At 43.8% G+C, this 144,179-nt stretch overlaps 2 protein-coding genes and 1 pseudogene across 3 annotated transcripts in view; 2 read left to right on the forward strand and 1 right to left on the reverse strand.

The window, feature by feature from the left end:
- Nucleotides 1-15,492: 15,492 nt before the first annotated feature.
- On the forward strand, nt 15,493-15,557 carry LOC141113067 (U4 spliceosomal RNA; annotated as a pseudogene).
- Nucleotides 15,558-18,875: 3,318 nt separating this feature from the next.
- On the reverse strand, nt 18,876-76,373 carry GPATCH1 (G-patch domain containing 1). 2 transcript variants are annotated; one of them, XM_073605783.1, is made up of 20 exons: nt 76,229-76,373; nt 75,777-75,911; nt 74,104-74,189; nt 73,463-73,623; nt 70,477-70,574; nt 66,494-66,552; nt 60,642-60,884; nt 60,248-60,392; nt 56,915-56,994; nt 55,409-55,622; nt 53,116-53,406; nt 46,620-46,798; nt 43,864-43,991; nt 31,433-31,566; nt 26,580-26,737; nt 25,318-25,510; nt 23,263-23,373; nt 22,103-22,227; nt 21,414-21,556; nt 18,876-19,047 (listed from the first exon to the last, which is right to left on the reverse strand). In XM_073605783.1, exons 1-20 carry the CDS (start codon nt 76,299-76,301, stop codon nt 19,020-19,022), a joined length of 2,784 nt encoding a protein of 927 aa, XP_073461884.1. In that variant the 5' UTR covers nt 76,302-76,373; the 3' UTR covers nt 18,876-19,019. The 2 variants fall into 2 exon arrangements, with proteins under 2 accessions (XP_073461884.1, XP_073461883.1); XM_073605782.1 differs by having other exon boundaries at nt 21,414-21,559.
- Nucleotides 76,374-121,300: 44,927 nt separating this feature from the next.
- Nucleotides 121,301-144,179, forward strand: part of RHPN2 (rhophilin Rho GTPase binding protein 2) — a 97,590-nt gene continuing 74,711 nt past the window's right edge. The window contains exon 1 of the mRNA XM_073605784.1: nt 121,301-121,895. Within this exon, the coding sequence (XP_073461885.1) occupies nt 121,827-121,895 (69 nt within the window). The 5' untranslated portion in view covers nt 121,301-121,826. The remainder of the gene's footprint in view (nt 121,896-144,179) is intronic.

The raw sequence follows: 144,179 nt of genomic DNA on the forward strand, positions 1-144,179 counted from the left end.
GGTTGTGAACACGCCTGAGATCATCCTTACTGACCATCTCTTGTATCGACTCGGGGATTGGGACTGATACTTACACACGCTACTGTGCATGCGCGATCACTATCTGGCTGCATTTTACTAATCTGATGTAAGTGCATTACCTTTTTTTAAATTTGAAGCTGATACAGTATCACACTATGTGGAGTCTTTTGTTCCATATATACTTCAGCTAGATGACCCATTGATAGTTTTTGGCACTACTTCCTGGTTTGTTGAGAGTCTTCTGGTTTACCAATTAACTTCTTCAGATCCACGAGTACATCTTTAGATGCCGGGAGTACATCAATAGACATCCTCCCGTGCCCGAGAGTCCTGCGCACCCCCTGCAGGGCGCGTGCGGCACGCTCTGTGATCAGCAAGTCTATGAGACTCGGCTGATCACAGATCGGAGTAAGGGGGTCGATCCCGACCCCTTACCATGTGATCAGCTGTCAGCCAATGACAGCTGATCATGTGATGTAAACAGAGCCGGTAATCGGCTATTTTTTTCTCCTCGCGCTGATAGCGTGAGAAAAAAAAAAGCCGATCACCGGCGACTCTCAGAGGGACATCGGTCCCGATCAAGAAGAGCTGCTGCCAGCTCACCTGTGCCACCTGCCAGTGCCACCTTCCAGTGCACAACAGCACCACCCACCAGTGCCCAAAGTGCCACCCATCAGTGCCCACAGTGCCACCTATCAGTGTCACCAATTAGTGCCTCATCAACAGTGCTGCCCATCAGTGTCACCTACCAGTGCCCATCAGTGCCACCCATCAGGGCCCATCAGTGGCATCTTATCAGTGCCCATCAGTACCGCCTTATCTGTCCCCATCAGTGCCGCCCTATCTGTGCCCATCAGTGCCGCCTTATCTGTCCCCATCAGTGCCTCCTTATCTGTCCCCATCAGTGCCACCTTATCTGTCCCCATCAGTGCAGCCTATCAGTGCCACCTCATCAGCACATATCAATGAAGGAGAAAAATTACCTGTTTGCAAAATTGTGGACAAACAAGTTGGACAATACTCCAACCTCCCTGATCTGAGTACTTCATCTGGGAAGTACTGAAGAGGACCAACATGAAAACCAGTGAATTGTCATTTTCAGAAGGTCAGGCATGGCGTCCCTGTATTTCTTGCATGATAAAAAGACTTTAACCCTTTCCCTGGCAGAGCCTTCTTTGTTTTTATTTTGTTTTTGTTTTTTTGTGCAAAAAAATTACTTTTCAAACCATACAAGTCTATGGGCACGCAACAACCACGAGGTCAATAGAAGGTCAAATGCACCTGTCAATTATTTCTGAGGCTAGGTGCACACCTAAAACGGGCGCGGATCAGACCGGAACGCTGTGCGTCCCAGTTCTCCATTTCAGGGCCGAATCTTTGCCTGAATTCGGCCCTGGAACGGAGCTAAATATGCACCCCAGCCGATCTGGAGATATGTGAACCGGCTCCATAGAGAACCTGATCTGTGTACTTCATCTGGGAAGTACTGAAGAGGACCAACATGAAAACCAGTGAATTGGCATTTTCAGAAGGTCAGGCATGGCGTCCCTGTATTTCTTGCATATTAAAAAGACCCTTTCCCTGGCAGAGCCTTGTTTGTTTTCTTTGTTTTTTTTTTTTTGTGCACTCACGTTTAAAAAGTTACTTTTCAGACCATACAAGTCTATGGGCATGCAGAAACCACTTGATGGAGGTCAATAGAAAGTCAAATGCACCTGTCAATGATTTCTGAGGCTAGGTACACACCTAACACGGCCGCGGATCAGACCGGACCGCTGTGCGTCCCAGTTCTCCGTTTCAGGGCCGAATCTTTGCCTGAATTCAGCCCTGGAACGGAGCTAAAGACGCACCGCAACTGATCCGGAGATATGTGAACCGTCTCCATAGAGAGCCGGTCACATTCTCCTGCTATGTGAATTGGATGCAAAGAAATTTGCATTCACAGCCTGAATTAAATTCGAATTTGGCAGTAGGGAGGGAGGGCCTTAAAACCGTGTCCATGGTGACCAAGGTTTCTGTGCTGAGAGAGTCACATTACAGTGTGTCTTCACATGCTGAGATCCTCCAATGGGTGATAGGACCACCCAGGAGGAGACGGTGAAAGGACCGCCCAGGAGGAGACGCACTGTAGTCAGAGTTTTTTTTTTTTTTCTTGAAATAATTGCAAAATGAACAGTGATAATCAGTAATCTGATAATCAGTGCCCTGATTACAAGCCTCTGTCTCCCCTGCGAGGAGATGCCGATGATCGGCTCTCCTCGCCACACACTCTGTCAGTGTGAGGCGATGAGAGGCAATTACCGGCATCTCCGTGTTTACATGTGACCGGCTGTGATTGGACACAGCCCATTACATGGTTAAAGAGCTGCGGCTCTTTACAGAGATTGGGGTGTCTTAGCAACACGCTGCGATTGCCTCGCTGTGCATGAAAGTGTTAGTTCTGGGACGATGTCATATGACGTCATCCCAGAACGAGAGCCGCACCGCCCCTCCGTCAAAAATATGTAGCAGAATACTTATTGGCCTAAATTGATGAAGAAATTAGATTTTAAAATAATTTTATTGGATATGATTTATAAACGAAAATAAAAAATATTGTTTTTTTTCAAATATTTATTATTTTTTCATAATTTTTTTTTTTTTTAACCAAAAATATATAACAGAATACATATTGGCCTAAATTAATGAAGCAATTTGTTGTTTTCAATTTTTGTTTTTGGATATGTTTTATAGCAGAGAGTAAAACAATATTGTTTTGTATATTGTGTATTGTTTTAGTCCAAAAAATAAAAACCGCAGAGGTGATCAAATACCACCAAAAGAAAGCTCTATTTGTGGGAAAAAAAGACATCAATTTTATTTGGGTACAGCATTGCATGACTGCGCAATTAGCAGTTAAAGTAACGCAGTGCCGTATCACAAAAATGGCCTGGTCATGAAGGGGGTTAAATCTTCCAGAGGTCAAGTGGTTAAGGGCCTCAAAAAATAAAATGGGCTGTCAGCACTGATCAATTTTCAAATATATAGTATATAACATAGATTGCAGACGCTATAACTAAGAAACCAATTAATATAAGTTTTTTAATTTACCAAAAACATGTAGCAGAATACATTTTGGCCTAAATTTATGAAGAAATTAAAATGTTTTAATTATCAATTAAATATACGCTTATTGGGATTATTTTTACCAAAAATATGTAGCAGGATACATATTGACCTAAATTGATGAAGACATTTGATTTTTTAAATTATTTTATTGGATATGTTTTATAACTGAAAATAAAACATTGCTTTTTTAAAATTCTGTGTTTTTTTTTTCTTACAAAAAGATTGTAGATGATATAACAAAGAAACCAATTAATATAAACTTTTTTTTTTTTTTTTTTTTACCAAAAACATGTACCAGAATACATTTTGGCCTAAATTTATGTAGAAATTCGATTTTTTTTTATAACTGAAAATAAAAAATATTGTTTTTTTTTTTCATTTTTGGTCTTTTTTCATTTTTTTGGGTTTTTTTTAACAAAAAGATTGTAAATAAGAAATCAATTAATATAGACTTTTTTTATCGAAGACATATAGAAGAATATAGAAGAATACATTTTGGTCTAAAAAAAATATATGAAGAAATTTTTTTTTAAACTTTTTTTAGATGTTTTATAACTGAAAATATTTTTATTTAATTTTTTTTATTTTTGGTCTTTTTTTCGTTTATTTGAATCTTCAGTTTTTTTCATTTATATAATAAAAAATAAAAAATACCAGTGGAGATCAAATACCACCAAAAGAAAACTCTATTTGTGGGGGGAAAATGTAAATTTAATTTGTATACAATGTTGCATAATGATGCAATTGTCAACTGAAGTAGCACAGTGCTAAATAGCAAAAATTCTCTGGTCAAGAAAGGGTTAAAACCTTCTGGCGGTTAAAAAAAAAAAAAAAAAAAAAGGATCCTTATCCTGGTGTGTTATCTTTGTGAATTTTGCCATTATGAGGACGGCACATTTCATGGATGGGGTCGTGTTTCTTGTCATTTGCCACACATCTGAATTTGACATTTATCAATGGGAAGTAAAACAGAAATAAACTTGTCTATTACAGAAATTTAAATCTGAACAGTCATCTCATCCTCCCCTCCCCCACAGAATAGAAAAAATTTGAAATATGACAGTTGAAATCCACAAGTGTACTGGCTGAGGTCATGTGACCCAGCAGCCTCACATCTCTGACATGAGAATATACAGCCTGGCTTGGTTCCAACTTAGGGGAGTTGTCATGGTGATCAGCCCTGTGATGTGATTGGACAGTGTGACCAGCACTCTGATGTGATTGGACAGTTTGACCAGCACTATGATGTCATCAGCAGAGCAGTTATAAATAGTTGAGTCACACCTGTGGAGCTCAGAAGAGTCTGACTTCTCTTGGAGTGAAGATCTGTTTTTCTGAGCTCCCTGGGATTTCTTCTTCTGTGAGCGTTTCTGTGATTTTCTCTGCGTTTTTAACCAGTGAAATGAACAAAATGATGATGGAATATATGATTCCAAAAATAAGACCTGAGCCATATAATGGCTTTATGAAAAAAAATAGGGATGCAGTCCATACAATATCATCTTTTGTGACTCCCCCGAGCTGTGACACTAAAAACACCATGAGAAATGTTGCAGCCATTAGAAAGATCATGAAGAATGCACCACCAGCTAGAAAACCCATGAAAAATGTGGCAGCGGAAGTCCCACCTCTTGTGACTCCCCCGAGCTGTGACACTAGAAAGACCATGAAAAATGTATCAGCAGTTAGAAAGATCATGAAAAATGCTGCACCAGCTAGAAAGCCCATGAAAAATGCGGCAGCGGAAGTCCCACCTCTTGTCACTTCCCCGAGCTGTGACACTAGAAAGACCATGAAAAATGTATCAGCAGTTAGAAAGATCATGAAAAATGCAGCACCAGCTAGAAAGCCCATGAAAAATGTGGCAGCGGAAGTCCCACCTCTTGTGACTCCCCCGAGCTGTGACACTAGAAAGACCATGAAAAATGTATCAGCAGTTAGAAAGATCATGAAAAATGCAGCACCAGCTAGAAAGCCCATGAAAAATGTGGCAGCGGAAGTCCCACCTCTTGTGACTCCCCCGAGCTGTGACATAAAACGTGTCAGACCTCCACGCTGTGACACCCAGTCAACCTTCATGTTGCACCGTCTGCTTGGAGAAGGAGGATTTGGACAGGTAAGTTCTCATTTTCCCACCTAGAACTAGATTAGTAGCTCCAACCACAATGCAAATCCCTCCCCAGTAACTAGCCAATGTGTACCAGCCACCCAAAACCGATTCAGCTACTGGTAGACTTAATTATGTCGCTCTGCCTTATGGAGGGGAGGAGCCGGGAACACAAAATTAAGAAAGCTCTCCCTGTCATAGATATCAGAAGACAGTCCGTCATTGAGCCTCGCAGCCTTCATCAATAACTACTTCTGATTCCTCCTCAGTGCTAGTTACATCCTTTCCCATCCAAGAAGAACCCTTCTTTCCTATAATACAAATGATTTTTGTCTTTTCTCTCATTCAGGTCTTTCTAGCAACTCATTGTGCAACCAAGAAGATCGTGGCCATCAAGTCGGTTGTGAAGACTTCAGATCAACGTGACGACATTGAAACAGAGCAGAAGGTCATGCAGATGGCGGCAGGGTGTCCATTCCTCACCCAGCTTTACACCACTTTTCAGACCCGCGATTCTGCCTGTTTCGTTATGGAATACATCTCTGGAGGGGATCTGTTTGATTTCACCTTAAAACATTTCCCTTTTGACATTTCCGTCATAAGGTAAGTCTGATCACCACAATGAGAGTAGAATAGAAAGCAATCTTTATAATATATGTCGTTTTACAATCCAGGCTTTAGGAGTTTAGAATTACATTGGACTTCATTAGAATGCTTAGCTACATCAGTCCATCCAGATCTGACGTAGATAATTCAGAGTAATTTCACTCCGTCCCCCATAAATATATGAGGGAAACAATACACAGCAGGGGACACCATGCCTCTCCGAAGCTTAGATACTCTATATTGTCATAGTAGGGTTGGGGTTCAAAGTAGACTGTTCATACACATGGCATTCTGCAATCCCAGTGTTCCCACAGCGGGCAGTGATTGCACCATGTGGGGAAGGAGATGGAGGCAGTCCAGAGTCACCTGGTAACACGTCACAGTTTAACCCCTTTACACCGGGGCCTCTCTGTTCTTTAAGAGGTTTCTGATGCCGGGAGGCGGAGCGGGGCTTTCTGATCATGTGACCGCCATGATTGGCTGTCACAGTGGTCACATGATCAGAAAGCTCCCCTTCGCATGTAGAGATTGGAAGTTTTCCTTTAACCACCGGTAACTGTTGCGGGAGTGCGCTCTCAGGACAGCTCTGTTTACATTCTGGTACCCATATATGCGGCCTCTCAGTGTTAAGACCCACCTAGAGGTCATATTTATCCTTACCGCCAGCATGACGGAGTCACCACTTCTGGACCAGTGATGTACCGGTACCTCATCATCACCCTGGTACTGTTTTTTTTAGCGGTGGCGGTCTAACTAGATGCTGGATTGGTTTTACAAGCCCCCACTCCTGTCAGCTTCTATAGCTTTCTCAGGCTCTTCAGTCCCACCGGGAGACCCAGACAACCAGCCGGCGCATCTGTTGTCTGGTCAGACAGCTGAACAAAGCCGTGATCAGCTTTGATCCTCTCTCCGCTATGGTAACCTGGAAGCGAGGACCTGACATCACTTCTGGTTTACTCAGATGTTAACGGCACCATTTTTAAGAAATCGAAGCATTCAAAAACACAGATCTTGGTGTTGTGAATGCTTTTAAGGGCAGATGAGGGACTTGGGGTCTTATGGTACCTGTTAGACATGTGCACAGCCAAAAAATTCGTTCATTTTCGTTTTCGTTTCATTCGTTTATTTATTTTTTTTCTTCGTTTTTCGGGTCATTCGTTATGATCGCGATTCGTAAATGCGTTCATTCATACATTCGTAAATTGGAACATTCGTACATTCGTTCATTCGTACATTTTTACATTTGTACATTTGTAAATTCGTACATTCGTAAATTTGTAAAATCGTACATTTGTAAATTAGAAAATTCGGAAATTTGTAAATTCGAAGTTTGAAAATCCAAAAACCCAAAAATTCAAAAATCTGAAATAGTAACTATTAAATTATAGGTATTGTAATTTCCTTTCAAATTTGACTGTCAGTGAACGTAACAAGTACGAATTTATCTGAAGTTACGAATTATCCAAAATGAATGCTGCATCTAAACAAATGGAACAGAACAAATTAATAATAAATAATAATAATAAAACGTTGTTATTATTATTATTGTTATTTATTATTATTAATTCATTACGTTCCATTCCGTTTTTTCGGATCATTCATAACTTCGGATAAATTTGTATGTGTTACGTTCACTAACAGCCAAATTTGAAAGGAAATTACAATACCTATAATTTAAAAGTTACTAGTAATTACTAATAGTTAAGTTATTATTAGTTAACTATTATTTCAGATTTCCGAATTTTCGAATTTACAAATTCACTAATTTACTAATGTACGAATGTACGAATGCCCGAATTTACGAATGTCCAATTTTATCGAATATACGAATATTCGGTAAAAATTCGTTAAACGGGTTTTCGCTAATTCGGATATTCCCGAATTAACGAATTTGTTGAAAATTCGTTAAAAAACGAATTCGGAACGAAACCAATTGCACATGCCTAGTACCTGTCACATGCCTATTGCTGTGACAAGGATGCTTACAGCCTGGATCCTACCAATGGGTTCTCCCAGGAGACTCCGGAACTCTGGCAAAACCAGAAATGGTGAGCAGGTGACATATCCAGAACTCTAATATAACCTAAATAACCTTAGAGGTGGGACCGGTAATAGGATAGGGCCAGGTACTGCCCTCCTGCCCATGGATAATGTTTCTACTTAAATCTAATGACTGTAAAATGTAATTCCTTCAGAATCTAATTTTTTTCTCTTTTATAGATTTATTGCAGCGGAAATATCCTGCGGATTGGAGTTCCTCCACAAGCGTGGCATCGTTCATAGGGACATCAAGGGAGGCAACATCCTTCTGGACAACAAAGGGCATGTCCGTATTGCAGACTATGGACTGGCAGTAACGGATCTGTTCGGTGATACGACGGTGACAGGAGTAGCCGGAACAATCGGATTCATGGCGCCAGAAGTAAGTCACGCTCTGTTTACCCATCACTAGACCTCATCTATTCAGTATATCACAATCCATTCACTATCCCTCTGATACTTAATTTGTTAATATATGTCCATTGGGAGGCAGCCATTGCGTATGCCTGCTCTGTCTCCTGGTTTAGCTGTTGGGCACAGTGGTTGTTCTTTGCTATTCCTCTTGCTTAAAGTGAGTCTAGCTACAATATCTATAATGGACATATGAAATAGTGAACATATAAAAATGTAAAAAACTACATCAAGATTAATGTTACAATGATTTCTACTGGAGAGCAGATATCACTACCTGCTCTGTCTTACACGGAATTACGGCCCATTCATAAAATGCATGCCACTGTGTAGAGCCTGTGTTATCCTACAAAATTCTGTATACTTAACATAACAAAGAGAACTCTGATTTGATTAGGGTGAGTCACATGACTAGGCTCTCCTTCAAGTTTTTTTTTTTTTTTTTTGTATGTTTACACCCATTCCCTGTAATAGCACTTAAATTCCCAATTCCACCGCTGTGCTTTATAAATGTCATTTTTATTAAAGTAGCGCTATTGCCACAGTAAGGACATACTGCTGCTTTGTTAATGCCTCCCTTAGAATACATGTTCAATGAATATATATTATTGTTTCCCCTATAAAATGAATGTAAGTTTGTAGGAACTAAGTAACTGATTTCTCTTCTCTGATTGGCAGGTTATCAACGGCGACTTCTACCAGTTTGAACCTGACTGGTTTTCAATGGGGGTTGTCATATACATGATGGCTACGGGCACTGTGCCATTCTGTGCCCAGACCACGCAGAAATACAGGAAGGCTGTGAGTTTTGAAAATCCTGTTTACCCCCCGGACATGGACCCACACCTGAAGGACTTCATAAAAGGAGTAAGTACAAGACATTTTCTAATTCTGAAGAGGCACGGGGAAGGTTTCTAGGCCTACTGCTGCTGCTTTAGGGTTATAATGTAGGGGGGTTGCCAAGTCTGGTTGTCAGCTGGACTGTTGAGTAGTTTGGCCTCTTCATCCTACGGTGAAGATCCAATGGGAATACTTCATCCTGGGGCTGAGGGCTCAGAAGATGCCATATGGGCATCACAGATCACTGATGTGCACATTGTTTAAGGTTATTAAAGCAGACCCCCCCCCTCCCCCCATTTACTAATGTATTGAACATAGTGGGGAGGATTAGATCACCTGCCGTCATTTTAATGTTGTTTGTGTCCCTGTTGGGGACATTTTGTTTCATATCCTGTCCTGGGGACACAGAAATCTCACCAAGGAGGGACACAAAAAGCAACCACAACCTAACAGAGAGGTTCTAACCCTTTCCAACTCCATTCATCGAACTGCTTTTATCGCCCTGTGCTGATAAATTATGTTAATGAGAAGAAAAAAAAGATCTTTAAAAAAAAAAACGAATCTCCTCCCTTTTTTTGTGGCTGTAATTCTACTTTAAGTGTCACCGCCAATCTAAAGAGCTCAGGCAGTTAGAAGTGATCTAATGGCGGCACAGCATAAAGCGTACTCATTTGTTGTGCTGGAATATAATATGAATTCCATCCATGTGCAATCACTCAACTGATCTACACTACAGTAGACAGACATCCAGCACCTGTACTTGGCTATATGTTTGTCTTCACATTCTATGATCCTCCAATGGGTGAAAGGACCGCCCAGGAGGAGACGCACTGTAGTCAGAGTTTTTTTTTTTTTCTTTCTAAAAAGTGCAAAATGAACTGAAAATAACTCTTAATTCCTCTTTTATAGCTGCTATGCAAATGTCCGGACAAGAGGCTTGGAGTCGGCAGAGACATAAGACGCCATCCATTCATGAGGCCCATCAATTGGAAGTTACTGGAAAAAGGGAAAGGACGGCCCCCTTTCTCAGTAGGCCCGGTAAGTACACAAATCTTTATAGGATGAGGATTCAAACAGAAAACTGTTACACACTGTAAGGAGCATTGCTGTGTCCTTTCAGCTAATGTAGGGGCACAGACATATCCCAGCCTATGGGAAAACCTCACAGATAATTAGTCGATATTTCATTTTCTACGGGAAGAGGAAATAAGAATTAAATTAAATTAGAATTTCTATGCATTAGACACAATGGGGTTGATTTACTAAAACTGGAGAGTGCAAAATCTGGTGCAGCTGTGTATGGTAACCAATCAGTTTCTAACTTTCAGCTTGTTCGATAAAGCTTTGACAAAAAAAAAAAAAAAAAATGGCAGCTGATTGGTTTCCATGCAGAGCTGCACCAGGTTTTGCACTCTCAAGTTTTAGTAAATAAACCCCATTGGTGCACAGCTGGGAGTGACAGTTGAAGTGAGAAGGTGCAATGGTACATAATACAATGTCTGGGATGTCTAGGACATGTGACTTCAGCCATCATGATGTGGTGGAAGGCATGGGACCAGACATGTAGTTTGCTTCTAGATTTGTATCCTATCTGCTCTCCCACTGCATGGAAAGAGGAAGAAGGTTCTAGTTTTATTCAGGATGTTGGTCAATGTTAAAGCCCAATAAAAAAACAACTTGCAGTAGCCAAACACCACCCCCACCCTGCATTCTAAGGATTTATTGCTTGTAAACTCTAGGGGCAGAGAAAGAGGGACCTAGCCATAACCTCTCTGCATCATCATGTACAATACAAGCCTATCAGTCCTATATTTTATGTGAGGAGGTAAGCATGTGACCGGGAGGGACCAGTTGCACAGATAAAGGCTATCCAAAGCAAGGAATAAATTATTACACCTTATTCCTCTACCCCTAGGCAAGAAATGACCCCCTCCCACAAATACCGCAAGGGGAGGTTTTAATTGTTTCTGGAATTGGGCTTTAAGCAATATCCTGATATTTACTCAGACATCTATGAATACAGAATCTCACATTTCTTTTTTCTTTTTGCAGCCCTTGGACATGGACTTGGAAATGCACTCTCGACTTCCTCCATCAGCGATAGATGGAAAGGCATTGGACATTCCAGGAAGGAAAATATACATGCCTGGATTCATAAACATCGACAGGCTGTGAGCGCGCCTGTCAACCTTCCAAAGACATTGCTGTCATCTTCAGAGGACCCAGATGATGAAGAAAACCATCTAAAGATGTTGTGATGTCCACCCAGCCTTGCAGCTGTGTGCAGTCAGCCTATGTTACGCTATGGGACGGAGTAGCCGGACAGTCGGGGAACACAGCCACAGGTCCTATATTGTGTGCATTCAGGGCCACTCATCCACGCCTGCACACCTGTCAAATTAGGACCCGGACTGGGTTTGTCCAGCTGCTGCGTCCCCTTACAGGGGTGGACGGACATGATGATTCCTCATATTTGGACAATACTTCTTGTTGTGACATAGTACCCGGATTGGACCTATATACTGATATATTCATGAGAAATTTGGAGAGGACAGTTCATCTATAAAGACATCATTGTCATCTTCTGAAGACCCAGATGATGAAGAAAACAAGCAGTTTTAAATGGAAAACCATCAAAAGATGTTGTGATGTCCACCCAGCCTGCAGCTGTGTGCAGTCAGCCTATGTTACGCTATGGGACGGAGCAGTCGGGCAGTCGGGGAACACAGCCACAAGTCCTAATTTGTGTGCATTCAGGGCCACTCATCCACGCCTGCACACCTGTCAAATTAGGACCCGGACTGGGTTTGTCCAACTGCTGCGTCCCCTTACAGGGGTGGACGGACATGATGATGAAGATTCCTCATATTTGGACAATACTTCTTGATGTGACCTATATACCGATATATTCATGAGAAATTTGGAGAGGACAGTTCATCTGTAAAGACATTGATATCATCTTCAGAAAATCCAGATGAACAAAGATTCCTCGTATTTGGACATTACTTCTTGATATTCATCAAACAAGAAGTTTCAAACTGAAAACCATCAAAAGATATTGTGATGTCCACCCACAGATGTATCATCTAGGGAGTAATCCGATCGCCTTCGGGGGTCAGGAAGGAATTTTTTCCCTGTTGGAGAAAAGTACACCACGCTTCATCAGGGTTTTTTTCGCCTTCCTCTACATCAATTGTGGGGTCTGGATAATCATAAAAAAAAAAAAAAAAAAACTGCACTGTACAGAGGAGCCTTGACGAGGCAGTGCAGCTTCCACATACATTTGCAAGTGTGTGCAATGTGACTGCCTGCATGGGGATGCACGGAGCGCCTGTACCCACGGCCCTCACACGGGGTATGGATTCATACATCTTGTATGAACGAGGCCTTAGGACCTCACTTTACAGAGGAGCCATGGCGAAGAAGTGCGGCTACCCCATTTGCAAATGTGTGCAACTAAGACCTCTGTTTTTAATGTAAATTATTAGATTGTGCCATTTTGTTTTATTTGCAGGCTAGCTGGTAAGTGTGTTGGGAAACCTGCTGTAGCTGTCCTGTTTTGTACACTGTTTTTAGACAAAACTTTAATACTACAATTATAAAAAAAAAACTGGGGTAGTTGTCATGCTTTGTATACTGTTTTTAGATAATATGGTAATAAAAAACGGCAATTATAAAAAAAAAACTGGGGTAGTTGTTCTATTTTGTATACTGTTGTATTGTTGACACTAATGATGGGGCACTATTCCTCCCACCAACACTAATGATGGGGCACTATACCTCCCACTGACACTAATGGTGGGGCACGTTTCCTTCCACTGACACTAATGATGGGGCACTTTTCCTCCCACTGACACTAATGATGGGGCACTATTCCTCCCACTGACACCAATGATGGGGCACAATTCCACCCACTGACACCAATGATGGGGCACTATTTTGCCTACTGACACCAATGATGGGGCACTTTTCCTCCCACTGACACCAATGATGGGGCACTATTTCTCCCACTGACACTAATGATGGGGCACTTTTCCTCCTACTAACACTAACGATGGGGCACTATGCCTCCCACTGACACCAATGATGGAGCACAATTCCACCCACTGCCACCAATGATGGGACACTAATCCGCACACTGACACCAGTGATGGGGCACAATTCCTCCCCCTAACACCAAAAGGTGCATTGCTTACTCCTACTGATGTCAGGACATTTCTACTTCCAATTGCTACAGTCTGTCTAATAAAGGTCTGAAGGACAGTGAACTGGCTATTTGTATAGAAAGTTAGGAGACCCCTGTTACAGAGGAATCCTGACTGTGGCCTTGTGAGAACATCACACCCTCCAGTAACATGGCTGGCTGTGTCTGCAGGCTGATCACTTGCCTTGTCATGTGATTTCTGTATCCCGGCAGTGGAGGTGAACAAAGCTCATCGCACCGGTGTCCCCTCAAGATTTGTGACGTGACCCCCTTCAGAAATATGGCCACCGGACCGGTGATCTGAGAGAAGAGGTCACTCCCCCACATGGTCTCTGCTGTCTTCCAGGACAGGCTGAGCGTCCTGTACACATAGAAGAGCCATTCTTCTGTATCTCTGGGGTTAGCATCTCCCTGGAGACCAGCTATGGCAGGCTGCAGATCCAATCCAGGCAGAGTGGGCAGGGTTTCCATGGAGACCAGCTATGGCGGCCTGTAAGGATAATCCAGGGAGAGTGGGCAAGGTTTCCATGGAGACCAGCAATGGCGGCCTATGAGGCCAAACCAGGGAGAATGGGAAGGGTCTCCATGGAGACCAGGTATGGCAGCCTGAGTCCAATCCAGGCAGCATTTCCATATATGCTAGCTATAGCGGCCTGTGAGTCCAATCCAGGCAGAGTGAGCAGGGTTTCCATGGATACCAGTTATGGTGGCCTATGAGTCCAATCCAGGCAGAGTTTTCATGGATACTAGCTATGGCGGCCTGTGACTCCAATCCAGGCAGAGAGAGCAGGGTTTCCATGGAGACCAGCTATGGCAGCATACGAGTCCAATCCAGGCAGAGTTTTCATGGATACTAGCTATGACGGCCTGCGAGTCCAATCCAGGCAGAGTGAACAGGGTTCCTATGGAGACCAGCTATGGTGGCATAAGAGTCCAATCCAGGCAGAGTTTTCATGGATACTAGCTATGGCGGCCTGCGAGTCCAATCCAGGCAGAGTGAACAGGGTTCCCATGGAGACCAGCTATGGCGGTATACGAGTCCAATCCAGACAGAGTTTTCATGGATACTAGCTATGGCGGCCTGCGAGTCCAATCCAAGCAGAGCAAGCAGGTTTTCCATGGAGACCAGCTAAGGCAGCCTGCGAGTCCAATCCAGGCAGAGTGAACAGGGTTCCCATGGAGACCAGCTATGGCAGCCTGTGACTCCAATCCAGGCAAAGTGAGCAGGGTTTCCATGGATACCAGCTATGGCAGCCTGAGTCCAATCCAGGCAGAGTGGGCAAAGTTTCCATGGGGACCAGCTACAATGGCCTGTGAAGCCAATACAGGAAGTGAGCAACAGACATCTCAAGTCTCCCGGAAGTTGCAGGAGCCTCCCGCATTTCTGCGGCGGCACCCGCAAGTGCCTTCCGGGAATGATCAGTGCAGCGGGGGATCAGCTGTGATCACAATCTCCTTTGTATAGATTTTTAGCCGACAGCCGCTTCTCCTTCTCTCCCTCCCATGGCTGACGGCTAAAAAGCTATACAGGGAGATCGGTGATAACAGCTGTCCCTCCAGCCGCACCGATCATCCCCAACTTCTCTGTGTACTCCTCCCCTGTCTGCCTCCGTGTCCTTCTCCGCCCCCCCTCATCTCCCGCAGCCAGCTCCCCTCCTCTCCTCTCCCGCTAGCTGCGGGGGGAAACTAGTAATAGGACACAGTGAGCGAGATCGCTCCTGTGTCCTGTGATTACTGAGCAGAGTAAACTGTGTGTTACTCTGCTCAGTTTATGAATAGACAGGAGCCTCTGTCTCCTGTTCATTCATCTTTAGTGCTGAGAAAGGAACTGGGGAATGTGTCCTCAGTCCCTTTGTCTCAAAGGGGAGATGTCAGGGGTCTGTTTAGACCCCTGATATCTCACCAAAGCCCCCCCCCCCCCAAAAAAAAAAAAAAAATAAAAAATAAAATATTGTAAAAAAAAATTCTAAAAAAATGAAAAAGTGTAAAAAATAAAATAAAAAAAAAAAAGCACTGTGAAAAAAATTTAAAACAAATTAACTGTTAAAAAATCAATTATTAAAAGTAAAAAGACGACCAACACCATCCACTGCCAAAAACCCCCACCCCCTTCCCCAGAAGCACTGCAAAAAAATATTTAGAAAGGGATTTAAATAGCTTTGCGCAGTGGCAGTATCATAGCCAATGAGGTTCAACTGAGGCGTGATTATTGCTAATTGCTTCTCGGCCTTTTGGTGAAGATCAAGTGTAGTATCTATTCTTATCAGTTTCCAGGAGGTGGCGCTTGCTTCCGTCCCTGATCTATGGCGAAATAGAGATGGGATTGCGGTTGCTATGCAAAACCTGCTGGAGTGAAGGTGACCTGGAGCGGTTTGTAGCCGAAAAGGAAGCCTTCTGATGGGGATGGAGAACCACGGGGTCTGAACCAGAGGGTCAGGACCCTGGTCTTCTGGCCTGGATTGGGGCGGATCTAGCTCCAGACAGTTATTTGGGAGAGAACGCTTACTCCTGCCTTGCAAGGGGGGGAGGGAGTGGCAAGTACTTCCCGAATGTAATTAGGAGGAGTGATGGGAGCGACGGCAGAGCCTGATGGTAAAGGGCTCTTTCCGGCTTCCTGATCTCCATATCCTTCCTGTCTGTGGTGGGGTCTGCTGTGGTCTGGGCTGGGTGGTCAGGGCTTTTTCGAAAAGCCAGTGGTGAATGTGCCCCTGAAGTGGCAGTTCAGGGGTGCCGTATAGTCACGGTGTGAAAGCACTTGATTTTATGGCACCATGGTCACTTCACCACAACACACGTTTTTCGCACCTGCCTCTTGGGCCGGGCCTTTTGGCCAGGACCAGGGGAAATTTTTATGCCTGGCCGGAGGGCCGGCCATTGTATAGCACAATGGCCACTTTCACTCTCCCATCTCACTATCTTCCCCACTCTTTCTTTTACCCCTGTTTGTCACCTTTTTGTCTTTTTTTTGGTTGTCTTTGTATACACGTTTTGTCACTGTGTGGCGAGTAGGGTGTGGGTCCTCGGGCCTACTCTGAAAGTCTTGGGAGGGGGTGGACATAGGCCTTTTGGCTTGGTTCGCCCTCTCCTTTGAGGGGTCTCTCTTCGGGAGAGCCCCACTGTACTTGGGTTGGTCTGCTTCGGCAGTCCTTCCAGTTGTGGGGGTCCGCCTGGTTTCGGCCGGATGGACCCTTTGTCTGAGTACCTCAGTCCCTGTCTGGAGCCTAACGCCCCGGGGGATCAGGGTAAGGTCCTTCCCTAGTGGAGGACTCTGTACACCCGTTGCACGTTTTTGTGTTTCACTCTCTATGTGTGGGCACTTTTTTTTGGCACCGGGTGGAAGTTTTTGAGGTGTGTTTTGCACGCCACTGGCTTTAAAAAAAAAAAAAAAAAAAAAAGAAAGGGATTTAAATAATATTTTGCCGCGGAGGGTGGGGGGTGGGGCTGGTGCGTTTGCGGGCGCGAAGCACCACCTTCCTGAAATGAGGTTGCCACCTCCCTGAAATGAGTTTGTGCAGGTTGGGATGTCTGGAGCAGGGTTTCCATGGAGAACCACAGATTTCCTCACAGAAACTCAGACAGATGATAGGAGGATAGCCGAGGGGTGGAGCCAAGACCAGTGTCACATTAGAACTAAATAATAAAAATTGTGTTTTATCAACACAATGGGGGACACAACTAGGCCAAGCTTTACAGGAGTACTGTAGTAAACAATCAAACTGCTGATTTACTACAGCCTGAGTCATTATTCCGCCCTCTGCTGCTCCAGGTGACAGAATGAATCCTGGCCTTGACCACTTCTTCATCATGCGTTGATTTATGGCCCATTCACACTTGTGCAATTTGAGGCACTTCAACCACCACGCTACAATGCAAGAGAAGTCAGTCACCGTACCACACATTGTAACACAATCATAATAAATAGTGCTTGCCTATGTGATATACATATTCCATTGTCCCTTGCTGCAAAAGGTCTGTAAACTACCCCAATGTCCCCCTCCCTCCTCTGAACCACACTTATCCTCCTGCACCCTTCCAAAATCTGGTGATGCCGTGAATGGGGTGCCAGCATTAACAACCTTTCATTTCCATGCTTCACCAACTGCCCCACACAATGTGGATGGTTCCAGTGGATCTTCTAAAGGTCCTGGAGTGTGAGAAAGGAAGGCTGTGAAATGTGCATGCCTCCGCTGATATATGGCATTTGGAAGCGTTGGAGATCCGTGGAGTAGGTGAGGTTGGTTCTGCAGCTTCACCTGAGGTGGGGTGAGGCCATCAGAGATATTCAGACCTTTTAAGGCTCGAAGGAAGCTCCTGAGTCATTAGAAAGTGAGGCTGTGAAATTGGTCCTCCCTTCCATATTATATTGGTGTTTCTGCAGCTTCCGCTGAAGACCAGCAGAATCATTTAGACCCCAGGAGACTTGTGGGGAGGTCCTTGCATGTAGATATAGAAAACTGTGAAGTCCAGATATATGGACATTCTAGGCATTGTAGATCCCCAGGGTGGGTTAGGGCCTTTTATTAAATTGGAGGGAGGAGGAGAAGACATCAAAGAAAAATGTAGACCTTTGGAGGCCAGATATGATATTTGTTTGGTGTTGCAGGTCCATAGGGTGGAAAGGGGCTGTTTTACCCAGTTCCCTAATGTGTAAGGGGATAGTCCGAGTAATTTTCTCCCTTGAAAGTCTGAGAGAATGATCCTGGAGCATGGGAAGGGTAACCCATAAAATATGGAATCTCTGGTATGGGTGGTCCCAAGAGTGGGCGAGGTTGGTTCTGAGCCTCCCTGGTGGTATTGTGCGTTCCTGGGTTGGACAAGGAAAGTTCTTCACAATCCCCCAAAGTAGAGGATGACCATCTTAGACCCCCTATAGAAGGGAGGTTTGTAACACCCAGACATGTCATATTAGAGAGGATGCTACATCCATCCTACCAAGTCCTATACACCATCCAGGGGGGCAAGCTACTCAATAGACCCCCACCTCGGGGGAAGCTCTTTAGGGAGACATTGGCCGGTTCAATAAAAACTGGCTGACATTCGGCCCGTGTGTAAGGCACCTGGTCCGACAGAAGCCGACTGTTTTGCTCAGTGGGGGAGATCGCTGTACTAATGTCAGATCGTTAGTACAGCGGCTACGACCGGAGCTGTCAGTATTTTTTCGTTCAACCCAGCAGGTGTGAACCAGGCAAAAAATTTGGCCTGAACATTAAGGCATCAATGAGCTCTGGTCATTAAAGGCTTTTAACAGACATGGTAGACAGCAGTGGCGCTTATTAAATCTAATTATTGAACTGTATGTTACCTGCACTCTCCATTAATGCCTGTATAAGCTCTTGAATTGTCTCCGAACACCTCCTAACATTCCGAAATGGGAAAAGAGCGAGATCCTTTCACAACGTCTTACTACAGCTCTGGTTACATGATCATCAGTTCAGAAAAACAAAACAAAAAAACACAGAAATAAAATATTGTTCAGAAGAGTGTCACAGCAAATAGTGTAAGAGACAGATCTCCTGAGGTCTACACAAAATACTTCAGTTTTGAAAAACACACTTTATTTCCTTCCAATATACACCTGTACATGGCACATTTGTATCTACATAAATATAAATATATACAGTAAAATTTATGGGCTGGGAATTCATTGACACCAGACATCAGCTGTAGAATCCACCGCGGTCACTAATGAGGGATCGGAAGATTTTTTAGCCTGTAAAGAAATGAAAACGAGACTGTGTGTAAGTTCTGGAATTTATTATTCCAAGTCTCAGAGAGTAAAACCGTCATAGATGATCCTCCCATTAAAAAGGAATGTATGGTGGGTTTTGTAGGTTTACAATATTATATATACTGTAAATAAATGCAGCACTACAGTCATTGAAATACCACTAAACTCCTCCTCCTCCTCATAATCCTTCTCCTCAGGAGGAGGATATGTTTAGTGGTATTTCAATACCTCACAATCCTCTTCCTCCTCCTCGGCTTTGATTTAAAGCAGCAGAAGCCAATGGCTACCACTGCCTCAGCAAAGCCCATGAGAGCAGGAAGTGAGGGGAGAGAGCTGCTGCAGATGGGCACAGCTCTAGATCAAGTGAGGGCTTAGTTAAGTGTAAGGGGGATGAGTGAGGACACTACTACTTGAATATTTTTTACATACAGGCCATCTTTTTAAGAAAACGTAACAGTAGCAGCTTTGCTCATGTAAAATGAGAACTTAACAGGTTGCGATTCTTTAAATTGGTTTTGGTTTTAACCACTTTCAGTACTTAGGAGAGATAGGAGAATATATATATATATATATATATATATATATATATATATATATATATATATATATATATATATATATATATATATATATATATACACACACACACATATACATACACACACACACACACACACACACACACAAAATAATATATAAATGGCCTTGGGAACAAGTAGTTATTATACCAGGATCTTGGATCTGCAGCCAATTTCTATTACAAGGAATGGTGGTGAATCAACACATGTATCTGGAAGATTGTCCTGCAGTGAATATTTGCCAAATGTCATATTTAGGACGTTATAAATAGTGTTCTGTGTAATAGGTCCATTTTTGGAAAAACTAGTAAAACCCCCGCAAAAAAAAAAAAAAGGGAGAAGGGTGAAGATTAAAAATACATATACAAAATTTTATATTATATAATATATATATATATATATATATATATATATATATATATATATATATATATATACACACACACACACACACACACATACATACATACATTATATACACACACACACACACACACACACACACACACGTTAAAAAAAAAAAAGCATTGCACACGCAATCTTCTGATCGCGGGTGCAATGCAAGACTCCTGCAGTCCTCTGCCCGCATCTTGTACAGCCAGGCAGTTACCAAATGACAGGAAGCATCAATGAACCACCTAGAGCTCATCAGCAATAGCTGATGGTGGTTGTAGTTCTCCCATTCACAGAACTCTGTGAATGAATGACGCGGCCGGGTGGGAGGAGAAGATCCAACTCGCTGTCGCAATGGGGGCTGCTCATTCAGTAACAGGTTACACCCTGGATACGAGTATAGTATGTTAGGAAAGCCGAACGTACCCTTTAAAGAATTGAAAGCAAAAAAAAAAAAAATCAACCTTTATATAAAAAAGGATATTGCACAATATTAAAAAAAAAAAAAGTATTAAATCAAAGCAGAACTAAACCCTACTATCCTTTTCAGCCAAGGAAGTTGCCATTTTATCCTCATTTTGATCTGCAGTTGCTATGGTGCTGCTCAGTGATCAGTTAAAGCGGGGTTCCACCCAAATTTTGAACAATATCTGTATGTATTCTCTTCCTTGCCTAGATGCTGACATGCCGTTTAAAAAAATTTAAATCGCCATAATTACCTTTTATTTTTCTATTCTTCTTTGCACTTCCTGGTTCTCCTCCCGTGGGAGTAGGCGTGTTTCTAGCCTCTCCCAGACTCCTGGGAGCTAGTCTCAGGCTTCCCAGGATGCCACTGAGCATGTGCGGGTATGAGCGGTGAATGCTGGGAGCACAGCATTCACCACATCCAGGAAATAAATGCTTGTGGGCTTCAAATGCCCACAATGAAGATGGAAACCGCCTGCAGTGAATAATATAAGTTATTCTTTCCGACGAAATCTGACACAGGCGGACATATTACACACAATATGTGAGTATGTAATGCTGAGAAAAAAAGTTTGTGAATGAACTCAAAAAAAAAAAAAAAAAACGATAGGTGGACCCCGCTTTAAGACACCAACCATTTGATGACATGACAGTTTGGCTGAGAGTAAAAGTAAATGTGACCGTTATCAGTCACAGCATGCCTTGAATGGAACGGTTTTGGGAAACAATTACACTGAAGGGTTTAGTTCCACTTTAACTTTTGTCATCCCGTGGCTGTATTCTCCAGCTCCATCTGTTCAACCCAAAACATAGAGATCCACCTGAGGAACGGGATCCCAACATTTGGCTTTGAAACATCAATTTTAGCTATCTAAGAACATGTCCTCTAAGAGTCTATGGCTTTCCACCTACCTCTTCAGAAGCTCCCTGGGTGTAATCTTGGCTGCTTCTTCTGTGTCACTAAGATCCACGCTGCTTTCTTCAGAGTCTGTGCTGTCATTATTTTCTTTTTTATTTTTATGTTTGCTTTTGTGCTTTTGCTTCTTGTGCTTTTTCTTCTGAATTAGACACAGAAAACAAAAAAGAAGACGTTTTAAGACAAGTGTGCTAAAACCTGGAGGTTAAAGCTGCACTCTAGCTAAACAAAAAACACAACAACATCTCCCTGGACTGAGTGAGAAGCCAGCTTGGCAATAATACCCTGATGTAAATCCTGAAGCCTGAGCAGTTATTGGCGGTGTTCACAAATGTCTGACAAAGATCAGCCTCTTGTCACCGGTTAAATAATTATTGCAATGTTGCAGTTTGATCTGTGGAAGGAGGAGACTGTGGAAATGCCTTTGTCTACCTGCAGCAGACTGATGGCATTATTTCAGTCTAGACAAAGTCACAGGACTGAAACTCAAGGACTTTTTTGAATAAGGATACTGTTGTATATGGTGACCGGTTAGGAATGTATTCATGCACAATTGTAACATTACAGACAGGTCCACTTGAACAAATAAAAGAAGTCTGCACTTCAATTGTGACTCATTAGGACCACCAATGACAATGTCTACATGAAACTTATGGATGTATTTCCTCACCATGACCTGTCTCACCTTCTCCTTCTTGTGTTTGTGCTCTTTTTTCAGTCTGTGCTTTTCTTTATGTCTCTTCTGCTTCGACTTCTTTAAGGAGTCATCCCGACTGAGTGAGGGAGAGTCACAGGTAATCCGAGGGGTCGCTGTGGTGAAAGAAAAACAGGAAAAAAGTGGTCTTCTATGATCAGATTTATGGTTTAGTTCACATATAGTAAAACCTTCCTCCTTTTTAGACCTTCAAAGTGATATTAAAAACTATTTTTTAATATATAAAAAACAAACATGGTATTACTTACCTGCTCTGTGCAATACCAGTGCACAGAGCAGGTAAGTATACCAGGTTTGTGTATAATATAATTTATATATTTATGTGTGTATATATGCTTTTAATATCACTTTGAAGGTCAAAAAAGGAGGAGAGAGTCTTTTTTGCTGTTCTCAGGTTCCCTGCCAGCGCTCCTGGCCCTTCCCTCCTCTGGAGTGCATCACAGCAAGTAGCTTGCTATAGGGGTACCTAAGCAGGCTGGCTCCTAAGCCGCTGCTCTGTGCTCACACACAGAGCCCTGGCTCGATCCCGCCCCTCTCTCTCATTGGCTGTGATTGACAGCAGCGGGAGCCAATGGCTACCACTGCTGTCTCAGCCAATAAGGAGGGAGAGTCCCCGGAGAGCCAAGGCTCTCGTGCACATCGCTGGATCTTAATGGGGCTCAAGTAGGTATTAGGGGGCTACTGTGCACAGGTTTTTTACCTTAATGCAAAGAATGCATGAAGGAAAAAAAAAAAACCTTCTGCCTTTGAAAACAACTTTAAAGCTGAACTGCAGTATAAGCTTCCTTCTGCCATTTTCAGCAAACACACACCAAAATGTTCTCAATAAGTGAACGCAGAACCAAGAAATCTGTACCTTTACTTGCCGTGATGCTACCATCCTTTTTATCTAAGACCGAAGGAACAGCAAGGGGCCCAATATCACATTCCTTGGGCACCTCACCATCACTCTGGTGACATCACCAGAGCCTCCAGGTAGTAACATCAAAGCAGTGTATTTTTTTCTCCTCCCCAAATAATGCCTTTTTTGGCACCAGTGCCTGGTCTCCTAGACACTGAGACTTTATTTCCTCTTGATCACTGTATCCCTGTATGAGGTTCTAGCCAACAGTATCATTATGAAATCTCACCAGAAGGAAGTGCAGGAGGAAGCCTGGGACCAAATTCTTCCTCAGCATTCATCTTATCCGGACCGTCTGTCACTGTGGGAGGAATAGGCTGATGAACCTCCAGTTTCGGCTCTGCAAATTAAAATACACATTACTATACAGAGGGATCATAGGAGGCCAATGAGGCAAATCTACACTTCACCAATCCAATAAAGGATCATAGTAGTTTATTAGAACTTCTGAGAATAATGCTATGTTCCTTGGGGAGAGGCCAGTTTACTGTCCTTCAGATTTTAGGTGGGCCGGGCTGTAGAAAATGCCCCATCATTGGTTTTAGTGAAAAGGAATAGTACCCAATTGTTGGCCTTAGTAGAAGGAATAGTGCCCAATTGTTGGCCTTAGTGGAAGGAACAGTGCCCAATTGTTGGCCTTAGTGGGAGGAACAGTACCCAATTGTTGGCCTTAGTGGGAGGAACAGTACCCAATTGTTGGCCTTAGTGGGAGGAACAGTACCCAATTGTTGGCCTTAGTGGGAGGAACAGTACCCAATTGTTGGCCTTAGTGGGAGGAACAGTACCCAATTGTTGGCCTTAGTGGGAGGAACAGTACCCAATTGTTGGCCTTAGTGGGAGGAACAGTACCCAATTGTTGGCCTTAGTGGGAGGAACAGTACCCAATTGTTGGCCTTAGTGGGAGGAACAGTACCCAATTGTTGGCCTTAGTGGGAGGAACAGTACCCAATTGTTGGCCTTAGTGGGAGGAACAGTACCCAATTGTTGGCCTTAGTGGGAGGAACAGTACCCAATTGTTGGCCTTAGTGGGAGGAACAGTACCCAATTGTTGGCCTTAGTGGGAGGAACAGTACCCAATTGTTGGCCTTAGTGGGAGGAACAGTACCCAATTGTTGGCCTTAGTGGGAGGAACAGTACCCAATTGTTGGCCTTAGTGGGAGGAACAGTACCCAATTGTTGGCCTTAGTGGGAGGAACAGTACCCAATTGTTGGCCTTAGTGGGAGGAACAGTACCCAATTGTTGGCCTTAGTGGGAGGAACAGTACCCAATTGTTGGCCTTAGTGGGAGGAACAGTACCCAATTGTTGGCCTTAGCGGGAGGAATGGTACCCAATTGTTGGCCTTAGTGGGAGGAATGGTACCCAATTGTTGGCCTTAGTTGGAGGAATAGTGCCCAATTGTTGGCCTTAGTTGGAGGAATAGTGCCCAATTGTTGGCCTTAGTTGGAGGAATAGTGCCCAATTGTTGGCCTTAGTTGGAGGAATAGTGCCCAATTGTTGGCATTAGTGGAAGGAATAGTGCCTCATCATTGGTATTAGTGGGTAAAGTGCCCAATTGTTGATGTCAATGGGAAGAATAATACCACTTTGTTGGCGTCAATAGGAGGAATAATGCTCCAAGGGCTGGATAAAGGAAAACAAAGGACCACATCCGGCCCACGGGTCATAGTTTGGAGAAAACTGGTCTGGAGAATGTGACCATGCATCAAAAAGAAGAAAAAAAAAAAAAAAAAAAAGGCTTTCGCACTGCTAATAAATTCTGACAAAGATTAAATAATTTAACATACAATTTTAGGGCTCGTTCACACTAGTGGTTGAGGAGCAGTAGAACCTCACGGATGAGCAGTGCTTTTGCAGCTCCCCAACCACTACTCCCATTAAGCTGCAGAGGCAGCAGCCAGGGGATGTACACATGCCTAGCAGGAATTATACCCAACAACACATTCAAGCGAATGGGGAAGTTTTGCAAGCACCCTTACAATTGCGTGCAATGCATGCTGCTGCAGCGCGTTAGTGGGGCGTTCAAGAGGTTAAAGCAGGCAGAGAGGAGGCCTCCTCACCATCTGTCAAATGCTCTTCAGAGAGCAAACCTAGTGTGAACAAGCCCTTAAGCTACTTCACACCTAAGTAATTTGCATTTACACTATACCATATGATTTATCATCTGCACAGTAATAAGCTTTTTGATTAAAAAAAAAAAATGTAATTAAATTATCAAAATGTTTCTCAATTCTTTGAAGTAGAGACTCTAAAAACCAGAAAGCAATAACAGAACAGAGCCTGACCTCTTACTATAGAGGGTGGTGCTGTCTCTGGCCTGATGTCTTCAATCTCTTCCCTGGGCAATGAAGAATCCTCCTCATCACTCTCCTCTTCCGATGATGACTTCTCAGAGGAATCAGCAAATATGGCTTTAAATAAATCTATTGGAGGTCTGGTCTCCTCTTCTTCTTCTTCTGCATCCTGATCTACCTGGCTCTGGAGGACCCAAAGGATATAATCAATGTCAGTGACAACAAACCTGTATAAGAATCTGAGCTTTATTTATGTATAAATTCGACAGCGACAGATCAGCCGCAGTGTATAGCAGTGGGGAAAATTATTATTTGATCTTCTGCAGATTTTTTTAAGTTTGCCCACTTACAAAAAAATGAAGGGTCTATAATTGTTATCATAGGTGTATTTTAAACGAGATAAACGAGATTCGAGGGTTAAGCCCTCTTCCTCAGAGCCCTCCTCTAATAAAAAACTGGAGTTATGGTAATACACTAGGTCGCTGCGCCCAGACTTTTGTTATTTTCTAGTTTGTCTAAGGATAGCCATAGTCCTGAGAGGGAATCAAGATGATTTGAAGGTTTACCGCACAGAATAGCAAAGAGGAGAGTCTACCTGAATGTAGGAGGTTATATTTTTGATAACCCACCACATGCAGGGTCCCCATGTCACTATCTTGTTTATGATATCATCAGGGTACTGTACATAGTTTCCTGAAAAGATCACAGCACCCTGACCTCTGTACTCCTCTAAAGAGCCCTCAGCCCTGATGCAAGCAGTGGGCTGGCTCTTGGGAATAGTTCACCCACATGTGAGGTTGAGCCTCCACGATAGAAAGAAGTGAAATTTGATGAATGCAAGGGGCGGGCCAAGGAGAGTCTGGCTGGGGAAGAAAAGGCCTAGATAATGCTGGAAATTCTCCAGCCAGGAAAAGAGGTGGGCTCCATTTGGCTTGCAGGAGCTTCTAATGCACTTTATGAGAAGCTCACAGTCTGCAGTGAAATCAGAAAGCCATATCTTTACAGGAGAAGAGCCAGTACAACGGTACAAGACTGAAGGGCAGGCCGGAGGTTAGATTTAAATCCTAACCATCAACCAATACTGAAATATCAGTTCTAAGTGGACATAGCCTTTAGAACTTTCTACTGCCTGTTTTTGTATCACCATCTTATAAAAAAATAAGCAGATTATCCCATAAATGGCTATAAAAAGCTGCCTGATCATATGATTTTTTTTTTCTTTATAAATAGAAAAAAGACACCAGGATTCACACCTGGCTGGAGGTAGCCGCTGAGACAGGAGGCGGCGCTCTCTTCTCCTTCCCTTCTTCCTTTTCCTCGCTCTGGCTGCGAGCCTGGCTGAGGAACGTTGTCAGAGGGTCTTTCTTCTTCTCTGTGGAGGACACGTCCCACCTGGAGGACTTCTTCGGCTCTGAAATATATGTTTAAGTAGTATTAAAACCCACAAGTTTTCTGATGTTTTTTCTATAGATTCACTCTATTAGTTGAACTTTAACATTTTTACCCTTACAGATACATATTGACCACTGCTGTATCCATCTCCAAGCCGCTTCTCTGAAGTGCAGATCGGGGGGCACACATTGTGAACATCAGGCAGTCAACACCTGGATACATGTGCTGGGATTATGTCACATAATCCTTTACACAGTTCTCATACCGTGCATACGTGTCCACATCGACTATCTATAAAGGAGGAACTTTAACCCTTTGGGGTTCATTTTGACCCTTTCCTACCTTGTCCACTGTGCTGAGCTATAAGGTCACTCACGCCATAATTCCAGTGTTGTCCAGCTATAACCCACCAAATGACAACAAAAGAATGTGCACCAACATAACGCATTACCATACCTCAATTTTATTAGAGAAATAAACAAATATTCACAAACGCATGTCATGCACAAGCATATCTAGAAAAACTGATGAGACTGCCTCCAAATCCACTATAGTCCGCTGACAACATGGGAAGACTTCATAGCATCCAGGAACCACTACCATGATTCGAGGGTTAAGCCCTCTTCCTCAGAGCCCTCCTCTAATAAAAAACTGGAGTTATGGTAATACACTAGGTCGGTGCGCCCAAACTTTTGTTATTTTCTAGTTTGTCTAAGGATACCCATAGTCCTGAGAGGGAATCAAGATGATTTGAAGGTTTACTGCACAGATTAGCCAAGAGGAGAGTCCTTTCCATTTTTAAAGGCACAACACCTGCGTGTAGGAGGTTATATTTTTGATAACCCACCACATGCAGGGTCCCCATGTCACTATCTTGTTTGTGATATCATCAGGAGCCTCTTCCTGGTCCTAGTAGCTGGCCTCCTGATGACGCAGCTATGTTACATAGTAGTCCATCTAGTTCAACCAATAAAAAAGGGAAAAAAAAAAAAAAAAAAAAAGCAGTGTAGCATATAGATACACACACACACACACACACAGTGGGGACACTGTGGGGAAAGTATTCAGACCATTAATGAGGGAAAAAAATGAACTCAAAAGGATTATATACACACACGATAATATATTTTATATATATATATATATATATATATATATATATATATATATATATATTATATATACATACATACATACATACATATACATACATACATACACACACACAATCCTATACCCACAGTTGATGGCAAAAAAAAAAAAAAAACCCCAGCAAAGCATGACAAAAATTTGCTCCAGCAGAGCAAAAAAATTCCTCCCTGATCCCCGAGAGGCAATCGGATATACCCTGGATCAACTTTAGCTATAAATGTCAATACCCAGTTATATATTATGTACATTTAGGAAAGTATCCAGGCCTTTCTTAAAGCAATCTACTGAGCTGGCCAGAACCACCTCTGGAGGGAGTCTATTCCACATTTTCACAGCTCTTACTGTGAAGAAACCTTTCCGTATTTGGAGATGAGATCACTTTTCCTCCAGACGTAGAGAATACATTTAGTTCCTCTAATCTTTCCTCATAGCTGATCTCCTCCATGCCTCTCATCAGTTTGGTTGCTCTTCTCTGCACTTTCTCCAGTTCCCCGATATCCTTTTTGAGAACTGGTGACCAAAACTGAACTGCATAATCCAGATGAGGTCTTACTAATGATTTGTACAGGGGCACCTGCAATGTGTTCTACATAGACCAAAAGCCTTCCAGATGCATGACATCGCTATCCCAGGATACTTCTGGTGATTGGGGGGGAAATTTTGCTACCTGTGCTTGTCCGTGAGAGTAGTGCAAACCTAGGGGAGGCTATGTTGGGGCCCTAGGGAGACCCTGTAATGCAGCAAAGACATCAAATAGGCTAAAGCTTTATTGAAAAGATCTTCTACTTCTCTTTATATAGAAACAAGGTCACTGAAGATGAAAGTAAAACAGCAATTCAGCAAACATGTGAGCAATTGAACTACTTTTGATTTGACAGACTGAATCATAAGGGGTTCATGAAAAGATATCAGATATTGGGCCACTGTTCTGCAATGTTGTAGAATTCCCACAACATTTCACTGTCAATGGATGTAATCTTGTGTTTGAACACCAGAGGGCTGCACAACCCCGTGTCTAGTCAACAAACAGGTAATACAATTCAAAGGAGTTGTAAAGTCTTGAGGTTTTTCACCTTAATGCATTCTATGCATAAAGCGAAAAACCTTTTGTGGTGCAGCACCCCCCCCCCCCCCCCAGAGCCCCCCCTTTTACTTACCTGAATCTGATCTTTCCAGCGACAAGAACGAGACCAGCAGCTCCAGACACTGTCTCGGGGTCTCATTGGATAGATTGATAGCAATCAGGACATGAGAGGCTGACAAACGTGGAATGAGGAAAGAAAAGTCTATGCGATACGGACGGAGGTTGCACTGGCGGCCGAAACTGCAGAACCAGCAGCCAGGTGAAAGACTCGTCTCCACACAAACTATTTTACACACATGCCTGGTTAAAGGGTTTTAAATGTGAGTGCATATATGTTGTATGGTCAAAATAAAGCACTCTCGCATAGCTTTGATTGCTTTACATGTCACCACTCTGACAGGAGCTTGCAAGCAGCATCCATAAGGAAGGCGAGATCCAGAGGAATATTTATAAACAAGGCACGATTTTATAGGATATAAGGTGAGGGCACATCTGATGGAGGAAGCACAGGAACCATAGGAGTGACATGGAGTTGGATGTGCACTAAGAGTTTGCTTCATTGTGTTGTCACCAACATACAAGTGGATTTGTTTTTTTCCCCACAAAAAGAGAGACAGATAAGGATATTTTAGGGACCTATGTGATGGATATATAAGGTTATTTTTTGCACTATAATATTTTTATAATGTTTGTCATATCACAAGGTTAAAAGCAGCTCACAAGGTTTTTCTTTCAAATTTTTTCAGGAAGTAAAGTGAAATCTCTGGAAACAGGGCACAGAAGGCAAAAAATTTAAAAAAAGACCCAATTGGCTATAGAAAGGCACACTGACCCCTCCCTACTCCTATTTTTTTCTGGTTTTGGATAAATATTAACCCATGCAACAATCTCCCCTAGCTTTCGGGTATTCTGTTGGTAAAATCTCGGGGTCGGTACACTAGTTTGCCATTATGATGGGCTCCCACCATCTCTGGACCTGGATCTGCACACCTGCTGGGTTCCCAACATCCCTGCCGAATTTGTATTTAATTTATATACAAGAGAGCTAAAAGAGAAGGCGTGAGACATTCAAGCTCATCCACAATGAAGCAAGGCAAATCCTGTATTTAAAATAACACTTCTGGAGTTTTCGCTCAACACCCTACTGCCGGCCCCACCACTGTAATTTTTGTTGTGGATCCTCTCATAGCTTAAAGCTGCCATGACCCGCTGTACCATGGCAGATAGAAAAACGTAGTAGCATCACCAACGGAATTAAAGGTCACCATCCACTGTTGTAGTCAGGGCCGTCTTTAACGCGGGGCAAAAGGGGCAGCTGCGCAGGGTCCTGTCATTGTTGTGGGGCCCAAAGCAGCTACCCCTTAAGCCTATTCTGCTGCCTGTCTGAGCTCCCCCACCTCCAGCGCTGGTCACATGCTGGCTGCTCGCTACTGTCACTTGTAAAATACAGAAGCGCTGTTTCTGTATTTACAAGTGACAGCGCTCCTCTCCCGGCGGTTGTTTACATTCCTTCCGGTACACACTGATCGCTATGAAAACAGGGGAGGGAGGGGGTTGGGAATCTGCACAGGCTGCAGCTGCTTGTGAAACAGCAGGCTGCACAGACATGCTATAAGTAGAATTTTGGATGCAGGGAAGCTCTGAACTGTAATTTGAGGGGGGAGGAGAGCCTTGTACTTGGGGTGGTGAGTTCTAAACTGAAATCTGGGGGGGCACCCCTCAACCCTGCACTCTGTATGTAGCGCACCCCCCTCAACCCTGCACCCCGTACAAAGATCACCCCTGAACTCTGGACACAGCGCACCTTTTAACTATGCACTCCTTATGTAGCGCACCCCTCAATCCCGCACATAGCGCACCCCATAGGAGCATGTTAGTGCAGTTTGGCCACACCCACAATTTAATGCACATGGAATGATGTGCAGTAACCTCTAGCAACCAATAAGTGAACAGTAATGATGTCCTGTAACCTCGAGCAACCAATCAGTGAGCAGTAATGATATGCAGTAACCTCTAGCAACCAATCAGTGAATGGTAAAGAGGTGCCGAACCCTCTAGCTACCAATCACTGGAGCAGAAAATAATGTGCTGTAACCTCTAGCAACTAATCAATAAGCGGTATTGATGTGCTGTAACCTCTGGCAACCAATCTGTGAGCAATAATGATTTGCAGTAACCTCTAGAAACCAATAAGTGAGTGGTAAGGATGTGCAATAACCTCTCGCAACTAACCAGTGAGCGGTATTGATGTGCTGTAACCTCTAGCAACCAATCACAATTGCTGCCCGATCTGCTGCAGTAAACTCATTTTGAATCTAGCTGCTAATTACTGTATGTCTCAGAGCGGGGGAGCCAAGAAAAATGTTTGGCCAGGGTCCAATCAATATTAAAGATGGCCCTGGTTGTGATAACTACAGGATACTGAAAATTGTAAGCACACATATTGGATTTTTAAACTGTGCCATGTTATGATCTTACTGTTGTCCGAGATCTCTGGGGCTTTCTCTGGTATCGCTGCACAGGTCGTCGATGGCTGTGGTTCAGGAATAGTCAAGAAGTTGAACACAGAATATTTGTCTCTCTTCACTTTGGGTAGCCCAATCAAAGTGGATCTAAAGTGCAAAAAAAAACAAAAAACAAAGCCAGTGAGGAGATGGATCACACAGCATCAGTGCAGTGTTTTGTTAAAAAAAAAAAATAAATAAATAATATGCATGCTACTCCGAGTAGGGTACTTTGGAGCTCTTTGTGTATATCACCTTCCCCATTAGGTCGAGGAATCTCCATGTGTTTCTTTAGCCTTAATGAGTTCTAGGCAATCACCTAGTCTGTTTCATCACCAAATCTACATGTAATACAACTACTAAAATACATTTTCTTAAGACAACAGAGTGTATTGAATTGTAATTGCTCACACGCTTTGTTAATGGCTGTACACCGCTGTGTTACCTTTAATAAAATCTTTGAAAAAGAAAAAAATACATGCATGCTGCAGTTTGTCTTTCGGGATAAAGAGCATGTAAGTTCAGCCAAACAGTGAAGCCATCGAGCTGACTTGTTGTTGCACTTCATTATTGTTGTGTCATGGTTGCATGTTTTTTTTTTTTTTGTTTTTTTTTCCCATGTTCAACCATTTTCAACTCTAAATCAATCTTACATTGTTATGGCTTCCTTGCTAGCATCAGACGAGCAATCCTGCTGCGTGCAACTCGCCAGTGACAGAATCGTTAACAGCCCACTTCACTGTCGCGTTGCAGTAATGCACAAATCACAGTGTGGTGTCATTGATTTAGAACGGCACCCCAATGCACTATCGCACTAGCACCTGCACTGTACTGCCTCACAATGCCCATGCTGTGCGTTGTGTTCAAAAAGTGTCATGTCTGTTTTTTTTTTAATTTGTGCTAGGGTGCACTGCTGACCTATTCAAAATGGGTCAAATGGGTCACCGTAACATAGGTGCATTAATGCAATACATAGTCTGAAGATGGCCACTAACCTTTTCCTATGGAGTCATTCCTTCACTAGGCAAGCCAGTGACATGTCAGTCCTTGCTAGCAAGATTCCATAGTGTTCTGGTCTAGGGAGGGAGCAACTTTAGGGGATGTTGTTCTCCAAGTACAATCACATCAACAGTGACAGAATCCCCCTCTGACATGGCCCTTATAGACCCCCTTCACACTGAAGACCGTCCTGCGCTTGTGGTAAAACAAGCGGCGCTTTACCGGCACTGTGCAAGCAGGAGTGGGGCGCTTTTAACCCCAAAGAAGGGGTTAAAAGCGCTGCCCCATGATTTCAATGGCAGGGGTGGTGCAGGAGCGGTGTATACACCGCTCCTGCACCGCCCCAAACACACTGCTTAAAAGGACTTTTTTTTTCCATCCTGCAAGCGCACTGCCCCAGTGTGAAAGCACTCGGGCTTTCACACTGGGGAGGCAGTTCACAGGCATTTTACGGACGCTATTTGTTAGCGCTAAACCGCTTGTAAAGCACCTTCAGTGTGAAAGGGGTCTTAGGAATAGTAACAAGCCTGCTGTAAAGTGTCACCAGTGACAAAATCATTTGTGACACAGGCCTATAACACAACCAACACATCTTTTTTTGCAACGTTTAAAAAGAAGTTAACCTTTGGGAACGTTACACCCATTTTTAGGGTAGGACAAGTAACATGTTCCCACTGCTGCAGCCGCTCCCTGCTGTCCTCTCTCCCCTGTGACAGCAGTACGAGGAAAAGTTCCCTGTACTAGCTGTCACTTTTTGAAAAGGGCACGGTTGTGCAGGGCTCCACTCACATGGCCGTGTCATTCATTCACAGAGTTCTGTGTATGGAATGAACTACAAGTACCATTGAGTAATTCTCAATGAACTACCAAGGCGTTGTAGTAGTTCATACAGTCTTCCTGTCATTGTGAAACTGCCTGGCTATACGATATATGGGGCAGACAGCTCACACAGACAGTCTGCAGGAGATATGCTGATCACTGGTGCAATGCTTTCCAGGGTCCTAAAAAAATAAAATAAATAATAGTGTATATATATATATATATATATATATATATATATATATATATAAATATAAAGAGATCTCTCTCTCTCTCTCTCTCTCTCTCTCTCTCTCTCTCTCTCTCTCTCTCTCTCTCTCTCTCTCTCTCTCTCTCTCTCTCTCTCTCTCTCTCTCTCTCTCTCTCTCTCTCTCTCTCTCTCTCTCTCTCTCTATATATATATATATATATATATATATATATATATATATATATATATATATAATATAATCTATAACACGTCTTGATACTTGCAAACCATGCATCATTTTATTTATTTTTTAAAAAGTGAACTTATCCTTTAAAAGCTAAAGTTCAATCTCTGAACAGGAGGGCTGGCGACTCGGCGTGCTCTTGAATAAAAGTACTTTATTACTGCAAGGTACAGCATATATGCTGACGTGTTTCAGCTACAGATCCTTCATCAAAGCAAAAAGGCTTTAAAAACTGATAAATATAGTATAAAAAAAATCCTAGGGGTTTTCTAGTATTGAGGATAGGTTTCCACCACACCTCGTAATTAAGCAGGATACGATCTGTGCCTCCTCCTCTTAGGGAAATCCCATGGCTTGAATAATGGGATGGACATAAATTTTTGTCTAATGTCAATTTTTGAGTTATTATTATTCAATAAATAATATACTGCTATATTGCCCTGTATGACATATAATATGTTGTTCAGTGTATGTCCTTTTCTATTTGTATTTTTCTGTGCAGTTGTCTTTTCTCCATGTGTTTTTAATGGACTTAATTGTTCTTAATTAGTGAGGCTACTGCCCCTGTGTATAGAGGATTTGTTACTATACATTATATAAAGTTTTTTAATCATTTTGTAGGCTTTGTTGAAGGCTCTATAGCCAAAACACGTCAGAATATACTCTAGACCAGGGGTCTCAAACTGGTGGCCCTCCATCTGTTGCGGAACTACAAGTCCCATAATGCCTCTGCCTGTGGGAGTCATGCTTTTAACGGTCAGCCTTGCAATGCCTCATGGGACTTGTAGTTTTGCAACAGCTGGAGGGCCGCCAGTTTGAGACCCCTGCTCTAGACTTTGCAGCAATAGGCCCCTTTCACACGGACGGACCGTCTATCCGTTTTTCTTCCATCCGTCAACAGACAACAATGCATTCCTATGGGCAAACGGATGACCATCCATTAACCTCTGCTTCCGATTTTATCCGTTTTTTTTTTTTGTAACGTACAAGGCTACGTCGAGATTTGTAAAAAAGGAGATTAACTGACAATGTCCGCCAACGTCCGATGCGTTAAGATCCGTTTTGAAGAAATTCTTTTTTTTTTTGTTTATCTGAACTCAACCTATGACCTGGGCAGTAGTTAGACAATAGGAAGTACATTGGAAGTACATCCCCAAGGAGAACCATGGCCAGAGAAGTCTCCCAGGAGCAGCTCCTAGTCACAATCTGCTTTTTCTTGCTCTCCTTTCTCCACACATAGGCAAATATGACAAACAAACAATGTCATGCTGTCCCAAAAATTGTTGGAATCCATCGCACAATGCAGATATCACACAACAAAGGGCAAAGGAAGGACACAACAAGGACAAGTCCCTCACTGAAAACTGCAATGCAGCATGGGAGGAACAATGCTTTCTGGGTAATGTCATCAAAGCCACAGAAACTGCTGTAAACAGATCAAAACGGATGCAAAAATGGATGTAAAAACGGGTAAATTAACGGATGTAAACAGACGACGGAGGCCCATAAAGTACTTTTATTCAAGAGCTGAACGTCCTGGCTTGAGCACCGGACTCCAGTCTATGAACTTCTAGATTAGCAGTGGAGCTGGGGTAACTTCCTTTTGCCTTTCTCTATAAAGTTCAATCTACTTATTTTTCCTTCTCTGGTTCCTCCTTCCCCTCAACAACACGCCAATGACATTTTCTTTCTCGAACATCACGGGACACAGAGCCACAGTAATTACTGATGGGTTATATAGGTATCGCTGGTGATTGGACACTGGCACACCCTATCAGGAAGTTCAACCCCCTATATAATCCCTCCCCCTTGCAGGGATACCTCAGTCTTAGGTGATGGACGTGTAAAGATGTCCTGTGCTGAGCTCCAAAGGGAATATCCTAAGATCCTATACTGGGGCAAGCCAGGTGAACCGGATCCATTCAAAGATTTTACCCGTAATGCTTCTCTTTTTAGTGAGCTGGACCCCGCAGATCAGAAAATGGCTTTAAACTTCCTAATTTCTGGCGAGGTATTTTACGGTCCCAGAACTGTTGGATCCCCCTATTCGTAGGGGGCCCCAGTCTCTGACGGTTTTTTCAAACGGAGCCCACCGTGAGAGGTGAAGATTGGGTCTGTGTAAACAGCACCCTGCGGCTGGATAAGGTAAGAGGAGATTCCACAGAATTTTTGAGTTCTAGTGGCTTTTCTCCTTTAAGGTAAATGCATGCTATGCCTATTGTGACCACCGGGGGCTGCCAAGAGCACAAACCTGCACATGCTGACTGTCTGTCTCAGGTGTTGTAATCGCTGATTATGTCCCAGCGTCTCAAGCAGGCTGCAAACAGGTAAGGTGGAAGGGGGGATTTCTCATGTTTGAATGTTCCCCCCAGGCTAGAGAGGGGCCACAGGGGTCTAGAAAGTGGTTATACCACCCGGGCTCTGCGGCCTAATGGCCACCATCTCTGAAGATAGCCATTCAGGCAGATCTTGTTACCAGCCTCCCTCCTTCCCCCACCCCCATCCCCAGCCTTTCTCCAGAAGCATGACAGGAGAGTCGGCAGTGCGGGAAGCGCTCGTTTTTTTCAAAACTCGAGGGGGGGGGGCGGTAGAGGAGGGGGCGGGACGTCAGCACAGAGTGCTTAGACTCCCACTCAGGCCAGCTGCAGGCCATTAAAGGCACTCTGTGCAGGTGCACTCATCCTTCTGAGAGACACAGAGCTGACGGTCGCATGTAAGGTGGGACACAGGCATTCTCCTAGGCAGCATTTACTGAAGTAACACCAGACTGAGCATTGGGTAGCAAGGCTTTTAGCCAGACTACATCGCTCAGCGGGCAGTGTTCATTTGTATACCTCACACCTTGTTGCTTTGCACTATGGGTAGAAGAGGTTCAAGCACCCCAGGAACCAGAGACACTAGGGGATCTCGTTCAGGTTCTGAGGGCCCCCTGTCGGCAGCATCCTCCCCCCCTAAAGATGGGCCAGGGGCTACACCTGCCTCTGGCACTTCAGCCCCTGTATATATTACACAAGAGGTTTTTTCCTCAACCATTAATGGTCTAGAGGAAAGATTAATGGCCGTGATTACGTCTTCACTCAGTGGAAGAAAACGCACTAGGCTTTCCTCTGTTCCCCAAGACCCTCAGACAGAGGAGCTCTGGGATAAAGAAGATGAATCCCTTTCAGAGGATCGGGATGGGACGGATGATTCCTCTTTGGGGGAATCAGGTGGAGAGGGACCCTCTGCGACTTCCCAAGAGGAGAAAGTCTTAGTGCAGATCCTCACTGGATTGGTCCGCTCCACATTTAAGTTGCCCATACCTGAAACTGCTAAGGAATCCTCTTCTGCTTTGGGGTCACTGAAACCTTTCCAAGCAGCACATGCTTTTCCTGTTCATACTTTACTTGAAAAGCTCATTTATTCTGAGTGGGATCACCCAGACAAACGTTTTTTTCCGCCGAGAAAGTTTTCAACACTTTATCCGATGGAAGAAAAGTTTATTAAAATGTGGGGAATACCGGCTATTGATGCCGCCATTTCCTCCGTAAATAATAGCCTGACTTGTCCTGTAGACAATGCTCAGATGCTCAGGGATCCTGTAGTTAAGAGGATGGAATCCCTATTGAAGGATGTTTTCTCCTTAGCAGGATCAGTGGCCCAACCTGCAGTAGCAGCGATTGGAGTCTGTCAATACTTAAGAGACCATGTTAAGCAGGTCATCAAAGTATTACCTGAACAGCAGGCCCAGGGGTTTGCTAACCTTCCAGCGGCCTTATGCTTTGTGGTTGACGCCATTAGAGATTTTATCGTGCAAACCTCCCATCTTTCACTGGGGTTGGTGCATATACGTAGAATCCTATGGTTGAAAAATTGGTCAGCCGAAGCACCATGTAAGAAGTTACTGGCTGGGTTTCCATTTCGTGGTGCAAGGTTGTTTGGAGAGGACTTGGATAACTATATCAAGAGAATCTCTTGTGGGAAAAGCACTCTCTTACCTGTCAAGAAGAAGAGTAAGCGTCCCTCTTTCAAACGGACTCTTTCCCCAGCGCCGGGGGCTTCAGCCTCCAGGCAGTCTCGACGGCCGCCTCCATCGGGGTCCAGAGACAAGAGTCAACCCCAGGGACAAAAGAAGTCCTGGGGAAAGAAGCCTACTAGGCAAAACACTAAGACCTCTGCATGAGGGGGCGCCCCCGCTCACTCGAGTGGGGGGAAGACTGCGACAGTTCTCAGAGCTCTGGCACGAGGACTTCCAGGACAGATGGGTAATCTCCACGGTAACCTTAGGGTACAAGCTGGAGTTTCAGGAATTCCCTTCTCCTCGGTTCCTCAGATCAAATGTTCCCAGAGACCCAGAGAAGAAGCAGTCGCTCCTTCTAGCGTTAGAGCGACTTTTGTCGCAGGAGGTCATTATGATAGTTCCCGCAAAGGACCAGGGATTGGGCTTCTATTCCAACCTTTTTACGGTCCAAAAGCCAAATGGGGATGTCAGGCCCATTTTGGACTTAAGGGATCTGAACAGATTCCTAAGGATTCAATCCTTCCGCATGGAATCAATTCGAACAGTAGTTCCCACCCTGCAGGGAGGAGAATTTCTGGCATCAATAGACATCAGAGATGCATATCTGCATGTGCCCATTTTTTCTGCTCATCAGAAGTTTCTGCGCTTCGAGGTAGGAGGGCGCCATTTCCAGTTTGTGGCTCTGCCTTTCGGGATAGCCACTGCACCTCGAGTGTTCACAAAGATCTTGGCTCCTCCTCTGGCCAGATTAAGGGCTCAGGGTATAGCTGTCATAGCATACCTAGACGACCTGCTCTTGATAGACCGGTCGGTAGCCTCTTTGAATGGAAACTTGAGGACCACGGTCAGGTATCTAGAACACCTGGGTTGGAGCCTCAACTTAGAAAAGTCTTTCCTAAAACCAGTAAGAAGTCTGGAGTATTTAGGTCTGATTATAGATACAAGCCAGGAGAAAATATTTCTACCCCAGGCAAAGATCACTGCTTTGAGAGAGCTGATTCTGACAGTAAAGACCAAGAAGGGTCCCTCAGTCCGCCTTTGTATGAGGCTACTAGGGAAGATGGTGTCTTCATTCGAAGCAGTTCCCTATGCTCAGTTTCACTCAAGAATGCTGCAACACAGTATTCTGTCGACCTGGAACAAGAAGGTTCAGGCATTAGACTTTCCGATGCACCTGTCGCATGCGGTGCGTCAGAGCCTCAATTGGTGGCTCATACCCGAAAACCTGCAGAAGGGGAAATCCTTTCTACCGGTTACCTGGACGGTGGTAACAACAGATGCCAGTCTGTCAGGTTGGGGAGCAGTTCTGGAACAGGCTGCGGTCCAAGGGGTATGGTCCAAGACAGAGAGGACCTTACCCATCAACATTCTGGAGATCCGGGCGATACATCTAGCTCTAAAGGCCTGGACTATCAGGCTACAGGGTTGTCCGGTCAGGATCCAGTCCGACAATGCCACAGCAGTGGCTTATGTCAATCATCAGGGAGGCACCCGGAGCCGAGCTGCTCAAAAAGAGGTGAACCAGATCTTAGTCTTGGCAGAGATGCATGTGCCATGCATATCGGCAGTTTTCATCCCGGGAATAGAGAATTGGCAGGCGGACTATCTAAGTCGCCAGCAGTTACTTCCAGGGGAATGGTCTCTGCATCCCGACGTCTTTTGGGCCATATGCCAAAGATGGGGGGTTCCAGATGTAGATCTCTTTGCATCCCGATTCAACAAAAAGATAGACAGATTTGTGGCAAGGACAAAAGATCCTCTTGCATGCGGGACGGATGCGTTGGTGATTCCGTGGCATCGGTTCTCACTGATTTACGCATTCCCGCCTATTCTGCTATTACCACGACTCCTTCGCAGGATCAGGCAGGAAAGGAAGTCGGTACTTCTGGTGGCCCCCGCTTGGCCCAGAAGGACTTGGTATGCAGAAATAGTAAGGATGACGGTGGGTTCCCCGTGGACCCTACCGGTACGCCCAGACCTGTTATCTCAAGGTCCAGTGTTCCATCCTGCCTTACAAACGCTAAATTTGACGGTTTGGCTATTGAGACCCACGTTCTGAAGAGTCGTGGGCTCTCAGGTCCTGTCATATCTACCTTGATTAATGCAAGGAAGCCAGCTTCCAGGATGATTTATCATAGAGTCTGGAAGGCTTATATAACCTGGTGTGAATCCAGAGGTTGGCATCCCAGGAAATATGTCATAGGTAGAGAATCCTTGATTTTCTACAGATGGGATTAGAGATGAAGCTGGCCTTGAGTACCATCAAGGGCCAGGTCTCTGCTTTATCAGTATTATTTCAGCGGCCACTTGCTTCGCATTCTTTGGTCCGAAACTTTATGCAGGGGGTGATGCGTCTTAATCCTCCGGTTAAAGCGCCCCTAAACCCCTGGGACTTGAATTTGGTCCTGGCTGTGTTACAGAAACGGCCTTTTGAACCAATAAGTCAGATTCCTTTGGTCTTGTTGACAAGGAAATTAATTTTTCTGGTGGCCATCTCTTCTGCTAGAAGAGTATCAGAATTAGCAGCTCTTTCCTGTAAGAAGCCTTATTTGATTATACACAAGGATAGAGTGGTACTACGTGCTCATCCTAGTTTTTTACCGAAGGTGGTTTCTGATTTTCATTTAAACCAAGACATTGTTCTACCTTCCTTTTTTCCAGATCCCTGTTCCCCGGAAGAGAGATCTCTACATTCGTTGGATGTAGTAAGAGCAGTTAAGGCCTATCTAGGGGCAACTGCTCAGATCCGCAAGACGGATGTTTTGTTTGTGCTGCCAGAGGGTCCCAATAGAGGACAGGCAGCGTCAAAAGCTACCATTTCTAAATGGATTCGACAGTTGATCATTCAAGCTTACGGTTTGAAACAGAAGATTCCTCCGTTTCAGATCAGGGCACATTCCACAAGGGCTATTGGTGCTTCTTGGGCAGTGCATCACCAGGCCTCTATGGCTCAAATCTGCAAGGCTGCAACCTGGTCTTCAGTTCATACATTCACCAGATTCTATCAGGTGGATGTGAGAAGGCATGAGGATATCGCCTTTGGGTGTAGTGCAGGCAGCGGTACAGGGGTCTCAGGTCTGATTGCACCCTACTTGGTCGTGGTTCCCCCCCCTCAGGTAGCATTGCTCTGGGACATCCCATCAGTAATTACTGTGGCTCTGTGTCCCGTGATGTTCGAGAAAGAAAATAGGATTTTTTAAAACAGCTTACCTGTAAAATCCTTTTCTTTCGAAGGACATCACGGGACACAGAGGTCCCGCCCCTCTTCTAATACACTATATTGCTTGGCTACAAAAAACTGAGGTATCCCTGCAAGGGGGAGGGATTATATAGGGGGTTGAACTTCCTGATAGGGTGTGCCAGTGTCCAATCACCAGTGATACCTATATAACCCATCAGTAATTACTGTGGCTCTGTGTCCCGTGATGTCCTTCGAAAGAAAAGGATTTTACAGGTAAGCCGTTTTAAAAAATCCTATTTTTAACCTTTTGCCGACCAGCCGCCGCAGTTATACTCCGACAAAATGGCACGGGCAGGCGGATAGCCGTCATGTTACGTCGGCTCCTAAGGCGGCCACTTGGGGCGCGTGCGCACCGCCGCCGATGCAAGTGCCCGGCAGTTTCGATGACCGCCGGGCTCCCGCGATCGCTCGTAACATGGCGAGAACCGGGATCTCTGTGTGTAAACACAGAGATCCCGGTTCTCTGAGGGGAGAAATGTGACAGAGCGTCTGTTCATACAAAGTATGAACAGACGTTCTGTCATCTCCCCTAGTCAGTCCCCTCCCCCTTCAGTTAGAACACACATTAGGGAACACAATTAACCCCTTGATTGCCCCCTAGTGTTAACCCCTTCACTGCCAGTGACATTTTTACAGTAATCAATGCATTTTTATAGCACTGATCGCTGTATTAATGCCAATGGTCCCAAAAATGTGTCAAAATTGTCCGATGTGTCCGCTATAATGTTGCAGTCAGGACAAAAATTGCAGATCGCCGCTGCCATTACTAGTAAAAAAAAATAAAATAAATAAAAATGCTATAAATCTATCTCCTATTTTGTAGACACTAACTTTTGTGCAAACCAATCAATATACGCTTATTGCGTTTTTTTTACCAAAAATATGTAGATTACATATCGGCATAAACTGAGAAAAAAATAGCTTTAAAAAAAAAAAATAATAATATGGGGATATTTATTATAGCAAAAAGTACAAAATATTGTGTTTTTTTTCAAAATTGACGCTCTTTTTTTGTTTATAGCACAAAAAATAAAAAACCGCAGAGGTGATTAAATACCACCAAAAGAAAGCTCTATTTGTGGGAATTTTGTTTGGGTGCAACGTCGCACGACCGCGCAATTGTCGCAGTGCCGAATCACAAAAAGTGCTCTGGTCAGGAAGGGGGTAAAATCTTCAAGGGCTCAAGTGGTTAAACAAAGCCTTTCCATTTTCATTACATACTTTATTTTAAGGTATGTAATCACTGGGTCTCTGAGCTTCTCTCTATACTATACTATACAGATCATGGCTGGTGGGAAGGGCCAGCAGGGTGCTGTACATAGCTTCCTGAAAACATCACTACACCCGGCCTCAGTACTCCTCTCAAGAGCCCTCAGTCCTGATGCAAGCAAGGGGCGGGCTCTTGGGATGGGTTTTACAAACATCAAGATGCCTTGTTGGTGGGTATTAGTCTGGGAGGAGTGGATATTTCTAGGCAGGCTGCAATTGCATGCAAAATGCCCACGTGCAATGCTGAGCCTCCACAATTGATAAAAATAAAATCAAATGAATTCATTAAATTTACTTTATTTGATTTCCTTTTCATCAGTTGTGGTTGGGCCAGAGACAGTCAGGCTGGGAAAGGCCTAGATCAGGGGTGTCCAACCCACGGCCCGCATGCGGCTGGGAGAGTTTAGTATGCAGCACGGGGCATATCTGGAAGAACCCTGTGCAAGAAGAAAAGCCACGGTGGCTAGCACATATAGAGGGACGCAGGGGATGCTGCGTACACCTACTTGCATGGCAGCACAGAATGCAGAAAGGAGCACAGCTAAAGGGATGCCGGGGGTGTCATTTTTGTAAAAGTACCAGCAACAGCTAAAGCAGGGCTGCCCCCCCCCCAGATCTTAGTTGCTCCCAACCACCCCACCACCTTCCAACCACCATTAAATTCAAGGACAGTTTGTAAAATCCATGATTTTTCCATGAATGTTTGTTACAGACACGCAGTCTGAATGTCCATAACAGATATTCACAGACAGATGTAAAAAAGCACAGATTTTACAAAACGGTACATGAATTCATGGCTGGTTCACACTACTGCGGGTATCGCAGCTGTTCCCACAAATGCAACCACCCGCAGCTCTTTACAGATGAGTGGGGGCTGCCAGTCAGTCATTCCTAATTGCACCCTCACAAAACTAAAAAACAAAAAACGCAGCACATTTTCAGGTGTGGGAAACAACGAGAAATTGCATGGTGGAAAAGCACCATGCGATTTCCTGACTATTGCAGCTCAAAAATGATGCAGGAACCTTTTTTTTCTGCATGAAATGCAGGTACAGCAGCACAATTAAAATAAATGGGCTACCCTACTCAAGCAAATGCGGCCCAAGACAATTCCTCTTCTAATGTGGCCCAGGAAAGTCACCCCCCTGGCCTAGATGATGCTGGATGCTCTCCAGTCCGTAAACGAGGCTGGCTCTGACTTGCTGCACTTTCTAATGCAGTGTGAGAAGCTCACAGTGTGCAGTGAAACCAGAGTAAAAATTTCTGCACAGAAGGAGCCTGTGCAACTTTGCAACACTGAAGGCAAGGCTGGAGGTCAGATTTATCATTTTTAGGAAGGAAAGGAAGAACCCAGACTAAACACACAGACAACAAAACGGTGAATCAGCCTGTTTTGAACTCAATGTGTACACTTCCATAAACCTGAAAAGCAGGCTACTGTCAAAGATAAGGTGATGTTTCCTTTCACAGCTGACATTTTTATAAACAAATCTCAAAGCCCGTACGTGAGTGAAAGGACGATGTCACGGTGGAATTTGAGGCCTCCAACAGGAGGAGTGAGGACTCGGCTCCTGGATCTAGAATGGTCAGGCATGTCTGGGCCTGCACAGCTCCGCCATGAATGGCATTCCCCTGCAGCTTACCCTGGATAAGGATCAGGGATGTTGAAGCGTTTACACAGCAGTTTGTCCGGGTGCCATTCAAATTGATCTCTGGTCAGCTTCCCAAACATTTTCATTTTCACCGCCGCAGACTTGTCATCCATATCGCCCTGTGGGAGAAACAGAAACATGTGAGAGGTGATTAAACTACTGTCTGTAATTTACCACACTGAATACAAAAAAAAAAAAAAAAAAAAAAAAAATTGAAAATAAAAATAATACATACAATAGATAGATATACATACACACACACACACACAGCTGTGCTCATAAGTTTACATACCTCAGCAGAATTTATGATTTCTTGGCCATTCTTCAGAGAATATGAATGATAACACAAAAACTTTTCTTTCACTCATGGTTAGTTTGGCTGAAGCCATTTATTATCAATCAACTGTGTTTACTCTTTTTAAATCATAATGGCAACAGAAACTTCCCAAATGAACCTGATCAAAAAAGTTTACATACCCCAGTTCTTAATACCGTGTATTGCCCCCTTTAACATCAATGACAGCTTGAAGTCTTTTGTGGTATTTGTGGATGAGGCTCTTTATCTTCTCAGATGGTAAAGCTGCCCATTCCTCTTGGTAAAAGGCCTCCAGTTTCTGTAAATTCTTGGGCTGTCTTGCATGAACTGCATGTTTTGAGATCCCCCCAGAGTGACTCAATGATATTGAGGTCAGGAGACTGAGATGGCCACTCCAGAACCTTCACTTTATTTTGCTGTAGCCAATGACAGGTCGACTTGGCCTTGTGTTTTGGATCATTGTCATGTTGGAATTTCCAAGTATGTCCCATGCGCAGCTTCCTGGCTGATGCAACAATTTTCCTGGCAGTTGTGGCTGAAATTTTAGTTGGTCTACCTGACCGTGGTTTGATTTCCACAGAACCCCCTCATGACTCAGAACTCAAAAACATCAGTGCAGCACTGGATGAAAGATGCAAGGGTCTGTCAGGAGTCCAGAAACTCATTGACCTTTTATACACACACACTAATTATAAGCAATCAGATCACAGGTGAGGATGGTTACCTTTAATAGCCATTCAAACTCCTTTGTGTCAACTGGTGTGCATGTTATCAGGCCAAAATCACCAGGGTATGTAAACTTTTGATCAGAGTCATTTGGGTAGTTTCTGTTGCCATTATGATTTAAAAAGAGTAAACACAGCTGATTGATAATAAATGGCTTCAGTCAAACATTAACCATGAGTGAAAGAAATGTTTTTGTGTTATCATTCATATTCTCTGAAAAACGGCCAAGAAATCATAAATTCTGCCAGGGTATGAGCACAATTGTCAATATATTATATAACATAAAAAATATAATGTATTGTAATTTATTATTATTATCCTCAAAGGCACTCCGCACCTCATAATTAGTAAGCACAGACTAACAGACACGTCTCTTAGCCAAAGCCCTTTACACACCTTATCCCTAGCCAGTATTGTGCAGCAATGCACATGTGCTAGAGAGCTGCCATTGCACACATGGATCTATGGTAAGCTCGATACACCCAATGAAACCAAATAGTGCACACACAGTACCCAGGGTCCCTGCCATCGCGGACCTGCTTTCACAATGTTGTTTGCCTGGCTGTCTGTTTTCAGTGCCTTTTCTTTAGCTACTCATCCGGAACCAGCACGTGGTTAGGTAAATTTAAAAAAACCCTCACGATTTGCTTACTTGTCCCTGGATGAGAGCCAGGCAGCATTTTAGGAGAGGTCAGCAGTAAAAAAAAAAAAAAAAGTACTGCGGAGGAATCTCTGCATTGAAGATGAATATTGCAGCAAAAGCTGGTTTTGCTGATTAATCTTTTAATTTGACATTCATTTTTATCCTGGTATTTTAATTCAGCTTTAAAAAGTGTATAAAAAATAAATAAAAATTGGATCCTGTTCCTTTAAAAGCATGTTATGCAGCACAGTGTTTGTGCTGTGTCATTTGGCCCCTTCTATCACCTGAAATACCTGGCTGATTCTGCCTTTCCCCCTGTAAAATGACCACGGATTATCATGGCTGCTGAGCCCTGACACTGTGGTCAGTTTACGTGCCTCCGTCATCTGCTCTCCCCTGTCCTCCTCTCCCCCTCCCTGTCAGCTCTGCCTGCTCCTTTATCCCCCCTCCTGCTGTAAAAATAACTGTTTTAGTTCTATAGCTCCCCCTGTTAGGTGGCATGATACTCCCCAGTGTATGATTTACAAAAATATGCTGCCGAATACCTTATTTCCGTGTGGGTCTCGGCGCTCATGTGACTGCCCGCTGGTCTCTGCCTCTCCTCCTCCTGGCTGTCAGTGGGGGGCCCCTCCCCCTGCAGCTTTTTAGATCGGAGAGGAGACCAGCGGGCAGTCACGTGAGTGCCGATTGGCATTCGATAATAAGGTATTAGGCAGCATATTTTTATAAATCACATACACTGGGGAGATCAGGTTATCTAACAGAGGGAACTATAAAAACGAAAAAAAAAAGTGGCTTTACAAACACTTTAAAAAACAATTCATATATTTAAAGATTAGGCTATTAAAATCCAGAACATCCCATCTCTACAAAGGAATTTACAAAAAAAAAAAAAAAAAACCACACAGTATGACCGTGACATTGTGGGGTAATTTTGAAAGGGAAGCGAACGATGTTGTGCAGTCAGATGAGCAATGATTAGTAGTAAAGGGTCATTGCACTTTGTCTCATAAGATAGACACAATAATGTATAAATATTATAGAAATCTCTGGGGAAGGAACCTCTTGATCCCTGGGAACTTCCACATTGTCCGAATCATCTTCGTGCTTTCCTCGGGTGAATCGAGAGGACAGAGAGGAATTGGTCGGCTTGTACAACATGGCAGACCGCATGAACTCATCCTGCTCGCGAGATTGCTCCCATTCGGTCATGCTGGAGTCCAGGGAAGTTTCCAGAGCGTCTGGAAAATAAGCAGAATTTACTGATAGCGGTCTATAATTTACAGCATATTCAGGCTTATGTACTAATGTGTTCCCGCTGGTGTTCTTTTCTGACAGCCACCAAACTCAATACATTTATGACGGGTCTGGTGCTGATCAGTATCTAGCACTAGGAATGCGCTAAAGGTCTGTATGGAATTTTTTTTTGGGGGGGGGGGGGTTTATACGCTTTTTTTGTGGGGTCCTCCTTTAACATCCATACCAGATTCAATGGGTCTGGTATAGTATATGGGGGGCATGCCTTCTTAACAGTCATATCAGATGCTCCTCAAAAGATAATCCAGTATGTATACTTTTAGCGGGAACTCCATGCCCTTTTTTTTCCTCCCCTAAGGGGGGGGGGGGGATCACCCATTAAAGCGGAGTTCCACCTAATTTTTAAAGTTTGCCCACCCTGCATTGCCACTAATCATTATTATTTATTTTTTTTTTTTTAAAGCTTATTACCTTTTTTGGCTAGCAGGCAGGTGCACTTCTGTCATATCTGGATGCCCATAGGGGTACTTGTGTGTTCATACTCCGAGTCCTGCTTTGTATGTCCATAAGACACACAGAGCACTGCTCAGCCCGGCTCCCTCCTCACTGGCTGTGATTGGCTCCTGCTGCTGTATATGAGTCAATGAGGAGCAAGAGAGCCCACAGCGTCTCGGCTCTCGTGCACATCACTGGATGGAAAATCGGGCTCAGGTATGTATTTAGGTGGGCTGGGGGTGCATGCAGAAACATTATCTTCCTCCATAGATAGAATGCAGTCAAGTATAAAAAACTTTCTGCCTTTCTGAACCACTTTAACCACCTGCCTACTGGGGCAATTTCATTTTTTGCACATGTTAAAAATCTGCATTGCTTGCTATAAATTACTGTAACCCCCCCCCCCCCCAAAAAGTATATATTTTCTGAAAGCAAAGATCCTGGAGATTAATTAGTGGTAGTTGCTATTTTTAATATTGCAACTGTTTAGCAAACATTTTAAATTAGGGAAACTATACACTATAATTAAGTGCAAAACACACATACTATACTATTTTACCCAATATGTTTGTAAAATAAAGAAAAAAAAAAAGTCTGTCGGGTAAATAGATCAGGGTGGATTTGATTTAAATCAAGTCAATTTAATTCACAATTTAAATCGCTAGTAAAAAAGGCTTGAATCAACTCGATTTAAATCATTATTTTCAAAGAGTAACTGTCATCTGTCCCGCAGCGGCTCCACCTCTGACCCGCTGTTGGCTCACTGACAGTCCCATTCACTTTAATGGGACGGCTGGTGATGCGGCAGTGACACAACAAGGTGAGGGACGTGGTGGCAGCAGGTGAGTGGATGCCGCTAACAGGCGCTGCCATGATGGATCTGAAATGACAGGTGCTCTTTAAATGTAAGGACTCATTCTTGCTGGTAGTTAGAATCTTTAATATTTGCAAACAAAATGAAGGTTTTCTCATTTAGAATAATAAGCGGTCAAGTTAGTAAAACAACGATATCAGAACCGTACAGTTTGTAGTGTACATAGGATTTGCAAATCAATGGGATAAAGGAATATTCTTGAACTTTGGTTTATCTCATGGTTACTGTGAAAATTGTGTGAATGCATCAATGCAGTGCATGTTATCTCAGCTTGCATTCAATGAATGAGTTTACCAAAAAATGTAAATATTGCAGAATTTACAGCCTCATGCTCCATTTCATGCTAAATAAACTAAATTATGAATGTATCTTTAAATAGATTTTTACTTGACTTTACTTGATTAAAAAATAAATATATATATATATATATATATATATATATATATATATATATATATATATATATATATATATATATATATATATATATATATATATTATATATATATATATTAAATAAAAAAAAAAATCATTGATTTTTATCCACCCTGAAATAGATACCAAACATGTCTAGCCCTGAAAATGGACAGGCACATGAATTCCAAAAAAAACACGATGGTACCCAAAATTCTCCATAGGCTACACTTGAAAAGCCTTTACAGGTGAGGAGTTTAGAAGTTAACTGTCAATTACGGTCTTAGAAAAATTGCTCTCACTCCAAAATTCATGATGATACCTCCCATATGCGGCGCAACATATACATGACTGCCCTATGCTGCTCAATACGTAGGGGGTGTGCATAGGGGTGCTATATTTTATTACATTTATTTTATTTTTTTTAATTCGTTAACCTATAAAAAGACAAAACTCCGTTTTTAGTTTTATATAGAGTGCAGAAGGACTGGAATATGTCAGGTTTTAATTTCTGTCTGTGCCCCCTGTTTTGTCTTATAATCATCCATTATCATCAAAAGAAAATCTCCAAATTTTGGCTTGACACTCAAACAGGAATAGAAGGGAAATCTTCCAATGGGGACACTACTTCTGGTGACCCTGGGGAAAGCCCCGGATTCCCTAACTTATGAAGGATTGCCTTTCCCTTCCTGTCTTGGCTATGGGACAGGAAGTGAAGGAAAATTTCCCGAAATGGCAAAAAAAAAAAAAAAAAAAAAAAACCACACACCCCACATCTGACAGGGGTTACAAAACTCGGTTCACACTGTTTTGAATACAGACATTGCATGGGATTCACACCGCAATGCTGTGCAGATCACATGCGATGTCTGTGCCACGTGAATTCAGCCATACAAACTGTATGGCTGAAATCGCATCGCATTTGCATCAAAATGGTGTGGGACCCTTTTTTTGGTCCGCACTGAAATCGGATCACATGGGTGTTCACACCCATGCGATCCGCTTCCAGTACCATTTGACAGTTTGCACTGTGATCCGATCTGGAGGTGTCATGAACTTTCTTTTGAAAGAGGGCAGTGCGAACTGCCTGCGAGTGACATGCGATGCTGGAACCTGCACAGGAATTGCGCTGGTTCCCACGACGCCAGTGTGTATCTGGACCTAGTTCTACTAATCCTAAGCGATTCTAAAAAGGTTTTTTCTTTTTTTTTTTTTTTTTTTTTTAACAAACATGTTATACTTGCCTGCTCTGTGTAATGGTTTTGCACAGAGCAGCCCCGATCCTCTTCTTTTTGGGTCCCCCGCTGGCAGTCCTGGCTCCTCCCCCCTGCCTCCATAGCAAGGCTCTTGCTATGGGGGCATTCTAGCAAGCTCGTTCCTGAGCCACGATCCTATGAATGAACATGGTCAATTCACAGACACAGTGCGGCTTGGCACCGCCCCCTGATCTCCCCTTATTGGCTCTCTGGCTGTGATTGACAGCCATTTGCTGTGTGAGCCAATAATAAAAAAAAAAAAAAAAAAGACTCGGGAGAGCCGCTGCTCTTATGCACATCGCTGGATCAAGATGAGGCTCAGGTAAGTATAAGTGGGGGCTGTACCCAGAAGGTTTTTTACCCCAATGCATTAAGGTAAAAAAAAAAAAATATCTTCTGCCTTTACACCCAATTTAACTTTATTGCTATCACAAGGGGGCTGACAAGCCCCTTATGCGGTAGTATGGGCAGATGACAGGTACTCTTTATTGTCTTATTAGGGGTCTTCTGAGAGCCCCAAAAAAGTGAACACTTTTAATCAGAAAGTCAGTACCAAGCTGATAGCTGCTGCTGCTTGATTTAACCACTTCTCTACCATGCGATTTAGAAACATACCTTGGTAGACAAGTGGTTAAGTGAATCCCCTGCTGCTTTGTTTGTAAGTAGGCAGCCGAAGCCATCATTTACAGAGCACTACGCTGGCAGCACAGGGCATCATGACAACTACATGTAACAGGGTACAGAAGTGTATCCAGGAGAAGATTAGGAGTTTGTTACATTTTTCTTGAAAAGGTGAACTCACCCTTTAAAAAAGGTCATAATAAACGATGTTCTGGCTGATTCAATCAGATGCGGGGAAATTACAAAGTACATTTTGACCTTGTATCCAATTGCGGTCTGACCGTCTGGTGAGTCACAGCCGAGCAAAAAGGAGCTCCACTTCTACAAAGCCTTAGTATGCCCTCAGCTTCCAAATCATTTCCTTGATTATCATGTGGTTTAAAGCAAGGAAAGGAGGAGAGCTTTATAGAAAATGCAGACAAAAATGAAAGGCTGCAACAAGGAGCTGTTGCATTTGTCTGTACATTAAAAAAAAAATACACCTTTAATAAGGAACTGCAATCTGCTCACGTCATTTGTAATAAAAAAAAGTTTCCATTCTGAAGCTTCATTCCAACCACTCTGCGTATTATTTTATATATACTGAGATTCTGTACTTGCAAAATATGCTGCAGAAATCTCCCTTCATTGAGTCTGGCTGCCATTGAGTCTGGCTGCATCCATTTTAGCTGTGGGCAGCTGAAGCTGCCGCCTGTTCACTTCCTGGATTTACACCGACACACCTCCAGCTCTGCTGCTCTCATTGGCCCTCTTATGACTCATCCCCCTTCCCTTCCTGGCAAACTCTCACAAGAGTAAGCTATGCATGATGTCATACGCCTAGGCTTTTTTCCCAGACAAGATTCAAGGATTTACTGGCAGAAAAAAACGGTTTTACTAACCAAAGTTAAAACAAGTTTTAATAGATGGAAAGATGAAAAATGACTGAAGTACCACTTTAAGGGCCCATTCACACCAGAAACTGCACGTAACTGCGCATTTCTGACTGCATGTTTACATGTGTTTGTGCTGCGTTTGCCGTGCATTTTTCCAATACGTTTTTTGGGCTTGGTTTTCTTGGCTTAAATAGGCATGGCGCAGTGCATTGGAAGTGCGGAAAAATTCTGCATGCTCTACTTTTTTTTTATTTTTTTAAACTGCGCTGAACTGCACTGCAATGGTGTGAACTATGCCCATAGGACTACCTTGATTTTGGGCTGTCTATGCAGTTGGAGTAGAGTTCAAAATGCATCCAATTGCATTCAACTGTGTTCAGTGTAAAAGGGCCCTAACGCACTGATGAAGGGGGTAAGGGCAAAGGCTTGGCCCCCAAAGCATGCTAGCCATGTATACAGACTTCATTTGATTTTACATTGCAATAACCTTGTGTCCATACTGCAGTATTACGGTGTGGTGCTTCACTCCCAAGTAGATATTGTCAAAACCTTGTCACCAAAGACTGTGCTTTTTGTGAATGGCAAACCAAACAGAGGGGGTAGAGACAAGTAACCAGCCAGCACTGGTGTCGGTCATACAAGTCTCTCTGATGCGGCAGGGAGATCCCACAGCCCTTTAAAAGGAAGGTAAACTGCTACAAAAATATTAAAAAGGATAAGTTCACCTTCTCAGAAAAAATTTAAAAAAATAAATAAATGCATGTTTTTTTTGCCGGTAAAAAAAAATATGCATTTATTATTTTTTGTTGTAAGAACCTGCACTAGTGATCAGCAGATCAAGGTCTCAGCTGATACATGCTGACCGGAAGAATGAATGAACTAACACAGCGCACACAGCTCCATGATAGTTCATTGAAAACTAGAACCTGACAGCCGCAAAGGCTGCTGGACCTTGTAGTTTTCCAGTCACAGAGCGTTGAGAATGAGTGATGCGGCCCCCCGCTGGCACAGCTGGGGATCAGGGAGGTGCATTCATAACGCATTACACCCCGAATATGGGTGTAACATGTTATGAAAAGGTAAAAAAACTTTTTAGCTGGAGTTTAACCTGCTGACATTTTTAATTATATATGTTTTTAATTTTTATACCAAAAAAGAAATATCATTTACAATTTAAAACCTTGAAGATAAAAAAAAAAAAAAAAAAAAAGTACATTCCCATTTGGAACAGCATGCACAAAAATCCCACAAAAACTCCTGTAAAAGCGACCTATATGTAAAAATACCGTAATTGTACTTTATAGTGTGAACTGAAAATACAAAAAAGTTTTGAGATTGCAAATACCTCAAGCCTCAACTCCAAAAAAGAAAAAGCCTAGACTGTGCCTACTACAGTAAATGAGACAGGAAGAAGACAGGACATTGGGGTTGATTTACTAAAGAAAAATATACTGTGCACTGCAACTCCACTTGCTCCAGAGCTTAGTAAAAGAGGTAAAGTTTCACTTTGAAAAGAATACTTAAATCACAAACATGCAAGGAAAAAAAAAAAAAAAAAAAAAAAAAAAAAAAGAAAAAAAACCTGCATTTTTGTTTGTACATGATTGGATGAAAGAAACCAGCAGAGCTTCCCCTCACTTCAGAGCTTTCTCTCAGGTCTAGAGCAAGTGCGCAGTATATTTAGTAAATCAACCTCTCGGTGTCAATGTATAGTGTGCAACGATTAGAGATTTTACAAAAAAAACAAATAAATTATGATCTGCTACCTTTCTGTCCTTCGTGGAGTTTCCGGGTGTATATTTCATATCTTTTCTGTTTTTCTGGATTCCCCTCAAAGGGTCGGAATTCTGACGCATTTGGCGGTATGAGCCGGCGGTCAAGTAACTCATCCTGCCGCTTGTTCTGTGCCTCATCTGCAGACGCGGCCTGAAAGCGGTTCTTTATAGCTTCCTGTGCGAGTTTCTGTGCTTTCAGCCTCTGCTCCTCTAAGGTCTGTGTCATGTCTTTGATCCTTTCCCGGTCCTTATTGGAGAGGAGGTCTAGGACAGAAGCTGGACCTAGGAATTTAAAAATCACAAAATGCGGCATGATTCCAATTTGTCGGGTTTTTATTCGTGCCTTCAGGAAGGTTATGCCAGCATGTATGCTCATGTATTGGCATGGGCAGGTGTGCATGGGTGTTATGCAGATAATTTAGAGTTAGTCTCTCCATTGCTGTCCCCGGCCTGTTCTATGTACTTCAAAGCTCTCTGCTGTTCTTGTGCTGCACTGCCCAACCACTGCAGCAGTGGCTGCAACCCCCCCCCCCCCAGGTCCGCACTCAGCCCTCCACAGCCGCCCCCCCCGCACTGACCCCTCCACGGTCCCCCAAACCCAGTTACTCTATGGCTTCTCCTCCCGGCCAACCCGATCCGCCTTCTTTCCTGATTGGCCAGGAGAAGAAGCAGGAAGACAATAGCTAATATCGATTCGCTAGTGTCACAAGTGGGTGGGTTCTGCGCCCTGAGCCCAACCTTTTTTAGAGCCTCTGCCTCTAATCACGTGGCTTGGAAAGAGACAAAAAAAACCTCATAGAAACCTATGAGTCCAGCACCCTGCATGCAAACTAGGAGGGCACTGCAGACCGCTGTTCCTAAACCTTGCTGCCCAATGAGGACCACAGCCTCTGGTGACCTGACCCTTTTGTTTCCATGCCTGACGGTTACGGACCCTAGCCTACATCCGGACTACGAGTTCAGCTTATGCCCTGGAGTTTTTCCAGGTATCCTGGTTTCCATGCTGCAACCTTCTCAGCATCAACACTTCCAAGTTCCAGTGAACCCAGTATGGACATCCCAAGCTCTCTTGCCAATTAATGCCCTGGCGCCACACTAGCCAAAGAAAACTGGACTCAGGGGGGTATACTAGCTGCCCTCACCACCTCAAACTCCCTTAAAGCGCCAGCAATTTATTTATTTTTTAACCTACAAGGTAAAGTTATAATGTGCTACTTACCTTAGAGCAAAGCCCTCCAGCGGCGTGCCGTCACAGCTTCCATCTTCACCCGGCCTTCCTTCCGGGTTCGACTCTAGCTGTGTGAGTGGCCGGAGTCACGATGACATAACTCCCAAGCATGCGCGCCGGAGCCGCAGTTTATAGCGCATGACTCTGAAGAAATGGCCCAGGTGAAGTCTCCGGCTGCATTTACAGTAAATATCTCCTAAACGGCGCACGTTTAGGAGATATTTACAGTACCTATAGGTAAGCCTCATTATAGGCACAATTCATGCATGGGAGTTTACTCCCACTTTAAATTACTGCCCTCAAGATCTCCTTGAAAATGCAAGAATGACCCAACCCGCTTGATCTAGAAGGCATGTCCTCATCAGAAGTTTGACGTAATAGGGGGAGATTGACTAAAACTGGTGCACACAGAATCTGGTGCAGCTGTAAATAGCAACCAATCAGCTTCTAGGCTTTATTATTAACGCTTACTTAAAAAAGGAGAAGTCCAGCCTGAGCTCGTTTGGCTGGGCTTCTCCTCTGGGTCACAGGAGTGCAATTGATTTTGCACTCCTGTGATCCGTTTTTAGCGGAGAGGGGTCTGAAGTCCGCTCTCCACTGCCATCAGTGGAGGCAGTGCTCCATCCCGACTTCCGAAGTCTGGATCGGTCAACTGCCTTGACCCATGGCAGTCTTAGCATTTCAGCGGGCCCCTTCACAGCTCACCGCTCTAATGAGAGTGGAGGATCAGAGCAGGAGAGATTCAAGTCATCGCGGTGTTCGGTGGCTCTGTTCTCAGTGCAGCATCGGTCTGAAGCTGCATCCGCCTAGGTAAGTATGAATATATAAAAAAAAAAAACTCGTACAGTATCTCTTTTAAAACAAGCTCATTGATACGATGCACAGCTGCACCAGATTCCGTGCGCCAGTTTTAGTAAATCTCCCCCAATATGTTAAAAAAAAAAAAGCACCTGCTACATGTTGCTGATGACCATCAAGAGTTCCCAGATATCGTGATCCTGCACTTGAAACCCTAATGCTCGTATGTACTGTGTTGAAACCATGAATACCACTCACCCTGAAGTGCCTCCTCCCCCAGCATCTCCCTTCTCTGGGAAGAGCTGAGTTGGTGTCTACTAGGTAGTTGATCCTTCTTTGGCTCAGCAGGAGGACTCTGGGAAGACGCCAGCAGGGCCTGCAAAGTAGCAGAATTCTGACTGGCTGCACTTAGCACAGGTCGGAAGTAGTGCACCGGCTTGTAATCCCTCGGGAGCTCAGGTGCCGGATAAACCTGCGAACATTCAAACATTTATCCGTTAAAGGCACACCATAACAAAAATGTTTTAATTTTTTTATGCACTTAATGTAATCTAACTCAGTATACAAATGGGATAGCAGGAAATTGGAGCACAGCTTCCCAGTTTTTTTTTATTGCAAGCTTGGAAAAGGTCCTCACTACCTGACTATTTCATGGGTTTAAAAACAGAACAGAAAGTAAGAAGTAATCTCTTAGCAGTAAATACATTGGGATTTATTTACTAAAGCTGGAAAGTGCAAAATCAGGCTCACTTCTCACAGAAACCAATCAGCTTTCAGGTTTTATTGACCAAGCTTAATTGAACAAGCTGAGGTTAGCAGCTGATTGGCTACCATGCACAGCTGCCCCAGATTCTGAGTGTTCCAGTTTTAGTAAATCTACCCTAATGTTTTTAGTAAAGTGGGGAAAGGTTAGAACCCCAGTAAGGTTTAAGTTGACTTGTGTCCCCATTGGAGAGATTCTCCATATCTTCCTGTCCAAGTTAAACACCAGAAAAAAACAGGAAGGGAGGTGAAATCTCTGCAGAGACCACAAGTAGTATCTAAAACCTTTCCAGTCTATCCCCACTGCAATTGTTATGCTGCATGCGCATATACGCATTTGCCTCTACAGCGTAAAGACACTGGGGTTGATTTACTAAACTGGGAGTGTGCAAAATCTTGCGCAGCTCTGCATAGAAAACAATCAGCTGCAAGGTTTTGAATTTGAGATTCAAACCATGTATGGGCAGGCTGAATGTACCCAAGTTGATCGATCAATCAACTTGGGTACAACCAGCCTGCTGGATTTTACATATGATTATTGCTGGTGGCTGTTATAGCCGCTAGCAATAATTACTGCATTCTCCCAGTGGGGACAGCTTCCCCTGTCTGGAGGTGGGAGGGATTCCCCTGTCAGTACGGCCTGTGTTGATGGGGGAGGGGGAAATAAATAAATAAATTTCGAGCAAATTTCTTTCCTGCAACTGCTGCTCCATCTATGGCCGGCCTTATTCAAACCTTTTTACTCCTCCACGGTTATTCCCTCTCTCTCGCGTTGCATTGTTTGACATTGAGATTACTGTTATCTCACACGCCAGAGGAACATTTATTGCATTCTTGGTTTCTGCCAACATTTTATGATGGTTTCAGAAAGCCTTCATGCAAACATAATTACGAAACTAAAAGAAAAATTAGGATAGCTGCCAGCTTAGTCTGATTGATTTCACAACAAGTTTATCAAATTTAATCCATACACTAAGGAGGACGTTGGAAGGGCTATTTTACCTTTTTGAGTGCAGACGATTGTGTCGTTATAGAGAAGCCCTCTAGGACTTTGCCAATGTATTGGAGTTCTTTCGTAGACCCTGGAAAAAAAAAAAAAAAAATGGCACAGCAGTTCACATAGTCTGATCAAAGATAATTGTAATTTCGCACTAAAAATACACTTTAACCACTTGAGCTCCAGTAGCGCAGTGCTGAATAGCAAAAAATGGCCTGATTCATGAAGGGCGTAAGGCCTTCATGATCAGGCCATTCTTTGCTCAAGCACTTTTCAAAATAAAAAAGGAAAACAGTAAAGTTAGCCCAATTTTTTTTTTATATTGTGAAAGGTAACATTATGCCGTGTAAATTGATACCCAACATGTCACGCTTCAAAATTGCGCCCATTCGTGGAATGGCGACAAACTTCGACTCTTAAAAAACTTCATAGGCGACGTTTAGAAATTTCTACAGGTTACCAGTTTAGAATTAGGAGGTCTTTTGCTAGAATTATTGCTCTAGCTCTAAAAGCAAGCATTTTAAAAAACAAAAAAACAAAAACAAACAAAAACAAACATAAAATGTAAGTGTGGGAAATACAACGGATTGCCCAGGATTTTATTGTACTAAGTGCTGAGCACCACAGAATGGGTTAACAGCTAACACAACACAAGTGCTTTATAGACAGAGCGAAGAGGTAAACATGGCCGCTGCCCATGGCTACGCAAACAAACACAACAATGGGCACACCTCTGTTGATACAAGCACTTGGCACACAGCGAAGGCAGATCTGTGAGTACAGGTAGCACAGGGACAGAAAGGGCCACTGAGGGACAATAGTGCTACTCCTCCACAGCAAAATCAGAGTTAAAAGCTAAACTCTGGGCACAAAAACTCATGTGAATAAATATATTCCTCAAAAGCCACAAAGGATTTACTTTGTGTGCACCAAATGCCTTTCCAAACCCAGATATTACCTTGTTAATGATGAAGTAAACCCTGATGGGTTTTACTTCCCTTCTTTTACCCTGCAAAGTAAAAGCATAATGTGCTGGTATGCATCGCATACTAGCACATTATGTGACACTTGCCTGCAAACGAAGCCTGTGCCGTCCCCACGCCGCATCCATCTTCACCCCTCTTCCTTCCGGGGCTGCGGACTCCGACTGGCTGGAGCCTCATGACGTCACTCCCGTGGGAGCCGCCGGTCACGGCACACGCTCATGAAGAAACGGCTCGAGGGGCTGTTTCTTCACAGAGTATGCGCCGATGACAATCGCCGCAGTATACATTTCTAGATTGTAAGCTCTAAACGAGCAGGGCCCTCTGATCCCTCCTGTGTTGATTTGTATTATAAGTGTACTGTCTGCCCTCATGTTGTAAAGCTCTGCGCAAAATGTTGGCACTATATAGATCCTGAATAATATTAATAATTATTAATATCTCCTAAACTGAACATGTTTAGGAGATATTTACAGTACCTATAAGTAAGCCTTATTCTAGGCTTACCTAAAAAGGTACAACTTGCAAAGGGAGGTTTAAAACCTCTTTAACGTAGCAGGGACATCATGTCAGCCAGTGGTGTATGGAGGGAAGAGGAGGGAGCGCCGACAATGGATGGGACATTAGAGCCTATGGGTGCCGTCACCACTACCGAAATTCCCAAGAGTTGTGGAGCATCTCTCTCCTCGCCTCTAGAGAAGCCACTGACTGAAGCAGGGGAATCACATGACCAGACCGAAAGAGCTGAAAATAGATATTTATATACAAATACTTTCCTACAAAGGTTAGGTCATCGTAGGTAGCGGGGGGGGGGGGGGGGGGGGGGGATATTTTTAAGACTAGTTCAGTTTGGGCTGGAATTCTACTTTAACACCTTCCTGCCTGGTCTATAGCAGAATGACGGCCGGGCGGTGGCTTTACAGTTCAGAGTGGATGTCATATGATGTCCACTCAGAAAGTGGGGCCGCACAGCAGTGCGATATGTTAATGGCTGTGTCCACCAGGCACAGCCGATGACTAATCAGTTTACCGGCTCGCTGCCGGTACCACGTCACCGCAGGTCACATGACAGTTATACACAATGGATGGCTTCCTTTCATGCCATCCATTGTGTACAATTGTGTTGCTAGGTGTGATTGGTCAATGTGATCACATGGTACAGACAGGGCCAAAATCACAGCCCTGTCTGTACCATTGTACTGTCACCGGTCAGTGTCCCTGATCGCCGCAACACCAGTTATATGATGAAGCTGTACTGCACTGAAGACAGTATGTGTCCTCTTAATACATGTATCGGACTGTCTACTTTCCAAAAGGAGGTCAATTGGGGGTTACTTGTACTGTCCTGGCATTTTAAGTCCTCATAAAATGAGACAGACTGTCAGTACGTCAGGATTGATCAATTTTCAGATATATACCATAAATTTGTGGACTCTATACCTTTCCTACAGACTAAATTATATACACTGACTTGGGTTATTTTCATCAAAGAAATGTAGCAGAATACATTTTGGCTTAGATGTATGAAGAAATACAATTTTGCAATTAAACAGAAACAAAGAAAAATGTGTTTTTTTCTACACTTTCAGTGGTGATTAAATACCACCAAAAGAAAAGCTTGTGTGAACAAAATGATAAAAATTTAGTTTGGGTAGAGTGTCGCATGACCGCGCAATTGTCATTCAAGGTGCAACAGCGCTGAAAACTGAAAATTGTCCTGGGGTGGAAGGGGGTAAAAGTGCCCAGTATTCAAGTGGTTAAAGCGGAGTTCCTCCCATATAAAAGTCAGCAGCTACAAAAAGTGTAGCTGCTGACTTTTATTAATTGGACACTCACCTGTCCCACGGTCCAGCGATGCAGGCGAACGAAGCCCCACTCCTCTCCTCCTAATCTCTGCGGAGCCGGCAGAGTCACTGTGGGCGCCCGGCTGTGGCTTCACAGCTGGGTACGCACTGCGCATGCGCGAGCCGTGCTGCGCACTGTGACTGGCCGGGCAATCACCTGGGACCTGTGACGTGTCCCAGATGATTGCCGAGAGGGAGGGGGGAGAGGTCAACTTGCTTCCGGCGCCACGGTGCCCCGGGAGGAAGTGGGAGCTGGATCCTTCTAAAAAGAGGGTATCCGCTCCCCCCCCCCCCCAAAAAAATACATGCCAAATGTGGCATATCAGGGGATCAACTGCACTTAAAGCTGAAGTTCCATTTTTGGGTGGAACTCCGCTTTAAGCAGGACTTTTAAATACTGAAGTGGCCGATTGGACCATTTTAACCAATCAACTGCAAGTGAAAATGCACATGTACTAAAAATATGCCATTTTTGTTTTGTGAATGTTAGCTGCACTTTACTAATCATTACCTTTCTTGCTTCTATATTCTTTTGGTGCCGTCCACCCAAACAGGTTGTCTCCGCTCTCCTCTTTGAGCACAGTGTCATACTTGGACATGGAGTCTGTGCCATATATGTCGTCATCCTCATCCTCCAGAGCCCCAACACCGAAAGCCTGCACAGGAAACAAAACACAGTGAGGCTTACACGCTAGTACTGCGACCACAGGGGTGCAGCGAGGAGGAGGTCCCTGACAAATACAGAACAGCTGGCCTTGGCACGATTCTGCCCAACCATGCACACCACCAACCATGCACAGCTGCTGGTGTGAATGAGCTGCAGGACAGATATTCTGGATGCAAGGCCTAGTATAACCAGAACCATAGTAGCTACTAATGCAGTACATAGGATTATAAGGTGGCACCTGTCCAGAAATCCCGACTTTCCTTCCTTTGCTGTGCCGCACATCTCCCAGTGAACTGAACGTCCGATCAGAGCCGTCACCAAAAAGATTAACATGAGAGTCCAGAGATCCGAACAAGGCCTGGCGAGGATCCAGGCCCCGGTAACCAAGGCCATGAACATTGTCCTTCACAGTGAAATCTACGGGGGTCACATCTTTGGGTGCAAAAGTCACATTCTCGGGTAGGTATTCGTCTTCTTCATCCTAGGGTAAAAACCACAGATAGATCAGTGAAGTCAAAATCAACATGCCTTGATAAGTGGATGTCAGTTTAGAGGAAGGGGCATTTGCAAGCACATTGCCCCAGGTAACGTGCACACGTTGACACAGAGCCGCCGTGATTGAAAAGAACTGAAATCCAATGACTGAAAGGGGCAGCCTAGTGACAGGCTGAGGAGGAAAGTACTAGATGGTGCTGGACATCCCCCAGCCAATGAAATTAGGTGGGCTCAATCTGCCTTGCTGCAGCTTCTAATGCACATTGTAAGGAGATCCAAGTGTGCAGTGAAAGCAGTAAGCAACTTCAGTACACAAGAGGAGCCGGTACAACTGTGCAAGACCGAAGGGAAGGCTGAAATTCAGCTCTAAATATAAGGAGGAGGGGCCGTAAAGGCATGTAGATCGCCAATCTGCGATCTTACCCAGAAGTGGGAGCAGGTACCTGTCAAAACCAAGTACCCGCTCCCACCGCCCCCCAAAAAAAAGTCTGCTTCAAGTCTGGGTTTACACTGATGCGATGCATTCCTGTGCAAACCACATGAGATTCTGCGTGGTGCGATTTATTTTGTATGGCTCAAATCGCACCGCATGAAAAAGGTACAGGCTCCCACGACCCCCCCCCCCCCCCCCATTCTTCTCCCTCTCACTCTTTTTTTCCTCGCCTTCCCTCTTTCTGGCATCTATCACTTTTTTTTTTGCTTTTTCTTGTTCGGATCTGGTAAGGTTATTTATGTTATACGAAAATGTGAGAAATGGTGTTGCTCACTGATGAATGTAGCACAAGTCCAATAAAATGTTTTATAGATTGACTGACACGAAGTAAAGAATGCGATCTATGGAATTTATGAATATCTAGCACTGTACTGCATGTATTGTAATGGACATGAACGGTTTTTCTTTTTTATGTTTTATGGAATGGTAATAACTTTTCTGTTAAAATAAAGAACATACACACACACACACACAGAAAAATATATATATAAAAAAAATAAAAATTAATTGACACCTGCAGCAGATCACATGAACAGTGCGATCGCTATGCGTTGCATGAAACAGCCATTTCTGTACGTTTCTCGCCTAATGGACACAAAAGTAATAAAGATCCTTTTCTTTTGCAGGCTGGAGTTTGTTCAGAAGTGACCCCGGTGTGATAAAACTCACTAAAACCTTTATTATGACCACTGATTTACAGGTCTGCCTCATATAAATAGCATAAACACCATAGATCTAAAAGAGTTTTATAGCGTGCAATATTTTCTGTTTAATGAAACCAAACCCTATCACAGAACATATAAAAGGATGACAAGTTAAATTTATACAGCCAATAATATATTATTAAGATGCCATAGTAAAAAATAATAAGGTATAACAAAACAGGCATAAACTTAATAATGCATAATGAAATACTGTATATGTCCAACCTGTGGCCACATGCAGCCCTTTGGTACTTGATATGTTGACCTCTGCAGTCTGTAGTTGATCATTCATGTATTACCAGTGATCCCAGCCTACCTTATGTAACATGTTCAGTCTCTCATTGTCCTCTGCAGCATGTCCCCATTTTCTGACCGCTTTTTTTCTTTAAGCTTCATTTACACTTGCAATTGAGGGGCAGTAAAAACACATGCACGAGATGCGTTTTTATTGCCTATCAAAAAACGCAAACACTGACAGGGAGGATTTTTATGACAGAGCAGACCATCTTAGTTTCGTCCATCATTATTGCACACTGAGCAGCATACATTTTCGGCACTGCTTTGTGCCATGATGATATGACTCCTGTGCACATGCATGGGAGTGACATAGTCGTGGCCTGACCGATCAAGTGGCTGAACCCAGAAGAAAGACTGGGAGAAGATGGAAGTGCCCCTGACACATTGCTAGGAGGGGATTGTTTGACAGGTAAGTCTGTCATAATGTGCTGCACATACTGGTACATAATGGCCAACAGTGCCTGGAAAACATCCGGGGGAAAAAAATAAAATAAAAAAATAAAAAACAGTTTCCCAGTTTTATTTTGTTTTAAAGTGATATTAAAGGATAAAGTCCACCCTAACAATAAAATCTCTACATCTACAGACATCCATGATCTAACACTAACCTATCTAACCCTGTAAAGCATAAGTCAGTATACATACCTTTTTTGAAGCCAATCCGATCCAGTCTCCAGCGGCGGAAGCTCTGCAGAGGACACAGCCAACAACGGCTGTGAAATGAATGGGGAATGAAGTCACCCATAGAGTTTCTATGGGGCTTCCACTGTCGGCTGCATCTTCTGCACCCGCCTACACAGCGAAGCCGCAGCTGACAGCTCAGAGAGGGATCGGCTTAAAAAAGGTATGTATACGGATTTCTTCTTTACAGGGCTAGATAGGTTAGTGTTAGATCATGGATGTTTGTAGCTGTAGAGATTTTAGTGTTAAGGTGGACTTATCCTTTAAAGGATTTGATTTTTTTTAAAAACTAAAATAACAAACACGTCATACTTTCCTGCTCTGTGGAATGGTTTTGCACAGAACAGCCCCAATCTTCCTCTTCTCAGGTCCCCCACCACAGCTTCTGGCTTCTTCTCCGAGTGCCCCCACAGAAAGCCGCTTTTGATGGGGGCACTCCCAAGCTCTGTCCCCCACCCACTGGCTGTGATTGACAGCAGCCAAAGCCAATACCGCCCACTGCTGTGTCTGAGCCAATGAGGAGGGATAAAGTCGAGAGAGCCTCTGATCTCAGGCACATCGCTGGATCGAGATCAGGCTCTGATAAATATAAGGGGGGCTGGCGAGGGAGTATCATGCAGAAGGTTTTTGTTTTTTTTTTTTTAAACTTTAATAGAGAGAATAAATTAAGGAAAAAAAAAAAAAAAAACACCACACTTTCTGCCTTTAATTCATCCTCATTGTCGTGTTTAACACGCAGTGTTGCCTGAGTGCAATTTATTCAACACGACCTGCGCAGCAATGGTGTGCAATGCATGCAGGTTTTTAGGGGTTAAAACAGGTGGTGAGGAGGGGACAGAATGCCTCCTCACTGCATGTGAAATTCCCCAGCGTGGATCGTTTTTCAGAGGGCAATACAAGCATAAACAAGCTCTTGTTATGTGCCTACAGTCCCCAAGCATTACTTAGGTGTTTTGTGCGCTACGTGGTTACATAAAAACAAATCCCCACTTGTGTACTCGTGATAAATACATTTGCAGTAAGCAATTAAACCAATTTTGCAATAAATAAATTTAATAAAATGTAAATTTTAAAAACAATAACAGATTATGTAAAATTATGTGAAATAAAGAACGAATAAATACATAAATAAACATGTGTCATTCATAAATTAGTCCATATCTTTGTATCTTTATAAATGCAGAACGTGATGATCAATTGTGCAATTTTTGAAGTGTCAAGTGCTGTCTCTAAGTGCAAATTCGTGCTCCCCTTTAGTGTCCCCACTCACCAACTGGTGTGGACTCCTATATTATAAAAAAAGTCACAAGCGCTTTATATTGTCCTAGATATGCTGGAACTTGCAGTCCTCCTTGCTGGTTATGTTCCCCATTGGTGTGCCACAACGCAGTATTTTTACTCGAAGGTGATATAAAAAGGATGGCAAAAAAGTTTAAAATAGCGTGATTCCGTCTATTAAAATTGGCAAAGTTGAAAGCAGTTACACTCACTTGTGCATGAAGAAATGCAAGCAAAATGCCAAACTGGAAGTCTGCATCAACGTGAGTCTCAGCGGCCAGAAATAACATCACCACACATGGAACATGTCAGGTGACCGCAGGTGGTGACATAATTTCCAGCCAGTGAGACGCACGCTGCTGCAAACTTTCGATTCAGCATTTTGCTTGCATTTCTTCATGCCCAAGTGAGTGCAACTGCTTTTAACTTTGCCAATTATTTTAATAAAACGGAATTACGCTATTTGGATCTTTTTTGCCATCCTATGAATAAAAATACTGCCCTATGGCACACCAATGGGGAACATAGCCAGCAAGGAGGACTGCAAGTTCCAGCATATCAAGGACAATATAAAGCGCTTGTGACTCTTACAATATATGAGACCACACCAGTCGGTGGGTGAGTGAGTGGAAATAAATTTGAGAAAAGTCCTGGACAGTCGCACTCAAGAAAATTTATTGCCTTTATTGAGTAAAAAAAAAATAATTCAAAAATAAGCTAGGATTAAGCACAGTTTGTAGTGTGAAACGCATCAGCTCTTCTGTCCGTTCTGCTGTGGCATGTATTTTTGATTTTTCTACTCAAATTTTCTTGACTGCGGCTGTCCAGGAATTTTTTCAGATTTATTGCTATATGCATTGCCAGCACCTGTGTCTTCCAGTCTAGAGGAGAGGTTCATTCCTAACTGACCTGCCTGAAGCGGTGATGTTTCTTTCCCTGAGTGAGTGGAAACACTGAAGGGAAGCAACGATTATATATAATAATGATATGGACTCATTTATGAAGGACATGTTTATTTATTTCACATAATCTGTTTTTCAATTGTTTATTGCAAATGTATTTATCACAATTACACAAGTGGGGATTGGTTTTTATGTAACCAGGGAGTGCTCAAAACACCTATGTATCTAATTGAAAGGTACAGTACCTTAAAGAGGGAGTCCACCCCAAAAAAAAAAAAAAAAAAAAAATTTTAAAAGCCAGCAGCTACAAATACTGCAGCTGCTGACTTTTAATACATGCCCACTTACCTGTCCCAGGGTCCAGCGATGTCGGCAGCCGACGCCGATGAATCGCTCGACTCTCGGCAGCTGCCGCCGCCATCCTAGGTGAGGGAATCAGGAAGTGAAGCGTTGCGGCTTCACTTCCCGGTTAACTACTGCGCATGCGCGAGTCGCGCTGCACGTCGTAACTGGTCCCCGCTATCTCCTGGGACCTGTGTGTTTCCCAGGAGACAGCGCGGAGGGACAGGAAGAGGCATAGACTCCCATGGGAGTCTATGCTGGAAGTGGGTGCAAATACCTGTCTTAGACAGGTATCTGCACCCCCCTCCCCCCTGAAAGGTGCCAAATGTGACACCGGAGGGGGGGAGGGTTCCGAAAAGCGGAAGTTCCATTTTTGTGTGCTCCGCTTTAACAGAGCAGCAGCCGGTGGTTTGGATAATTCACATTGGTTAACATCCTAATCGAAGGAATATATAAATTAGTTATATGTTAAATTAGGTCAGGGGCCACAGTTGAGGCCTCTATACCCTGAACCACTGCTGTATAGTGTGTGTGTATATATTATATATATATATATATATATATATATATATATATATATATATATATATATATATATATATATATATATATATATATATATATACACACACACACACACATACACACACACACACACACACACACACACATATATACACATACACACACACACACACACATTCATATATGTACACACACATATATCTACTAGATTGTAAGCTCCTTGAGGGTAGGGACTGATGTGAATGTACAATGTATATGTAAAAGCGCTGCGTAAATTGATGGCGTTATATAAGTACCTGAAATAAAACAAATAAATAATAAAATATATCACACACATATGAATAATATTGCGTTTATAAATCGGTAATGTTACCTCCGATCCTTCAGAACCTATAGGGGGCAGCGCACAGCCATAAACCTTCTTGCCAGATTCTGCAATAAAAAAAAAGGAAATACAAAATGTACTCTATGCAGCACAGAAACGGAAGCTACTGCCCGTGTCAGATTGACTCCTTTATGGTCTAGGAAGTGGAGAAGAGCCTGAAGCTTCCACAGAATTCTCTAATCTGCATTTACCCACCCACGACACACAGGCGTCTGGGAAGGGCTATAGAAGAACACAGACCATTTTTAAAAAAAAACAAAAGCTAAAAGACAAAAAGGACCCCGCCATTTGTCCAGAGCTTTTTAAAATGAATATAATGAATTACATACGGCAGTCAGATACTAACACTTTCTGATGAAAGGGAATTTTGCCTTTTAAAGCACAGTGCACTTTAAAAACAAAAAGGTAATTTATCCTTTTTGCCCCCCAATTTTCCTGACCCAACCCAACACACTTTCCCCCCCTCTACATATACAACATACACACCTCTGACAGCAACAGTTTCACAGTTGTTCTTGCAGGACTGCAAGAACAATCCCAACCGTGCATGCATATTATTTTCCAATAGACTTCTACGAGACCGTCTCCAGCCTCAGGACACGGCCTCATAGAAGTTTATGGGACTGTAATGCACAGACACAGCCAGGACAGTGAAGACTTGCAGTGTTGGAAGTAATCAAACAGTGGAAATGTAGCCATCCTATCTAGCTAAATGTGCATTTTTGGCAGGGGGGAGGGTGGCTAAGGTTGAGTCAGGGACAAAAAAAAAAAATAATATGAATAAATGCATTCCGTTTCAATCTGTGTCCGTTAGTATCGGACATATCTGGAGAGAATATTCAAATAAAAATAGGAACGTTCCCTGTGAAGGGCTGTTTGCTTTGGAGGTGTCGTGTTTGACCAGTCTCAGTGCTGCAGTTACAGATGACAGCAGAGTATTTAAAGAATGAATCAGTGTTGGGATTCCTGTATAACTACAAACAGGGACGGATCAACCCCCACAAAATGCAGAAACAGAACACATCACAGGTACACCAAAAAAAAAAAAAAAAATGTAAACTACTGTTAAACTTTATGAGCCTGTAACGGGGTAGTAAAACTGTCAAAAGGAGCTTCATTCTATATATTGCAATCCGAAATGTGGAATAGCGCTAACATAGAGCCTGGCTAAGGAACACAGAGCCCCGCAATGGCGCCTGGCAGAGAACCACAGAGCCCCGCGATGGCGCCCGGCAGAGAACCACAGAGCCCCACGATGGTGCCGGCAGAGAACCACAGAGCCCCGCGACCAGATCTACCAGATTCAAAAGAATATTCAAAAAGGCGAGGTTTGTGTTATGCTGGAGAGAGCACCATGCACGTTGAACAAGCATCAAGTGTTCTTCTGCATCCACTGCTCCAATGAAAGTAGGATAGAGAGGTGTGCTTATGTGACACTGCCTTGTTAGGTGATCACTGCCAAATGACCACGATCATAATGCATAGTACACACGGGCCAAATGTAGGGCGACATCGGCCAGTTCTATAGAAACTGGCCGACGTTCGGCCCGTGTGTACAGCACCCTTTTGGCTAGCTCTGTGGAAGGGTCATGACTGGAAAAAGGTCTAAAGACCAGCTCCCGATCAGCGCTCTCAGCCAATGGCTAAGAGCACTGACCAAAGTGTTGTGGCTGGGGGTGGGGGTGGGGGTCGGGGGCGTCCCCTCGTCAGCGGCTCCAACCAGAGCTGTCTTTTTCTTTCGCTTTTGCGTTTAAACCACTGGGTTGAATGCAAAACAGAAACCACACACCTGGCTTATGCCGAAAGGTCAGTAGTTCAGCACCCAGCATCTTCATTGTGGCTGTCACAACACATACAAAGCCAACATTCCTTTGCAGACTTCAGAGTATGGTCTTTGATGTGCAGGCATGGCTTTATGTGCACTTGTTACAGGTTTCCTTTTATCAAATGTTTATTAGCGCCACCTCTCCTCCCCCCCCCCCCCCCCCCCCCGGAGCTGGAGCTCTGTCAGATGGACCTTTAGGTTCTTGGTCACCTCTGTGACGAAGGCCCTTCTCCCCCAATCTCTCTGTTTGGCCGTACGGCCCGCTCTAGGAAGAATCCTGGTGGTTCCAAACTTGTTCCATTTAAGGATGATGGAGGCCACTGTACTCTTTGGAACCTTCAATTCTGCAGAAATTTTTCTGTACCCTTCCCCAGATTTGTGCCTCCATACAATCCTGTCTCGGAGGTCTACAGACAATTCCTTGAACTTCATGGCTTGGTTTGTGCTCTGACATGCACTGATAACTGTGGGACCTTATATAGACAGGTGTGTGCCTTTCCAAATCATGTCCAACCAACTGAATTTACCACAGGTGGACTCCAATCAGGTTGTAGAAACATCCCAAGGATGATCAGTGGAAACAGGATGTACCTGGAGCTCAACTTTGGCAAAGGCTGTGAATACTTATGTACATGTGATTTTTTCCTTTTTTATTTTTAATAAATTTGCAAAAGATTTCAGACTTCTTTCACGTTTGTCATTATGGGGCATTGTGCATACATACTCTATCTCACAAAAGTGAGTACACACCTCACATTTTTTGTAAATATTTTATTCTATCTTTTCATGTGACAACACTGAAGAAATGACACTTTTCTACAATGTAAAGTAGTGAGTGTACAGCTTGTATAACAGTGTAAATTTGTTGTCCCCTCAAAATAACTCAACACACAGCCATTAATGTCTAAACCAATGGCAACAAAAGTGGAGTACACCCTTAAGTGAAAATGTCCAAATTGGGCCCAATTAGCCATTTTCCCTCCCTGGTGTCACGTGACTCATTAGTGTTACAAGGTCTCTGATGTGAATGGGGAGCAGATGTGTTAAAATTTGATGTTATCGCTCTCACTCTCTTATACTGGTCACCGGAAGTTCAACATGGCACCTCATGGCAAAGAACTCTCTGAGGATCTGAAAAAAGAATTGTTGCTTTACATGAAGATGGCCTAGGCTATTATAAGATTGCAAAGACCCTGAAACTGAGCTGCAGCACGGTGGCCAAGACCATACAGCGGTTAAACAGGACAGGTTCCACTCAGAACAGGCCTCGCCATGGTCGACTACAGAAGTTGAGTACACGTGCTCAGCATCATATCCAGAGGTTGTCTTTGGGAAATAGACGTATCAGTGCTGCCGGCATTGCTGCAGAAGTTGAAGGGGTGGGGGGTCAGCCTGTCAGTGCTCAGACCATACGCTGCACACTTCATCAAATTGGTCTGCATGGCTGTCATCCCAGAAGGAAGCCTCTTCTAAAGATGATGCACAAGAAAGCCTGCAAACCGTTTGCTGAAGACAAGCAGACTAAGGACATGGATTACTGGAACCATGTCCTGTGATCTGATGAGACCAAGATAAACTTATTTGGTTCAGATGGTGTCAAGCGTATGTGGCGGCAACCAGGGGAGGAGTACAAAGACAAGTGTGTCTTGCCTACAGTCAAGCATGGTGGTGGGAGTGTCATGGTCTGGGGCTGCATGAGTGCTGCCGGCACTGGGGAGCTACAGTTCATTAAGGGAACCATGAATGCCAACATGTACTGTGACATACTGAAGCAGAGCATGATCCCCTCCCTTCGGAGACTGGGCCGCAGGGCAGTATTCCAACATAACGACCCCAAACACACCTCCAAGATGACCACTGCCAGATAGTGTGTTTATATAAAAATATAATATAACACACATATACACTTCTGGCAGGGACGACTTTCCCCACCCTGAGAACACAAGCGCTCAAGAGGGATTCCCCAATTAACACTGACTGTGCTGAAGGGGGAATCAGGTGGCTTTCTTTCCCGCAACCCGTGGTTGCACAAAACAAATTCGCTCGATCTAATGCATACTTCTTCAGAAAGTCCTTTAGAAGTCATGGAGTCATTTAGGTTTACAGATCTTTATCAGGCTTACAAAGGCTTCATAATGGCACCCACCAGTTTCCTGCTTCCGCGTTTTCCTCTTGGTCCTCGGACCCACGCCTTGCCCTTCTTTCCATCCCATTTGACGCAGCAGCTGTACACCAACAGTGATCCTGAAGAAAGAAGACAAAATTATATTCCATTTCTCCTGCCGTAAGATACAGATTAAAGAGGACCCTGGAGTAAAGCTGGCCAAACACAGATTTTTTTTTCTGTTAAAGGCTAAGTTAACCTTTTCCAGAAAGTAGCCTATGCAGTCAAGGAGTCCCAGTAGAGTTAAAAAATCTGTGCTGCTTTGCAAAGTGATAATTTTATTGTTTTACCTGTAGGCCATTTGGGTCCCCTCAGAAACCTGGCTAATAACCCCCACGTCCTGACTTGTTGCTAGGCTGTGAAAACTGTTGGGATGCTCACTTATAGCATTGCAGAACTAAAAAAAAAAAAAGACAAAAAAACTTTTCACATCCTAGCTATGAGCTGGGATGTGGGGATTGCTAACCAGGAGTTTTTTTTAGCCGAGAGAGCACAAAGTGGACTATGTCTTTGCAAGTACACTGCATTTCTCAGCACATTGATCCCGATACACATGTTACAGAGAACACCATAGAAATACTAAAGTACAATAGCTATTTCTCATATCTTTTAGTGATATAGTTACGTGTTGGTTACAGTGAGGGCAGAAGAACACCAAGCATCTCACACTTTATTATACTTAGTTGGGCAACCCCTGTGTTCAAATATGAGTTTTTCATAGGGTAATACCAGATTCACTAACCAAAGCCATATATGTATGGATGGAGGTGTGGGCTGGATCCACGTAAGTGCTACAGTAGCTTCACAGGCCATAAATAATGTCTCCAGTAGCATGGTCCTAATATGTCTTGGCCATTGCTCCCTGTCGAGGACCCCCAGCAGACACACCAGTTGGGTACATGGAACAAGAATTGATAAGACCGCAGACAATATCTCCGTCACCTGTTGCCAGTATCTCACTATAACTGGACAGAGCCACATAACCTGCGCGAAATCTGCGCGAAATCTACGCGAAAAGGTAGGTATACGGTGCATTGCATGCAGTCTGACCGGGGTCAGGTATGTTTGATGTAGCATATAAAAAGGTGGATTAATTTATTGTTGACTGCGTGAGATACAGATAGATGGCCGGAGCATGCCTCGTCAAGTTGTTCCCACTTGATGCGCACCTCCAGTGGAACCCCACTAGTCGTGGCAGAGGGATGGCGGATATTTAGTTATAAAATTTTGCAAATAATCTTTCTTCATAAATTTAGCCCAAAATGTATACTGTTACATTTCTTTGGTGAAAACAACCCAAATCAGTGTATATTATTTAGTCTGCAGGAAAGTTAGTGTCTACAAACTATGGTATATATATATATCTAAAAATTGATCAATCCTGATGTACTGACGACCCATCTCATTTCTTGAGGCACAAAAACCCCAGGACAGTACAAATACCCCCAAATGACCCCTTTTTGGAAATCAGATAGTCCAACGTATTTAGTAAGAGGCTTGGCAAGCTTTTTGAAGTTGTAATTTTTTGTCACAATTTTTTTGGAAAATGAAGAAATAAAAAAAAAGGTTTTTACTTTGTTTTTACTTACGGTCATATTTTTCATGTTTTTACTTACTGTCTATATATAAAACACTCTGACTAGGACAACACAGGGTTACCATCAAAACACTGTACTACCTCGAAGAGGTGATCAGAATTTTTTGCACACTAGGATTGCGTACAACAGTGACCTGTTAGAAACGACCATTTTTCCTGAATAAAATCGATTCATTCAGTGTTTACTATTGTGATTAGCCCTGTTTGTACCATGTGACCACTGTAACCAATCACAGGGATCAACACAATAGTACACAATGAATGGCATTAATGAAAGCCATCCATTGTGTACAATCGTCCACAGCGATCACATGGTACCGGCAGCGGGCGGGTACACTAATCTGTCATCTGCTGGATATGGTGGCCACAGCAGGTGACAGATCGCGCCCGTGGGGTGCACACAAGGCGTGTTCTGGGGAGGACGTCATATGACGTTCATCCAGAACGAGAGAGCTCCCACCTGGCTGCCATTTGACTATAGGCCGGGTGGGAAGTTGTTAAACGTTTTCTTGGTCTCCGATTACGAAAGCTTCACTTACTTATCTATCCTGATGACCACTGTCTCCTGGACAGAAGTTTGGGGATTTTCCACACTAGTCAAGCAGATGGCTTTAAAAATCTGACAGAGCCTTCCTCTGCACTGCACATATCCAAGAGAAAAATGGGCCCTGGTGCATAGCAAAACATGAAGTACATATACTGCAAAACATAAGCCGGCACTTACACGGCTTGAAAGGGGAACTTTCAGTGGTCAGCTTTAATTCAACATTTCGAAATAAGTTCCCGAGGAAGATGAGATTGTGCCATCTTGAAATAAAAATTATCACTGAGTATTCACCTTTTAAGTGATTATAAAGTCTTGTTTTTTAAAACAAAAAAAACAAACAAAAACATGTCCTACTTACCTCCTCTGTGTAGTGGCTTTGCACAGAGCAGCCCAGATCCTCCTCTTCTCGGATCCCTCTTCACTGTTCCTGGCCCCTCCCTCCTGTCGAGTGCCCCCCACAGCAAGCAACTTGCTATGGGGGCACCCGACCTGAGTCACAAATCTGTGTGTCCATTCAGACACGAAGTCCCGACCCAGCGCCGCCCCTTCTCTACCCTGATTGGCTAGCTGACTTTGATTGACAGCCGTGGGAGCCAACGGCACCGCTGCTGTGTCTCAGCCAATCAGGAAAAGGTAGGTGTCCCAATACTTTTGACAATATAGTGTATATCCAGCCCTTTATCAACCAATGTTACCAAGTAAGGAAAGCAGACAGAGGGTAACCCTTCTCCGCTGGTCAAAAACCAGTTTTGGGTGTAGTTCCAATCAACCCAATGGAGAATGAATATCTTGTTTTAAAAAAAATAAATAAATAAATGTATTACTTGGCAGGCGCAATTAAGTCCTCCAGGATGGTGGCGCCTGGTATAGGTGCAGTGACCGCTGCTAGCTCTCTGGCCTTCTCCCGGATTTTGTTTTTGGTTTTCGAAGCAAAATCATCTGTTGTCATAATTTCGTTTGGTGCTATGCCAAACTCACCGAGATCCTGCAAAACAAAAAAAGAGCAAATTTCCAGCACTTTTTTCTCTCTTTATTCTACACTGTCACGTAGTAGTGCTGGGAGAGTCCTCAGCCCTGTGTCTGGGTCCCCTTGATAGCTTTGCCCTCTGTATTTGTCTTGGTGGCCATTGTCTCCATGACAAAAGGGGTTAGGACAGCCGAAGTTTTACAGTTCTCACCAAAACAAAAAGAGGAAAGGGCAAATCTTCTACCATGGACTCCGATGACAGAGTATAGGGGAAATTTCCCTTGCTTTGTTCTTTATTTACATTTCCTCTCACTTCCTGTTGCATCTGCAGGACAGAGAGTGAAGGGAAATCTCCCCATTGGGACTCAAAGCAAAAACAAACCAAATGATTTTTAGCCTTTCCATGACCCCTTATGTAAAAAAAAAAAAAAAAACTGGCAATTGTGATCTGTACACACTAAAAGGTGGACCTTGCATATTTTCAACAGGTTGTTTTACCTCCTCATCCATGAAATCCTCCGGCCGACTGGCTTTGCTTTCAGATTTTCCCTGACGAGACGACACAAATGTGGAAGGGGCCCATCCTAACACAAGAATGACAATGAATTAATAACAATTTGTTAGCCGAACCACCCCCCCCAGTTATTAGCAGTTATTCTGCCAGGACTGAGCGGCACTCATGAAAAGATGTGGGAGAGCCAAGTCCCAGAGCACTGAAAATGGGCAAAATGACAGTTCTCTGGCCTTATCATTCTTCAAACAATTCATTTTGGTGATGCAACATTTCAGAGTCCTCCTAACTACATAAGATATTTGAGCCCTGGATGATGGGGGAGACCTTTGAGCCCCAAAAACGCATTGTCCGTTTCGCTGCATTCCTGATGGTGGCGCCATGTCACTTGGGTGGGGGGGGTGCTTTCCGATGGTAACACATCACTTGAGGGGGGTCACTTTCCAACTGCGTCACCACATCATCGCTTAGGGGGCAGCTTCCCAACAACGCTGGCACATCATTAGAAGGGGTAGTCACTCCTTGACAATGGCGCCATGTCACTTGGGGGGGGGGGGGGGTTGCGTATCAACTGCAGAGGCCACATTACTTGGAAGGGAGCAGTCTCTTCTCAACAGCATGACCCACGCCACACCTCGAGGGGTTGGGGTAGCTTCCTGGTAGTGGCGACACATTGCTTGGGGGGGGAGGGTCTTGGGAAGGTGTCACTTCTTGATGGCGGTACCACTTCTTTCCTGTCAGCATCACCATATCACTTGGGGGGAGGTGTCGCTGCCCGACTGCCGCACCACCTCACTTCGGGGGGGGGGGGGGGGGTTGTTGTGCACCTCACTTCGGAGATCGCTTCCTGACTGCAGCACCGTGCTACTTCGGGGGGCCGTTCACCGATTTCGGCACCACATCATCGCTTAGGGGGTAACTTTCCGACAACGCCGGCATATCACTAGAAGGGGTAGTCACTCCTTGACAATGGCGCCACGTCACTTAGGGGGGGGGGTTTCGTCTCAACGGCAGAAGCCACATTACTTGGAAGGGAGGAGGAGTCTCTTCTCAACAGCATGAGCCAAGCTACGCCTTGAGAGGTTGGGGCAGCTTCCTGGTAGTGGCGACATATCGCAAATCGCTTGAGGGGGGCTGTCAATTCTTGACTGCGCCACCTCATTTGGAAAAGGGGGGGGGGGGTCTTGGGAAGTGTGTCGAATCACTAGTCACTTTCTGATGGCGGTATAACTTCCTTCCTGTCAACATCGCCATGTCACTTGGGGGGGTCACTTCCCGACTGCGGGCACCGCGTCACTTCAGGGGGTCGCTTCTCGACTGCGGGCACCGCAATACTTCAGGGGGAGATCATCTTGATGACAGAGATCACTTGGGCGAGAGGGCAGAAATCAATTCCCAACGATGACGCCACGTCACGGGGGAAATCACTATGCAGTATCCCACAAATTCCACTGCCCGCCCGCCCAGACCCCCCCCCTCCTCCTCCCCCCACTCCCTTCAAAATGCTTGAGATTGCTTCCCGACAGCAGCGCCACATTATTGGGGGCCCAAATGCTGCATCACATGACCTTTTCTCAAGCTCCCCTATGGCAGCGCCTATCAGGACCAGCAGATATACATGTCGGGTAATGAAGGCGTATCGCCCACCGCTCTGATTTACCTTCCTTAGTACCGACAGTATTAAAGTAGCCGGCAGAAAACCCGCCAGTGAAGGCACCATGGAAACGCTTGAACCGCCCCTTCTCATCCTTGACCGTCTGCTCCTGCAGCGGTGTCGGCTTCTTAGGCTTCTCTCCTGCAAAAGCAAAATGTTTATATGTGAGAAATGTGCAGTACAGGGACAATGACAGGCGACAATAATAAGTTGTATAGAAGTTCCCTGCACAGCTCAGAACTACAAGCCCCAGCATGCCCTGCGAGCAGCAGCTTATAGTATATCAGCCGGGAGCTCGCAATGCATGCTGGGATCTGTAGTCCCGACAAGGCCATAAGCTTTCAAGTTACCTGACAAGAGCCGCATTAGCCAACGACTGTCTTTCCCCCCAGTAAAGCCCCTTGCAGCACCCTGGTGGCGCTAACATATACCATATACATCTCTAAATTTCTCATTACCTTCCTCATACTGCTCCAGAGGCTTCCCATAGGTGACAAAATCCTCCTCGCTATCGCTGTCCTGCGCCGCCATCTTTGTACACCCAGTGCGGGAGCCGAGCGGGGACAAAAGTTCACCACATGACTAGTGTCACCGCCACCTTCTTCCTGCTGGGGCGTGTCTAGGTTGGCTGGGTGTTTCCATGGCGACGCCAGCCAGGCTCTTCTAATGTGCATAGGCCTGTTTGTTGTGTACATGAGAAGGCCTGCTGGGATGTGTAGTACCTGCAATATGAAACAGATCCCAGCTGTGATCTTCATTTCTCTCTTTTATTTTGTGAACATAAAAGTGTTTTTGGTGAATCATTGTTATGCATTTTAAAGACTCATGCACATTTGTTGTCTATATTGATATGTTTATTTAAATTATTTATAATAAATTAAATTATTACATTATAATAAAGTAGAACTAAAGGAAAAACTTTTAATTTTCATTTTGGAGTGGGGAAGGGTTATAACCCCTGTCATTTTTTTTTTTGCCCTATAGGCTAGAGTTGCCACCTCATCCCTTTAAAACCGAACACATATTGATTACACAGGTTCTGTGGCTGATTAAGGTGATAATTAAACTCACTTGGTGCCTTATCTGCGCTAAAATAGTTTCAGAACCTGTGTAATTCATATGTGTTTGGGTTTAAAGGGATGAGGTGGCAACCTTACTATAGGCAAAGGTGGAGGAAGTGAGGATTTCCTTTCACTTCCTGTCCCAGAGTCACACTGGGAAGGTTATCACCAGAACCATGCCTTTTTTTCCAGCAAGAACGCAGTTCCGGCACCTCCAGCACTGAATGTATGTAATAGCAAAGCGGCACTGGAGTGTGCTGGAGGGTTTACTGATGCTGGGGTATCTATTGTTGCTGGAGGGGGTCTATTTTTGCGCTGCAGTCTATTGTTGCTGAGGAGGATCTTTTGTTACTGGGGGGGGGTTAATTGTTGCTGGAAGGGATCTATTGTTTAGGGCGGGGTCTACCGTTGCTGGCTGCTGGAGAGTCTATTGATGCTGGCTGCTGGGAGATCTATTGTTGCTGCTGGGGGGGTCTTATGCTGCTGGCTGCAGGGGATCTTTTTTTTTGTTTTCTTCTTATAGTTACCAAATTTCATACAAATGACTTAGCACTACAAAATGATACTTGGCTCTGTGTTCTATAAAAGGGGCCGTACTGGAAGCTGGGTAAGGGTTGGAACCAAGGGTTGGTGCTCAGAGGTGGGTAGGGGCGGAACTAAGGGTCGGTGCTCAGAGGTGGCTAGGGGCGGAACCAAGGGTCGGTGCTCAGAGGTGGGTAGGGGCGGAACCAAGGGCCAGTGGCGGAGGTGGGTAGGGGGCAGAGACACGAAGTGGCTTAGAAAGGGGGAGTTCCTGCACCTATTCTTTGGGAAAAAAATGACCAGAACTAATGTCTCCATTGGAAGATTTCCCCTCTTTTTCTGTTCTGGTAACAACTTATAAATTGTGATTCATTTTCACTCTCAGTGATAATTCTCACCAGGACAAATAAAGATTGGGAATCTCCCTAAGAGCCCATCATATCTCCCAACTGTCAGGGCTGTCTTAATATCATCATGGTCCCCTGGGCAAAGTAATGCACTGGGGCCCCTACCAGCCTGCCCCAATTTGCACGCCTACTCTCAAGAATTAAAGTATAAATAGCTGATAAAATTAAACATATATTATTATTAGTACTTTCAAAAAAAGGGGGGGGGGGGGGGTGATGAGGACACAATACTGGGATCAGAACAGCACAGTACAGGTTCAGGGATGCTGCCTGGGACATGGTCATTCTGGGACAACTTTGTAAAAAAACGTGACTGTCCCGGCAAATCCGGAACAGTTGGCAAATCTGGTGTAATGCAATTATCGTGGGGCCCCCATATACTTGGGGCCCCTGGGCAGTGCCCAGGGGTGCCCATGCATTAAGATGGCCCTGCCAACTGTCCCTGATTTTGACGGACTCTCCCTGATTTGAAACAAAGTACCTCTGTCCCTCCTCATTTGTCCCTCATTTTGGTCTGATCTATATAGTTGTATATAAAATGCACTCAAAAAGTGTCAATTTGTAAATTTCTGCATTTGTAAATTTCATAAGCCTAAATAAAGGATTAGTAGTGGCAAAAAAAAAAAAAAAAAAAACACTTGTGGGTATAACTAATCATTTTTTTTTACAATTCCCCTTTAAGGGGGCGTGACAGGGGGGTGTCCTATGCTTACATACTTTTGCTGATAGGTGTCCCTCATTCCCATCTCAGAAAGTTGGGAGGTATGGGCCCCATGCCCCCTGGGTGTTTAGCCCCTGAGGCCATGTGACATCCTGGCGGTTCAAACTTGTGCAACCTGCATTTTGTCTCTCGCCAGCCCATTCATTTCAGTGGGCTGCCCCAACCACAGAAATGCAGCGAAAAAAGTCCCTGAAATTTTTTTTCATTGCTCCACACTGAAGCGCATGGTGTGATTTAGCACGCTTGAAAATGCACCGTGTTTGCTGATGTGTGGGGTGCCAATAAGAATGAATGGCACCTCCATGCGACTGCCAAAGATCAGGGCGTTTTGCTTGCGAGTCGGGAACAAGCAAGATTTTGCAAGCATTCCCGACCTACAATAATTTGAGTGAAGCCTTATGTGTAGGTGCAAGGTACAGGTGCACTGTCCTGCCCCACTGCAGGCAGCCTGTCAAACTCTATGAGGAGCAGTATGCACCCAGGGATGATGGTCTGGAATGCAGACTGCTTGCATTCCAGGCATTAGTCCCTGAGCACACGCTGCCCTAAATGTAAGTACCACAAGGTGCACCGTCCAGCTACAGCAGATGTCAGCTTCTCATAGAGTTTGACAGGCTGCCGGCAGTGGGGCAGGAGAATGCATCTGTACCTTCCCATACCTCCCAACTTTTTGAGATGGGAATGAGGGACACCTATCAGCAAAAGTATGCAGGCATAGAACACACCCCTTGCCACACCCCCTTAAAGGAGAATTGTATAAAAAACAAGATTGGTTAAACCCACAAGTGCTTTTTTTTACCACTATTATTCCTTTATATTGGCTTTTGGAATTTACAAATGCAGCAATTTAGAAATCAGATGGGAACTGGGAAACACTTTTTGATAGATAAAAACAGGGTTTTTTTCTCAGAGAATAGGTGCAGGAACTCAACCATGCCCGCCATACACACATAGCTGACAAATGGCATCAAATAGTAGCTCTTCCCTCTGCATACAACCCCTCCCTCCACTGCCCCCTCCTTAAAAGCTCCACCATCTGTCATATTTCTTACCTTTGTTACAATATTAAGCTGAAGCACCTATCCGGCTCTAGTACCTCCCAGCATACTATACTATACTACAGTCACTTGCAAGGGAGATCATGCAGTAGGAGCACCAACAACTGGTCACCAGGAAAAAAATGGAGACCACAGAGGGTGCAGCCTACCATGCACCCTCTCCTGCCCATGACTGCACCGAACCCTGGTTATTTGTTCTGTATCTCCCTTGTCCCTGTCCGGCACTCAGTGGGATCTGCGCAGAGGATCTGACCTGTGAGAGCTACTGACAGATAAGCTATCACTTGTAAACGCAGAAGCTGGACTTCAGTGTTACCAAGTGATAGTGGTAAGCAGGGAGCAGAAGACCTGGGCCAGAGGTGGTGGAACTGAGTTCCCCCTAGTTCCTGCTGAAAAAAAGCCCTGGATAAAAAGCGCATTTTATATACATCTATATGGATCAGACAAAAATGAGGGACAAATGAGGAGGAATGAGGGACAAAGGGACATTGCTCAAAATCGGGGACAGTCCCTCCAAATCAGGGACAGTTGGGAGCTATGCCTTCCTCCCACCCCTAAACGCCGGAGCCTCATGCACCATGGCTATAAACCCAGTGTCCATGAGGCCTTATGGAGATTCACCCTCACGATTTGCCCTGTTGGCCGTTATCACCATGAGGCCCTACAGGGACACAGGCAGCAAAAAAACCCGACAGGGGTTCTAATCCCTCTTCACTCTGTCTAACACTGTAACATTTTTTCGTTGCAGTTGGCTTTTAACCGCTTGCCAACCATATACTGTATTTATACGGCGGCAAGGCGGCTCTCCTTCGCTGGATCACATACCTAGTACGTGATCCAGCACTTCTGGGTTGGGGGTACGCAAGTGTGCGACTGAATAAACACAGCGGGAGCTGATCAGCGGGTACCTCAGACTCGATGTCTGCCGGCACCCACCGATTATTTGTTACACAGGCAGAACGGCAGTCTTCCTATGTAAACAAGGCAGATTGCCATTCTGTCAGCAGGGAACACATTGATCCTGTGTTCCTGATAAGCAGGAACATGGATCCATGCCTTCCCCTAGCACATGCACCTCCCAAATTTAGTAAAGCACAGGGTAGGGACACAGTTAAAGAGGTTGTAAACCTCCATTTTCAAGTTGTACCTGTAGCACCCTCTACCTTAGGTAGGTTGCTAGAGGTAGTTTTTGTTGTTTCAGCCAGTGCAGGTAAATTTAGGCAGGCATAGCTAAAAGCTAGGCCTGTTTGTTTTTTGATCTGGGGGCTGGGAGTGGTCTGAGAGCAGCAGCAGGTGACTGACATGTGGCTTCATCTCTCTGGTGCCTCCCTCTGGTTTCTCGAAGGTTCTAGAAAAGAGGTGGGGAGAGATGATTGGAGTGGCCTGAGGTGCATCTGGTAGCCCTGACCAATCCCCAACTAGGATTGGCAGGGGGCAGGCCTCCTATATATATGCAGGGTCAGCCTGCTGGGGGAGGCGTTGTCGGTTGGAAGAGTGTTAGGCTGTCAGGGCCTTTGAGGGAGCCCCCTATCTGAGGTGGGACCTTGGGCCGGGGCTCGGAGAGCTGGGAATTTCAGACTTTGGAATGGAGGCGTATGACTATAGTATGCCATGAGCCTCCTTTAAAGGGATTGTAAAGCTTTGTTTTTTAAATAACAAACATGTCATACTTACCTCCGCTGTGCAGTTAGTTTTGCACAGAGTGGCCCCGAACATCCTCTTCTGGGGTCCCTCAGCGGCGCTCCTGGCTCCTCCCCGCATCGAGTGTCCACGTTGGAGAATCGCTCTCCTACGGTGGACACCCGTGAGGGCGTGTTCCCGAGTCCTGCATCTGTGTCCATTCACAGAATGCAGGGCTCGGCCCCGCCCCCCCCCGGCGCCGCGTCATTGGGTTTGATTGACAGCAGCGGGAGCCAATGGCTGCGCTGCTATCAATCTATTCAATCAGGACACGAGACACCAGCTAGAGCTGGTGTGCTCGTTCCCGGCCGGCGAAGGATCGGGGTCAGGTAAGTAAAATGGGGGCTCGGGGGGGGGGGGGCTGCATCACCACAGGAGGTTTTTCACCTTAATGCGTAGAATGCATTAAGGTGAAAAACCATGAGGGTTTACAACCCCTTTAACCACTTCACATCCCGGCTATTGTCAAATGACGTCCGCAGGAGGGATCTCACATCCTGGGCGAGCGTTATATGACATCCTGGGCTTCCCGGCCGTCTAGGGGGCGCGCGCCCCCGCCACGTCACTCGGGAGCTGATGCACGTGCGCGGCGGCCGCGATGCCCGCCGGGCACCTGTGATTGCCGGTAACAGAGCCGGGACATGGATCTGTGTGTGTAAACACACAGATCTACGTCCTGTCAGACGAGAGGAGACCGATCATGTGTTTCCAGTACAGAGGAACACTGATCGGTCTCCTCCCCTTGTGAGTCCCCTCCCCCTACAGTTAGAATCACTCCCTATGACACATTTAACCCCTAATCGCTCCTAGTGTTAACCCCTTCCCTACCAGTGACATTTATGCAGTAATCAGTGCATTTTTATAGCACTGATCGCTGTATAAATGTGAATGGTCCCAAAATAGTGTCAAAAGTGTCTGATGTGCCTGCCGCAATGTCACAGTTATGATAAAAATCGCAGATCGCCGACATTACTAGTAAAAAAAAAATATATATAATAAAAATGCCATAAATGTATCCCCTATTTTGTAGACGCTATAACTTTTGCGCAAACCAATATACGCTTATTGCGATTTTTCTTACCAAAGATATGTAGAAGAATACATATCGGCCTAAACTTATAAAATTTTTTTTTTTTTTTTTTTTAAATTGGGATATTTATTATAGCAAAAAGTAAAAAATATTGTGTTTTTTTTTTCAAACTTGTCACTCTTCTTTTGTTTATAGCGCAAGAATTAAAAACTGCAGAGGTGATCAAATACCATCAAAAGAAAGCTCTATTTGTGGGAAAAAAAATTATAAAAATTTCATTTGGGTACAGTGTTGCATGACCGTGCAATTGCAATTGAAAATTGGCCTGGGCAGGAAGGGGGTGAAAATGCCCAGTGTTGAAGTGGTTAAAGTCCCAAAACCCCCTCATATACCGTACTTTATTAAACGCATTTTTCATATACTGTACTCAAATATGATTCTCTGCAGTGTGATGATTTAGCAGGTCTCCTGCACTAGGGCAGCCAGTCTGGCTTGGATGCACCAGCATGGGTCGGAGAAATACCAGTTGAGCCCAGTACAGATATTTTGTCAATAGTGAAAATACAAATCATAACCAGTGCTAATTGTTCCCATGTAACTGGGGGAATCAGGTTACACACCATCTGCCATGACCTGAAAGATTAAAAATATTCCTTCAAGAAAAGTTTAAAAAAATTCAGTTTTATTAAAATAACGAGAGAAAGAATGACGTGGGCCTGTAACCAGAGAGAACCAGAAATCACAGCATCAAATCCTGTTTTATTTTGTATTTTTGCTACCCCAAACCTCCCCAATCCGAAATAAATTAGAAGACAAATGAAAGAGACATTCTCCAACTCCACACACAAGGCTTTGCTATTTATTATTTATTCGTCCAATCTTAAACGTGGACAGCACCATCTAAACATATAAAGGAATGTAATAATTGTTCCTATATTTATGTACAAAGTAGTTACACAGCTCCGTGCCTTAGGCCCCATTCACACTTGAGCTGAGAATCTTTGGTCATTTTTCAGGGTTTTTCTTTTTTAAGCGTTTGAGGCATTTTTGCATGCTTTTCAGGTTTGAGATGATTTTTGTAATTATTTTCAGCCAATAGAAAACTAGTTACTAAGCAAGAGCATGCACAAAAAATGCACAGTGGCTAAGTGGTTAGTGATTCCACCCGTAAGCCCTAAGGTTGTTGGTTCAAATCCCAACCATGACACTATTTGCCTGGAGTTTGCATGTTCTCCCTGTGCCTGTTTCCTCCGGGTATTCCGATATCCTCCCACACTCCAAAGACATGCTGGTAAGTTAATTGGCTCCTTTCTACTCATAGCTCCCAACTGTCCCTGATTTGGAGAGACTGTCCCTGATTTGGAGCAATGTCCCTCATTTGTCCCTCATTTTGGTCTGATCTATATAGTTGTATATAAAATTCACTTTTTATCTATCAAAAAGTGTTTCCCAGTGCTAAACCTTTCACCTGATTCCAAATTGCTGCATTTGTACATTTTAAAAGTCAATATAAAGGAATAGTAGTGGTAAAAAAAAGATTTATTTAACCTTTTTTTAAATTCTCCTTTAAGGGGGTGTGACAGGGGGCGTGTCCTATGCCTACATACATTTGTTAGTAGGTGTCCCTCATTCCCATCTCAAAATGTTGGGAGGTATGCCTACTATGTGTATGTATGAATGTGAGTTAGGGACCTTAGATTGTAAGCTTCCATAGGGCAAGGACCGATGTGATTGTATGATGTAAAGTGCTGCTAGCGCAAATCGCCGTCATTGTACGTCGGTACTTTGACGCTAAATACCATTGTTATGGCAGCAGCTAGCTTCCATAACCCTGGTATTATCAACAACTGTGAGCTGCTGGCTTTCAGATAAAAGTGGTCTCTGCGGCGTATTCGCCGCAAGACCACTTTTATCAGGGGCAGGAATTCCAGTCATCTCCGCGCTTACCGGAGCAGCCGGTAACGGAGGAGATGATCGCATCCTTCCCCCTGACAGGCCTGGAGCTGAGTGAGGGAATGACGGCCCCCACTCGGCTCCAAACTATTGAATGGCGGAAGCGACATCAAACGTCACTTCCACCCAATGGTCTTAAAAGGGAAATTACATTTTTGGCAAAAAAAGAAGGAGAGCACACTGAGTTCCCAGCATAGGTAGAGAACTGACCACAGTGTATTCTCCTGCTTAGTGTAGTCAGTTTTTAATGGGAAAGCAGAGGGACTGGTAGGAACACAAGGGATTTCACATAAAGAAAACAATACAAAGAGAACAGGAGACTTTCTCCTACAAGTACATGGTACAGCAGGCCCATATCAGGAATATGAAGTATTGGGGTAACAAACATTTTAAATACCCCTCTGAGTCAGAGGACATGCCCAGCACCATTTTAAAGAGCTCGGGAAATTCTGGAAGCACCATTGGAAGTACTGGCAGACATTCTGCAAATTCCATTGGAAGCACTGGTAGAGATAGTGAAAGTTCTGACAGGGGTTTTGTGAGCATCATTGGAAGTACTGGCAGATATTCTGAAAGTCCTGGCAGGCATCTTGGTGGACCTGGAGGTCACATGAATGCTGGGAATCAAGAGATGGGAGGTGTAGGAGGAGCATGTTCTGGAAATGCAACGTGGTGAGACATGCTCCTAACAATACCTAAAAAAAAAAAAAAAAAATAGGAGATGATGGTGGAAGATAGTTGTTGGGTAATGAACGGCTATAATAAACAAGACACTAAATAGGCAATCTTGAAGCTGTGTGTTTTGATGGACTGTTTAAAAGTTTTTAAGGTGGGAGTTAGTCTAATAGGATGAGGAGGAGAATTCCAGAGAATGGAGGATGACTATAAGAAATCCTATAACAAAGATTGGGATGAGGTTATGAGTAGGGAGGACTTTGGCAGGTCAGTAGAAGAGCAGATAGAGCAGCCTGGGAGGTATTTGTGAATGAGGTTAGAAGTACAAGTGTGGATGAAGCTTGGAAGTAAAAGTATGGGATGAGTTGTGAAGAGATCTGAAGGCATAGAATAGTAAGTTGAATTGTATCCTTAGGTTGACTGGATGGCAGTTAAGAAAATTAAGAAAAATGGCCACCAATGAAAGACCATGAGGTGAAGAAGTCAACGTTCAGGGTAGAATGTAGAAGAGAGAGTGAGAGTCTGGTAAAGCCTTCCTCAACCTTTTTACCTTGGAGGAACCCTTGAATTGTTTCAGGTTGCAAGGAATCCCATGTTAATAATGATTAACCTGCAACTTACACAAAAAAAATAGCGTGTTCAGCAATGTAGAACCTACAATTGCATTACATTCAAATTTTTTATTTATTAGATTTAATGTACCTACAACATTTAACACCCAGGGCAGATCATTTTTAATACCCACCTGCTGTATATTACTAAATAATTTTTAGTAATTTTCTTGAGCAGAATAAAATTAAAAACAGAAAAGAAACATACAGTGTATATGTAAAATTCCACATCTTTTGGACATGCCCTATCATAGCACAATTTTGGTCAGAGGTCAAAAATATTGCCCAGAAATTCTCAGATCGGCAAATACCAGATGACCCTGCCTTCCTCCTTCTCCATGTCTTGGCTGCCCCGGTGAAGTCCTACAAAAAATTGATTATTCGTCACCTCCTTGATGCTGCCAAATCATGCATCCCGCTGAAGTGGAAATCCCCACAATCTCCAACTATTGGGATGTGGCTCAGAAAAGTAGAACAAATCAATAAATTTGAAGACTTAATCCTAACACCAACAAGAACGTTATTCCAAGACGTGGTCACTTTGGAACATTTTTGTCTATTCTGATGAAGGTCGCTCTCTATTTGGAAGCATGATCGCAGACTAAAATAGCAGTAGTACGACACTAAGGTTCTGGAGATCTGTGCCCCCGTCCCCCCCAGTATTTGCTTCCCCATCCCCTTCACACTCCACTCCCCCTTCCCCTTGCATCCCAACTGCCGCCTCTCCCTCTATCCATCTGTTATTTTCTCCGCCCCCCTGTGGTGATGCTTAGCACTGCGCCCTTAGTCTTGGTCTCCTATGGACGAGGCTGGCCATCACTCCTGGTGGTTTCCACTGCACAGCGCCGCACATCCGGTTTGATCATCTGACCGGATGTGCGGCGATTGACGGGAGCTTGGGGACCTCCGGGTTCCTTTTGTTCCCGTCTCTGCAGCTTCAGCATTGTCCGGGCCTCGTCTATCTAGGCCTTGGTTCGGCGCATGCGCGGAGTTCCCCTTGCCGCGCCTGCGTCGTTTGGCTTGGCCGATGACGTTGCCCGGCGCATGCGCAGTTGCCCGCAATGGGGCCGGATGACGCCGGGTTGATTAGACCGGCGGTTTCCGGTCAGGATGTCCCTATTTATGGGGCCGGTTTTCTGCTCCATCGTGAGACATACAACCTGGCAGCAATCTAAGAGGACGGAGCACTCCCAGATCCTCGTGTTGTTCCTGTGGGGTAAGTTTAGCTGTTGTGCCTTTCTCTGGCATGACTTCCTTTTTATGCAAACCATTATTGATCTTGCATTCTATGCTGATCGTTATTCTTCTCTCTGTTTTCTTTGTTTACTAGAACTGCAGCCCACACAAGCTACTCTGCTTACCTATAATCACTTGATGTGATATACATTTGGGAGGCCCCTGCTCCTGTTTGCTGTCCATCCGACCTCCTTTCAGATATATATTTTTACCTTTGATCGCTGTTCAGCGATGCATTGATTAAATTCACTATTATGAGCATTTTCCTTTTCCTCATATCTATTTGGTAAGCGGTTTTTGGTACAAACTTGTTTATACAGACCCCATCCCCCCCTTCCCCTCTTTTCCCCTCTTTTCCCCTCCCTCCCCCCCCCCCCTCCTTTCCCACTTCCCCTTCTTTTTTTCCCCCTTTTTCCTTCCCCCTTTTCCCCTTTTCTGTCCCTGTTCCTTATTGTTTGTCTGTGTGTTCCCTTCCCTTTTTTTCCCTCCGGTTCTGGGTGTAAATTTGAACATCTTTGATCACCTACGGTCGTTATTTTCTGGTTCTACTTAGAATTTACTCATTCATTTGTTTACCTTAAATTATATTATTATACGTCCTTACTGGCCTCATTCATAGGGGCCCCCCCTAGACTACCAGTCTGTGCTGTCCTTCCATTCGAGACCTTAATCTTTTATAGGGCCCCTGCCGTGCCTCACCTTGGGTAGGGCGGAATTTCTAACCAAGCTGTCACCCATACTTTGTTATAGTTTATATATTGCGAATAGCTTTCTATTACTGTGATTATGATGTTTGTTCTCTTTGTTTGTATGTATTTTTAATAGAACCTCTAGCTCCTGAAGAAGCGTTCCTTGTTAACGTGAAACATGTAGAGCAATTAGAGACTACACCACCTTGGAACACCAGACCTGCAGTACTCTCTTAAATTCAACTTTACAGGGGAAGTGTACCCTTTCTCTTACCCTTAATTACTGGTTAAATTGTCTGTACATAGTTATAGAGAATTATCTAGGAGACTGCAGGATAGGATTCATTATGGTGTATTTAACTGAGTTGTATGCCTATATCAGATGTGTTTTTAAACTCTCATGTCTATTCTCTATGTTTTTTGTATGCTATTAATAAAAATTAAGTTTTTTATACTTTTTGTAGTCTATTATGGTTGTGCCCTCAAAGTCCCACTATTTAGCCCCTTGATGCCTCTCCCTCTATCTACTCTATCTGCTTTCTCAGCTTTTTTATCCAGCTATCTCTCTTCTTTCTTTCATGCTCTGTGATTTCACAGTTGCAAATGTTTATAGTTATAAAGTTAAAATGATAAGGGAAGGTCACATGGGTTTACCATACTGAACAATGTAATTCCTTCTAGAGCTGGACAAATTGTTGTCTTACCATTTTCCTTTATCTTATTGTACTGATTCTCATATGATCTGTACACATTGATATGTTGTTTATTCTGTGTCAAGGGTCCATGGACCTTTCCCTTTGAATAAATAAAAGATTTGTAAAATTGTGGGGTCCTAACATTTATGGTCAGTGCTGAAGTGACCCCTTAGGTTGGTGGTCAATGTGGTAAGAAATCAATCTACCACTGCTCAGTGCTCAAGGAACCTGTAGCAACCACGGGAGGAACCCTGGTTGAGAGGCTGGACTAGCACAGTGAGTGCAAGACTGGACAGTGAGCAGGAAACGATGAGGGCATAGACTGGAACTTTGAGGTCTCTGGATTTGGGATAGAGAAGTTTCACAACTAAAAATTGCAGGATTTAGAACTGTTCAATGTTGGATCAAAGGTGACACAAGGAAGAAAACTTCATAACTGTATGTCAAATATACCCCCAAGAACACAAACTCTAAATAAATAAATAAATAACAGAGTAGATCTTTTTCCTTTCAGGAAAAGCTTACCTATGCAGCTCAGTGGTCGAAATCAAGAGTTTCCTCTACAGTGAAATTTCACCAATGGCAAACTTGGCGATTTCCAATTATCCCTACAAGGTTGATGTTAGGTATATGGATTGAAGGTATCTGACAATCTTTTATTTGAGGATTGAAATCAAAAGTCCAACCATAGAAAAAAATCATAAAAATTACTAGCGCTCTCTCTGAAGAGCAATCAGCATTCGTGTCACTTTTCAGATAGCATTTCACAGCTGTGAGGAGGTGTTTTATCGCCTCCTCAGCGCCTGCTTTAACCCCTTGAACCCCGCACAAGTGTGTGCATTGCACGCGGTTGTGGGGCGCTTGTTGTGCAACCCCATTCAGTTGACTGGGTCAGGGTCACTGGGTGCTATGCGCGCTGAAAGAGACAAGGATAATAATTGCTGCTGTGGCCGTGAGGCTTTAAAGTGTCACTAAAGGCAAAACTTTTGTTTTCTCCTTGGCTAGAGTAAGGGAGAGTTATAACTTTTTTTCCATCTGTGTCCAATTTGGGAGATTTATCTTCACTTCTTGTCCCATAGCCAAAAAAGGAAGTGACGGGAAGTCCCACCAAAGAAAGGGAATCCTGGTCTGTCACCTGGGTCACCAGAACTAGTGTCTCCATTGGAAGATATTATTATTATTATACAGGATTTATATAGCGCCAACAGTTTACGTAGCGCTTTACAATAGACATGTGCACTGCCAAAAAATTGTTCATTTTCGTTTCATTTGTTCCTTTGTTTTTTCGTTTTTCGGGTCATTTGTTATGATTGAAATTCGTAAATTTGTAAATTCGAAAATTCATAAATTAGAAAATTCGAGAATTCGTAAATTCGTAAATTTGAAAATCCGAAATCATTCAATTCATAAATTGGAAAATTCAGAAATCCAAAATCCGTAAATTTGAAAATCCGAAATACAGAAATTTGAAATTTCGGAAATTGGAAAAGTCGAAATTCGATAATTCGGAAATTTGAAAATTCAGAAATCAGAAATCCAGAATTTCGAAAATTCGTAAATTTGGAAATTCGAAAATCCGAAATCTGGAAATTCGAAAATTCAGATCCAAAATCCGGAAATTCTAAATAATAGCTAACTATTTATCTAATAATAACTAACTAATAAATTATAGGTATTGGAATTTCCTTTCAAATATGACTTTTAGTGAACGTAACAAATTATCCAAAATAACGAATGTCGCATCTAAACAAATGGAAACAGAGCGAAATTAACAATTAATATTAATAATAAAAAGTTTTTATTATTATTGTTATTTATTATTATTAATTCATTACGTTCCATTCGTTAAGATACGGCATTCGCTATTTGCGGAAATTCGTAACTTCGGATAAATTATAGTTATTATTAGTTAGTTATTATTTCAGACTTTTGAATTTTTGGATTTTCGTTCTTCTTTAGAATTTTTGTTTATTTTCGGATTTTCGATTTTACCATTTTTCAGATTTTTCAGATTTTAGATTTTTTAAATAAAATATTAGATCTTTTTCCTTTCAGGCAAAGCTTACCTATGCAGCTCAATGGTCGAAATCAAGAGTTTCCTCTACAGTGAAATTTCACCAATGGCAAAATCGGTGACTTCCAATCATCCCTAATAGCAGGAAATGCTTTCTTAGCCTCTATCCACCACCCATGGAACCCTGAAACACAATATCCCTACAAGGTTGATGTTAGGCATATGGATTGAAGGTATCTGGCAATCTTTTATTTGAGGATTTAATGGCATACTTTATTTGAGAAAATTTGTAACTATAATTTAATAGTTAGTTATTATTAGTTAGTTATTGAAAGGGTTAATCCTGTGTCTAGGGTGGTCCCTTTTAACCTCTCAGACCTTGGATCGATGTATTATGCAATTTCAGATATATCTGGAATCAATTCCCCAGAACAAAGAAATGACACGCACACGATGTTACGTTCTAGGAACTGATTGTATTGATTTGCCAGAAGGCGTTTCCTTTAGCAAATTACAAATCACACAGAACATTCATAGTTAAAAACATGCGCAGTAGATATTAATGCAGTTACAACTGGTCAAGACAAGTAGCCTTTGTTCTCTGTTTCTCAGGCTGTTGAATACAAAGGAATGTGAGAGAATGTGTGAAGATTTAGATAAGGAAGTGTGTGAGACAGATGAGTTCCAAGAATCTCATGCTGATACAGACTTTTGCAAAGCTAAAGAGGTATTCTAACTGTACATACTATCAAATGGAAGTTTGTGAATATTAAGATGACTGAAACAAAACAAGATGGATGCTTAACCACTAAGCCACCGCCCACCGTCATATGACGGCTGGACGAGGCTTCTGTTGTTCTGGGAGGACGTCATATGACGTCCTCGCCCTCCTGAGCCACTAGGGGGCGCGTGCGCGCCGCCGGCGGCGCGCGCGCGTGCCCGCTGCGTCACTCGGGACCCGGTGCGCGTGCCCGCGATGTCCGCCGGGCACCCGCGATTGCCGGGTAACAGAGCAGGAGCATGGATCTGTGCATGTAAACACAGATCCAAGTCCTGTCAGAGAGGAGAGGAGACCGATGGCGTGTCCCTTGTACATAGGGACAGCGATCGGTCACCTCCCCCAGTCAGTCCCCTCCCCCCACAGTTAGAATCACCTCCTTAGGTCATACATTAACCCCTCGAGCGCCCCCTAGTGTTAACCCCTTCCCTGCCAGTCACATTTACACAGTAATCAATGCAATTTTATAGCATTGATCGCTGTATAAATGTGAATGGTCCCAAAAATGTGTCAAAAGTGTCCGATGTGTCCGCCGCAATATCGTAGTCACAATAAAAATTGCAGATCGCCGCCATTACTAGTAAAAAATAAATAAATAATAAAAATGCTATAAATCTATCCCCTATTTTGTAGACGCTATAACTTTTGCGCAAACCAATTAATATACGCTTATCGCAATTTTTTTTTACCAAAAATATGTAGAAGAATACGTATCGGCCTAAACTGAGGAAAAAATTTGTTAAAAAAAAAAAAAAAAAATTGGATATTTATTATAGCAAAAAGTAAAAAATATTGTGTTTTTTCAAAATTGTCCCTCTTCTTTTGTTTATAGCGCAATAAATAAAAACCGCAGAGGTGATCAAATACCACCAAAAGAAAGCTCTATTTGTGGGGAAAAAAATGATAAAAATTTAATTAAGGTGCAGTGTAACATGACCGCGCAATTGTCATTCAAAGTGCGACAGCGCTGAAAACTGAAAAATGGCTTGGGCAGGAAGGGGGTGTAAGTGCCCTGTATTGAGGTGGTTAACATAACCTTTCAGTTATTATTTCAGATTTTCGAATTTTCGGATTTTCGAAAATTCAGAAATTCGAAATCTGGAAATTCGTAAATTCAGGGTTTTCAAATATTCGAATTTACAAATATTCGGAAAAATTTGGGTTATAGTTAATTCGGATATTTCCGAATTTACAAATTTGTCGAAATTCATTAAAAAATAATTCGGAACAAAACTAATTGCACATTGTCTACTTTACAATAAAAAGGAGAACAGTGCAATTACAATGCAGTTCAATAAAGAAGGAATAGGAGGGCCCTGCTCATGGAGCTTCCAATCTAAAGGATATCCTCTCTATTAGTGCTTTGATGATGATTTTCATTTTATTTTCACTTTTGATGATAACGGTAAGCAGGACAAATAAAGAGGGCAAATCTCCCTAGTGGGGTCACAGACAGCAATAAAAAACAAAAAAATGTTGCCTATAGTTACACTTTAATGTGTGCACCCTTGGCTGCTACCCCTCCAGCTATCGGGGGTAGCAGTTGGGGGGGGGGGGGGTAAAAGCATGGTGCATCTGTTGGGTTTTACTTTCCCACAACCGCTAGTATGAATGAACCCTAAAAGGTAAAAATATCAAAACCAGTTTTTACTGCAAAATTCAGCTTCAATTCAGAGGTTTCCCTTGCAGTACTTTTTTTCTGCCACTAGGTGTCCTCATTCTGATGGCCAGCATCATTCAACCCACTTCCTCGGAGGCCAGGGCATCCTGGACCCGCCCCCAGCCTCCAGTGAAAGGAGAAGCAGTACAGCGATGTTCTCATCTCTCTGTTTCCCTGCTTTCTCCTCCTATCAGCGCGCCTTCTTGCCATCACATGAACTGATTGACTCCATGTGCTGCTTCTTCCTCTTTCAGTATGGGTTCTGCTGTTCAGGGACATTACGAGGCTGATACCAAGTCTGACTCAGATACACTGCTTGTATTCAACAATACATTTAATCCTGTTTATCTGCCTGGAATAAGCTTTAGGAATTCTGTTGTGGTCTGGCTCCATGAACATTAATCTGTCCTCTAGTCTAGTGCAATCTAATAGATGGGTGTGTCGGGTTATTGAAAGATCGTCTTACTCCTGGAAAATTAGTCTCTCATAATAAGGAAACTTTAGGCGGATTTTCTGTCCCACTGCCTAAATCACATACCGATTCATTTGTTTTCAGTCAATCTATAAATACATTTCCACTGTGGCCCTAAAGGCAAACTGCAGTCTTTTTATTCATATATGTCAGCGGTCTTCAAACTGCGGCCTGACAGCCAAAAGTGGCCCTTTGCTTGCCTTCATCCGGCCCTTGGGGTATTATTCCATCGACTGACACCAACAATGGGGCATAATTCCTTTCATTGACACCAACCATGATACACTAATCCTTCAAATGACACCAATGATAGGGCACTATTCCTCCTACTGACACCAACAAAAGGGCACAATTCCTTCCATTAATACCAACGATGGGGCACAATTCCTTCCATTGAAACCAATAATGAGGCATAATTCCTTTAATTGATACCAACGATGGACCATTACTCTGCCCACTGACATCAACAATGGGGCACAATTCCTCCCACTGACACCAACGGATGGGCACAAATCCTCCCACTGATGTCAATGATTGGGCACTATTCCTCCCACTGACACCAATGATGAGGCACTTTTCCACCCACTCATGCCAGTGATGGGGCACTATTCCTCCCACTGTCAGGGCTGGGCTCAGCCTTTCCTTCTCTGAGCTGGCCGCTCAGCTGTCAGCTAATTGCCAGCTCCTATCTCTCTCCACAGGTACCCAGCTGTTGATGATATCCTGCTCGTCAGTCCTACCTACTTAAGCCGTCCAGTCCAAAGGAGCTCTGCCTTTGCCTTGGTCAACATCACAGAGACTATCTCCTGCGATCCTGTTCAAGACTTGGTTTACTGACATCCCTTCTGGCTCCAGATCCTGCTTGCTGTTCCACTACATTGATCCCAGACTTCTGGCTTGGCTGACTATCCATTCCAGTTGCTGAACTTTGGCTATGTTTTGACTTTGTTCTTTTTACTTTTATTATTAAATAAGTGTGATTTAATTGTACTTCTGTCTCGACCTGATTTCATGGTTTCTGTCACCCACTGACACCAATGATGGAGAACTATTCCTTCCATTGACACCAACAATGGAGCACTAATCCTTCCATTGACACCAACAATGGAGCACTATTCCTCCCGCTGATGCCAATGATGGGGCACTATTCCTTCCATTGACACCAAGAATGGGGCACAATTCCTCCCACTGACACCAACGAAAGGGCACAATTCCTCCTACTGACACCAACGATGGGGCACAATTCCTTTCATTGATACTAACGATGGAGCACTATTCCCCTAATGACACTAACAATGGGGCACTATTCTTCCCACTGACACCAGTGATGGGGCTCTAGTCCTCCCACTGACACCAAAGATAGGGCATTGTTTAATCCCACTGGATGCCAGGACATCTACTACCATTGGGCACAGTCCGGTCCCTCTAAAGTCAGAAGGACAGTATATAGGCTCTTTGTTTAGAAAGTTTGGACACCTCTGATATATGTGAATGTGATCATTTTAAACAGCCCCTGGAAGGTCTTTAACCAAAAAACACCAGTTCCCTGCAAGAGAAGAATTGGCTTTTGTCGAGGAAGGCAGAGAGAAATTGACACTATTTTTGTGTCCTGACAGCGGTGGGTGTTGGGTGTCAGAATACAATAGCTAGTGAAGAGATTTGTCAATTCAGGCTGAACGAAAGAAATCTATGAGTGTATGGACAGCTTTACCTCTCCAGCAGCCTGTGTCCCGGGGTCTCCAATCTTGTCAGTATGATGGCCGCACTTTATAATTTACAAATATTTGCAGGCTGAAAAAAGTCCCCATATCTTAATATCAGAATCCTGGCAGAGTCCACAATAACATCTGAGACCCAATTAGAGTCCTCCCTTACATCAGGGTCTCCATTGGAGTCTCTCCTTACATCAGGTTCCCCATTACAGTACCCCCTTATGTCAGTGTCCCCATCAGAGCCCCCTCTTTCATCCATGTCCCCCCTTACATCAGGATCTCTATTAGAGTTTCCCCTTATGCCAAGGTCCTCATCAGAGGCCCCCCTCACATCAGGGTCTCCATTAGAGTCTTCTCCTACAACAGGGTCTCTCCTAACATCAGGGTCCCTGTAAGAGTCCCCCCTTACATCATAGTCCCCATCAGAGTCCTCCTTACATCAGGGTCTCCATTAGAGTCTTTCTTTACATCAGGGTCCCCAGCAGAGTCCCCCTAATGTCAGCATCCCCACCAGAGTTCCCTCTTTCTTCTATATCCCCCCTTACATCAGGGTCTCTATTAGAGTATTCCCCTACATCAGGTTCCCCATTAGAGTCCCCCCTTATGTCAGGGTCCCCATCAAACATCAGGGTCCCTGTCTCAGCCCCCCCTTACATCAAAGTCTCTATCAGATTCCCCCTATACATCAGGGTCTCCATTAGAAACTCTCTTTACATCAGGGTCCCCATTAGAGTCCCTGCTTATGCCAGGGTCCCTATCAGAATCTCCCCTCATGACAGAGTCCCCATCAGAGTTCCCCCTTTCTTATGAGTCCCCCCTTACATCAGGGTCTCTATTAGTCTTCCCCTACAGCAGGTTCCCCATTAGAGTCCCCCCTTATGTCAGGGTCCCCATTAGAGTCCCCCTTTTATGTCAGGGTCTGCACCCTTTTATTAAAGCCTCCCCTTACATCAGGGTTCCTGTCATAGTTCCCTCCCCCCTTACATCAAGGTCTCTATAAGAGTCTCTCATTACGTCAGGGTCCCCATCAGAGTCCCTCCTTAAATCGGGGTCCCCATCAATATCCCTATCAGTGTCTCCCCTTTATAGAGTCTGGGTGCGGGTTGGAAGATTGAAGTAGACAACGTAATCTGTTGTCTTTAATCCTCAACCCATGCTCATCAAGGATACGCCACTGACCCCAGCCAATGGCTGCAGCACTGATCTGTGTCTTCTGATAGGGGAGAGTCCCTGCTGTCAGAATACAATGGTGTAGAGGAGGGAGATCCCGGCATCCACAATGCTTATGTAGATGCAATTATCTGTGACTTTTTTCTCGTACAACCCAGATGCTTATTACCCCCCTTCACTATGCTTCCATTGTTCAACCCCTATATTACTACAGGACTTAATAGTGATGTTGTGTTCAGAGGATGAAACCAGGACTCACAATATGGGATCAGTCATCTGTTTCATTTTGAATGGCATCCAGATGCAGTAAGCTAATACACCTGTATCACATCACAACGCAGGGTTACACATTGCCATACATTGTGATGTGCTGCATTATATAATTCAGTGCAGGGCAAAATGTGGTGCATTGGAGGCCAAATTCAAATGAATGGGCTGCCTTAAGCCCTTAACACAACAAACATTAGCGCATGACATAATGTGTGTTAACATGTTCATTAGAGGGCAGATACATTACACTAGCAGCCTAAAAGCCTGTAAGCATCATAATGCTCGCCATGGCAAGAGGTCACATGGCCATGCTGACCAATGAAAATCTTCTCCTGGAACGGCATCCCAGAGGATAGGAAAGGTTTCTTGTCGGTCGGTTTGGTTACACGGTCACACTGACAAATGACGACTCTCCAGTGTGAGTATTATGTTGCTTACAGGCCCCCGGGGCTGCTAGTGCAGTGTGTGGATCTAGGGTTGCCACCTGTCCAGGATTCACCCGGACAGTTGGGGTTCGGAATCATGCGTCCGGGTTTCAGACTGCCTGAAACTCGAACACATTATTCAGACTGTATTTGGCAAGTACAGAATAACAGTATATATAGAATAATATGCAAAGTGGTTGGAGGAAAGCTTCAGAATGGCAAAGATGTTTTTATTGCAAATTATGTGAGCAGACTGCAGTTCCTCTTTAAGTAAACGTACCCCTTTAACACACCACAGTGGACTGGATTGATCTGAATGGGCTCTCAATGTTTTGGACCAGTTTTACTGGTATAAGATGTGACCCTGGAGGATGCCTGAACAAAGATGGCGCTGTCCTTCTGGAGGAAAAAGCAGATGAAGGCAATGTCATGGGGAGTACTGTGATCTCTGTTAGAGGTTCTAGATACCTGGAGGTGTTATGCTGACACATTACTTAGCATGCATGGAATGAACATAAAAAAGATATGACAGGTGCACTTAAAACATAGACGGGGGGGGGGGTGTTTGGGGGGGGGGTGCTCATTCTGCGGCCGTGCACTTGCTGTAATGACTCAGCCGATATCGCTGTGTACACAGTCAGAAGTGGAATGCACTTTCGCCTCATGTGAGCGGGTCACCCTGGGAGCGGCCGGCGAGGCGGATTTGCTCTGCTAGTTACATAACAACAGCGGAGGATGTCAGTGTTTGGGAATGATAATAACTGCTGTGTTTCATATATTACAGTGAACACGTCATGACAGAATTCTAATATCTGCCATCGCTGACCTCTCCTTTTAGGAATCTTCCTTGCCTGGCTGTAACGGTAATGCCTTTTCTGAGTCACCGACCAGGAACAAGCATAGAGATAAGAAATTCTGACACTTTTCTGACACTCATTTACATAACTCCCAACTGTCCCTGATTTCGAGGGACTGTCCCTGATTTGGAGGAATGTCCCTCTTTCCCCCCTCATTTGTCCCTCATTTTGGTCTGATCTATATAGTTGTATATAAAATGCAATTTTTATCTTTGAAAAAGTGTTTCCCAGTGCTAAACCTTTCATCCAATTTCTAAATTGCTGCATTTGTACATTTTAAAAGCCAATATAAAGGAATAGTAGTGGTAAAAAAAAGCCCTTCTGGATTTGATTAACCTTTTTTTTTGGTTTAATTCTCCTTTAAGGGGGTGTGTCAGGGGGCGTGCCCTATGCCTACATATGTTTGTTAGTAGGTGTCCCTCATTCCCATCTCAAAATGTTGGGAGGTGTGCTCATTTACTGTAGGCTTGTTCTGAGTTTCAAGGGCAAAGATATAATGGGCGGGGTTCAAAGCCTCATCCAATGGCTATTGCTCCCAGGGCTGGGACAAGGGCTGGACAGCTGGGGCAGCTGCCCAAGGTGATGCGTTAGGGGGGGCAGCCCCTCACCATATGGAAGCTTCAGATCAGTGGCTGGTCACCAGTGGGCCATGGCTTTCTGTTATGGTTGCCACCTCATCCCTTTAAACCCGAACACATATTAATTACACAGGTTCTGAAGCTGATTAAGGCGGTAATTAAACTCACTTGGTGCCTTATCTGCATTAAATCAGCCTCAGAACCTGTGTAATTCAAAGGTGTTCGGGTTTAACCACTTCCATACCGGGCATTTTCACCCCCTTCCTGCCCAAGCCAATTTTCAGCTTTCAGCGATGTCGCACTTTGAATAACAATTGCGCAGTCATACAACACTGTACACAAATGAATTTTTTATAATTTTTTCCCCACTAATAGAGCTTTCTTTTGGTGGTATTTGATCACCTCTGCGGTTTTTATTTCTTGCGCTATAAACAAAACAAGAGTGACAAGTTTGAAAAAAACACAATATTTTTTTACTTTTTGCTATAATAAATATCCATTTTTTTTTTTTAAACAAATTTTGTCCTCAGTTTAGGTGGATACGTATTCTTCTACATATTTTTGGTAAAAAATATCGCAATAAGCGTATATTTATTGGTTTGCGCAAAAGTTATAGCGTCTACAAAATAAGGGGATAGATTTATAGCATTTTTATTATTATTTTTTTTTTTACTAGTAATGGCGGCGATCTCCGGTTTTTATTGTGACTGCGATATTGCGGCGGACATATCGGACACTTTTGACACATTTTTGGGACCATTCACATTTATACAGCGATCCGTGCTATAAAAATGCATTGATTACTGTATAAATGTGACTGGCAATGAAGGGGTTAACCAGGAGGGGGGCGCTGTAGGGTTAATCGTGTTGCTAGGGAGTGATTCTAACTGTGGGGGGAGGGGACTCACAAGGGGAGGAGACCGATCGGTGTTCCTCTGTACAAGGAACACACCATCGGTCTCCTCCCATCTGACGGGACGTGGATCTGTGTGTTTGCACACACAGATCCATGGTCCTGCTCGGTTACCAGGCAATCGTGGGTGCCTGGCGGACATCGCGGCCGCCGGGCATGCGCACCGGGACCAGAGTGACGCGGCGGGCGCGTGCACTCCCCCTGGGGGACCTGGAAGGGCCGCTGTCATATGACGGCGGCCCAGGATAACAGCTGCACTGACAGCTACTGCTGTAACAATGTGCTCCATCTTGCCCACTTTCCACCTCATCCCCCCCACAGCTGATACAAAAACTTCATGCCACCAATGGGCAGCCAGAGCAAGGAGGCAGAGAATGGGCGCAGGACGGTACACCCATTCTATGGCATGCATTAGGAGCAGGGGAGCGGGTTCCACATTTTTGTCCTGGGTGTTGGCCGAACCTGTTTTGATACTGATTGTCCCCCCCCCCAGTAAGGCCCCTTTCACACTTGTGCGACTTGTCCTGCAACTTGGGACTGCAAAGTCACATGACACGTCCTACCCCACTCATTTCCAATGAGTACCGTTCATATCTGTGCGACTTCAAGTCGCAGCAACTTCAAAGTAGTCCCTGCACTACTTTAGTCCAACTTTGATGCGACCTGAGGTCCATAGACCTCAAGATTACACAGGCATTGCTTCGAGTCACGTCAAAGTCAAAGCAAAACCGCGTCAAATTTGCTGACTTTCAGGTCGTACAAGTGTGAAAGGGGCATAAAGCTGGCTGCAAAGCTGATTGATTGCAGCAGAATGTGCCATGTGCATAGATTATAGATGTCATCAGATATAGCTGATATTGGCTAGACATGGAATCACTCATCTGTGACCAAACCTGTGCTTTGCCCATTAAAGCAGGGTTAGGTTAAAAAAATAATATTCCAAGCTTTGAACATCTCACGGAGATCTGTTCAATCCATCATCCGAAAATGGAAAGAGTATGGCACAACTGCAAACCTACCAAGACATGGCCGTCCACCTAAACTGACAGGCCGGGCAAGGAGAATATTAATCAGAGAAGAGCCAAGAGGTCCATGGTAACTCTGGAGGAGCTGCAGAGATCCACAGCTCAGGTGGGAGAATCTGTCCACAGGACAACTATTAGTCGTGTTCTCCACAAATCTGGGCTTTATGGAAGAGTGGCAAGAAGAAAGCCATTATTGAAAGAAAGCCATGAGAAGTTTGATTTGCAGTTTGCGAGAAGCCATGTGGGGGACACAGAAAACATGCAGAAGAAGGTGCTCTGATCAGATGAGACTAAAATTGAACTTTTTGGCCTAAAAGCAAAACACTATGTGTGGTGAAAAACTAACACTGCACATCACCCTGAACACACCATCCCAACTGTGAAACATGGTGGTGGCAGCATCATGTTGTGGGGATTCTTTTCTTCAGCAGGGACAGGGAAGCTGGTCAGTTGATAGTAAGATGGATGGAGACAAATACAGGGCAATCTTAGGAGAAAACCTGTTAGAGTCTGCAAAAGACTTGAGACTGGGGCGGAGGTTCACCTTCCAGCAGGGCAATGGCCCTAAAAATACAGTCAGAGCTACAATGGAATGGATTAGATCAAAGCATAGTCATGTGTTAGAATGACCCAGTCAAAGTCCAGACCGAAATCCAATTGAGAATCTGTGGCAAGACTTGAAAATTGCTGTTCACAGATGCACAGAGCTTGGGATATTTTGCAAAGAAGAATGGGCAAAAATGTCCCTCTCTAGATGTACAAAGCTGGTGGAGGCATCCCTAAAAAGACTTGCAGCTGCAATTACAGTGAAAGGCGGTTCTATAAAGTATTGACTCAGGGGGGCGCTATACAAATGCCCCCCCACACACACACACTTTTCACATATTTGTAAAAAAAAATTGAAAACCATTTATCATTTTCCTTCCACTTCACAATTATGTGCCACTTTGTGTTGTTCTATCACATAAAATCCCAATAAAATACATTTACGTTTTTGGTTGTAACATGACAAAATCTGGAAAATTTAAAGGGGTATGAATACTTTTTCACGGCACTGTCTAGCTGTATACAGGTCATATGATGTATATCTGCAGTCAGTGATGATGGAGGAAGGTTTCTATATACAGGAAGGAAGAAGGTGGGTGTATATAGCTGTATGGTAGTGGACAGATGATGACTTTCGTTCAGTCATGATGATGCCCTCACTCACTCTCTCTCCTCCGGGCCGATCTCTGTGCAGTGCCAGTCAGTGTGTACCCTACAGCCGCGCGATCGGTCATCCCCTGGGTCCAGTTTGCACTGCCCCTGACTTCGGTGGAGTGGAGATCTGCCATCAGCTGATTGCAACCACGTCAAGCTTCCCATAGACAGCTGTGTGTCCGGACACATTTAAAGGAACACTTTTTTTTTCATTAATAGCTGGGGGGGGGGGGGGGGGGCATCCGTGCGCCCCCTATTGATGGGCCACCACTGGTCTAATGTTGCTCGCTGCAGGGGATCTATTTTACTGTCTTTCTTGTTATCATTAACAAATTCTGTGCAAATCCCTTAGTAGCACACAAGGATACTTGGTTCTGTATTCTGTAAAAGGGGCGGTGCTCAGAGGTGGGTAGGGGGTGGAGACAAGGGTTGGTGCTCGTAGGTGGGTAGGGGGCGGAGACAAGGGGTGACTTAGAAGGGGGGAGTTGCACCTATTCTCTGAGAAAAAAAACCCTGGGTATACTACGGTAAAGACCATAGGTGTGCGCAGCCTTTTGCATTAGGGTGGGCACCCCAAAGATCAAACACACATGTGGGTGGGCACATGTGTGTGTGTGTGTGTGTATATATATATATATATACTGTATATACACGCAAACACACTCTCTTAAGGCAGAGCTAGCTAGTGGGAGATCTTTTGGGGCGTACACACGGTCGGACTTTTCGGCTATAAAAGTCCGACGGACGCCGACGGACCAAATCCGGCGGACAATCCGATCGTGTGTGGGCTTCCCTGGACTTTCTGCGGACTTTTCCAGTCCCAAATCTGACGGACTTTAGATTTGGAACATGCTTCAAATCTTTACGTCGTAACTCCAACGGACCCAGAAATCCGCTCGTCTGTATGCTAGTCCGACGAACAAAAACCCACGCTAGGGCAGCTATTGGCTACTGGCTATCAACTTCCTTATTTTAGTCCGGTGTACGTCATCACATACGAATCCGTCGGACTTTTGTGTGATTGTGTGTAGGCAAGTCCGTTCGTTAGAAAGTCCACTGCAAGTCCGCCAAAAGTCAGTCGAAAGTTTGTCGGACAGGCTGTCGGACTTTTGTAGCCGAAAAGTCCGACCATGTGTACGCCCCATTTCTCACCTCCTTGCTGGCAAACAGAGCAATAATGCTAACGTGCACGGAGTGATTAGTATGCCCAGGCACACTCTGCACACCCCCTTTTGTAGAGACAGATTGAAGACATTATACAGTAGACAATTCAAGAATAGGGACATACTACAGGAAACAGCTAGAGAATGAGAACATGCTACAGATAATGGTTAGAGAATGGGGACATGCTAAGGACAAAACATTTTTTAAAAACGTACAAAGTGTTTTTGGTACAGTGCTCTTGGCACAGTGTGTACGAGAACCTCGGCCTCCATCCTCTTGTTTACCTGTCTGTCATGTGTGTCCATGTAATAGGCTCATTTGTATCACACAAAGAGACAATTGAACATCGTACATAATTAATGGTGAAGGTCGTGTAAATAAAGACGGCTTTATACTGGAACATCTGTTAGAGGAGAAGAAGCCAAACATTGCATATGTAGATGAGGATGGATGTCAGCTCTGATTGCTGCCAGGTCTACTGCCAAGGATGACATAAAGGACATATACATGAGAGAAGAGAGAGAAGAGAGAGAAGAGAGAGAGAGGGGGGGACAGAGAGAAGAGAGAGAGGGGAGAGAGAGAGAGGGGGGGGCAGAGAGGAGTGAGAGAGAGAGAGAAAGAGAGAGGGGGGGCAGAGAGAAGAGAGATAGAAGGGAGAGGGAGAGAGAGAGAGAGAGAGAGAGAGGGGGGGAGAGAGAGAGGGGGAGAGAGAGAGAGAGAGAGAGAGAGAGAGAGAGAGAGAGAGAGAGAGAGAGAGAGAGAGAGGAGAGAAGGAGAGAGGAGAGAGAGAGAGGGGGGGGGCGTAGAGAAGGGAGATAGAAGGGAGAGAGAGAGAGAGAGAGAAGAGAAGAGAGAGGGAGGGAGAAAGAGAGAGAGAGAGAGAGAGAGAGGAGAGGGGGGGGAGAGAAGAAGAGAGGGAGGGAGAAAGAGAGAGACAGAGAAGAGAGAGGAGAGAGAGAGAGAGAGAGAGAGAGAGAGAGAGAGAGAGAGAGAGAGAGAGAAGAGAGAGAGAGAGGAGAGGGGGGGGAGAGAAGAAGAGAGGGAGGGAGAAAGAGAGAGACAGAGAAGAGAGAGGAAAGAGAGAAGAGAGAGAGAGATGAGAGAGAGAAGAGAGAGAGGGAGGGAGAAAGAGAGAGGAGAGAAAGAGGAGAGAGAGGGAGAGAGAGAGAGAGAGAGAGAGAGAGAGAGGAGGGGGAGATGTGTACTGGGAGGGGCAATTTTAGGGGTAGAGAATTTGTGCTAGGAGGAGTGATTTTTTTTTTTTTTTTTGGGGGGGGGGGGGGGCACTTGAGCTGGGGGAATTTGGGGGATGGGTACAGATTTTATGCTGGGAGGGGGGATTTCAGCAGGGGAATGGATTTGTACTGGGAGGAGGGGGAATTTTAAGCTTAAGGGGGGGGGGGATCAGTTTGTTGGGGAGGGGGATTTTAGATGACACATAATGCTCATACATCTTGGGGGGGAACAATTTGGCATATTCGCCCTGGGCTCTAGATGTCTTTGTCCCGGCACTGGTTTTTCAGCCCCCCCCCCACACACACACACATGAGTGCCCCCTCTGTAGACCCTGGACCAGCATTACGGGTGCTGCCTGGTAGAAAGGGGGGGGGGGATTAGAGAGCATCCATTCACTGATCTCCTCTGCCTGTTGCTAACACGGTAGCAATGTGTAAAAAAAAAAAAAAATTAAAATGTAAAATAAAAGTGTAAGAAATGTAAGTTACACCTAAGCACTTCAAGTTCCCCCCCCAAAAATGTTTTGAGCCCCCCCCCCACCCCACATACACAAATATACGAACATAAATGAACACCTACACATAAATATGCCAATTGCGCTACGTTATATATTAGCGCACATGCTGGAGTGAGAGCAATAATTCTAGGCTCGCTACTTGATCTTAACTATAAACCGATGACCTGTGGGGGCTTTTAAAATGTTGTCCACGGCCAGTCTTATTGTAATTACATGTTGGAAGCGCTTTTATCGCATACCTAAGATAACCACTTGTAAGAGAAGGGGCCGCTTCAGAGATATAGAAAAGACGCCATTAGGTAATAAAAGGCGAGCAGCCACCTGGGGAGCTCTATAGGAGGACGGCTGTATAATGTGGGCGGCTGTTATGGCACACAGTGTATTTTTAGTAGTTGCCAGACTCTCATAGAACACACTGTACCTCTGTTGACCTTCTGTTCTGATTGCTGCCCCGTCCTCCCATTATCTTTATTTTGTCGCAGGATGACTGCTGTCAGTGCGATTTTACATTTATTTTGTGGTGTGATCCGGACATATGCAGTGCCACTCTTAGAGGCTTCAATGCACAGAAAACACATGCTTATTTAAATTAATTTTAGGGCTCTTTACGCTTGCTTTGTTCCCAGAAGAGCGATCCGAATGAGGATCGCTCTTTAGGGAGCATTTGATAGGCAGTCAGGAGGTGTTATATTGTGACCTTTTTGTACATAGGTGTTTCTGAGGTGTTTACTTTTGTATGTGCGTGTATATGGGGGGGGGGGGGGCTAAAAAATGAATTTGTGTTTCCGTATTGCACTGTTATAGAACTGATCTTTAGCAGTCTTATGCCCTGTACACACAACCGGTTTTGCAGTCGGAATAAACTCTAATAGGGCGTACACACGGTCGGACTTTGTTCGGACATTCCGACAACAAAATCCATGGATTTTTTCCGACGGATGTTGGCTCAAACTTGTCTTGCATACACACGGTCACACAAAGTTGTCGGAAAATCTGATCGTTCTGAACGCGGTGACGTAAAACACGTACGTCGGGACTATAAACGGGGCAGTGGCCAATAGCTTTCATCTCTTTATTTATTCTGAGCATGCGTGGCACTTTGTCCGTCGGATTTGTGTACACACGATCGGAATTTCCGACAACGGATTTTGTTGTCGGAAAATTTTATCTCCTGCTCTCCAACTTTGTGTGTCGGAAAATCCGATGGAAAATGTCCGATGGAGCCCACACACGGTCGGAATTTCCGACAACACGCTCTGATCGGACATTTTCCATCGGAAAATCCGACCGTGTGTACGGGGCATAAAGGTTTTTCCGACGGAGTTCTGATGGAATTCCGCTCAATCAGTCTTGCCTACACACGGTCACACCAAATTCCGACCGTCCAGAAAGCAGTGACGTACAACGCGTACGACGGTACTAGAAAACGGAAGTTCAATAGCCAGTAGCCAATAGCTTCCGTCTCGTACTTGCTTCAGTGCATGCGTCGTTTTTTGGTGTGTCGGAACAGCAGACAGAAGAGCGGTTTTTCCGATAGTAATTTGTTCCGTCGGAAAAATATAGAATATTTTCTCTATCTAAGTCCGTCTGAATTTTCGACGGAAAAAGTCCGATGGGGCATACGCACAGTCGGAAAACTCCTGTAGCATGTTCACAGTCTCTGACTGTCTCCTACAGCATGTCCTCCGTCCCTGACAATCTCTTGTGCCATGTTTGCAGTCTCTGATCATCTCATGTCTCATGTCTGCAGTCTCTGACCATCTCCTGTATCACGTCTGCAGTCTCTGACCATCTCCTGTATCATGTCTGCAGTCTCTGATCATCTCATGTCTCATGTCTGCAGTCTCTGACCATCTCCTGTATCATGTCTGCAGTCTCTGACCATCTCCTGTATCATGTCTGCAGTCTCTGATCATCTCATGTCTCATGTCTGCAGTCTCTGACCATCTCCTGTATCATGTCTGCAGTCTCTGATCATCTCATGTCTCATGTCTGCAGTCTCTGACCATCTCCTGTATTATGTCTGCAGTCTCTGACCATCTCTTGTATCATGTCTGCAGTCTCTGACTATCTCTTGTATCATGTCTGCAGTCTTTGACCATCTCTTGTATCGTGTCTGCAGTCTCTGACCATCTCCTGAATCATGTCTGCAGTCTCTGACTATCTCTTGTATCATGTCTGCAGTCTCTGACTATCTCTTGTATCATGTCTGCAGTCTCTGACCATCTTTTGTATCGTGTCTGCAGTCTCTGACCATCTCTTGTATCATGTCTGCAGTCTCTGACCATCTCTTGCACCGTGTCTGCAGTCTCTGACTATCTCATGTATCATGTCTGCAGTCTCTGACTATCTCTTGTATCATGTCTGCAGTCTCTGACTATCTCTTGTATCATGTCTGCAGTCTCTGACTATCTCTTGTATCATGTCTGCAGTCTCTGACCATCTCCTGTATCATTTCTGCAGTCTCTGACCATATCCTGTATCATGTCTGCAGTCTCTGACTATCTCTTGTATCATGTCTGCAGTCTCTGACTATCTCTTGTATCATGTCTGCAGTCTCTGACTATCTCTTGTCTCATGTCTGCAGTCTCTGACCATCTCTTGTATCATGTCTGCAGTCTCTGACCATCTCTTGCACCATGTCTGAAGTCTCTGACTATCTCATGTATCATGTCTGCAGTCTCTGACTATCTCTTGTATCATGTCTGCAGTCTCTGATTATCTCTTGTATCATGTCTGCAGTCTCTGACCATCTCTTGCACCATGTCTGCAGTCTCTGACTATCTCATGTATCATGTCTGCAGTCTCTGACCATCTCTTTTATCATGTCTGCAGTCTCTGAGTATCTCCTGTATCATGTCTGCAGTCTCTGACTATCTCTTGTATCATGTCTGCAGTCTCTGACCATCTCTTGTATCATGTCTGCAGTCTCTGACCATCTCTTGTATCGTGTCTGCAGTCTCTGATGATCTCTTGCACCATGTCTGCAGTCTCTAAACCCATCTCCTGTATACTGTCTGCAGTCTCTGACTATCTCTTGTATCATGTCTGCAGTCTCTGACCATCTCTTGTATCATGTCTGCAGTCTCTGATGATCTCTTGCACCATGTCTGCAGTCTCTAAACCCATCTCCTGTATATTGTCTGCAGTCTCTGATTATCTCTTGTATCATGTCTGCAGTCTCTGACCATTTCTTGCACCATGTCTGCAGTCTCTGACCATCTCCTGTATCATGTCTGCAGTCTCTGACCATCTCTTGTATCATGTCTGCAGTCTCTGACTATCTCTTGTATCATGTCTGCAGTCTCTGACTATCTCTTGTCTCATGTCTGCAGTCTCTGACCATCTCTTGTATCATGTCTGCAGTCTCTGACCATCTCTTGCACCATGTCTGAAGTCTCTGACCATCTCTTGCACCATGTCTGAAGTCTCTGACTATCTCATGTATCATGTCTGCAGTCTCTGACTATCTCTTGTATCATGTCTGCAGTCTCTGATTATCTCTTGTATCATGTCTGCAGTCTCTGACCATCTCTTGCACCATGTCTGCAGTCTCTGACAATCTCATGTATCATGTCTGCAGTCTCTGACCATCTCTTTTATCATGTCTGCAGTCTCTGAGCATCTCATGTATCATGTCTGCAGTCTCTGACTATCTCTTGTATCATGTCTGCAGTCTCTGATTATCTCTTGTATCATGTATGCAGTCTCTGACCATCTCTTGTATCGTGTCTGCAGTCTCTGATGATCTCTTGCACCATGTCTGCAGTCTCTAAACCCATCTCCTGTATACTGTCTGCAGTCTCTGACTATCTCTTGTATCATGTCTGCAGTCTCTGACCATCTCTTGTATCATGTCTGCAGTCTCTGATGATCTCTTGCACCATGTCTGCAGTCTCTAAACCCATCTCCTGTATATTGTCTGCAGTCTCTGACTATCTCTTGTATCATGTCTGCAGTCTCTGACCATCTCTTATATCATGTCTACAGTCTCTGACTATCTCTTGTATCATGTCTGCAGTCTCTGACCATCTCTTGTATCATGTCTGCAGTCTCTGATGATATCTTGCACCATGTCTGCAGTCTCTAAACCCATCTCCTGTATATTGTCTGCAGTCTCTGACTATCTCTTGTATCATGTCTGCAGTCTCTGACCATCTCTTGTATCATGTCTGCAATCTCTGACCATCTCTTGTATCATGTCTGCAGTCTCTGATGATCTCTTGCACCATGTCTGCAGTCTCTAAACCCATCTCCTGTATACTGTCCGCAGTCTCTGATTATCTCTCATATCATGTCTGCAGTCTCTGACCATCTCTTATATCATGTCTACAGTCTCTGACTATCTCTTGTATCATGTCTGCAGTCTCTGACTATCTCTTGCACCATGTCTGCAGTCTCTAAACCCATCTCCTGTATATTGTCCGCAGTCTCTGATTATCTCTTGTATCATGTCTGCAGTCTCTGACCATCTCTTATATCATGTCTACAGTCTCTGACCATCTCTTTTATCATGTCTGCAGTCTCTGGCCATCTCCTGTATCATGTCTGCAGTCTCTGACCACCTTCTGTATCATGTCTGCCGTCTCTGACCATCTCCTGTATCATGTCTGCAGTCTCTGACCACCTTCTGTATCATGTCTGCAGTCTCTGACCATCTCCTGTAGTGTGTCTGCAGTCTCTGACCATCTCCTGTACCATGTCCACAGTCTCTGCCCATGTGAATGTTATGTTTGACCCTTTAGTGATGTCAAGGACTGCACTTGAAGGAGAGACCACACAAGAAAGTTGACCACCACTATCATTGACCAAAAGTCTCCTATATAATATAATGTTGTTGTGACAGCTTCTCTTTAAGGACACATCTGGGGTCTACCAGCCTCATCTGCCCTTCATTGAATCTAATGGAGCACAGAAGCCATTGGCTTCTTCCCAGCGGCCAGGGAAAGTGGCATCTTGTCTCCCTCCATGTGGTTGTGGACACCCACCATGTGGGTTCTGGGCCCATAGGTGGGACAGTGGAAATCCAGAAGCATGGCGAGGGGGGGGGGGGGGGGTCATACAAGGAATGGAAGCATACTTTCAGGGGTTGTGATATCCAATCACTTTTATCAGAAAGCCAATAGTCAGCTTATGAGGCATACACACACCCCTGGCTGCCGAGTACAACGCCTAGGGCTGGTGCAAGGATTTTTGACACCCTAGGTAAAACCTCATTTTGCCACTCCCATCGGCTCCACCCCTGATGCCACCTCCTTTGCCCTGCCCATGTGACAGAAGGCGCCACTATACAGGAAGCATGGGCTCTGCTTCCTCTAGCGCTGTCTCCAGTGCTGCGCTGCACCTCTAATTACAGTACGGGTCGGACTGAGTTAGTTACACGCTGAAGCCTGCAGAGCATGCAGACGCAGAGGGAAACCAGCGGCCGGGTGCCCCTAGGCAGCAGTATGCCCTAGGCAGCTACCTAGTTTGCCTAGCGGTTGCACCAGCCATGATAACGCCAGTGGCATATGAGACACGTCATTGGCAGTAAATAGGTTATACATATGGAAAATTACTGTTAAAATGAAATCAACATATTACAGCTCATATGAGAGTTTGGTGACTGGGTTTACATCTACATCTACCTCCTCCTCCTCATGGAGTATAAAAGGACCAGTGATCATCAATTGTGTCAAATGAAACTCCAATAATAAGATCACGTCTATGTGACGCCTATTCCCCATTGTTTTAGCTAATATACCTCAAATCGCTAATTTGGCTTGCATGGTTTCTCTTTCGTATTGTATTAGGGCATGTTGATTGGATTACCCCCCAATGGCTTCAAATAGCATTCACAACTTTTATTGTCACCATAAACCGAAAAAAAAGGAAGAACCTTTGCACTTATGTGACTTTCCTTATTGTTTCCTTTGTGAATCCTGCATGACGTTTGCACAGCAGTGCGAGCACATTGTGTATGTTACTCGCGGACTTTCGCCTGTGACACACTGTGATGTCAGATGGAATGACGTTACTTATTAATTGCTCTGTGCAGCAATCTAGCTGCATAATGTCATGCATAGTCTATTTCCTTTATTGCCTGATAGGCCATAAACTTCCCATTAGTGCAGCCATGCGAGGACCAGCTAAATAAGCCATTTCTTGCTCATTATTTCCGGGACGTTGCAATCGGTTTGTTTCTATGTGCGCTGTTTCTGTTCAGCGCTCGAAAACTTTGGCCTCTTGAATTTCTAGGAAATGATCTGTTGGTGAGAACTGAATGGCTCATTGAAGATAAAAATAGAACTTTAAAGAGGAACAAAAGGATAAGATGACGGGATCGCTGTATGAGAATGTAAATGCTGAACTTATTAATAGGTCAGATCCCTTTAAAAATGATAATTTAGTTATAGGTGGAGCTTGGTTGGATTGGTCAGCTACTCCTGACATTCCTATAAATCTAGGATAATCCAACAATGAGGTCCTTTCACCATAATGCCCAACTCTTTTGCTCATTATTTGGGAATCTTGGGTGTTCTTCGGTTAATTGGCACCTACAGTGCCTTGAAAAAGTATTTATACCCCTTAAATTTTTCCACATTTTGTCATGTTACAACCAAAAACGTAAATGTATTTTATTGGGGTTTTATTATTATTATTATTATTATTATTATACAGGATTTATATTGTGCCAACAGTTTGCGCAGAGCTTTACAACATGGGGGCAGACAGTACAGTTACAATACAATTCAATACAGGAGGGATCAGAGGACCCTGCTCGTTAGAGCTTACAACCTAGAAGGGAGGGTCAAGTGGAACAAAAGGTAATAGCTGGGGAATGATCAGATGGAGAAAATGAAAATGCAGTTGTTGGGCGTGGGTAGGATAGGCTTTATTGAAGAGGAGGGTTTTCAGGGATAGTCTAAAACCTAATAGAGTAGGAGATAATCGGACAGATTGGGGTAAGGAGTTCCATAGGATTGGAGAGGCTCTGGAAAAGTCCTGGAGGCGAGCATGGGAGGAGGTGATGAGGGCAGAGATTAGAGAGGGGTTAGAGAGCAGGAGGTCTTCAGAAGAACGACGAGAACGATTAGGTTGGTATTTTGAGACTAGGTTAGTGATGTAGCTGGGGGCAGAGTTGTGGATGGCTTTGTAAGGTATTGTTAGTTTTTTGGATTTAATTAGTTGGGTGAGCGGAAGCCAGTGGAAGGATTGACAGAGAGGGGTAGCAGACATGGAGCGGTTGGTAAGGTGGAGGAGTCTGGCAGCAGCATTCATGATGGACTGACGTGGGGATAGCCTATGTAGAGGTAAGCCAATGAGGAGGGAGTTGCAGTAGTCGAGGCGAGAGATGACCAGGGAGTGATGTAAAAACTTTGTTGTGTCATTGGTTAGAAAGGGGCGTAATTTGGAGATTTTGCGAAGGTCGAGGCGGCAAGATTTGGACAGTGATTGGACGTGGGGCTTAAAGGAGAGTTCAGAGTCCAGAACTACACCTACATAGCTTCCAACTGTCCCTGATTTCGAGGGACTGTCCCTGATTTCGAGGGACTGTCCCTGATTTGGAGCTTCTGTCCCTCATTCCTCCTCATTTGTCCCTCATTTTGATCTGATCTATATAGATGTATATAAAATACACTTTTTATCTATCAAAAAGTGTTTACCAGCTCTAAACCTTTCATCTGATTTCTAAATTGCTGCATTTGCAAATTCCAAAAGCCCATATAAAGTATATAAGAAATAAATAGGAAAAAAAATCGCGCTGAATTAAGTCCAAAGTGAATCAAATTAGATGCATAAATTATATCAAAAAAGTCCCATTATGTATGAACACTGCACACAATGATTTTCTGATCGATTGAATTCAAAATATATGAAACACCATGCGAAATCAAGGCTTACCAGATAGCAAGCCAAAAGGTGCAAATGGCCTTAACCCCAGCCTGGGTGATGAATCTTTAAACCAGGAAAATTGAAATCCTCCCGCAGCAGATATGCGATCCGTGGATAGTGATATAAATAAAAAAATAAATAACATAGCGTGATACTGTAAAAATTATGAGTGGTGTACACATAGAAATAGATGCTCTGGAGCGAGAAGGGACAAAACTGTCACCAATGTGAAGAAGACCAAAACATGAGTGACCCAACACCACTTAGATTGCCTCCTTACCAGACACTAAAAAAAAACAGGCAAATATTCCCCTCAGGAAGGCCAGAAATCAGCTGGGCTCAAAACATACACCTGGATGTCAAACGCTAGTATCACTCTTCAGCGTGGACCGAGCGGATCATCCGACCATGAATGTCAGTATATACACCCAAAGGAAAGATATAGCACACTATAGTGTAATACCGTCACTATTGGTTTATTAAAAAAAGAGAGCTGCACTTACAAAAGCGATAAAATTCCAGACATAAAACATAAGCCAGCCGGCCAGATTCAAAGCTCCTGTCCTCCTCGACGAGACGAGCGTGGTGACGTCAGCACGTACCTCCTCAGACGCGTTTCGTCATAACTGACATTCTCAATGGGGCTATATAAAGGAATAGTAGTGGTAAAAAAAAAGCACTTGTGGTTTTAACCAATCTTGTTTTTTGTACAATTCTCCTTTAAGGGGGTGTGGCAAGGGGTGTGTCCTATGCCTGCATACTCTTGCTGATAGGTGTCCCTCATTCCCATCTCAAATAGTTGGGAGGTATGCTCCTAGGACCTTGGCATTTTATGTTATAGATCAACACAAAGGAAAAATAAGTTGTGAAGTGAAAGGAAAATGAAATGGTTTTCAATTTTTTTTACAAATAAATATGTGAAAAGTGTGTGTGTGGGGGGGGGGGCATTTGTATGGCACCCCCCTGAGTCAATACTTTGTAGAACCACCTTTTGCTGCAATTACAGCTGCAAGTCTTTTTGGGGATGTCTCTACCAGCTTTGCACATCTAGAGAGGGACATTTTTGCCCATTCTTCTTTGCAAAATATCTCAAGCTCTGTCAGATTGGATGGAGAGCGTCTGTGAACAGCAATTTTCAAATCTTGATTCTCAATTGGATTTAGGTCTGGACTTTTACCTACACTTAAACACACATGAATATGCTTTGATCTAAACCATTCCATTGTAGCTCTGGCTGTGTGTTTAGGGTTGTTATCCTTCTGGAAGGTGAACCTCCGCCCCAGTCTCAAGTCTGATTTGATTGGTAGATACGGCTTTTGCTTCTTTTTCATAAACTGTCGGAAGTCACCGGTCTCATAGAGAAGATGTCACAACCATGTTTTGAAGTTGTTTTGGTGGTTACAACAAAAGTCACTTCCACCAGCCGCCAACGTTGCCGGCCGGCTTGGGAAGCGTCCAGCAGTAGTCACCACACCTTACAAATAATGGACGTGAGAGCAGAACAAACATCATCACTCAATATAAGAGTGATGTAAATAGTGTGTAAATAGCGTGTAAATATAGATCTACCTCGGTGAGGGGTTCTCCTACACCTTAGTCTTATTAGAGGAACTTCTACATATTATTATCCTGAGTCACATGGTGTAGGATCATCCTCTGACGGGGTTAACAGATTATAATGGATTATAAATCGAGCTATAAAATCTTGTGCAAGAGGTAATGAAGATTGTTGGAGCTACTTATAAACATCGACAAAGCCGCTGAATCTCTTTTTTATTGCACTTTGCCCTAATTGTCTAATAAGTATTTCTCCTTTTTTTTTTTTTTAAAGGTACACTGCAGTTAAATTTCAAAAAGGAAGAAGGAAGATTAGTGCTGGAACCCTGGGGTTATCCTATTAGTGAAGGAATTTGTGGCGGTATTTGGACGCGGTGTCTGGATTCTGGGCTGACAGCATTTTTATGCCAGAGGATCTTTTCAGTTTCCTTGGCTTGGCCCATAGGGGCTGCTGGTGATTGTTGTCCGTCTCCCACCCTCCACAGTTTGTCACTCACAAGACCCCCAAGCTGTTGCTGTTGCTCCTGGAGACTTGCCTGGCAGTGTTCTCCCGCTGTCCTCCTTGCTCCCATGTCCCCTGGCCAGGACACCTCCATGGGTTTTAGGAAGGTCCCGTCTGCACCCGAGCCCAGGCTCAAGGTCACCCCCCCCAGACTGGGGAGCTCCCTCAAAGGCCACGGCTGCCTAACACTCCATCTCCACGAACAACTCCTACCCTGAGTATTTGAGAGGACCTGCCAATCCAAGTTGGGGATTGGTCAGGGCCCTCAGAATACTCCAGGCAACTTCACCTTACCTCCCCTCCCATTGTTCTAGAAGGTTCCAGTTAGGGTTGCCACCACCTGCCCGGGATTCACCCGGACAGTCCGGGTTTTGAATCATGTGCCCGGGTTTCAGGTGGACTGAAACCCAGACCCATTATTCAGACTGGGCTGTGGCTCCCCAAGTAACCAAGATAGCCACACACAAATCTGTTGCCTTCCGGGAGCTGGGGGCAGGTTCGGCAACACTGGGGGGGCAGGGCGATAATGTCAGCAGCAGCGATTTGGCCACACGAACTGTTCACTGTGGCATGCTATGCGCACCACATTACTACTGTCCTTGGGGCAGCCAAAGGTGTCCCAGGCCGCTAAAGTGTTCAGGTTTGGCTTGAAGAAAAGGTGGCAAACCTAGTTCCAGTACATTCAAAAAGTGGGGGGAAGGTCTCAGGGATGCTGCCTGTGAGTCATCCAGCTTTCCCAGGATTTCTGCCCAACCCAGGACAAAAACACAGACAGGCTTGGCTGTCAGCCAAGCCTGCAAACACTTACCTACACTTAAAGCGGCGTTCCGCCGAAATTGTTTTTTTTTTTTAAGTCAGTAGCTACAAATACTGCAGCTGCTGACTTTTAAAATAAGGACACTTACCTGTCCAGGGCCCCCGCGATGTCCTCACCCGAAGCCGACCTGTCCCTTGGCTCCCAGGTGGAGGTGCCGGCATCTTCAGTAAGGGAATCAGGAGGTGAAGCTTTGCGGGTTCATACTAGCCCATTATGCTTTACCTTTGCAGGGAAACAAAGAGGAAGTAAAACCCATCAGGGTTTACTTCCTCTTTAATAATCGGACACTTACCTGTCCTGGAGTCCAGCGATGTCGGCACCCCAGCAGATGTTTCCATCAGCTGTCGGGTGCATGCCACCTCCATTGTGAGTAAGGGAACCTGGAAGTGAAGCCTTACGGCTTCAAGCCGGGAAACCTACTGCGCATGCGAGAGGCTCCGCTCCTCTCTCCTACTGGCCCAGCGGCCGGGGAAGGAGGAGGGAGCCCAGGCGGTGACGTCAATACCCGCGGCTGAGGCTCCCAGAAGTGGGAATAGGATACCTGTATTAGGCAGGTATCCTGTCCCCCCTCCACCCGAAAGGTGCCAAATGTGGCACGGGAGGGGGGGGGGGGTACAACCAGCGGAAGTTCCACTTTTGGGTGGAACTCCGTCCTAACTAACAGCCAAATTTGAAAGAAAATTCCAATACCTTTAATTTAATAGTTATTATTAGTTAGTTAGTTATTATTTAGAATTTTCTGATTTTCGACCTTTCAAATTTTTTGATTTTCTGTCTTATTTTCAGGTTTTTGAATTTTCGAACTTCAGGATTTTCGTATTTTCGAATTAACATATTTTTGAATTGACTAATTTGCGAATTTGCGAATATACGAATTTATGAATTTTCGAATTTGCGAATTTACGCAAAAAAAACCAAACAAATGAAACGAAAACGAGCAAATTTTTCCGGCAGTGCACATGTCTACTTGAAAGCTGTGCGCGACTGTCACCTGGGCATTCATGTGCATCACCTATCCCGCTGAAAGTGATAACAGTCAGGAGATTACTGCCCACATGCGCTATGGGCGTTTGGCTCTGGTGTATGGGGATACGGTGTTGGTTGGTGGAGGGCACAGGTATCGCTACCTCGCTACCAGCAGCCTGTCAAACTCTTCAAAGGGCTTACAGCTGCTGCGGCGGCGGGACGGTGCACCTAGTGGTGTGTATGGGGCCTCAAAGTGGAGCTAAGTAAGCTGTGATGAAACAATACTCGTAGATCAGTGCGGATCACATTTTCCCCTTGGTTTGGACATGTTTTCTTTCCCTGGGCTGTGCACATCCTGTAGAGCCTCAGTATAAACTTCCTGAGAATATGTGAGCTCCAGTCGTGGATGAACATGGAGTTTTCCTGCAGTTAAGGTGGCAGAATGTGGCACAACGGCTTGTAGTCCAACTTGGAGCGCCACAACTAACCCTCCTTTATCTCTATAGAGATAGAGATCTATGCTCTCAATGAAAAAAAGAGTTTTGTCTTTAGTGCTACTATTACTGATCACAGTCATTTAAAACAATATTTCTCGCCCTCCAGAAAATTTACCCCCCTTCATGACCATTTTGTTGCTTTTTGGCACTGCTTTATTTTCACTGACAATTGCGCGGTTACACAACGCTGTACCCAAATTAAATCTGTATAATTTTTTCCCCACAATTAAAGCTTTCTTTTGGTGGCATTTGATCACCAGTGAGTTTTTAATTTTTTGCGCAATAAATAAAAAAATGTTTTGAAAATTAAAAAAAAAAACAAAAAAAAAAACAATATTTTTTACTTTCTGCTATAAAATATATCTAATAAAAACATTTAAAAAAAACGAATTTCTTCATAAATTTAGGCCAATATATATTGTGCTACATATTGTTGGTAAAAAAAAAAAAAAAAAAAGAAAATCCTAGTAAGCGTATATTGATTGTTTTGTACGAAAGTTATAACGTCTATAAACGATGAGATATACTGGAATTTTTATTTATTTATTTGATACTAGTAATAGCAGTGATTAGCGATTTATAGCAGGACCGCGATAGTATGACGGGCAATCTGCCACAAAGTGACACTTTTGACACTGTATGGCAACCAGTGACACTAAGTCCGGTTCACACTAGCGCGATGCGGGAACCAGCGTTATTCTACTGCGGGTACCCACATCGCATAGAACTCGCAGGCTGTTCACACTTCCCTATGCGAAGCGCTGCGGGTGTCAATAGAAAGGTAATGACACCCCCATATGTTTCGCATATTGCAGTGCGAACTGTCAAATGGTGCAGCAATCAGATCATGCAGGTGTGAATACTTATGCGATCCGATTCCAGTGCGAACCAAAAAAAGGTGCAAATGCGATGCAAATTCAGCCATACAATATGTATGATTGAATTCCCATCTCACAGACATCGCATGTGATCTGCACAGCAGTGCGGTGCGAATCACATGCGATGTCTAACGACGCACCAGTGTGAACCCAGCCTAATACAGCGATCAGTGCTAAAAATATACACTGTCACTGTACTAATGACGCTGGCTGGGAAGGGGTTAACATCTAGGGCAACCAAAGGGTTAAATATGTGCCTGACAGTGCCTGATGCGTTTACTGTGTGCTGTTTGTACTAAGGGATGTGCCGGTTTTTATTTCTTGCTTTGCAGGGAAACAAAAAACGGAACATCCCCACCGACAGGACAGATCTCTGTGTTGTTTACAGTCACAGAGCTTTGTCCTGTCATCCTCTTTCTCCGATCAGTGAGTCCCAGCCGGCAATCATTGGACCCACTGATCGGCTTTTTTGCTGCGACTAATCACAGCAGAGCCGCCGCAGCGGGCATGCGCCCCCTACCTGGAAGAACGGGGACACAGAAAGTGATAAAAAACCTGACAGGGGTTCTAATCGCTCTCTTCTATCCAACAAAGAAAAAGTTTTGCCTTTAGTTATACTTTAATAAAAAAAAAAAAAAAAAAAGATAATACAAATCAGAGTATAGATTCTTGAGTGTCATTGTAATATAAATGCAAAAACGATTTAGGAAACATTGCATTATGTGTCTGTGATAGTGATTAAGAGTAAGCTGCCTGCTGTCCATAGGCTGTATGTATATATATATATATATATATATAAATATATCTATCTATCTATCTATCTATCTCAGATCTATCTATCTATCTATCTATCTATCTATCTATCTATCTATCTATCTATCTATCTCAGATCTATCTATCTATCTATGTATCTATCTATGTATCTATCTATCTATCTCAGATCTATCTATCTATCTATCTATCTATCTATCTATCTATCTATCTATCTATCTATCTATCTATCTATCTATCTATCTATCTATCTATCTATCTATCTCTCTATCTATGTATCTATCTATGTATCTATCTATCTATCTCAGATCTATCTATCTCTCTATCTATCTATCTCAGATCTATCTATCTATGTATCTATCTATCTATCTATCTATATATCTATCTATCTATCTATCTATCTATCTATCTATCTATCTATCTATCTATCTCAGATCTATCTATCTATCTATCTATCTATCTATCTATCTATCTATCTATCTATCTATCTATCTATCTATCTATCTATCTATCTATCCCAGATCTATCTATCCCAGATCTATCTATCTATCTATCTATCTATCTATCTATCTATCTATCTATCTATCTATCTATCTATCTATCTATCCCAGATCTATCTATCTATCTATCTATCTATCTATCTATCTATCTATCTATCTATCTATCTCAGATCTATCTATCTATCTATCTATCTATCCCAGATCTATCTATCTATCTATCTATCTATCTATCTATCTATCTATCTATCTATCTATCTATCTATCCCAGATCTATCTATCCCAGATCTATCTATCTATCTATCTATCTATCTATCTATCTATCTATCTATCTATCTATCTATCCCAGATCTATCTATCTATCTATCTATCTATCTATCTATCTATCTATCTATCTATCTATCTATCTATCTATCTATCTATCTATCTATCTATCTATCTATCTCTATCTATCTCAGATCTATCTATCTATCTATCTATCTATCTATCTATCTATCTATCTATCTATCTATCTATCTATCTATCTATCTATCTATCTCAGATCTATCTATCTATCTATCTATCTATCTATCTATCTATCTATCTATCTATCTATCTATCTATCTATCTAGGGCCTCGGTAGCAAGCGCTACAGCAGGATCATGGCTGCAGCCACACAGGGCTGGATCCTAGGACTGTTTTTTTAAAGCTGGTGATTGGATTTCCAGTAAAGGTTATCAGAGCAGCTTTACAGCATCTCCACTGGGGAGCCTGGGACAGCTGTTAGCAGTCGGGTCGGCTGCGCACAGACAAGATGAAGGAACCGACGTCTTCCCGTGCTCACCTCGTACAAATGTAAAAGTGCACATAGGTCCTGCATGCATATGTAACCAGAGATTGCACTACACATGTGAGGTGTTATCACAAATGTCGGAGTGAGATCAATAATTCTGGGGTCATCATTCATGATTAAAGTGGTTCTAAAACCGAAAATTTTTTTAGCTTAAAGCGGAGTTCCACCCAAAAGTGGAACTTCCGCTCATTGTACTCCTCCACCCCCTCCGGTGCCAAATTTGGCACCTTTCACAGGTATGCTTTCCCCACCCACTTCTGGGAGCCTCAGGTGCGGGTATTGACGTCACGGCTGGGGCTCCCTCCTCCTCCCCCTGTCACCAGGCCGGTAGGAGAGAGGAGCGGAGCCTCGCGCATGCACAGTAGGGTTCCTGGCGTGAAGCCGAAAGGCTACACTGCCGTGTTCCCTTACTCGCAATGGAGGCGGCATGCACCCAACAGCTGATGGAAACATCAGCTGCGGTGCCGACATCGCTGGACTCCAGGACAGATAAGTGTCCGATTATTAAAAGTCAGCAGCTGCAGTATGTACATTTTTGCAGCGGTGAGCGGACCTCCGCTTTAATACATTCCTTGCATTAACCACTTACAGACCGGAAGATTTCCCCTCTGTAATGACCAGGCCATTTTTGCGATGCGGCACTGCGTCGCTTTAACTGACAATTACGCGGTCGTGCGACGTTGTCCCCAAACAAAATTGACGTTCTTTTTTTCCCCCACAAATAGAGCTTTCTTTTGACGGTATTTGATCACCTCTGCGGTTTTTATTTTTTGCGCTATAAACAAAAAAAGTGACAATTTGGAAAAAATAAACTTTTTTACTTTTTGCTATAATAAATATCCAAAAAAATAAAAAAAATGTCTTCATCAGTTTAGGCCAATATATATTCTTCTACATATTTGTGGTAAAAACAAATCGCAATAAGCATATATTGATTGGTTTGCACAAAAGTTGTAGCGTCTACAAAATAGGGGATAGATTTATGGCATTTTTATTATTTATTTTTTACTAGTAATGGCAGTGATCAGCGATTTTTAGCAGGACTGCGACATTTCGGCGGACAAATCGCACACTTTTTTGGGACCAGTGACATGTATACAGCGATCAGTGCTATAAAAATGCACTGATTACTGTGTAAATGTCACTGGCAGGGAAGGGGGTTAACACTAGGGGGCGATCAAGGGGTTAAATGTGTTCCCTGGGAGGTGTTTCTAACTGTGGGGGGGAGGGGACTGACTGGAGGAGGAGTGAGATTGCTGTTCCTGATCACTAGAAACAGCAGATCTCTCTCCTCCCCTTGTCAAAACGGGGATCTGTATGTTTACATTGACAGATCCAGGTTCTGGCTCTCTTTCCCGCGATCGCGGGTGGCCAGCAGACAAAAATAACAAACTTCTCTATACTTACCTGCTCTGTGCAATAGAAATGCACAGATTGGCTGCGAACCCTCTTTTTGGGTCCCCTGCCTGTGCTGCTGGCCCCTCCCCTCTGTCCAGTGCCCCAATGGGAAGCGGCTTCCCACGGGGGCACTCGTGCACGCTCGCACCCGAGCCCCGCCTGTGCATCCATTGACACAGACAGCAAGACTCAGCCCCACTCCCTCGTCACTGGTTTTGATTGACAGCACTGGGAGACGGTGGCTCAGCAAAGCCAGCGAGACCCGGAAGTGAGGGGAGAGAAGAGCTGCAGACATGAACAACGCTGGATCAAATGAGGGCTCAAGTAAGTAAAGGGGAGAGAGGGGGGGTTGAGGGGGGATGCTAACAATTAAACATTGTTTACCTTTATGCAAGGAATGTATTAAAGTGGAGCTCCGCCTGAAAAAAATAAAATAAAAGTCAGCAGCAGATAAGTGTCCTTATATCAAAGTCAGCAGCTACGGTATTTGCAGCTGCTGATTTGAATTTTTTTTTTTTCCAGGCGGAACTCCTTTTTAAGTGTATTTTTTTCCAGAAAATATGTGTTTGATAAACAGCTGTGCAAATATCGTGCAGCGTAAAACAAATGCAGGAACCATCATTTTATTCTCCAGGGCTTCTGCTTTCAGCAAATATATAATGGGTTCTACATAATTTTCTAGCAAAAAAAAAAAAATGTATGTGATGTGATTCCAGGGACAGAAGATTCCAGGGACAATCACTGTCCATAGAGGCCAGCAGAGCTCAGGGAATGCCCTGATCCACACCGGATGTGGCGGTGTCACTCCGCCTGTCGTCTCCTGGTAACAGATCTCTGCACTGATACATTGTAGCGCAGAGAGAAGCAGGGGGCGTGTCCGGGGACTGTCACACGGTGGGGGCGGGGCGGGGTGCAGACAGCTCCGCCCCTGGCAGCCTGAAAGTGGTGAAGATCTGCTCAGAGCTCAGATCGGGAACAGAGAGAGAAGAGAGAAGATCGGGGGCACCTGAGAGCCACAGCCAGGATACAGGAGCCACCACAGGGGGATCATAAATACAGGGGCCCATCATACAGGAATCAGTACAGGGGCCCATCATACAAGGGCCAGGGATACCCTACAAGTCACCTGCTGGAGCCATGACTGACACTCTCATTCCAGGGAACATGAAGGGCAAGGGCTTGCCGGATAAGAACTACTTCCGAAAGGTAAGAGGCTGGTCACCATTGCTGGATCATGGAGACACCTGGGGGGGGGGGGGGGGCGGGGGGGGCAATCTGAAATGTACCAGGGATGATGTGAGAGTTTGTGTTATAGAAATATTCTTGTCCTCAGAAATGATTGTCAGTCCTGAACAACAACCATGAGCCTCACAGGTCCCTCATATATGGAATTCAGAGCTTATATATATTTGAGGAGCAGCAAGAAACATAAAAAGTATATAAACAAAAACAAATATATATAAATATTATTATAAATATTATTATTTCATTGTAGGGACAATTTTAAAAAGGTTTTCCCCACTACCAGTAACGTAGCACAAAAAATCAATAATATAATATATATTTGTATATATATGTATATATTTTTTATGGTTTCTTATTTTTATATTTGGATAAGCATTTTGTCACACACACACACACACACACACATATATATATACCTATGAAAAAAATATATAAAATGTATAATATAATATATTTTTTATATAATTCTATAATATATAGAATTTGTAAAAAAATATATATTAGAAAGTCAGCAGGCTGTCACTGTCCAGCTGTTAAGCACTACAGGACCCAGTGTGTATATATATATATATATATATATATATTATATGTATTGATTTTTTGTGCTACGTTACTGGTAGTGGGTTAAACCTTTTTTTAACATTGTCCCTACAATGAAATAATAATAATTTTATATATATATATAAAATGTATACTATAATATATTTTTTATATAATTTTATAATATATAGAATTTGTAAAAAAAATATATAAGAAAGTCAGCAGGCTGTCACTGTCCAGCTGTTAAGCACTACAAGTCCCAGCATGCTCTCCAAGCCTTTTCTGAGTTCTAAGTTCGTATTTGAGGAGCAACAGGTGAAACAAGAACAAAAAAAATGAAGAAAGTATAGAGAGAGAGAACAGCTTTCCCCACTACCATTAAAGTGGCAAAAAATAATAATAGATAGATAGACTATCTATCTCTCTATCTCTCTATCTATCTATCTATCTATCTATCTATCTATCTATCTATCTATCTATCTATCTATCTATCTATCTATCTATCAAAATAAATATTAGTAAGTCAGAAGACTGTTGATGTCCAGCTGTGAAGCACTACAAGTCCCAGCATGCTCCCTGAGCCTGTTCTTAGTATTTGAAGAGCAACAGGTGAAAAAAAAAACAGGAAAAAAAAGTATATAGAGAGAGAACCACTTACCCCACTACCACTAAAATGGCACAGGAGAAAAAAAAAGTACAGATAGATTGATTTTTTTTTTTCTTTATTGGAGTGTGGGGGGTGGGGGAAGCTTTGATCTTCTTAAAACCAAATTTTCCCAAATTTGATTGAAAATTGTGTAGGTGTTCCTACAAATATGAAGGGTGACAATAGTACATCTGAGTTTGCAGAGCCCATGGAGGACGTGGTGTATAAATGAACATATAGAATATTTTGTGGTCAATCAGAGACAATAACATATCAAATGTAAACAAGCCCGAGGGTCCTCCATAGGGATGGGGAAAGGGGCGAGTGTCTGGGGAAAGTGGGATTGGGGGGATCAGATATAGGAGGGAATGAAACATTATAAATATTAGAAAGTCAGCAGGTTGTCACTGTCCAGCTGTGAGGCACTACAAGTCTCAGCGTGTTCTCTTTGTTCTCAGCACCATTGTATGCTGCAGAGCCTGGTAGGGGCGGTGTAACAATTTTTTGATCATGCCATCAGTTTTGTGTTCTTTGCTAAACCCTAATAGAACTTTTGCCCTTGGCTCTTTAAACATGGTGGGACTACAAGTACAAACATGCCCTCTAAACCAGGTGTGTTACGTATAAAAACAATGACATATTTAACCTGAAAATTGTCACTGGATGGTTTCTGCGGTGTGTTTTGTTTGACTGGCGACCTTGAGTCTAGGGGAAGTACAGGGGGGGGGCCATGTGTGATTGTCATCAGAGTTTGCTGAGACTTGTAGTGCCACCTAGAGGGCTAAGTCTGCTGAGACTTGTAGTGCCACCTAGAGGTCTATGTGTGCTGAGACTTGTAGTGCAGCCTGTAGGACTAAGTCTGTTGAGACTTGTAGTGCCACCTAGAGGTCTATGTGTGCTGAGACTTGTAGTGCATCCTGTAGGACTAAGTCTGCTGAGACTTGTAGTGCCACCTAGAGGATTAGTTTGCTGAGAGTTGTAGTGCCACCTAGAGGGCTAAGTTTGCTAAGACTTGTAGTGCCACCTAGAAGGTTTAGTTTGCTGAGACCTGTAGTGCCACCTAGAAGGCTAAGTTTGCCGAAACTTGTAGTGCCATGTAGAGGGCTAAGTTTGCCGAGACTCGTAGTGCCATGTAGAGGGCTAAGTTTGCTGAGACTTGTAGTGCCACCCAAAGGGCTACGTTTGCTGAGACTTGTAGTGCCACCCAAAGGGCTAAGTTTGCTGAGGCTTGAGTGCCATCTAGAAGGCTAAGTTTGCTGAGACTTGTAGTGCCAGCTAGAAGACTAAGTTTTCTGAGATGTGTAGTGCCACCTAGAAGGCCATGTTTGTTGAGACTAGTAGTGCCACCTAAAGGGCTAAGTTTACAGAGTAGTGCCACTCAGATCTGGAGAGCTTCTGTACAGCTTGGCTTTGTATCAACAATAATTAAAGCGACAACAATAGCGTGTTTATAAAAGCGGCGGCCTGGTCTACTTGGCAAAACGTCGCCTTATTTTCTTTAACCGCAGGCACTGGCGCAGTGCTGGCACGGTCTGGCTTCCTAGGGGTTAACGGCTGGGTCACACCTCGTCTGTTGACTCACGTTTCTGTCACAAGTTTCACGGTGGCTTCTTTTTCTTTAAACGTGGCCCTCGTCACCGCCGGCTTTATGTTGGACGGGTTTAGGGCTGCGGTCAGTGCGTTGGGTACGTCATAGGGTGGACCTGGCCATTACCGGTGGGTGGAGGGCACGGATTTACTATCTAAATGATCATTTAGGCACCTTCCTGTCATTATAAACAGCTGTCAGATTTTCAATCAAAGGAAATGTGTTGTGTTGTGATGTCTTGATCGTATTTATGTAATCGCTTTTCTGCTATTAATCATTCGAAGTGGAGACCCAGAAGTTGTACTGAGATTGGTGGTGATGTGGGCTAAGGACAGCCAAAGTGATTTTGGTTATGAGTGGACAACGACTTTCTATATCTTATATATCAAATATCTTCTTTATCTCTAATAGCATGACTGCCCAGCTGTTGAGCCTTTTTCAAGGGGTGCTCATCTTGTTGGGGACCTTTTGAAACGTCATTCAGCCTACCAGGATCCACCCATAATTGAAATATTCGTTTTAATGAATTGGCCCTTTAAAACAGCCTTTCCCAACCTTTCTACCCTAGAGCAGTGGTCTCCAAACTGCGGCTCAAGGGCCGGATGTGGCCCTTTACTTGCCTTTATTCTGTCTTTTGGGGCACTATTTCTCTCACTTATTCGAGGAACTATTCCTCCCATTGACACCAACAGTTGGCTATAACTACTACCACTGACACCAACGATGGGGCATTATTCCATTCACTATACCAATCACTGACACTAATGATAGAACACTATTCCATGCCCTGACACCAACGATGGGGCATTATTCCATTCACTATTCCAATCACTGACACCAACGATAGAACACTATACCATCCACTGACACCAACGATGGGGCACTATTCCATTCACTATTCCATCCACTGACACCAATGATAGAACACCATTCCATCCACTGACATCAACGATGGAACACCATTTCATCCACTGACACCAACAATAGAACACCATTCCATCCACTGACACCAACATTAGAACACCATTCCATCCACTGACACCAACGATAGAACACAATTCCATCCACTGACACCAACAATAGAACACCATTCCATCCACTGACACCAACATTAGAACACCATTCCATCCACTGACACCAACAATAGAACACAATTCCATCCACTGACACCAACGATAGAACACCATTCCATCCACTGACACCAACGATAGAACACCATTCCATGCACTGACACCAATGATAGGACACCATTCCATGCACTGACACCAATGATAGAACACCATTCCATGCACTGACACCAATGATAGAACACCATTCCATCCATTGACACCAACGATAGAACACTATTCCATCCACTGACACCAACGACCGGGCACTATTCTTCCCATTGACACCAACAATTGGCCATAACTACTACTACTGACACCAACAATGGGCACTATTCTATTCACTATTCTATCCACTGATGCCAACGATGGGGCACTATTCTTCCCATTGACACCAACAATTGGCCATAACTACTACTACTGACACCAACAATGGGCACTATTCTATTCACTATTCTAACCACTGACACCAACGATGGGGCACTATTCTTCCCACTGACACCAATGATGAGGCAATATTTCTCCTGCTTACACGAGGAACTATTCTTCCCACTGACACCAACAATTGGCCATAACTACTATTCTTCCCACTGACACCAACAATTGGCCATAACTACTACTACTGACACCAACAATTGGGCACTATTCTATTCACTATTCTACCCACTGACACCAACGATGGGGCACTATTCTTCCCACTTATATGAGGAACTATTTCTCCCACTGACACCAACAATTGGCCATAACTATTACCACTGACACCAATGATTGGGCATTATTCCATTCACTATTCCATACACTGACACCAACGATGGGGCACTATTCTTCCCACTTATATGAGGAACTATTTCTCCCACTGACACCAACAATTGGCCATAACTATTACCACTGACACCAATAATTGGGCATTATTCCATCCACTATTCTGTCCAATGACACCAATGATTGGGCATTATTCCATTCACTATTCTATCCACTGACACCAAGGATGGGGCACTATTCTTCCCATTGACACCAATGACGAGGCAATATTCCTCCCACTTATACGAGGAACTATTCCTTCCCCTGACACCAACAATTAGCCATAACTACTACCCCTGACATCATTGATGGGGCATTATTCCTCCTTCCTGATGAGGAATCGTTTGCTCCCTCACTAGGACATTTTCTACTCCAACTGGCCACAGTCTGCCCCCTCTAAAACCTGAAGGACAGTAAACTGGCCCTTTGCTTAGAAAGTTTGGAGACCCCGCCCCTAGAGGAACCCTTGGAATAATTTTTAGGTCTCTGAGGAAAACCTGCTAAAACAAATTCCTTGGTGGTCAGTAGGAAGAATGCCCCTTACAGATAGTTAAAAAAAAAAGATTATTGGTGTCATGCCATTGATTGTGACAAGTGGCATTGGCCCTGGAACTATGCAGACCCCATCAAATGGGAGGTCCAGTTAGGAGCCCCTAACAACCTCTGGAGGAACCCTGGTTGCAAATGGCTGCTTTAAAGTGTAACTAAAGCTTTGGGTGGAGTGGACAGGGATTAGAACCTCTGTCAGGTTTTTATTGCTGTCTTTGCCCCAGTAGGGAGATTCACCCTCTCAGTTTGTCCTGCTTACCGTCATTACTAAGACACCAGTAGAAGTCACAAGACTGCTATATACTGCTGAAGAGAAATATTTTCTAAAATAATTGCATTTCCTGTGGGAGACCAGATATATTGAATGCAGGCTCCGGGGTTTAGTAACACTTTAAGCTTCGTTTTGCAGTTAATAGACAGCAGTCTTGATTCAAAATAGTTGCTTACAATATATTGCAATGATTCGCAATCGCTAATCAATGATGGTTGGACATCAGTCATACATCTACCAGCATGCTGAGAATTATTTCTTCATTTAGGCATTACATTGTTGTGAAGAACACAGAAAATATAAAGAACATTGATTTATTAAAACTGGAGAGAGCAAAATCAGGTGCAGCTCTGCATGGGAACCAATCAGCTTCCAGGTTTTATTGTCAAAGCTTAATTGAACAAGCTGAAGTTAGAAGCTGATTGGCTGCCATGCAGAGCGGCACCGGATTTTGCACCCACCAGTTTTAATAAATCAACCCCCACATGCATCTTGCTGGGACAGCCCATTGTGAGCGATCGATTTGAATTTGGACATTTTATAGATTCTTTTGCTGCAGCCGACCAATGATTTGTCTTGTCTGTGGTCGGTTTCAAAAAAATGTGATCTGATCCGTCCCGCTTGAAGGGAATGCTGTATGTAAGATCCTCCATAGGGGATGACTCAGTACAGTGAGCATGTAAGGACAGACAATATTTGTATAACTTCAATATTTATTTACTTTATATTGCAACACATTTTAAATTTATTCAATAGGGTGACACAGGGGTTTTTGGATATGCTGAGTGCAGCAAATCTTTTCAGCCAATCAGAAATCATTTAAGTGAGCAGACTAAACTAACCGGGAATCTTATTGGTTCCTTTGGATTACGGTAGAACCCTGTGGGGGTGGGGGGGAGATTTACTAAATCTGGAGAGTGCAAAATCTGGTGCAGCCATACATGGTCGCCAATTAGCTTCCAATTTAATTATATATATATTTATATATATATATATATATATATATATATATATATATATATATATATATATATTTTTTTATAGGTGTGTGCACAGGGTATGCCAGGTGTGTCTGGGCACACCCTAATCACCCCCTGTGGCACAGATTCTCCCTGCTTAGACCCCAGATATTTCACCACAGACCCCTAACGGGCTTCTACAAAAAATTGTAAAAAAAATTAAAGAAATAATATTGTAAAAAATAATATAAAATAATAAAAATAAAAACGACTGACACCAGCCACTGCCCTACTGACACCGTACATTGCTCTACTGACATCGTCAGTATATACACATACACATGCATGCATATGTGTTTGAGCTTGGGGTGCACACCCTAATGTGCTAGGCTGTGCACAGCTATGATATTATATATATATATATATATATATATAACATTCACAGCATTTCTTCCCTGAAGTAGCTTGCTGTCTAAGGTCCCTAACTCACATTTATAGGAATGCTAGGGGCCAGTTTAGACAGGAGCCAGTTAATCTACCAGCATGTCTTTGGAGTGTGGGAGGAAACCGGAGTACCCGGAGGAAACCCACGCAGGCACAGGGAGGACATGCAAACTCCATGCAGGTGGTGTCGTGGTTGGGATTTGAACCGATGACTCTAGTGCTGCTAGGATTGCAGCTCTTCTTTATCCATGCATAAACTTATATGTCTTTTGCACATGCATTGGTTGCCCTTTTGGTGCATGACAATGCTCAGTGATGACACCGCTGGCACACATGTGCAGTTATTTGCTCTGATATTGCTCAGTGCAGGCATCCTAGGAACGGTGAATTGGCAATTTTGGCAAAATGCCGGTGAGCTACAATGGACTGTTTACTTTCCAACAACCTTTGTTTTTATGGGAAAACTCACCGTCACCCGTTGGGGCTGCACGATTAATCGTTAAGAATCGTTATCGCGATTTTTTTTCCCTTTGCGATCTTGACAAAGTATTTCCCGATTCTCTCTATGCAGAGAATTCTCTCTGCTCCGCTAAAGCTGACAGCCGTCAAAAGAAAGGAAAATAAAAAAACAAAAAACAGACAGTCTGCCAAGAATCACATCATTCTTTAGCAGTGGAACTTAAGTATAAACATTGTAACGATTTGTCCTTTAGATCAAAGGAATACACTTTGGTGTGTAAATGAGGGAAGTTTAACCACTTAAAGTGGAGTTCCACCCAGTTTTACAACTCTTCAGCATCCCTCACTAAACTGTGCACTGTAAACGAATTGGATATTTTTTTATTTTTTTTCTCAGCACTTACTGTATATCTGCTGTATTCATTTTTCACTTCCTCCTCCCTGGCCGCGGCCCATCGCATCATTTCCTGTTTGCAGTGCCTTCTGGGAAGGGGTGGCAACTTCCTCTGACACTGCCGTTGCTATGGAAACCTTACCTAAAACCTATTACACTGCTTGTGCTGCACTGAGCATGTGCGAGATCTGCAAGGATGAGATCCAGGAAGAAATACAGTCTGGCTTCAGATGCCCACACTTAAGATGGCCACGGCCTGCTGTAAGTTTATAAAATAACAAACTACTGCTATAAACTAACAGAACAGACCTTAGTTTACAGACTAACTTTACTAGAATACATTAAGCTTGTGTATTATAGGGGTATTTTTATTTAAAAAGTATAATTTCGGCCGGAACACCACTTTAAACACATCTTTTTTTGACATTTGTTGTTTTCAAATTAAAATCATAAAATCAGAATAAAATGGTGGTTGTTGCAATATTTTATGTCACACTGTATTTGCGCAGTAGTCGTTCAAATGCAATTTTTTGGGAAAAAATTACACTTTAATGAATTTTTAAAAAAAAACTAACCAGTAAAGTTAGCCCAATTTTTTTTGTATAATGTGAAAGATTTTACGCCGCGAGAATCGTGATCTTTTTATTCTAAGCAAAAAAATTGTGATTCTCATTATGGCCAGAATCGTGCAGCTCTATCACCCGCCCATCTTCTGCTCATACTTCGTATTGCTTCAAGGGTCCATTTACATAATAAGGTGCGTCTCAGTTGCGCATGCTTTTTTGCGTATTCAGGGCAGCGCATTCATTTTAATTGCAGACTGGGCTGCGTAAGTGTGTTTGCATCTCCCTCCAGGTACAGTACTACTACTACTACTACAGAACTACAAGTCCCAGCATTCTTACACTATGTTGATCTGACTGTTTAAGGCTCGATTCACACCTATGCATGTTGCTTTTGAGCGTTTTTGGAGGTTTTTTTTTCATGCTTGCCACGTTTTTGAGCCGCGTTTTTGCCGCGTTTTTGCCGCGTTTTTGCCGCGATTTGCATTTTGCGTTTTTTTTTTTTTTTTTCATTTTTTTTTACAGTCTTACAAAAAAATTACAAAAAAAAAAAAAATAAAAAAAACAAAAAAAAAAAAACCGGCAAAAACGCACCAAAAACGCATCAAAAACGCATCAAAAACGCTGCAAAAACGCAGCACTTGCGTTTTTGATGCTTGTCCATTGAAAACCATTACATGCAAAACGCTGCTTTTTGCATGCAAAAAAGTCCCCGACCCTTTCCAAAAACGCTGAGATACAAAAAAGCATTGATGTGAACATGTTCCATAGGAACCCATGTTAAAAAATTCCCGTGCATTTCTGCAAAATGCAAAATGCATCAAAAAACGCGCTAGTGTGAATGGGGCCTTAATGGTCATTTTATAAAACAGGGACCGATAAAAGAAAAAAACTGGGAAAGAACTTTCAGACAAGTGACCAATCAGATACAATCTGGCCCAGTGCAGGGTTACATCTGATTGGTTGATCTATTATTAATATGACCCGATAACTGTTCAGTGCTGTCAGTCACAGCAAGCTTTGACTTTTCCTATTCTATAGGGTGGTGTTTAGAAAAGAAAGCCCCCCCCTCCCCCTCCAAGTAATCTCTTCATTGTAACAAACTTTCAATGGAGGCAATTAGTGGCGTGTATTTTTCATTGTGACTCAATCCGCCCTTCTAAGTAGCTGTTACCACAATCAGATGAGCGGGTGAGGGTGGTGGTGCAGTGTTGGTCATAGAAAAATAAAATGTCATATGTGTGAAAGAAAAGAGGAATTTCATAGGCTGGCTGACCTTGGGAGACGCGCGGGGTTTACTACCTAACAGCAATGCAGGGCTGACACACATTGCACAGCAAGAGACGTTTTATATATATATATAATACACAGTAAATTTGCATATATAAACATAAATATTCCCATGCACTCCCATCCGATTTCTTTGCTGAAAGTCAAAGTGAAGAGTAAAACAAAAAACAAACAAACAAACAATGAAAAGTAAACAGATCGTTGAAAGAAGAAACAAAAAATCTCACCAGCTTTTTCTCCAGCTCCTCAAAGTCTGATGTGAGGACTTGCAAAATCAAAGTAAAGAATAAAAAAAAATGGTGAAAGGTAAACAGATTGGTGACAGAAGAAACAAAAGTTTGGCACAATCGAATAAAAAAGAAATAACATTTTCAAAATGTTGCAAGTAAATAAATAATCGCATGTTCTGCAGAGGCCTCCCCCCCGAATTACATCACATTTAAGGGAATGGTAACGTAAAAAAAATAGTTTGAAATTCTGGGCGGAATGTTTTTCGCGAGCTGGTGACCTCTATCTCTACAAGGCTGCAGGCTTCTCTGGGTGACATTTACCTTTCAAAATATACCAGATATGAGAAAAGAATTTGCCCCAAAGCAGTGGCACTGTTGCAAGTGGTATTTTCTCTTAAAGAATAACAAGAAAATACAACTTTGACCTTCCGTTGGGCCCCATTATATTGTACTAGCAAAAGAAAAAAAAGGAAAATTCATGCTGAGATATTGCACACTGCTGAGACTTTGGAAGTTAATTATTGTCCGGCTGGTTTTGGAAGTTGACCATAATTCTGCCCAGTCTGTGACCTTTGACCCTGTTGCTGGCGACTTCAGATTTTTCTCTGGTGGACGCCTTTGTGCAGGTGTGTGCTTTAGGCCTCATGCACACTGTATTCCTTGAGACACCTTTTCCCCTTACAGCAGAAAAAAGTGTGGTAAAGCTGCATTTTTTGCATGTGCATTAAAGGGCATTTATGCTCGTTCGCATGTTTGGTGTTGATTCATTATGTTGTCCAGAATATCAATATATTGTGGGCTTTACAATGCATTAACGCCCAAATATCACCCAAAACGTCCTCTCCGCTCTTCTCAAGACCTCCTACTCTCAAGCTCTCTCGTCTCCTCCTCCCACGCTCGTCTCCAGGATTTCTCCAGAGCTTCTCCCATCCTCTGGAACTTGCTACCTCCACCGGTCCGGCTATCCCCTACTCTTGCTACCTTCATGCGATCCCTGAAAACTCATCTCTTCAGGAAAGCCTATCACGTCTCCAACTAATCTCCTACCACTTCCATCAGTTCATTCCTCACAGTTACAACCTTTTGTACCACCTGCCCCACCCTATTAGATTGTAAGCTCTTCTGAGCAGGGCCCTCTTAATCCTCTTGTATTTTATTGTATTGTAACTGTATTGCCTCCTTTTATATTGTAAAGCGCTGCGTAAACTGTTGGCGCTATATAAATCCTGTATAATAGTAATAATAATTAACGCGCAAATGTGAATAAGCACGCGTGCCATGTGTACATTTTTTTTAGCCTCTTCAGAACGCAGAAGTGATGTTTTTTTTTCTGCCTTTAAACTCCTGTCTATGTATGCACGGACATATAGGTTAACATGGAGGGGCATTTTGAGGCAGTAAAAAGAAAAAAGCGCAAACGCCTGTAAAAGCAGCATTTTTTTTTTAGCTCAAACTGCTTGTAAAGGCTGAAGGTTTTTTACCTTCATGCATTCTTTTTTTACCTTTATGCTCCCCCCCCCTTATACTTACCTGAGCCTCCTCTTGTTCCAGCGATGTCCTGGATCTCTCTCTCTCTCTTCATTGGCTGAGACACAGCAGCCATTGGCTCCCACTGCTGTCAGTTACAGCCAGGGAGCCAATGAGAAGAGAGTGGTGGAGCGGGACCGAGCCATGGCTCTATGTGGCTTGCTATTGGGGGCACTGGTCAAGGGGAAAGAGCCAGGAGCACCGGTGGGGGGGACCCTAGAAGAAGCAGAGAAGCCAAGGATGCACAGAGCAAGTAAGTATGATATTTTGTTATTTAAAAATACAAAAATGAACCTTCACAATCACTTGAAGTGTACATGAGGCTTTATGGTGCACTATATGGGGATCTCAGACCAAAACATTGTTGCCCATTTATGTATCTATAAATACTTTTGTTACAATATCTTTTTTTTTTCGGATGAGTTGGAAATTTACAAATCCCCTTTCTGTTTTTTTTTCCCCCTTTTGTAGAGAATTCCTTTCACTTCCTGTCCTGAAGACCCAACAGGAAGTGAAAGGAAACCCTTCCAATAAAAGGAAAATCCCCACTAATGAATGTTGTAACTGGAAGCGGCGCGTTCCCACCAAGGGATTTCCTGTTCTGGAGGCAGCTGTACAAATATTGGATTTCCTATCACTTTCAGTCTCGGTGGCAAGGGTCATCAGGACAAATAAAGAGGGCGAATCTCCCCATTGGAGACACAGACACAGCAATGCAATCCGGTTCATTTGTGAGACGTTGGAGTTGATTTACTAAAACTGGAGAGTGCAAAATCTGGTGCAGCTGTGCATGGGAACCAATCAGCTTCTAACTTCAGCTTGTTCAATCCGGCTTTGACAAAAAAAAAAAAAAAAAACCCTGGAAGCTGATTGGTTCCTGTGCAGAGCCTCACCAGATTTTGCACTCTCCAGTGTTAGTATATCAACCCCATTGGGTACATCCAGGGCCAAACCACTCCCAGCTGTTTGTGTTTGTCACTGAGATTGGCTGCTTTTGGCACAGGGTGGCCCCACATGTTTGCTGATAGGAAGGATTTGAGATTGTAAGGGATGCGTTTAAAGGATAAGTTCACTTAAAAAAAAATAAAATAATAATAATAATAAAAAATGCACATTTCTGTGCAGGTAAAAAATGTGCATTTATTATTATTTTATTTTTTTGGAGCCTGTAAAGCATTGCACCAGAGATCAGCAATGATGCCATGCAGGTGTCCTGCAGACCTGTCAGTGTATCTGTGTGCCTGTACATCCCACACGGGCAAGCAGATACACTGACAGCAAGAATCAATGCATGGCACTGTATTTGCATACACACCACCCTAGGAAACATTTAACGCCAAGCCTCCATGATTGACAGAACTGAAAATCAATGAATAAAGAGTGGCGGGCCAGGGACACTCAGGCTGGGGAGGAAAGGGCTAGATTAGGGGTCTCCAAACTGAAGCCCGTGGACTGAAACTGGCACCATGCTTGCCTGTATCTGGCCCTCGGTGCAGTATTCCTCCCACTGCCCACCAACAGGGGTCATCATTCCTTCCAGTGACACCAACAATGGGGAACCATTCCTTCCAGTGACACCAACAATGGGGAACCATTCCTTCCAGTGACACCAACAATGGGGAACCATTCCTTCTAGTGACACCAACAATGGGAAACCATTCCTTCCACTGAAACCAACAATGGGGAACTATTCCTTCCAGTGACACCAACAATGGGGGACCATTCCTTTAAGTGACACCAACAATGGGAAACCATTCCTTCCAGTGACACCAACAATGGGGAACCATTCCTTCCAGTGACACCAACAATGGGGAACCATTCCTTCCAGTGACACCAACAATGGGGAACCATTCCTTCCAGTGACACCAACAATGGGGAACCATTCCTTCCAGTGACACCAACAATGGGGAACCATTCCTTCCAGTGACACCAACAATGGGGAACCATTCCTTCCAGTGACACCAACAATGGGGAACCATTCCTTCTAGTGACACCAACAATGGGGAACCATTCCTTCTAGTGACACCAACAATGGGGAACCATTCCTTCCAGTGACACCAACAATGGGGAACCATTCCTTCCAGTGACACCAACCATGGGGAACCATTTCTTCCAGTGACACCAACCATGGGGAACCATTTCTTCCAGTGACACCAACCATGGGGAACCATTTCTTCCAGTGACACCAACAATGGGGAACCATTCCTGCCAGTGACACCAACAATGGGGAACCATTCTTCTCACTGACACCAACATTTGGACATTTTTCCTTCCACTGATACCAGTGATGGGGCACTTACCTCCTTCTACTGACTACAGACACTTGTTTACTCCCACTGATACGGAGGCATTTCGTACTTCCAGTTTTCTTTCCTTTGAATGGGATCCTTGTAAAAGTGTCTAAAACACGTGGCAACTTTAATGATCGCCACGTCTTTAAACATTTTGACATTCATCTGGTGACAATGCGCCTTTACTCATAACGCATCCATTTTTATTTGTTTTTTGTAATAACACAGAGTGCTCATCCACATTCTTCTGTTTCTTTTACACTGACGACTCACTGCGGGAAAATTAACTCCTTCTTGGGTCAGTAAATATTTATTGATGTAGAATTGTCACCTGGAGTGTCACATGGGGGTGAAACAATATTGACTCACTTCTTATTTTCATATTAACAGAGGCATCACAGGGCCAAGATTAAGGCTCGATTCACACCTATGCATGTTGCTTTTGAGCATTTCTGCAGTGCTTTTTGCTTTTTTTTTTTTTTCTGTGTTTTTGATGCGTTTTGCGTTTTTTTTTTTTTTTTAGGCTTTTTTTTTAATTTGGCCAATTTATTGTTGTTAAATAATGCAAAATGCCACAAAAAACGCTCTAAAAACGCACTACATGCATTTCTACAGCATCTCCATTGAAAACTATTGAACCAAAAAGGCAAAAAAAAAAAAAAAAAAAGCAACGTTTTTGCATTTAAAAAGTCCCTGACCCTTTCCAGAAACGCAGAGGGGCAAAAATGCATTGATGTGAACATGTTCCACAGGAACCCATGTTAAAAATAATGTCCTGCATTTCTGCAAAAAGCATGAAAAAAATGCATTGGTGTGAATGGAGCCTAAAGTTTAAAGTGGTTTTAAACCTCAGACATGAAATATGAACAAAGCATATCCCTCTAGAGCAGGGATATGCAATTAGCGGACCTCCAGCTGTTGCAAAACTACAAGTCCCATCATGCCTCTGCCTCTGGGTGTCATGCTTGTGGCTGTCAGAGTCTTGCTATGCCTCATGGGACTTGTAGTTCTGCAACAGCTGGAGGTCCGCTAATTGCATATCCCTGCTCTATAGTGTGTACTTGTCTCACTTCATGGGGTTCCATTGAAAGTAACAGGGATCGTTTTGCAGCCATTCGGGAATCGCGGGCGGAATCGTGGCGATTCCACCCACGATCCGGAACACCATGGCGTGAATGGAGCCTAACTGTTATTTCTTTGTACATTTGTATTTTTCTGCCTCTGTTTGAACAATCATCGGGGGGAAAATAGAAAATATTAGTGTTATAGTCACTCTTGTTTGGTTCTTTCCTGAGACCAAAGAAAAGTAATAATGCTGACAATGAGGGCTCTCTGCTTTTATCTGCGATCTTTTGCCTTTGTAGGCCAATCTTACTTTTCTGGAATTACCGGTCCGGGTTACTCTTCGCTCATCTGAACCTCCGCGCTCGCTTCTCAATTACAGCTTCGAGCGAGGTTCAACCCCTTCCCTCCCAGAACTCCTGGCAGAGACAACAGGCTTCAAAAATCGCTCCCGGACGGCTCAGAAAATAAAAAAAAATTTAAATAAAAACAAAAAACAAAAAACAAAAAAAAACTAAAATAGCAAATTAAAAAAACTAAAATAAAATAAATAAAAAAACTAAAATAACAACAACAATGCCAATAAGAAAATTAAAAATAATCTGTAACAACAAACGTCAATCATCTATAAAAAATAAATAAATAAAAATGCTCACCTTGTTAGAATCTTGTGAGCTGATCTCATTGTGTACATTCTGCCTCTGCTGTGATTTTGTCGCATTGCTTCCAGCGCTCTCTGTAGAATACAGAACACCTCCCTCCCATGTCATTAACTGGGGGGGGGGGGGGGGTGATCTGTAGCCTTGTCCTAGGGTGACACCGTTACTCCTTTATATATACAGCATTGTAACTGAGCATTGTCACCCTAAGGCAGGGGGGTCTCTAAACTTTTTAAATAAAGGGCCAGTTTACTGTCCTTCAGACTTTAGGGGGGCCAGACTGTGGCCTTTTGGAGTAGGAAAGATCCCGATGGCAGTGGAAATAAACAATGCCCCATCTTTGGTGTTAGTGGGAGGAATAGCACCCCCCCCCCGTCATTGGTGTCATTGGGAGGATTTCTGCCCAATCATTGGTGTCCTTGGGCCCCATTGTTGGTGTCATTGGGAGGAATAGTGCCGCATCATTGGTGTCATTGGGAGGAATTGTGCCCCATCATTGGTGTCATTGGGAGGATTTCTGCCCAATCATTGGTGTCATTGGTGCCCCATTGTTGGTGTCATTGGGATGAATTATGCCCCATTGTTGGTGCCATTTGGTGGAATTCTGCCCAATCATTGGTGTCATTGGCCCCCTTTGTTGGTTTCAATGGGAGGAATTGTGCCCCATCATTAGTGTCATTGAGAGGAATTGTGCCCCATCATTGGTGTCATTTTGAGGAATTGTGCCCCATCATTGGTGTCATGGGAGGAATTGTGTCTCATCATTGGTGTTATTGGGAGGATTTCTGCCCAATAATTGGTGTCATTGGTGCCCCATTGTTGGTGTCATTGGGATGAATTGTGCCCCATCGTTGGTGTCTTCGAGAGGAATTCTGTCCAATAATTGGTGTCATTGGTCCCCATTGTTGGTGTCAATGGGAGGAATTGTGCCCCATCATTGGTGTTATTGGGAGGAATTGTGCCCCATCATTGGTGTCATTGGGAGGAATTGTGCCCCATCATTGGTGTCATTGGGAGGAATTGTGCCCCATCGTTGGTGTCAATGGGAGGAATTGTGCCCCATCGTTGGTATCATCGGGAGGAATTGTGCCCCATCATGGGTGTAATTGGAAGGAATTGTGCCCCATCATGGGTGTCAATGGGAGGAATTGTGCCCCATCGTTGGTATCATCGGGAGGAATTATGCCCCATCATTAGTGTCAGTGGGGGGAATTAGGTCCCATTGTTTTTTTTTTTATCAGTGGATGAAAATACTGCCCCAAGGGCCGAATAAAAATAAATAAAGGGCTGCATCTGGCCCCCGGGCCGCCGGTTAGAGACCACTGCCCAAATAGCTCACACACATGCCCTTGCTGACCCTTTGAAAAGCTATCTGTGGTGGATTGCTTTTCAGCAGGCATTTGACGGGCAGTAAGGAGACACTATGTCCCTTCCTCACTGCCTGATTTAAAGCGGTTTTAAACCCAAAAGCCAATATTATTATTATATTGCAGCATACCAAGTCTTAGATGAGATGGCTGCATTCGTTTTTCTTTTTTAGGTTTTCTTACCTTTTTATTTTCATCCGGTGATCCAGCCGGTAAGGCCAGCTATACACAGTTCAGCAGGAACCGGCCGAGATTCAAATCATTAATGGGCAGGCTGATTGTAGCAAGCTGATCGATTGATTAACATGGGTACGACCAGCCTGCCGGATTCTATTATGATTATCGCAAGCGGCTGCTATAGGCACAGTATGGCATGTTCGCCCTGCGTGCTGGATGACCTGGAGCACATGTAAACATGAAGTGACTGCAGATAGGCTGCAGGAGATTAGCGCCACCAAGATGCAAAAGAGAAGGAAAAAAAAGTTGTATTTAAATGATAATGATTCCACATTATAGGAAATATCATTCATTTACGGTTTACATCATTGTGGGCGATTTATCTTGTCGCTGAGACTTCCTCTTCTGTAAAGTGATTTGTAATTGTTCTGTAAGTTGCTGTTCAATGGACAAAGCAATAATCAATTGTGTTCCAGCAGAAGGGTGACACCCCCTCTAAACACAGAACAAAGCCCTTTATCCTGGACATTTAAATACAGTTTAGCTCCAACTTCCCCCCCTACTGTGCGGCTCCACCGGGGGTCCCAAATCCTCTTTACTGACCGACCTCGGCTTTATCCCGCTCCCTGGGAACGGGGGCCGGGGTGGAGGTCTTATGGGAAGAACGTCATTAATAAAAGTTTCTTCATTTTATGCAGCTTCATTCCTCCACATTCGGTATACGGTGTGCAGCCACTTGTGGGCAGAATTGATACTTTGTAATGCACAATGGTTGGGCAGGGCCCGGTGCTACCACTAGGCGAACTAGGCAGCTGCCTAGGGTGCACCCATGGCCAGTGCCACATTCCTCTCTTGTCTCATTCTCGGTGGATGTCACCTCGAGAGCCGCCGCACGAACTCTGCTGCCAGGTGGAACCATGGAAGTACTGAGCCAGTTGGCAGGACTGAGCAGGGACGGACAGACCAACATGGGCTGCTTGTTGTGTCCAGCAAGGCAGCTCAGGTCAGTTCAATGAGGGGGCAACACACATCACAGGGGGGTATATAGTCTATACAGGGCAGTGCGCACAGGAAGGGGGGCAGTTTGTGTGGGAAGGGGGTGTAGGGTTAAAGGGGGGCAGTGTGTACAGGAAGGGAGTGTAGGGTTAAAGGGGGGTAGTGTGTATAGGAAGGGGGGGGGTGTAGCATTAAAGGGGCGCAGTGTGTACAGGTAGGGTTAAAGGGGGGGAAGTGTGTACAGGAAGGGGGTGTGGGGTTAAAGGGGGTAGTGTGTATAGGAAGGGGGTGTAGATTTAAAGGGGGGCAGTGTGTACAGGAAGGGGGTGCAGTGTGTACAGGAAGGGGGGTGTAGAATTAAAGGGGACGCAGTGTGTAAAGGAAGGGGGTGTAGGGTTAAAGGGGGGTAGTGTGTATAGTAAGGGGGGTGTAGGGTTAAAGGGGGGGGGGAGTGTGTACAGGAAGGGGGTGTAGAATTAATGGGGGGCAGTGTGTACAGGAAGGGGGTGTGGGGTTAAAGGGGGGTAGTGTGTATAGGAAGGGGGGTGTAGAATTAAAGGGGGCAGTGTGTACAGGAAGGGGGTGCAATGTGTACAGGAAGGGGGTGTAGAATTAAAGGGGGGGCAGTGTGTAAAGGAAAGGGGTGTAGGGTTAAAGGGGGGTAGTGTGTATAGTAAGGGGGTGTAGCATTAAAGGGGGGTAGTGTGTATAGTAAGGGGGTGTAGCATTAAAGGGGGGCAGTGTGTACAGGAAGGGGGGTGTAGAATTAAAGGGGTGGCATTATGTGCAGGAAGGGGGGCAATGTGTACAGTTTTTTTTTTTGGGGGGGGGGGTGCAAGTAACTGGGCTTGCCTAGGGCGCAAAATAGTCTAGCACCGGCCCTGTGTAGGGGTGTGTAGAGGAGATTGATACAATGTAATATTTGCACATTTATGTTTAGAAACATTAGGATCGCATTTACAAAACGATGAGGGATTGTTTATAATGCAGGAAAATGCACAGTTTTGCATCTAGCGAACTATGCGTTTTGGTGCAGCGCGATTTTTTAAAAATTGTGCTGGATCCTTTTATGTGCATTTCACATGCATAGGGCAGGCCACTGAAATTAATGGGTTGCCCTGAAATGTGAAGCTGGAACATGCAAAGAAGCCATGCTCACTCCTTCTGATGTGAATGATCCCTGAATTTTAATATCAATATATAACTCCTCATAATGGGCACAGCAGGTGTACAGACCCAGGAACTCAACACAGGGATGGTAGAACCCCTCATAATGGGCACAGCATTACATTGGGGTTTTGAAGAATTTTAGATTTTTCTTCATTGTGTTATTTCAGCAGACAGGTCATGTCCCTCTGCTTATTATTATTATTATTATTATTATTATTATTATCATACAGGATTTATATAGCACCGACAGTTTGCTCAGCACTTTACAAAATGATCTGCCTGCTTTGGGATTTCAGTAGGTGTGCAAACTCTTTCAGCATCATTCCCATCCTTGATCTGCCGAACAAGCCGGCCGCCAGTAAAGCTGGAACTCCTAATCTGCTTTACATCCAGGTCAAAGATTGAACCGCGGATTGTTCTATCCTGACAGGTCCTCTTTAGTACATTGCAGGGCGCACTCTTTAATGTTTAGTGAAGTCCGTGTCCTCTCCGGGACGGAGCTCCGGGTGTCCCAGCGATAAGAAGCCTGCGATAATCGAATTATTCTGGAATTCGGAGCCATAATGTATTTACAGATGAGTTTCTGATGACCCTCGTTAAGTCACATGGCCCAAGGAATCTGGTCTCATTAGTCAGGGGCCCTGATGGGAAAAAACGGGGGGCCACTGCGCTCTGTGCCAGAGTGTGCGATTGTTTGCGGCGTGCATTGTTGTCGTGCCAAGGCGCACTCCTGTGTGACATGTATGAAGCGTCTCGGAGGGTCCTGACAAGGGCTCCATTCAGGGGGATCTGTATACAGAGGAGGAAGTGTCCGCTGATTATATAACCAGGCAGCGGACACCACCTCTGTCATTTGCATTGTCCCTTCTGACCCAGTGAAGGGCCACCGATCGATCAACACAATCATTAGACTTGTCTTTTTTTTTTTTCACAATCATTAGACTTGTCTTGTCTTTCTGGTCAGACTTGTATTTCTTTAGGATCCTGTACAAATGCTAATCAGCCCATCACTGTGTGCTAAAGCTGTCCATCCAGTCCTGAGTTTTACACAGCACTGCCAGGTTTGAGACCTGATTTTTCTTTGCTGCAAGTAATGGAGCCTGCCCGCCCCCCAGCCTGCAAATGGAAAACAGCAGCAGCAAGTGGATGAAATCTTCTCCCTGTTCTCTTCTCCTATCAGTATTATTATTATTATACATGATTTATATAGCGCCATTAGTTTACGCAGCGCTTTACAATACAAAAAGAAGGCAATACAGTTATAATACAATCAAATACAAGAGGATTAAGAGGGCCCTGCTCAGAAGAGCTTACAATCGAATGCTGCTTTTCTGCATGTGTGTACTGTAGCACAGGGTGTCAGTCTGAGCTCTGCTGTACAGGAGACCGCAAGGGGCTGATACCAAGTCACATTTAGGTTCTTACACCCACAGCTTTTACTAAAAAAAAAAAAAAAAAAAAATGTAGAATCAATTCACACCTAGCGTATTATAAGCGTGCTTTTTTTTATATTTTTTTCAGGCAAAATGCATAGGACTAGCGCAAGTAGCTTTTTGCCGTGCTCAGTTTTGCATGTTTTTTTTTTTGTTTTTGTTTTATATCAAATAGTTTTTATTGATTTTTTATTATACAACAACAAAGAGACTCACAAACACACAATACAACTCCCAGCAGTTTTTTTACTTCGGAGTGTTTGTCGCATGTAGGGCAGCCCATTCAAGTAAATTGACTCCCCTAGGAGCGATACATGTTAACGCATGAAAAAAACGCGCAAAAAAGCAAGCGTGTTCCTGCTACGCTCAGATGATAGAAATCCTATTTGTGTGCCCTTACAAACCTAGATATTACCTTGTAAAAGTAGCAGTGACATCATCACTGTGCTGTGCAGAGAGCAGAGCTGTGGGAGGGGCCCAGCGGGCTCCACCCAGTACAGGCAGGAAACTACAGGAGGGGGCGGAGCCAAGACTAGTCACCTTGCACAAGGAGAGAGAGCAGAGCTGTGGGAGGGGCCCAGTGGGCTCCACCCACTACAGGCAGGAAACTACAGGAGGGGGCGGAGACAAGACTAGTCACCTTGCACAAGGAGGGAGAGCAGAGCTGTGGGAGGGGCCCAGCGGGCTCCACCCACTACAGGAGGGGGCGGAGACAAGACTAGTCACCTTGCACACAGAGAGAGAGCAGAGCTAAAAGAGGGGCCCAGCAGGCTCCACCCACTACAGGCAGGAAACTCCACGAGGGGGCGGAGACAAGACCAGTCACCCTGCACAAGGAGAGAGAGCAGCAGTGAGCGGTCTTTCATTGTAATATAGGTCATAGTTCACAGCTCACAGAGTTTCTTCGGTAATAAATTCGGACCTGAGAACAAAGCTTTGTTTTCTATTTAAAGTTACCATGCTGGTAATAAATGTCGTGTTTGCTGGTCTGATCTTCTCTCCGGTTTCTCTGCTGGGATGATTTGTTTGCTGTTTAATATTATTGTCTGTTTATTTTCCTGTTGCATACGTGAGGTTTATCCACACACACATCCAGCTCCATCAGATGACGGGCGGGGAAGGGGTATAATGGGAATCAGAAATGACTGGCCATATATTATTCATTTGATTCAGAATTCTCATTTCCAAACGCCTGGAGGAATACAGACTGGACCAAAGTAACGTTTGCAATATGGGCAGCCAATCAGAGGGCAGTTTTACTTCCTTTCCTGCACTGGAATATTACGGCAGGGCCCTGGCTACTGTGGCAGCGCCAAGGTTTTCCTTTGATGCCAGTTGTTGTAACAACTTCATTTTTCTTGCATATGCCTTTGTGCTGCGTTTGACTGGTGTATGTGATTATGTATTACATTTAATGTGTTTTTTTAAATGCAGCTAATATAAATACCCAAATCTGTCCTTATATTGTCTCCCCTGTAATACGCAGCAGCTTGAGAGACGGAGAGTCAAGATAATTTTGAGCTAAACAGACTTTACAGGTTTTCAAATACAAGTAACGTGAGTGCCTGAAGTCTATTTAGTACCAACTTGCAGTCCCCGGTACAACCACTTGAAGCAATAGCGGTAATATCGTTAAGTTTCGGTAAGCCGATACGCAGCGGCAGCCCGTCCATTGGGGGCGCCTAGGCGTTGCCCCCTCACTCCAGGCCATCCCCCTATATGC

Source organism: Aquarana catesbeiana, linkage group LG11, assembly GCF_042186555.1.
Source record: "Aquarana catesbeiana isolate 2022-GZ linkage group LG11, ASM4218655v1, whole genome shotgun sequence".
Taxonomy (NCBI): Eukaryota; Metazoa; Chordata; class Amphibia; order Anura; family Ranidae; genus Aquarana; species Aquarana catesbeiana.

Coding starts and splice junctions, on each gene's coding strand:
- GPATCH1 (XM_073605782.1), bottom strand. CDS start 76,301: ATGGCGGCGCAGGACAGCGATAGCGAGGAGGATTTTGTCACCTATGGG. Junction 56,995..60,247: donor AGAATATAGAAGCAAGAAAG/GTAATGATTAGT, acceptor TTTTTTTTCCAG/GGTCTACGAAAGAACTCCAA. Junction 31,567..43,863: donor ATCCCTGATCCTTATCCAGG/GTAAGCTGCAGG, acceptor TTTGCACTTTAG/ATCCACTTTGATTGGGCTAC.